Source organism: Salvelinus alpinus, chromosome 12 (genome assembly GCF_045679555.1).
Source record: "Salvelinus alpinus chromosome 12, SLU_Salpinus.1, whole genome shotgun sequence".
In the NCBI taxonomy this organism is placed as follows: Eukaryota; Metazoa; Chordata; class Actinopteri; order Salmoniformes; family Salmonidae; genus Salvelinus; species Salvelinus alpinus.
This window is the reverse complement of record NC_092097.1, coordinates 36,680,551-36,824,729: the sequence shown is the minus strand read 5'-3', so window position 1 is coordinate 36,824,729 and position 144,179 is coordinate 36,680,551. Positions and strand designations below refer to the sequence as shown.

General features: G+C 41.8%; 3 protein-coding genes and 1 long non-coding RNA gene across 6 annotated transcripts; 2 read left to right on the top strand and 2 right to left on the bottom strand.

The window, feature by feature from the left end:
• Nucleotides 1-16,644: 16,644 nt before the first annotated feature.
• slc6a22.2 (solute carrier family 6 member 22, tandem duplicate 2) lies at nt 16,645-34,695 on the bottom strand. The gene is made up of 14 exons (XM_071336131.1): nt 34,554-34,695; nt 34,137-34,271; nt 33,425-33,565; nt 33,111-33,195; nt 32,876-33,008; nt 32,633-32,767; nt 32,426-32,529; nt 32,204-32,328; nt 31,840-31,952; nt 30,697-30,837; nt 30,361-30,463; nt 28,392-28,492; nt 18,832-19,002; nt 16,645-16,967 (listed from the first exon to the last, which is right to left on the bottom strand). The coding sequence occupies exons 1-14, from the start codon at nt 34,570-34,572 to the stop codon at nt 16,761-16,763; spliced, it is 1,713 nt and encodes a 570-aa protein (XP_071192232.1). The 5' UTR covers nt 34,573-34,695; the 3' UTR covers nt 16,645-16,760.
• A 29,966-nt stretch (nt 34,696-64,661) lies between these two features.
• fkbp5 (FKBP prolyl isomerase 5) lies at nt 64,662-101,303 on the bottom strand. Its single transcript, XM_071336124.1, has 11 exons — nt 101,166-101,303; nt 96,100-96,232; nt 94,254-94,398; nt 80,291-80,433; nt 79,907-80,021; nt 79,485-79,641; nt 79,182-79,272; nt 78,846-78,929; nt 73,180-73,365; nt 67,136-67,375; nt 64,662-66,034 (listed from the first exon to the last, which is right to left on the bottom strand). The coding sequence occupies exons 2-11, from the start codon at nt 96,202-96,204 to the stop codon at nt 65,921-65,923; spliced, it is 1,380 nt and encodes a 459-aa protein (XP_071192225.1). The 5' UTR covers nt 96,205-96,232; nt 101,166-101,303; the 3' UTR covers nt 64,662-65,920.
• Nucleotides 86,338-88,246, top strand: LOC139536027 (uncharacterized). The gene is made up of 2 exons (XR_011667247.1): nt 86,338-86,448; nt 86,895-88,246. It is a non-coding gene; the product is annotated as an uncharacterized lncRNA (long non-coding RNA).
• Nucleotides 101,304-101,507: 204 nt separating the features above from the next.
• Nucleotides 101,508-143,750, top strand: LOC139536026 (serine/arginine-rich splicing factor 3-like). Of its 3 annotated transcripts, XR_011667246.1 has the most exons (8): nt 132,532-132,772; nt 133,228-133,285; nt 133,472-133,682; nt 133,796-133,918; nt 134,422-134,906; nt 135,497-135,535; nt 142,963-143,049; nt 143,190-143,750. XR_011667246.1 is itself a non-coding variant. In XM_071336126.1 (7 exons), exons 2-7 carry the CDS (start codon nt 133,279-133,281, stop codon nt 143,215-143,217), a joined length of 495 nt encoding a protein of 164 aa, XP_071192227.1. In that variant the 5' UTR covers nt 101,508-101,680; nt 133,228-133,278; the 3' UTR covers nt 143,218-143,750. The 3 variants fall into 3 exon arrangements, 2 of the variants coding, with proteins under 2 accessions (XP_071192227.1, XP_071192226.1); XM_071336126.1 differs by lacking the exons at nt 132,532-132,772; nt 134,422-134,906 and adding an exon at nt 101,508-101,680; XM_071336125.1 differs by lacking the exon at nt 134,422-134,906 and having other exon boundaries at nt 132,301-132,772.
• The last annotated feature ends 429 nt before the right edge of the window (nt 143,751-144,179 follow it).

The window sequence follows — 144,179 nt, the reverse complement described above, 5'->3', positions numbered from 1 at the left end:
TAAAAGGTTCCTGGATTATCATTTAGGGGTTCTTCAAATTGAAACTGTGGGGATACCCTATAAGTTCTTAGAATAACCCTTTTTAATAGTTCCTCAACCTTTTGGGGTTCATTTTTTAACTACCCCCCCCCCCCCTTTTATTATTAATAATAATATTCATAACAATAACATCATGTTTTAATTGTCAGTGTTGATTATGATTTCAGTGGCAAAGCACAATTAAAAAATCTAAATATGAGGTAAACTCCCAGCAGAGCCCCAGGTATAATGGGTATATCCTCTGGCGTGTTGATGTTAATGTGTTGATGTTCTCCGTATCATAACCAGAATGATTTTGCAGTGCATGGTGATCGAACACGTTTCCTCTTATCTTCATCAGAGGTGTAGGGAGGGTGAAGTCTGACTCCAATTTTTTTTTTATTATACAGATGATTAACAAAACATGCACAAAACAGAATTCATACTTTGGTTTTTGTGGTAAATGTGAATTTAAAAAAAACTGTTTTGATAATGGTTTTCATACACATACCTTGTCCATAATGTAGAGGCCTATGGGATATTCATTGAAGAGGTAAGGGAGGAGGATGGTAAATGTGCTCTGCATAACATACCAATACCAACTGACATACCTTTGTATGCCTCCTTGTCTGTATACCTGCAGACATACACACAAAAGTGAGCAGTTCAGTCCATCTGCAGCCAATACAGCTACATATTCTTATCGCTTTGTTGATTGATATCCATTAAATTGTCCGTTTCTGTTTTAGAATGATTTGCACAAATATATGAAACGATAGATGGTATCATCATAAGACCATATCAATTTAGATCATACAAGGGACAAACCTTAGCTTAAATTGAGAAGATCTTAACAGTTTCCAGTTAAGTGCCTGCACCTGCTGTCCTTTCAAATTAAAATCCAAATGTTTCAGTTGGGCAGTTAGGTTCCTGCAAGAACACCCACCTCGATGAACCCCACCTCCTATGGGATTCTTGGAGGAACCTTTTGAGGGCAATTTTCAGTGCCAAGAACACTAAGGTTCTTTGAAGAATCCTTGTTAAACCCTAATATTTAGAGTGTAGTTGTAAGATGGCAGGCAAAGGTTTATATGGCAATGTTAGGATTCTAGATTAGTTATTGTACTGTAACATTTTTTATTTATTACTTTAACCTCTTAAAGTTACTTTAATAGATATGCAAATCTATATGTTGAGTACATGTTGAGTATATGTTGAGCACTACTGAATTAGTTTTGCATCAGCTACCTACACAGGGTAGCTATGTAGATTGTTTCCTGGTTCTGATATTTTGTACAGTATGTTGCACTTGAGCTCTCAAAGAAAAGTAAGGCTCTAGAAAAAAATCATATCAGGGCCCGGGTTTCCCAAAACCATCGTTAGAACCTTTTGTAGGAGCATCAATAAATATCTGTGCTGTTGCCCAAAACTATTGTTTGTTAAGTTGGCTTGAAAACACTCTTATTTACCGACTGCCTCAGACCACACATAGAACAACTAAGTGCATTGTTAGATAAACATTTTTTGCCCTTGCGAGTCAAGCTGTTAATATGTCTCTCTGTGACTGCCGCCGCTTCAATATTTGCAGACATAAGGTGATATCTATCTAAGAGCTAATCCGTTGTCAGTATTGTGGAATAATTTAAAAGTTAGTCAGATTTGGATGGAGAAAGCTTATCTAAGAGCAGCGGTGCATTTCTTTTCGATCAGTATCAACACATGCTCCAACGACGCACTTAGCGAACCTTTTTTCTGCGTGGTGTTTTGGGAAACGCATGATACATCTTAGGCCGTTGTAGGACTCATTCATCGTTAAAACACTCGCTAATTTCTATAAATTCAAGGTAAGAGTGAAGCTTTTAGCAAAAAACTATGTGTTGTGAATCTAATTTTAAATTGTTTAGAATATTCAGTATACGTTAAATGATTCTCTTAACCTCTCTTTGAGGCTAATAAGAAAGGTCAATGACATTACCATCTCACCTTAGACTAAGGTTACATTAGACTTACCTTGTGTGCAGAGATGGCCTCTGAACTAGTGCACAACCAATGCACTGCACATTAACATGAAAATAATGTTGTATGTCCCACCTTTAATGTTTTTGCAAGTGGCATAAATGAATGTATATAATACTGTATTTATTTTGTGACTAACAGTTCTGATTACTGTCAGTCTTTGTCTGAGATAAAGGAGTAGCCAATCAATATTCTAAAATGATTTACTTGTGTAAAGTGACAAATATGTCAGTTCATCTCCACTTTAGTACAAAAGGTAGAAACGTACATTATTAACTCTAGGTACACTACCGTTCAAAAGTTTGGGGTCACTCAGAAATGTCTTTGTTTTTGAAAGAAAAACACATGTTTGCCCTTTTAAAATAACATCAAATTAATCAGAAATACAGTGTAGACATTGTTAATGTTGTAAATGACTATTGTAGTGGGAAACGGCATGTTTTTTAATGGAATATCTCCATAGGCGTACAGAGGCCCATTATCAGCAACCATCACTCCTGTGTTCCAATGGCACATTGTGTTAGCTAATCCAAATTTACCATTTTAAAAGGCTAATTGATCATTAGAAAACCCTTTTGCAATTATGTTACAACAGCTGAAAACTGTTGTGCTGATTTAAAGAAGCAATAAAACTGTCCTTCTTTAGACGAGTTGAGTATCTGGAGCATCAGCATTTGTGGGTTCGATTACAGGCTCAAAATGGCCAGAAACAAAGACCTTTCTTCTGAAACTCGTCAGTCTATTCTTGTACTAAGAAATGAAGGTTATTCCATGTGAGAAATTGCCAAGAAACTGAAGATCTCATTCAATGCTGTGTACTACTCCCTTCACAGAACAGTGTAAACTGGCTCTAACCAGAATACATAGAGGACTGGGAGGCCCCGGTGCACAACTAAGCAAGAGGACAAGTACATTAGTGTCTAGTTTGAGAAACAGACGCCTCACAAGTCCTCAACTGGCAGCTTCATTAAATAGCACCCGCAAAAACCCAGTCCCAACGTCAACAGTGAAGAGGCGACTCCGGGATACTGGCCTTCTATGCAGAGTTGCAAAGAAAAAGCCATATCTGACTGGCCAATAAAAGATTAAGATGGGCAATAGAACAGAGACACTGGATAGAGGAACTCTGCCTAGAAGGCCAGCATCCCGGAGTCGCCTCTTCACTGTTGACGTTGAGACTGGTGTTTTGCGGGTACTATTTAATGAAGCTGCCAGTTGAGGACTTGTGAGGCGTCTGTTTCTCAAACTAGACACTCCAATGTACATGTCCTCTTGCTCAGTTGTGCACCGGGGCCTCCCACTCTTTCTATTCTGGTTAGAGCCAGTTTGCGCTGCTCTGAAGGGAGAAGTACACAGCGCTGTACGAGATCTTCAGTTTCTTGGCAATTTCTCACATGGAATAGCCTTCATTTCTCAGAACAAAACTAAACTGACAAGTTTCAGAAGAAAGGTTTTTGTTTCTGGCCATTTTGAGCCTGTAATCGAACCCACATATGCTGATGCTCCAGATACTCAAATTGTCTAAAGAAGGCCAGTTTTATTGCTTCTTCAAAGAGCACAACAGTTTTCAGCTGTGCTGACATAATTGCAAAAGGCTTTTCTAATGATCAATTAGACATTTTAAAATGATAAACTTGGATTAGCTAACACAACGTGCCATTGGAACACAGGAGTGATGGCTTCTGATAATGGGCCTCTGTACGCCTATTTAGATATTCCATAAGAAATCTGCCGTTTCCCACTACAATAGTCATTTACAACATTAACAATATCTACACTGTATTTCTGATGAATTTGATGTTATTTTAATGGACAAAAAAATTGAAATGTCTTTGTTTTTGAAAGAAAAGCTAAGTGACCCCAAATTTCTGAACAGTAGTGTGTATATTTATTTAATCATACATTCCCTGCAAGCCCAAGAGCAAGATAATTGCTGGTTAATTGAATTAGTATTTGAACAATAGAGTACAAATGAAGTATAGTACTACACATTTTTTTTATATTATAAATTAATGGCATGTTTTCTGTGGCAAAAATGCAACATATTCCTCTGCATTATTTAAGAATAGATTGTTGCTCAATTAGAAAATGTGCAGAAGATCCCTGGAATTTTGTCCTGTTAGCTCGGATGGTAGAAATTATTTATGTTCTGTTTGTCTCTTTCTTTGTTTTCTTGGTTGTTTATCAGTTTGTTTATGCATGTCAACAGAACATGTATGCAATGGCATGTAATATTTACATAGCCTACATATGTAAAAGTATTACTATTATCAAACATTCGATAAAGGTTTGTAGGCCAAGACAAAGATGATGCAGACAGGAAGCATCAAACAGGAAGGAACCAATACCATCTGTCAGATTATGCATTTCAACACCACCCAAGAGGGTTTAGGGCCAAGGAGCTTGTGTCCATCCGATTAGAGTCCAAAATTGTCACTAACAAGCTGTTAAAACCAAAGGCGCCCCCCCTCCAGCCCCTTAATCCCCAATCCTTCCAAATTGGATTCACACTTTACGCAAGTGGGAGGCGTTAGGTAAATTGACTAAGACTCTGTTTGAGGTGACACCTGTCTCCCTCAATTCAGGCTGATTCCTATAAACAGTTGTACTTACTCTTGAGGTCAGGAGCCCTCACACGGTCCGTGAGGGCAAAGATTAAAGAACAATACCATCATTTAACTCATAAGGAAAACCTTGGGTCAAATAGAAAATTACATTCTGTTTTGCAACTAGCGATCATGCTTAAGATGTATTGTTTTCTTTGCTATGTCTGCATTCTTTGTGCTACTTCTACGTTGATCTGTTCAGTAGCATGTCCTTGCCCGTTGGCCTGGTCCCTGAGGTACAAGGAGTGTTAGCCTCTTTGTGTATCCATTTCTACAGCAACATACATTATTTACTTACTTCATTTTTAGAAAGTAAAGTGCAACCAATTATTAAATTACAAATGTGTATTGACACCTTAAGTCAATATATATATATTTTATTAAATGAAAGGAATTTTCTCATGCAGAGGCTTTACAATGGCCTACTAGCCAGTTAGCTACTGTATTCTCATGCAGGAAGCTAGCTTTCCAAGACAACGAAACAATTTATTCTCTGGGTAACTAAATCTGTGTCAACAAATGGGTGGTTGTATGCCAACATTAAGATAACTTTGCTTTATTATCTTGAACACCATAATAAGTGAAGGTGGATCTTTGGCCATTATCGAAAACCTTCTGGGCTTTCTATGTAGACACAAGCTAATGGAACAACCTTCTGGGCTTTCTATGTAGACACAAGCTAATGGAACAACCTTCTGGGCTTTCTATGTAGACACAAGCTAATGGAACAACCTTCTGGGCTTTCTATGTAGACACAAGCTAATGGAACAACCTTCTGGGCTTTCTATGTAGACACAAGCTAATGGAACAAGCTTCTGGGCTTTCTATGTAGACACAAGCTATTGGAACAACCTTCTGGGCTTTCTATGTAGACACAAGCTAATGGAACAAGCTTCCAATAGGGCTAATTTGCTAGTCAGTAATGTTGTTAGTGACTGGCTGCTTATAAACTCTTTCACACGTTCAAGTGCAAATCTGCTAATTAGCTAGTATAGAATGGTGTTGGTGATTGGCTGAATGGTGTTGCAGTCTTATTCACCCGGTCACCTTACTCTGGTCATAGTAAATAACATTTGCACAGGATGCAAAAATACTGCATGTGCTATGCAACTGTATATGCGACTATGCAATTGTCCAAGCAAAACTACAAACATTGGTTATACTTTTATATACAGTATAGGATACTTCAATGTCATATAAAGGATAACAATTACATTTTCTGAAATGGGTATTGTCATTTCAAATGTGAAATAGATGTTTGACTTCTTTAAAAGTTGTTGAATGTAATGCACCCAACTTCATCTGGTTTAACAGTGAGGGAGATTTAAGTATTTGGAGCATCTGGCACTACTAAGGTGTTTGACTTGAGCTCCAAATGGGATTGAGATTTCAGCTTTGTGGTGTTTCGTCACTAAGGCAGATGAAAAGACAAGGGAGAGGGGAAGCAGAGATCATGGGAGGGTTCTAGCTGCGTGTATAACCTTACAGGTCTGGTATTTGGAAATAGTCTGACTAATGCCTTGACCCTTGACATGCATACTTATCACAGTTCGTGGGTGCTAGGTGTGAATTGTGACAGGAACTGACTTGAGTAAACAGGAACAAGTGTTAATCTGTTACTAGGTCAAACTCGGAACGCAATGGTTTGTGAACTATATGTAGGTTATGTCGCCCTGGCTGGAACGGATATTCCCACTCAAGGCACTGTATGAAATGTTACCCAATGCACAGGTAATGTACTGGGTAACATACATATTGACCAACCAAATTAGTGCTACTGGTTTATATAATCTTTATGGTGACAGTACAAAGTAGACAAGGCTATGGATGTAACCTATTGTGCAAGTGTATGCTTTTGGAAAGGGAAATTCCTAGATTCTTAGTGACCTGACTTAACAAAAGGAAATGGTGCATATTCTGCTGCATTTTAAAACTCACTATTATTTGCAGAAAATATCCTTAGCAGGAAACCTTTGGGCCCTGAGGCCTTCCCCAGGATACATGAAAATCAGGGGTTGGAACTAAATTTATATTCCAATCCTTCCATTTGAAACAGAACCCCTATTTTGTTTGTTTCATTCCAATATTCTGTTACTCAAAAAGTGGTGTTCTGTTCGCTGAACCGGATCCTTCCCCTGATACAAAGCACAGTGAGGTGGTTTTTTAATACATATATATAATATATGAATATATATATATATATATATATGTGTGTGTATTTATATATAGTTTTTTTAATGCAAGTGCAGGAAATCAAAACAAATATTCAGCAAATGATGAAACAGTCTACGCACACTGCAATCTATGCCGAGGTATACACTACTGTTTGGCAATTAGCCAGTAGCAGATGATAGAATGGTCAGAACCTGAGGAGGAAAGATTTAATTGGGAATATTTACAACCCAATTCTGTATAAGCCTACTCAATGTATGATTGTCTTTTAAGACCTCATTTATGCTACATAGTCCAGGGCAATACAATAACATAATTTCCACAATATCGAATTACTGCAAATATTTGCATGAGGTCAATCACAAAATCTGGAGATGCACTTGCTCACCAGCTCAGGAGGTAGAAGGGGACGCTCTGATTCTCCAAAGTGTAGGCGCACCAGGCTGCTAAAGATGCATATTTTGTATTGGCATAAAGCAAGCAAGAAAGAAGGATGGGATGACACATGGAAAACTCAAAACATGGTTGTGATTTAAGTGATAATGCCCGAGAAGCCGGTGTTTGGTGGATATATTGGCATGGATGTTGTTAGGCCCACGACGAAGTCCAAACACCGGCTGCACTTCTTGACTTGACTGTAAGTTAGCCGTAGTTGGCTTGCTAGCAAGCAAGAGATAAGAACATTGTTAGCAAGTATGGCAATGGAACATTTAGAATGAACGACTGGGTCATGTCGATAGACACAGAACAAAAAGACTGAACGACTGGGTCGTGTCTCTGACAACTAAACTGATACGAACAACTAGCCGGCTTGGGTAACAACCATAAATTTGTGTCGGGACTATATCTTGTGGAAGGATGAAATAGTATGAATAAATTAATCAAAATCACTTTTTTTAATGAAAATATCTCAATTTTTTCAATATGTTGGTAACCCTCTGTATAAAAGTGATATTGTCCTGGAAGCCGAAATAACAGCAAAGTAGCTTCATTTGTTTAAGTTGCTTTCTAGTGACATTTTATTTGGACACATCCATAACAATGAGCTAATGAGGAGTGATTTTTGCCTGGCATAGAAAATGTACTCACTCGTCAGGACACTGTTGTTCAGAGGAGCAAGCCAACAACACAGCTAACACTAACTTCAAACTGAAGCTGGAAAATCTAAAAGATATGTGAGATAATGTCTAGATGCTTTTTATATTGGAGATCAACACAGCCAAGCAATTTATAAACTTGATGAGACAGTGGTTTGCGCAGTCGGATGGAACAGAGTAAATAGGTATTTTAACGTCATTTAGCCTTGTGCAATAGACATGGAATGCGGTTTTAGACATGGAATGCGGTTTTAACCAATCAGGATTAGACCCACCCATTGTGTAAATACTGTATAAAAGAGGATCAACAAGAATATAATATACACTTGCAAAGACAGCCATAGCAAAATTATTTTGAGTACTGTCATGTGGTGTTCTTTGTGCACTCTAAGACTACAGGCCCGGCATCCCTAAAATATTGTCAAATCTTTGCCAGATATTTTCTGATTAATGCAGCGATATACAACTGCCTAAAGGAGCCTTTATTGGTGAATAATGCCTATTTAGTAAGCAATATTTATAATAAATGATCAGTGTTTGAAAAAGTACTGTAGCACAGTAATGTAGAGACAGTACAGTAGTAGAAAGCAAAAGGGCAGTGCCCCTCCAGCAGGGGGCACTAAAATAGGAGGATCAAATCAAATTGGCACAGTGAGTGATACTGCTGATCTTTTGGTTGTTTCCCTCACTGACCGGAAGAGTACAGTCTGTACTCTAACCTCTTATTCCATTAACGTCTAATCTCACCACCCAGGATGCATCTGAGGGAGTGGATTTGCCTTTCACCGTGGGGGATCAGGTTAAAGACCTTAACCAGACCGCTTACACTCACGCTTCTCACACATTTGGGGTGTGGATATTGTGGCCAAATTTGAAAAGGTTATGTTTAAAAAAAAAAAGATGTACAAGTTATCATTCAACATGTGTGAACAGTTGTTTTGCAGAGCTGGTTTGGGCAAGCTTTGCCTCACACTTTTCTAACACTTTGAGTTGGTTGGTTGTAGCCTGAAATGTTATGTTTTTGAAAGTTCTACATTTTCCAATATGAATTCTCATTCAATATGCGTGCATCAACAGTTGCTTACAGTCAACTTTGGCTCACACTTTTCCTTAATGTTGTTATTGAAATGTTACAGTATGTTGTTGAAATTTACATTTTCCAATAGGAATTCTCATTCAATATTAATGCAGTTTTGGAATGGGTGGCCTGAACATCTCTAAAACTATGAGTAATGTATTTGGTACAAATCATTCCCTACGCTCTAGACCTCAACTGAACCTGGTAATGAATGGTGTGGCTGTTGAACAAGTTAACCTCACTAGGGTATGTGGGACGCTAGCTAACCTCGTCAACAGCCAGTGAAACTGCAGGGTGCCAAATTCAAAACAACAGAAATCCCATAATTAATATTCCTCAAACATACAAGTATTTTACACCATTTTAAAGATACACTTGTTGTAAATCCAGCCACAGTGTCCGATTTCAAAGGCTTTACGACGAAAGCACACCAAACGATTATGTTAGGTCAGAGCCAAGTCACAGAAAAACACAGCCATTTTTCCAGCCAAAGAGAGTCACAAAAAGCAGAAATAGAGATAAAATGTATCACTAACCTTTGATGATCTTCATCAGATGACACTCATAGGACTTCATGTTACACAATACATGTATGTTTTGTTCGGTAAAGTTCATATTTATATCCAAAAATCTGAGTTTACATTGGCGCGATATGTTCAGTAGTTCCAAAACATCCGGTGATTTTGCAGAGAGCCACATCAATTTACAGAAATACTCATAATAAACATTGCTAAAAGATACAACTGTTATGCATGGAATTTTAGATCCACTTCTCCTTAATGCAACCGCTGTGTCAGATTTCAAAAATACTTTACGGAAAAAGTACACCATGCAATAATCTGAGTACGGCGCTCAGAGACCAAAATAACCCAAACAGATATCCGCCATGTTGTGTAGTCAACAAAAGTCATTATAAAAATATCATTATAAATATTCACTTACCTTTGATGATCTTCATCAGAATGCACTCCCAGGAATCCCAGTTCCACAATAAATGTTTGATAATGTCCATCATTTATGTCCAAATACCTCCTTTTTGTTCACGCGTTTAGCCCAGTAATCAAAATTCATGAGGCGCGATCACTAGGTGCAGACGAAAAGTCAAAAAGTTCCGTTACAGTCCGTAGAAACATGTTAAACGATGTATAGAATCAATCTTTAAGATGTTTTTAACATAAATCTTCAATAATGTTCCAACCGTAGAATTCCTTTGTCTGTAGAATTGCAATGGAACGCAAGCTAACTATCACGTGAGCACGCGTGGTCAGCTCATGCCTCTCTGGCAGACCTCTGACTCCATCCCCACTTCACAGTAGAAGGCTCAAACAAGGTTCTAAAGACTGTTGACATCTAGTGGAAGCCTTAGGGAGTGCAATATGACCCCATAGACACTGTGTTTTCGATAGGCGATGAGTTGAAAAACTACAAACCTCAGATTTCCCACTTCCTGGTTGGATATTTTCTCAGGTTTTTGCCTGCCATATGAGTTATATTATACTCACAGACATCATTCAAACAGTTTTAGAAACTTCAGAGTGTTTTCTATCGAGATATACAAATTATATGCATAATATAGTTATTTTGGCTGAGTAGCAGGTAGTTTAATTTGGGCACGCTTTTCATCCAAAATTCCCAATGCTGCCCCCTACCCTAGTGAAGTTAAGGAGACTAAATTACATGGTCTTACCTTAGATTGTAAACTGTCATGGTCAAAACATATAGATTCAATGGTTGTAAAAATGGGGAGAGGTGTGTCCATAATACATTCTCTGCTTTTTTGACACCACACTCCAAAAAGCAAGTCCTGCAGGCTCTAGTTTTGTATTATCTTGATTATTGTCCAGTCATGTGGTCAAGTTCTGCAAAGAAAGACCTAGTTAAGCTGCAGCTGGCCCAGAACAGAGCAGCACGTCTTGCTCTTCATTGTAATCAGGGAGCTAATATAAATACTATGCATGCCAGTCTCTCTTGGCTAAGAGTTGAAGAGACTGACTGCATCACTTATTTTTATAAGAAACATTCATGTGTTGGTAATTCCAAATAGTTTGCATAGTCAATTTACACACAGCTCTGACACACACGCTTACCCCACCAGACATGCCACCAGGGGTCCTTTCAGTCCCCAAATCCAGAACGAATTCAAGAAAGCGTGAAGTATTATATAGAGCCATTATTGTATGGAACTCCCTTACATCTCATATTGCAAAAATGAACAGCAAACCTGGTTTAAAAAAACAGATAAAGCAACACCTCACGGCACATCGCCTCTCCCTTATTTGACCTAGATATTTTGTGTGTATGTATTTCTATGTAGGCTGTTTTTAAATTTTATTTAACTAGGCAAGTCAGTGAAGAACAAATTCTTATTTACAATGAAGGCCTACCAAAAGGCCTCCTGCGGGGACGGGGGCTGGGATTAAAAATATAGGACAAAACACACCACGACAAGAGACAACACTACATAAAGAGAGACCTAGGACAACATCGCATGGCAGCAACACATGACAACACAACAACATGGTAGCAACACATGGTAATGGCACAAAACAGGGTACAAACATTACTGGGCACAGACAACAGCACAAAGGGCAAGAAGGTAGAGCCAACAATATATCATGCAAACCAGCCACAACTGTCAGTAAGAGTGTCCATGATTGAGTCTTTGAATGAAGAGATTGAGATAAAACTGTCCAGTTTGAGTGTTTGTTGCAGTCGCTAGCTGCAGCGAACTGAAAAGAGGAGTGACCCAGGGATGTGTGCTTTGGGGACCTTTAACAGAATGTGACTGGCAAAACAGGTGTTGTATGTGGAGGATGAGGGCTGCAGTGTGCCATTTATAAATGTTGTAGTTCTGTTCTTGTCTATTATGTTTTGTATGGACCCCAGGAAGAGTAGCTGCTGCTTTCGCAACAGCTTATGGGGATCCTAATAAAATACCAATGCATGAACATCAGTGGAGGCTGCTGAGGGAGGAACGGCTCATAATAATGGCTGGAGCAGAGTAAATGGATTGGCATCAAACACATGGAAACCACTATTTGATGCCATTACCACTAACCCGTCCTCCCCAATTGAGGTGCCACCGAACTCCTGTGATGAACATATGTACTACTCAAATGTTAACCTTCCCAGCCCCACATAACAATAATTTTCCCGAATACCGTATTTAAATGGTGGTTACAGTGTAGTACATTGTTACATAGAATTTACAAATCTAATTATTGTTGCAAATCTAAGCCTTGTTTGCAAGGCTTTTGCAAATAAACTCACAATTGATAAAACTGGTATAACCCATGTATACCAGTCTTAAGTATGTATGTAGGAATCGATACATATAATAACTGTACCTGTCTATTTAGCTACCATGTTTGTTTTTAATGGCAGTTATTGTAAAGTGGGACCACCTTCCCTCAACATAGCCAGTGTTAACCAACAATGATATCTGAATAGAAGTGTTCAATCATTGTAGGGCACACTTTAAACCAACTACAAAGGCGTTATATGCTATTCATAAATTCTTCCTCATTATATAAATCCCTCATAAATAATTTATAAGAAAAGTAATACTACCTGAAGGGTAATGTAAAAGTCAGCATGCTAGCTGTTCCTGTAGACTTTCAGTCATTGCGCTAACGCAAGTTAGCAATGGCTCCAGAAACTACCTTCAACTTCAATCAAACAGCACGCAGAAACACAAACATGGTATGCATCAATTCATCTGACTCTGGGTTAGTAGAAAAAGACTCGATTGCCAAAACATCAGGACACATGTGGTAAAGATTTGTTGACCAGCAGGTGGCAGCGTTCCATGTCTTAGCCAGATACAGTACTGAGAGTCTCTCCCGACAGAAATCAGTGTGCTCTGAGACTAAGTCAGGCTACAGTACAGCAGCTTCATACCCGTCTGTAGTGACATGAGCCTGTGCTGTGTGTAGGTTTGGCCGGCAGAGGGAGACATTTTTACTGGACTCAACAGGTGAAATGCCTAATAAACCTTAGTGGCAGTCAGGGAAACATCTACTACCATGTAGCTTAGACACTATCTCTCTGACATTATATCCTTACTTAGGTTAATTCATTAAATTAATACAAGCAATGGCCCATAACTTCAGTCAGCAAATGTTGAAGAGAAATCATCTCTTACTCACAATGTGACATACTCCTATGGAACAACGTAAGCACTGTCCTCTGGTGGTTGAGGTGTCCATGTTTCCTGATCTAATGGGACTGTACTGCTCAGTGCCTTAGCCTAGAATAGATGAAAATGCTAAGGTAGATGACAAGATCAGTCTGATAATCTTAGCAGGCTAGGATGAAAACACTTTTCTTATGATTAATGTATATTTGGATTCACACACTCTACAAAACAATGTATACCTTGTGAGAAGGATAACTTTCAATTATCAAGGAAACCTGATTACTCCTTGTACTTGTTATGAATCCACGACCATAGAGAGGGTGGTGCTTTTACTCCTGAAAAGACAGTCGTGCTGAACTTCAAAAATGATTAACTAAGCCAGTGGCACTCAGCCCTCTTTGGAAAATCTGTAGCTTATAGAAATGACTACAAACTGCAATTCTTCAATTCCAATAAAACAGAGGATGTTCTAAGGATCACTCAAATATACAATGCATACAAATATATATATATATATATATATATTAAAAATAACTAAAATATAAACAAAAATATAAATGCAACATGTAAAGTGTTGGTTTCATGAGCTGAAATGTTCCATATGCACAAAAAGCTTCTCTAAAATGTTGTGCACAGATTTCATTCCCTACTTATGCCTTGAGCCATGGTTGGGATCAAACTGCAAAAACAAATCTAAATTTGGAAAAGTGTAGAAGGTGCTCAACCAACGTGAGTAGAGGTACAACCTGAAAATGTCTAGACATCATTGGACAGGAAAAGGCGCAACACTCGCTCACCACAAGAATAAGTGGTTTTATTAGACAAGTTTAAAAGATTGTTTCGGCCTTCAATGGCATTCTTAAGAAGCAGAGATTTGATTACATCCCTGTTAGTGAGTGAGAATTTCTCCGTTGCCAAGATAATCCATCCACCTGACAGGTGTGGCATATCAAGAAGCTGATTTAAACAGCATGATCATTGCACAGGTGCACCATAAAAGGCGACTCTAAATGTGCAGTTTTGTCACACAAATCAATGCCACAGAGGTCTTAAGTTGCGGGAGTGTGCAATTGGCATGCTTACTACAGGAATGTCCACCAGAGCTGTTGCCGGAGAACTTAATGTTCATTTCTCTACCAAAAAGCAGCCTGCAACGTTGTTTTAGAGAATTTGGCAGTACGTCCAATCAGCATCACAACCACAAATCCTGAGGTATCTGTAACCAACAGATGCATATCTGTATTCCCAGTAATGTGAAATCCATACATATGCACAGTAACTCAGTAAAATCTTTGAAATTGTTGCGTTTTCTTTGTGTGTGTGTGTTTATACAGTTGAAGTCGGAAGTTTGCATTAACTTGTTTTTCAACCACACCACAAATTTCTTGTTAACAAACTATAGTTTTGGCAAATCTGTAATTTTTCCAACAATTGTTTACAGACAGATTATTTCACTTATAATTCTCTGTATCACAATTCCAGTGGGTCAGAAGTTACCATACACTAAGTTGACGGTGCCTTTAAACAGCTTGGAAAATTCCAGAAAATTATGTCATGGCTTTAGAAGCTTCTGATAGGCTAATTGACATAATTTGAGTCAATTGGAGTTGTACCTGTGGATGTATTTCAAGGCCTACCTTCAAACTCAGAGCCTCTTTGCTTGATATCATGGGAAAAATCATAAGAAATCAGCCAAGTCCTCAGAAAACAATTGTAGACCTCCAAGTCTGGCTCAACCTTGGGAGCAATTTCCAAACGCCTGAAGGTACCACGTTCATCTGTACAAACAATAGTACGCAAGTATAAACACCATGGGACCACGCAGCCGTCATACCGCTCAGGAAGGAGACGCATTCTGTCTCCTAGAGATGAACATACTTTGGTGCGAAAAGCGCAAATCAATCCCAGAACAACAGCAAAGGACCTTATGAAGATGCTGAAGGTAACAGGTACAAAAGTATCTATATCCACAGTAAAACGAGTCCTATATCGACATAACCTGAAAGGCCGCTCAGCAAGGAGGAAGCCACTGCTCCAAAACCGCCATAAAAAAAGCCAGACTACGTTTTGCAACTGCAAATGGGGACAAAGATCTGACTTTTTGGAGAAATGTCATCTGGTCTGATGAAACAAAAACAGAACTGTTTGGACATAATGAACATCGTTATGTTTGGAGGAAAAAGGGGGACGCTTGCAATCCGAAGAAAACCATCCCAACTGTGAAGCATGGGGGTGGCAGCATCATGTTGTGGGGGTACTTTGCTGCAGGAGGGACTGGGGCACTTCACAAAATAGATGGCATCATGAGGCAGGAAAATTATGTGGATATATTGAAGCAACATCTCAAGACATCAGTCATGAGGTTAAAGCTTGGTTGCAAATGGGTCTTCCAAATGGACAATGACCCCAAGCATACTTCCAAAGTTGTGGCAAACTGGCTTAAGGACAACAAAGTCAAGGGATTGGGGTGGCCATCACAAAGCCCTGACCTCAATCCTATAGAACATTTGTGGGCAGAACTGAAAAAGCGTGTGCGAGCAAGGAGGCAAGCAAGGAGGCCAACAACTTATTGTGGGAAGCTTGTGGAAACGTTTGACCCAAGTTAAACAATTTTAAAGGCAATGCTAACAAATGCTAATTGAGTGTATGTAAACTTCTGACCCACTGGGAATGTGACGAAATAAATAAAAGCTGAAATAAATCATTCTCTCTACTATTCCTCTGACATTTTACATTATTAAAATAAAGTGGTGACCCTAACTGACCTAAGACAGGGAATTTTTACTATAATTAAATGACAGGAATTGTGAAAAACTGAGTTTCAATGTATTTGGCTAAGGTGTATGTAAACTTCTGACTTTAACTGTATATACTAGGCGGTGTCCGAGGAAAGACCAAGAAATTGTCAAAGACTCCAGTCACCCAAGTCATAGACTTTTTTTTCTCTGCTACCGCACGGCAAGCGGTACCGGAGCGCCAAGTCTAGGACCAAAAGGCTCCTTAACAGCTTCTACCCCCAAGCCATAAGACTGCTGAACAATTAACCAAATGGCCACCAGATTATTTACATTGACACCCCCCACCCTCTATCCATTTGTTTTGTACACTGCTGCTACTCGCTTTTTTATCTATGCATAGTCACTTCACCCCTACCTACATGTACAAATTACCTCGACTAACCTGTACCCCCGCACATTGACTCGGTACCGGTACCCCCTGAATATAGCCTCGTTTTTGTTATTTTATTGTTACTGTTTGTTTATTTTTTACTTTAGTTTCTTTGGTAAATATTTTCTTAACTCTTCTTGAACTGCACTGTTGGTTAAGGGCTTGTAAGTAAGCATTTCACGGTAAGGTCTACACTTGTTGTATTCAGTACATGTGACAAAGTTTAATTTTTTTTGTCTGTGTACTGTTTCAGAAGGGCAGTGCTCTTGCATGTGTGTGTATGTACTTTCAGAGAATTTCACACCCATCTGTGGCAGTGTTTGTTGTCTTTAATTTTTCTTATTTTATTTCATATAAATGAGAAACAGAGAGGGAAAAGATTAGGACACCTTGCATCGAACCCCTGTCTCCGGGGTCAGAGTTCATGTGCAAAGAGACAAATGTTTCCCACTACACCATGGGTTCTTTTAAGTTTCCATGTTCAAGGTGTTAATGGGCACTGTCTGTGCTGGTGCTGCACTCAGCTGGGAGCTGGCGACTGTAGGGGTTTGGTTTGGTGTCCGTAATGTGCAAAGTTCTGTGAACGTCTGAAACACTTCGGATGGGTTGAGGGCCTCCTTCTGTGACATGGGTTTGGGTAGATCCTCTGCTGGACTGGTTAACACTTTCATTCTCTGTTAGGAGGGAATGTAATCATAATATGAAGAAAAAGAGTGGGTGATATGCATATCCTACATTTCAGAATACTGGTGCTGGGCTGAAATAAGTAAATGTTAAACGGCAACGTTCTGTACAGTACCTTGGAAATAATGGCCTACGCAGCGGGACGAGGCACAGTACATTTTTCCAAGGTAACGTACAGAATGGAGGTGTTTATTCCGCTTATACCACATACATACTTTCTCATCTTTTGGTTGCTAGAGACGCGACCCAGTCGTTTGTTCGGTTAGTTCTATATTTATGGATGCAACCCAGTTCGTTCCATTGCCATGCTCGCTGGCAACGTTCTTATCCCTTGCCAACTAGCTATGGCTAACACAGTCACAATCTCTGCAGTCAGAATATCACTAGCAAAGTAGCCGCATATGTGTTTAAGCTGTTTTCTATTTACATTCATTTGGATTCATCCAAATTTAATGTTGCACAATTTTGCCTGGCATAGCTAGAATAGTTTGCCTTTGTCAGGACACTCAACACTGTTCATTATGAGGAGATCACATTGCACATTTGGGCTCCCAAGTGGCGCAGTGTTCTAAGGCACTGCATCTCAGTGCAAGAGGCATCACTACAGTCCCTGGTTTGAATCCAGGCTGTAGTACATCCGGCCGTGATTGGGAGTCCCATAGGGCGGTGCACAATTGGCTCATCATTGTCCGGGGTAGGCTGTCATTGTAAATAAGAATTTGTTTTTAACTGACTTGCCTAGTTAAATAATTAAAAACACTAGGCTTGAAGCTAGCTAAATAGTTTGTTGCTAGTGTAAACGAGTATTAATATTGTCTTTTGTATTTCATCTAAATCCTTTCATTAGTTTTTGTTATTTTCCATATCCAGGGATTGTGAGAGTATCGATTTGTTCAGTCGTGGATTACTCTGGCCAGCAGTACTTTCAAGTAAGCAGTAGGATTTTCCCCTCAGTCTGTTTTGATTCTACTGAGGAGAGCTACACTACATGACCAAAAGTATGTAGACACCTGCTCGTCAAACATCTTATTCCAAAATCATGGGCAATAATATGGCGTTGTCGTGACTAAGAGCCCTTAGCCGTGGTATCTTGGCACTATACCACAAACGCCCGAGGTGCCCTGTTGCTATTATAAACTGGTTGCCAATGTAATTAGAGCAGTAAAAATAAATGTTTTTTCATACCCGTGGTATACAGTCTGATACCACAGCTTTCAGCCAATCAGCATTCAAGGCTCGAACCAAACAGTTTTTATAAGTAATTGATCATGCCAGAGAAGCTGGTGTTTTGGAGGATATATTGTCATGGGTGTTGTTGCAAATTATTCTACATTTCTAAAAACCTGTTTTTGCTTTGTCATTATGTGGTGCTGTGTCTAGATTGATCAGAAACTTTTTTTACCGAATTTTAGAATATGGCTGTAAAGTAACAATGTGGAAAACGTTTCTGAATGCACTGCATGTCTGACTGTTACTATTGTTTGTTTCCAGCAGTTTTTATGCTGTGTATGTTTTGCGTCTTTTAAAAACCCTGCAGAAGACACTTTTATAAGGATGCTTTTAGTGTATGATTTTAATTAGCCATCTTCCGTTCTCCTTCCTCCGGTCTTTGTTATTACTTTTGTGATGTGAAACACGTTTATCTGTATTATTAAAATGCTATACAAATAAAGTTATAAAATGTGTGAGCTATGCTAAGATTTCTCTTGTAGGACATTTGAAGGAATCATTTCAAGGAATCAGAATATGCCATTGTCGTCATTTTTTTTTATAGCTACATTAAAGATGATAGAAAATGAAACGACTATGATATGGACCACTTAATCATGTTTAAAACTCAGCGTTTCTCTGTACCTGCCGCAGTGAACCAGCGGTGACACTCATCTTGTACAGCATCCAGAGAGGTACCAGTAACGTCGAGGAGAGAGTGAAGAATCCACCAATGGCGTAGCCCCACCAGGGGTACTCATAAGTGTTGTTGAACTTGAGGGGGGTATACTTGACCAGGGAGAAGACAAGCGTACCCTATAAAAAGAGACAGAAGTGGTCGAGGACATACAAAGGACATTGTTTAAGCAGAAAGTCTATTCAGGACTTGGAAAAACATGAGCCAACCCGAGTGAGATGGAGAAAATGTGTCAATACCCTAAGCATTTGTTTAAACAGGTTATAGAAATTCTACATTTTTACTTTAATCATTTTGCAGATGTTCTAATTCTAGCCTCTTAAAGCTAGAGGTTCAGCTTCTAGAAAAGCCTGGGGGTCGAAGTCAAGAATTAGACATTCTTCTTGGTTCTTACTTCAAAGATAAACCAGAGTTTAAAAGCTATCAGTCATGAGAGAGACGTGCATCTGTTTGATGAGGAGACTTACATCTTTATACCTACACCACAGCATATCAATACTGTTGGCAAAGTAGTGTCCGATACAATATTACCAACTGGGCACAGACATCAGTTCAACGTATAGATTTGATTTACATTTGGTTGAGTTGTCAACTAACAGGAAATCAACAACCAATGTCACCATGTCTTTGGATTAGGTTAAAAGTTGGGTGATGTAGGACCTGACTGACTACATAGTTCAGTTATATTAAAGGACTACAATTACCAATGTTCATTAACGGAAGTAACATTATCATTCGGACTGAGACTGATAGGCTAGTTAATTGTTACGGAGTCTAGTTGATAGGTAATCGACTAGCCGGACTGTTCCCCGGGAGGGGATTTGTACAATGCATGAACAAGGCTATTGAACTTGACATTGGTGTCTTTATTCCTTTATCCAACATATCATACCAAAACATGGTGTCAGAAGTGGCTCGAAAACCACACGTTTGTTATTTTTGTAGCTAAGTACAGTATAGGCGCAGTCACGTTCCATATGCGAACACACGCCGTTTCCTACTCCTAGTCACAACACTGATCAACTCGTTGTTAGCTGGCTAGCTAGCATCACTACGTACCTCAATGGCTGAAGGCAAAGAAATCTCCTATTCCATTGCTATGGCAGTGAACATTCCGCCACCAAATCCCATGGTTCTCACAGGGGACTGGAATACTAATTGGGAAAACTTCAGGGATGTATTCGAGGACTATGCGCTGGCGACCGGTCTACATGAGAAACCCAACGAGGTACAAGCGGCAACTCTGAAGAGTTTAATGGGCAGAGAATGCAGGCATATCTACCGGCAAAATCTCACCCTTACAGCACGACAACAGTGTGATGCAAAGGCTATATTGGGTGCATTGGAGAATTACTTCAAACCCTCCAGAAACATCATTTACGAGTGGTTCGTTTACGAGTGGTTCGTTTTCGGAAGCCGCAAACAGGAAGAGGGTGAGTCAGTACATAACTTTGTAACCCGTATGAAAGAAAAATCCGCCATTTGTGAATTGAACGATGATTTGATTCGTGACAAAATACTGGGATTTGCAAATGAGGATATGCGCCGGCGTCTACTGAGAGAGAGAGGCTTAACATTATTAACTGCCATTGAAATGTGCCGCACTACTGAAGTCACTGACATGAGAATGAGAGCAATGGAAATAAAAACCCCACGCTCCGACGTTGATACTGTTCACGCTGTTGCCAGGCAGACATTCAGACAAAACCAATCGAATAATTCACCACGAACGGTGAACACAGAGGGAATACACACACACACACACACACACACACACACACACACACACACACACACACACACACACACACACACACACACGTGGCAAAGAGCACTGCCCTGCCTACGGAATACCATGCAGAGCTTGTGGAACTGATAATCACTTTGCAAAAGTGTGTCTCATAAGCAAAAGAAGGGTGAGTGAGGGCAAGATTCACTGTGTTGATGATGTCACTCAATGTTCAGAACAGTGAAAGTGACATTTACATGCATAAATCCATTGGTGCTGTACACTCGAGGGAAGAAATGGTTTGTGACACTACGATTACACAACAAGCAACAACAATGTCAACTGGATTCTGGTGCTACATGCAACGTAATGAGCTACAAAGACAAAATCTATCTGGCACCTGACACACATCTATTGCCCAGCGATACTAGACTAAAGCTGTACTCAGGAGAGCTTTGAGACCGAATGTGTTAGTCGGGGACGCAAACACAAGCTGGAGTTTGAGATTGTGAAAACCAGTCAACATCCTCTCCTCTCAGGCTCTAAATGCGAACGCCTGGGACTGATGCAGTTCACTGTACCAAATGACCTGCACATTGTGGAGCATGTCCAGCATGGACCCCCTGTCCAGAGAACAACTACTCAGCAGATATGACAATGTATTCAACAGGCCCATTGAATCGGTGCCTGTGGAGGTACACTTTGAATTGGATGAGAGCGTCACTCCAGTCCAGTGTGCTCCTCGCAATGTGCCCATTGCAATGAAAGTGGCTATGAAGGCCCAGCTGGACAAGTATGAGGCCGATGGCCACACGACATCTGTGACTGAACCAACTGACTGGATCGGCAATATGGTCATAGTGAAACTGAAACGATCCCACTACATCATGCCGAAACTAGATGATGTCCTCTACAAGCTTCCCAAGGCCAGGATTTTCACCTTGGTGGATGCCCGAGATGCATTCCTTCAATGCAAGCTGGACGAAGAAAGCAGCTTCATGACTACCTTCTGGACCCCCTGGGGTCGGAAACGCTGGCTCAAGCTCCCATTTGGTGTCTCAGTGGCGCCTGAGGTATACCAACGCAAGCAGCACGAGTTACTGGCTGGGCTCAAGGGCATTGAACCCATCGCCGATGATGTCCTGATCGTAGGCTGTGGTGACACAGACGAAGAAGCAGAACACGACCACGATGTGAAGCTCCTGGCACTGATGTAGCGCTGCCGATCAGTTAAGCTTCGTCTTGGCCTGAAGAAGCTGCAGTTCAAGGTGAAAGACGTCCACTTCCATGGACATATTCTCTCGGCAAAAGGCCTGAAGCCGGACCCAGACAAGGTCAGAGCGATCCTCGACATGCCAAACCGGTCTGATGCAAAAGGAGTACAGCGTCTCATCGGCTTTGCAAACTATCTTGCAAAGTTCATGCCACACCTATCAGCAGTCTGATGCAGGAAGGCCAGCCCGTTGCATTTGCCTCGAGAGCGCTCACCCCCACCGAACAAAACTATGCAAAAATTGAGAAAGAGTGCCTCAGCATCGTCTTCTCCTGCCAGCGATTCCATCACTACTTATATGGTCAAGAGCTGGTCACCTCTGAAACTGACCACAAACCACTCATTGCCATATTCGGTAAACCTCTCCTCAACGCGCCCAAGAGGCTTCAAAGCATGCTCCTGACTCTGCAAAACTACAGCCTGAAAGTCATTTACAAGCCAGGACCAGAGATGTACATCAGCGACACACTGAGCAGGGCAACAGCACAATGTACAGGCAGAGGCACTGCCTATCAGCGGCATGCCATCTGTTCGCTACAGCAGGAACAACAAGATGTTCAACAGATCAATCAGGCAGACTACTTAAACGTCACAGATCACCGCCTAGCCCAGATCAGGCAACACACTGACAAGGACGAACACCTACAGTCACTGAAGTCCATGGCTCTCTCAGGTTGGCCGTACCTGAAAGAGGAGACACCTTTCACAGTGAGAGAATACTGGACCTTTCGAGATGAGATCAGCGTGCAAAATGGCGTCTTGTTCAGAGGTCAGAAGGTCATTATTCCCAAATCACTACGTCCAGAGATGCTTACCTGCATACACTCCAGTCATGTTGGAGGTGACGCATGCTACCGCCAGGCTCGTGAAACATTATACTGGCCAAACATGCAAGCAGAAATGAAAGACTTTGTCAGCAGCTGTACCACATGCAACGAGTATGCTCATGAACAGCAAAAGGAAACCATGATGTCACACGAACTGCCCACAAGGGCCTGGCAAATCGTCCGCATGGACTTATTCAGACACAGACAAAAGGACTATCTTCTCATTGTTGATCACTACTCTGACTTTTGGGAAATTGAACTGCTCCCTGACTTGTCTGCATAGACGGTCATAAAGAGCTGCAAGACGCAGTTTGCAAGGCAAGGTCAGCCTGATAAGGTAATCACGGACAATGGCCCACAATTCACTGCACAGTTCAAGCGTTTCGCCTCAGAATGGGAGTTTGACCACGTGACCTCCTCTCCAAGACACCCAAAAGCAAATGGCAAGGCAGTCAGCTGTCAAGATTGATTAAGCAGGGAAAGATTAAGCAGGGAAACCATGGAAAGCGATCTTACAGTGGAGGAACACACCCACCGAAAACATGGACAGCAGCCCAGCACAACGCCTTCTGTCCAGACGTCTGAAGACTACCATCCCTGTAGCTAACAAGCTACTTGAGCCCTGTGTCATGGCTGGCGTTACGGACAAACTGCGTCACAGAAAGCAGCTCGCTAAGTGCTCCTACGACCGGACTGCTCGAGAACTACCAGAGCTGGAGGTGGGTGAAACGAGGATGAAACCGCTGCCGGGAGACCACACAGGACTTTGGAGGCTGGGCACATGCCTACAGAGTTGCACCACGTTCTTACCTGGTGGATGTTGGTGGCTCCCTCTATCGTCGCAATCGGGTGGATCTGCGCGTAGCAGAGCAGACAACAAACCAGAACACACCATACACTCACCTAGATGAGCTGAATCACAGTCCAGGCCTAAGGTTAAGGGGCGCAGAATTGAGACATGAGCCAACTGAAGGTGAGGCTTCTACCCCACCAAGCTCTCCAGCTCGTGGCCCTAATCCTACTCCTGTCAGAGCCAATACATACTCACAGGTGGGTCGGCTGTGCAAGCCACCAGACAGGCTTACTAAGTAAGCAAGAGACTGTGTTAACTTGTCCTCTGTTTATAAAAAAAAAGGAAGATGACAACTGGAGTAAAAGGAAAATGTCATGCTTTTTCAATTGTTATGACTTGACTGTTAAGAACTTAATGTTATGCCATTATGTTTGCACTTCTATTGAAAAGGATGATGTTACGGAGTCTAGTTGATAGGTAATCGACTAGCCGGACTGTTCCCCGGACTCCGGGTGTAGAGATTTGTACAATGCATGAACAAGGCTATTGAACTTAACATTGGTGTCTGTCTTTATTCCTTTGTCCAACATATCATACCGAAACATTAATAGATAGCTGACAGCTATGGGAACTAACCATGTAACTTTCTAATATTTATTCAACTTTGTTAAGCAATAACACAAGTTGTGATCATTAGCCTAAGAAACTAATATGGCGTTGAAGAATTTACGACTGAACATCTGCAAATGAAGACAACGCCGAGGCGATACAACAAGCGCCAGTACAGTACGCGCCAGTGGTACAAGAGGGAGATCAACCCGAGCCCGTTAACGAGATGAATGCGTCCTCATTTTTGGCACTGATCCAGCCTTTTCTGGCCGCACAAGGCAACCATTCTCTACAATGGAAAATATGAAAACAATACTTTAGAACTTACCAGTAGCTACCAGAGTTCCGAAGGAGCAACATTTGGCGATTCTTCTTCATTATTTAGGGACAATGAATCTTTGCTACACTACCAGGTGATGTTGACGTTGAGCATGCTATTGTGTTGCTAGATGCACATTTTCAACCCAAAACAAACTTAACAACCAAACGTGGTACGTTTTAGACTAACACAGCAACAGGGTGAATCTGTGGCAATGTCTGTAGCAGAGCTCAGGCAGCAAGCAAGAACTTGTGAATGGGAATAGCTTAGAGAGCAGTTTATCAACAAGAATACAAGCAACAAGTTTGGGGAACGTTTGCTAATGAGGGAGACATTACCCTAGCTAGATCTGTCGACATAGCCACTGCAATGGAATCTACAAAAGAGGAAGTAAAATTCCTGCAGGGTGCAACACTGGCTACAAAAGCTGAGGTGCAGAATCAATTACTCACAAAATCATAGCAGTAATTCAAAATGGAAAAATAGAACAGACTCGGTCAGATGATGCAGAGTGAGGAAATGGCTCAAATGTGAAATGTCATAACTGGAAGAATGGGTCACAGGTCAAAATAAGCTGCCCAGGTAAAGGGAAAATATGTATTAACTGTAACAAGTTTGGACATTTCAGTAGTGTGTCGTTCAGCTATAGCTTCACACTCAGCTATCAGAGCTGATACAGAGAAATGATGATGAAGATGGGGAAAGTAATGTAAGTATTTAACATACATAGTCATCACAATGAATACAGAGTGTTTTTTCTTCTTATCAGTGCGCTGTTGGTGGCATACAAGTGAATATGACAGTGGACACTGGAGCCCAGGTGTCTTTGCTGAACACTGATGTTTACCATGGAAAGCTAGCACAGAAATTTCCCCTTCAGCCACTGGACGCTAAAATCAGTCAGTATTATGGATCGAGTGTGCCTGTTGATGGATATATCGTAGTGCCAGTGTCTCACAAAGGTAAAACAGTTCAAGCTAAGCTGTATGTTGCATGCAATGGTGACTGATGGGATGAGCTCTGCTACAGGCACTGACCTTTAACCTGGTTTAGGGAGAACCTACCATTGCACCCCCACAGCCTGCTATTCAGATTGCTACGGAATCAGAACCAGAGTGTGTAAAGGAAAATGCACAGGTCTAGGCTGTATTAAAGATTTTGAACATGCGCCTAGAGTGAGAAAAGATGCTCTGCCGGTGGTGCAACCATTGAGAAGACTTCCGTTGTACCAGCTGATCTGAAAAGACTGCAACACGAGGACATAATCAAATCAGTCTATTCTCCAGAATGGATTTAGAACATTAGTTGCCAGGAAGAAATCAGGAGAAATTTGCACATGCTGTGACTTACGAGAAGTCAACAAGGCGATCATAGTGGGAAAACACCCACTTTCTTCGATTGACAAAATTATTACTGAGTTTGCCGGAGCCGCAAGTTTTCAAAGTAGACCTGAGGAGTGGATATCTCCAAGTTCCGCTTGTCCCAGAGTCTCGTTATCTCACCGCATTTATCATGCATGAGGGCGTGTTCCAATACAAACAATTACCCTTCGGATTGGCTTCCGCGCCAAGTGCTTTCCAGAAGATCATGGACATCGTGCTGTCTGGCCTGAAGGGGGCTCCACACTACCTTGACAATATCACGGTCCACAGAAAGGATAAAAAAGAACACACCTTGCAAAGCTCAAAATGCCACTGAACAGAGGGAAATGTGTCTTCAGCACAGATATAACTTAGTTCATTGCCTACAAAGTGAGCGCTGCTGGAGTAAAGCTGTGCCAGTCCAACGTGATGGCAATCAAGAAGATGCCAGCACCAAAGTTGGTGAAAGAGCTTCAAACCTTCTTAGGAGTGACAAACTATTACGTGAAGTTCATTTCGGATTATGCAACAACAACGGAACCCCTAAGGCAGTTGCTACACCAGGATGCAGAACGGAAATGGATGTCCGCACAAGACCAAGTCTTCGCTGAACAGAAACATGCAATAGCAGAACCATCTGTTCTGGCTTACTTCCACCCAGATCGATCCAGTACAAAGCGAAGTGCTAAGCTACATGAAAGCTGGATGAAAAGGTCCAACAAGAGACATACTGTTCAGTCCATACTACATGATAAGAGACAAGAGGAAGAGGAGATTGCACCTACCATTGGAAAAGGAGATCGCACCAATCACTCTGACAGAGTCCTCACCCAAGCTCATAAAGGACACCCAGGAACAAGAAAGATGAAGCAGTTCCTTCACAGCAAAGTATGGTGGCCAAAGATGGACGATGACATCACCAGCTTAGTGCGCAGAGCACACAGCTTTTCACAAAGTGAAAAATCACTCATACCAGAAAAAACACCACTACAACCTACACCGTGGCCTAAAAGACCTTGGGAGAAGATCCAAGTGGACATCTTTGGAGAACTACAAGCAGCTCGAGCTCATCAGAAGTACCTGATCATTGTTACAGACCTGTACAGCAAATGGCCTGAAGTCTTACCCAGAAGCAACGTGACCACAGCAACTGTGATCAATGGACTTTCAGATCTGTTCACAACAATGGGGCCAGCCTCAAGTTCTAGTTCCCGCAATTCACAAGCTGACTTTATATCTTACTTGGAACCATGCACCAGAGTATCCTGTTGTACCATCCACTAGCCAACGCAGGTGTGGAAAGGTTTAACAAAGTCCTGAAGTATGGTTTTCGTGCCCTGATGCAAGAAAGAAAACAGTTCTCTCATGCATTAAACACTACTATTGAGCTACAGATCAATGCCTCACAAGGTGACAGGAAAATCACCCACCGAACTCATGATTTGGAAGAACCTTCAGAGTCCCGCTGGATACAGTCCATTCACTTTTTGCAGCTGATAAGCCACCTGATGATTCTAAGCTACGGGTAGAAGTGCAGAAATATCTGGAAACTCAAAATAAGTATTATGACTAAAACAATGTAAAGGAGGATTCCTCACTGCAAGTTGGAGATTGTGTCATGGTAAAGAGACCAGAGGACACACACTGAAAACCAGTTTCTCTCTTATCGAATTATTGCTCGACCTGGCAGATGCACATTCCAGGTTTAAGATGGAACCTTCTGGAACACAAAGACTTTCGTACTAGCCAGCCCGCCGAAGAAGAGATGGATGTTGTGTTCATTCCACAACCTGACTATATTCCAGGTCAAGAGCAGAACATTCAAGGTCAAAGACAAGAAGTTGCTCATGGAGATGTGCCAGAAGCAAGAGCACAAGAACAACATCAAGCAGAGCCATGACAAACTCGTGAACGAAGGCTACCTGCTAGACTCCATTAATTGTTCATGACTTATGGTCTTAGTTCAAGAAGGGGGGGGGGGGGGGGATGTAGGACCTGACTGATTACATAGTTTAGTTATAGGGCTATAATTGCCAATTTTCATTAACGGAAGTAATATTAACATCCGGACTGAGACCGCTAGTTTAATAGATAGCTTAGCTGACACCTATGGGAACTAACCATGTAACTTTCTCAGACTTATTAAACCGTGTTAAACGATAACGCAAATTGTGATCATTATCCTGAAACAATGCCCTAATATTGATGACTTTGTAAATCCAATCAGTTTCCACGTTGATTCAACTTTATTTTTTGAGTTGAAATTATTTGGAAACAATGTTGATTCAAGCAGTTTTTGCTCAGTGGGTAGATTGTATGCAAGTGGAGTTTGTATTAAAGTATGCTTTCATTCTTAGAAGATGTTTAGACATTCAAGTGATGGAACTATTGTATTTGTGTATTGGACTATTGGTCCTTTTTGTTAGAATAATTATATATATATATATATATATATATATATTATTATTATTATTCTTCTTCTAAGATAAAAGAGCAGTACAATAGTAAAGTGTATCACCTCCTCCACTGTATATACTGTAATAACATATGTTAACTAATGAAATGGAGACAACTGTTTCAGCTAGCAAGATACTTACTATGCATATGACAGGTGTGATGAACATCCAACAGTACTTCATGAATGGCCAAGGTCGATAGCCAATCATGTCCTCAATATTATCATACAGCCGCTCCGCACCTTGAGGGAATAAAATGTATTCACTTTAGTGATTCACAGATGATTCGCGATTGAAGTTTTAGTCAGTTGTAAAACATATGTGACCCAATTTAGGAAACTAGGCGTATGTCACAAGTTCCGACTCCACAGGAGAGACGTTTGAACGTATTTTTTTTTTTTACCAAAATGTGGTTTTTGGCAGAAATGCATTCTCGAACATGTGAACTTTCATGTGCCTTAATATCAAACGTGTATGCCATCTGTAAATATGAATACAATTGTTAAATGATGAGCCTTGTTGGTTAAGCCACAGAAAACCCCTAGCCTTGATTGGCTGAGATAATGAGTGGGCTGGACATGCCAAGAAAGGAGTTCGGATTGGTCTGCCATATTGAAGGCTGCTGTCTGTTTGAGCTCGTCAGTCTGTTTTGGTAATCCTGTCAAACACTGCTTTTTTATGTATTGTGTAGTGGAGCTTCATAAGTGTTGCTCTCCACTTTCTGGAGGTTCAAGTTTTGAAATCAGTCGAATTAGAGTATGATAGCTAAAGAGATAGAGAAAACACCCGTCTCCGGATTACATTTTCAAACTAAGGGCAACCGTGGTATGGCATTCCTGACAGGGAGACGCATCCATCATGCATGATGATGTATACATGTAAGATAGTCTAGCATGAGCTAGCTTAATTTTCAAATATTACACGTGGTTTCATTTCATGCTAAAGTGTACTGTTAGCTAGCTAGCATTAGCTGCCTGGCTCCCTAGCTGACATTATTTGTTTCCCAGAGCAGTTTGCTTTTCTCGTTAGCTAGCTAACATTGTACCTGGTTGGTTAGCTCCCAGCACTGTGGCATTATTGGCACTTTGTTCATTGTTATTTAACTAGCTAACGTTAGCTGGCTGGCTCGTTAGCTAATGTTACGTGACATGTGTATGTGTTTGTAATCTTAAACATTGTTTAACTAGCTGTTCATTGTTTAGCTAGCTAGCTGGCGCGAGCTGTCTTAAACTAAAGTGTACTGTTAGTTAGCTAGGTAACGTTAGCTGGCTGGCTCCCTAGCGGACGTTATTATTAGTTTCCCAAAGCTATTTGCTTTTGTAGTTAGAGCCTAGTGTTAGGCATTGTTGGCACTTTTTATTGTTTAACTAGCTAACGTTAGCTGGCTGGCTTGTTAGGTGACGTGTGTACAACACCCGTTGAATATGGCTGGTGTTAGTAAACTTCTGCAAAAAAAGCTTAATAAAGTTGTTGCCAGCAGAGCTGGTTAGGCTGTTTTCATGTTATCCAGAGGTAAACAAATCATTGTTCAGAGCGTCAAGTGTGCGCTCCAAGAGCGAAATGAGATGGGTGGGGCTAAAGCTTAAGATGGTGTGAACGATGCTGAATGGGTGTAGACAAAGAGCTCTTCACTAGATATCCAAACATTCAAAGGCGAGTTTACAAGTTAATCAACTTTCAAATCAGAATTACTTTCCCATTGTTCCTCAAATGCAGTGTATGATATACCATTTTGTAGCTCTGAGTCTCTCTTATCCAATGTAAAAAACACAATTTCACATTTTGCTAAATAAGACCGAAACCAGATGGTGAGTCACATATCTCGTTTAGAGTAACTTAATTAATCCAACCCAGTCTTATCAACATGACATTATTGGTACAATGAGAAAATGTACTGTTTTGTGCGCTCCAAGAGCGAAATGAGATGGGTGGGGCTAAAGCTTAAGATGGTGTGAACGATGCTAAATGGGTGTAGACAAAGAGCTCTTCACTAGATATATGTTCCCTCAAATGTATGTTCCCTCAAATGGAATTAAACTATTTTCTATGGACTTTAAATGATTTGTTTGGAAATGTTTGTGCATCTGTGGTTAATCCTGATGCTTCTCACCATAACACCACCCAACACAGATGGCCTGGAGACTAGCAAAGACCAGGAGTGTCATCCCACTGCAGGCATAGTAATCAAACAGCTGAAACACATACAGGCCACCCTACAGAGAGGGTGGGTGGTAGGCAGAATAATTAATAAACAATCTTTCTAAATAAGACAAATGGATGTGAAGTACTGTGAGTAGCAGGCAACACATGTGATTTTCACTGCAAGTCATCTGATAGTCTGTGGGAACAGAGAGGCTCAAATGCTCATTCTTCTTCCTATAAAAGCTACCTGATCATATTACTAATCTGTTGTGGTAAACCCGTTCGACCAGTATTGTCAACTCACCTCTGTGACCATTAGCAGGCCAACCAGGAAGCTGCACACACTGATGCCAAGCAGGAGAAGTTTTTTCCGCAGATGGCCCACGTGGAAGAAAGAGGGGTACATGTCTGAGATCGCTGTGACCATGGCATCGTGATATACAAACTGAAGGGCAAAAAGGTTGTTCTAGTGAGGACGCAGGCCTATCAATTTAACAACCAATTAATCATTCAAACAATGAAATGTAATCATAAAGCCCATTTTTACATCAAGAGTTGTCAGTGCTTTACAGTAACTTGGCCTAGACCCCAAAGAGCAGTGATAAAACATGCATATGGTACATTTCATTTGACAGAGATCATCAGAATCATAGCAGGTATCACCTTATGAATTGCCTAATATAATAACGCATACTATAACTACCTGCGTATAGCCTACACAACTCAAAGGCCTCCACAGCTTCTAATGTTGTAACAGTCTGAAACCGAGCATAGATCAAACAAGCAACATCTTAGTCTGATCAAAAACACTGCAGCTCAATACCACAAAGCGGAACAGACATACAGGGATTAAGGTCTGAAAGGCACTTGTGCATCGGGCAAGTCGGGAATTTTGGCTATTACTGTCACTGAAAATGTGAAAATAGCTGATTACACACAAAATTGATTTAACTTTCTGTAAAGGGTGTGGTTCCTGATCTATTTCTCATAGGAACTTAGGGACTTATGTTAATATGAACCTGGACTTGGTTAACTGCATAGTTAAATGCCAAAAAGAAGAAATTAGCAATGTCACTAAGCCAAACAAAACAACAATAGCCAGTACAAATGTTAAAATTAATTTACATTTGCAGTTTGCACTACACCATGACAAGCAACAGTTCATGTTGTCATTAACTAGCGCATTATAGTGACGCCAGCAAGTGCATTAGCAAGCTAATGATAGCTAGCTAGCTAGCAGACCATTGAATCTCGCTAGCCAACAAGTTAGCATCATCAGTCAGGCATTGAACTAAAGACATTGTTTGGGGCTACTTAGCTAGCTTCCTCAGTGATTCATGCCAAGTGAAAGTGGCCCAAGGCGCAAAGTAGCTTTTAAAATGTAGTGACTCACAAATCAGTGTTTCCTCAAATCATTTTGTAGACCTTCATGGACGCTCTAACCTACCTCACTGTCTAACCCCAGTAGGAGGATCATGACGTAGAAGAAGATGGCCCAGAGTTGGGGTACTGGCATCATGGCCACAGCACGAGGGTAGGCGATGAACGCCAGGCCAGGACCTGTAAGTGGTATATTAAAGCATTGTGTTCACATGATATCCCTCAAAGGGTTGAACATGCGTTTAGTCTACTGGCACACAGTATTTACAACGTTGGTACTAAATGTCATACTTTAGTCCCATTTAGTCTACTAGTTACCCATCGTTGAACAATGCTGTGGTTGTCAAACTAGCGCAAATATCAGGTTTATTACAGATACTTTGTAAATAGTGAGATTTAAGGTTTGAAGTTACATGCAGAGCATTACCTACCTGATTCAGCCACCATTGAGATGTCTATACCCTGTTCATAAGCCATGAAGCCCAGTACAGAGAAGATGGCAAAACCAGCCACAAAGCTAGTCACACTGTTTAGTAGACAAAGATACACACAGTCCCTGAAATTAAAAAGACTACATTAGTCAGCCTTAAATTCACACAACAAAATAGGTCTTCTCAATACAATGTCATGAATCATGATCGAGATCTGTGTACCTGTAGCAGTTGTTGTTGTACTTGTTGTAGCTGCCTAAAGATGTCAAAACCCCTGTACAAACTCCATAGGAGTAAAATATCTGGCTTCCAGCATCCATCCATACCTGAAACAATTAACATGTCAAAATAATTGTTAACTGCGGTAGAAAGTGTATTTGCTTATGTGGGATGGATCTCAGTTTTGGACACAATGAAGTGTGTTGCTACCTGTGGGTCAGCGAGGCGGGCTGGGTCTGGGTAGAGGTAGAACTTGATACCATCTATGGCCCCTGGCAGTGTGAGTCCACGAACTAGCAACACCAACAGCATCACATAGGGGAAGGTGGCAGTGAAATAGACCACCTGAGGGGAGACCAGACAAGCATTACTTTCACTCAGTCTATGGCTCATCCTAACAACTTTACACTATTCATGGTGTCATCAGGCTGAATGGCAGAGATGCCACCTTACCTTTCCAGTAGACTTCACTCCTTTCCAGACACAGAAGTAACAGATAATCCAGGACAGTAGAAGACACAGAGCTAGGTCCCAGCGAACACTCCCAATCTCTTCAATTCCCCCAGACAAGCCCAATATTCTTCTCCTGGGAGTGTAAATGCTTATTTAGTAACATTCACTCTAACTTTTTTTTTTAAATGCATTTATACATAATAAAAAAATGTGTGTACATTGTCAAGTCACTTACTCCCAAAATTCTATGACTGAGGATGAAGTGTTCCCATGAGAATGGGAAGAAATTGTGCTGTTCTGGCCAGGCTCAAAACAGTTGTCTTATAGTGAGAGAAAAAATTACAAAACAATTAAAGCACATGGATGAGTAGAATAGTCTATGGCTTATGTACATTTGAGGTGGATTAACTTCCAGCTATAAACTTTCAGTAATACATTGTCTGTGCCATGTATTTAACTTAAAAAACCTGGCAATTATGTTATGATTAGTTAGTGGTTGACAACAACCATAATAAGTTATTGACAAGCATAACATATAAAATAAAATACCTGTGTTCCAACTGTTTTTACAACTGGCCCATGGGAGTTCTAAGCTGAAGGAAGAGAAGAGGTATAGGAACGCCCAAGCCAGAATGATGATGTAATACACTCCAGTGTACAAAACCACCACTTGGCTTCCATAGCCCAGGCCTATTGAGAGAGGTCAACATCATAAAACGACAACATAGAAAACATAACGAATTTGGGGTCTGATATGGGGGGCTTATCAATGAGGAAATACTTCCTGAATTGAGGATAATGACTTCCTGAATTGAAATGGAAATGTCCTCAACCTTGACAAAAGGTTCATATTACCAGTATATCCATATTAGCACTATCTCGTTGGCATCAATAAACGGGCTACTTCATACAAATGTTAATTGACAGCTTCATATAGTCTGGAGCTCTGCTACCAATGATAAAGATACAATTTAGGTAATCCTTAAGACTTGGTATTTGGTATTTTATTAGGAGCCCCATTAGCTGTTGCAAAAGCAGCAGCTACTCTTCCTACGGTCCACACAAAACATGAAACATGACATAATACAGAACATCAATAGACAAGAACAGCTCAAGGACAGAACTACGTAAAAAAAAAAAAAAAAGGCACACGTAGCCAACATATCAATGCATACACACAAACTATCTAGGTCAAATAGGGGAGAGTCGTTGTGCCGTGAGGTGTTGCTTTATCTGTTTTTTGAAACAAGGTTTGACTTACCTTCAAAGAGTGGGCAGATTTTCCTCCAGCAAGTGATTCCACCCTGACTAGTGTACTGGCCCAATGATATCTCCAGGAAGAAGAGGGGAATACCGCAGGTGAACAGGAACAAAATATAGGGGACAAAGAAAACCCCTTTTTGGAGTAATGATTAATAAGTGATTTGCATGAAACACTGAAATTGACTATGCATTTTGAACCACTGTCAAAGTCAGGGAAATTGTACATTATTACTTAGTCTTCTATCACACATCACCACATAAGTTACATGCTAGTAAAGCAGCTGTGGTTAGAGTTGATGGGGTACAGACAGTTTAACTAAGCTTATGAGCACTTACGTTATATTCTTCAAGAATCAATGGATATATATCTTAAATTAAAAGTTTAAAATACAATTGATGTCAGAAGTTTACATACACTTAGGTTGGAGACTCATTTTTCAACCACTCCACAAATTTCTTGTCAACAAACTATAGTTTTGGCAAGTCGGTTAGGACATCTACTTTATGCATGACACAAGTAATTTTTCCAACAATTGTTTACAGACAGATTATTTCACTTATAATTCACTGTATCACAATTCCACTAAGTTCCACTAAGTTGACTGTGCCTTTAAACAGCTTGGAAAATTCCAGAAAATGTCATGGCTTTAGAGGCTTCTGATAGGCTAATTGACATCATTTGAGTCAATTGGAGGTGTACCTGTGGATGTATTTCGGTATGACGGCTGCGTGGTCCCATGGCGTTTATACTTGCGTACTATTGTTTGTACAGATGAACGTGGTACCTTCAGGCATTTGGAAATTGCTCCCAAGGATGAACCAGACTTGTGGAGGTCTACAATTTTTTTTCTGAGGTTGATGGCTGATTTCTTTTGATTTTCCTATGATGTCAAGCAAAGAGGCACTGAGTTTGAAGGTAGGCCTTGAAATACATCCACAGGTACACCCCCAAGTGACTTAAATGATGTCAATTAGCCTATCAGAAGCTTCTAAAGCCAATTTTCTGGAATTTTCCAAGCTGTTTATAGGCACAGTCAACTTAGTGTATGTAAACTTCTGACCCACTGGAATTGTGATACAGTGAATTATAAGTGAAATAATCTGTCTGTAAACAATTTTTTGAAAATTTACTTGTGTCATGCACGAAGTAGATGTCCGAACCGACTTGTCAAAACTATAGTTTGTTAACAAGAAATTTGTGGAGTGGTTGAAAAATGAGTTTTAATGACTCCAACATAAGTGTATGTAAACTTCCGACTTCATCTGTATATACCAATCCCAGATTGCCCCTTTAAGTAAATAACGTTTTAATTTACAGCGGAATAAGTTTCATTATTTAAGAGTTTAGCCTTATCGGAAAAAGTAAAGTAAAAGTAAAACACTTTTATATAGGAGCAATTTCATTATTCGTGTTAAAATGTATATGACCACATAAAGATGTGGTGTGATGCTCACCTCCTCCATTTTTATAGCACAAGTATGGGAACCTCCATACATTTCCCAGACCGACAATGTGTCCAGCTACTGCCAATAAGAACTCCGTTTTGCTGCCCCACTTGCCCCTGTCCTGGGGCTTGGGATCAGGGTGTTCCACGTTCGTCTTGGCTCCTGAACTCATCAACTTCAGCTTCACCTCTGTCTCATATGTACGCTCCATTTCAGCCTTTGAAAGTCTATTACAGTGTCCTGAAATGTTGCATACCATACCAAAGTTATTGTTTTGAAGCACTACTTTTGAAAATGTAAGTAATATATTATGTTGAAAATAAGGCTTTTGTTTTAATGTCTTAACATTGTGGTGAATATCTAAAGCATGATTACTACACTGTAAATAAAATATGTTGCTTAAATATCCAAGTTGGCTGGACTTAAAATTGTGAAAATGTTGACCTGGAATTCTCCGCTAACCCAACGTTTTTTTTTTCTTTCAATGTACTTGAATTTGAAAAGCAATATTGAGTAAACTTAAGTTTGCTTTGTTAAAACCTCTTGAAGCTAGAGGGCAGTATTTTTATGTTTGGAAAAATAACGTTCCCAATGTAAGCAGCCTATTTCTCAGGCCCAGATTCTAGAATATGCATATAATTGACAGATTAGGATAGAAGACACTAAAGTTTCCAAAACTGTCAAAATGTTGTCTGTGAGTATAACAGAACTGACTTTGCAGGCGAAAACCTGAGGAAATCCAACCCGGAAGTGCCTCTTATTTTGAAAAATCCCTGTTCCATTGCCTGCCTTTCCTCCAATTAAAGGGATATCAACCAGATTCCTTTCCCAATGGCTTCCACAGGTTGTGAACAGTCTTTAGACATAGTTTCAAGCTTTTATTCTGAAAAATGAGCGAGATATATCAAACCGCGTCAGTGGACTGCCAGATGTCCTTTGATTAGTTCCTGCGCGCGAAAGTATTAGCTCGACATTTTCTTTATCTCTTGTATTGAATAGTTTACCGTCCGGTTGAAATATTATTGATTATTTATGTTAAAAACAACCTGAGGATTGATTATAAAAAACGTTTGACATGTTTCTACGAACTTTACGGATACTATTTGGAATTTTCGTCTGCCCTTCATGACCGCTCGAGCATGTGGATTTCTGAACATAACGCGCCAACCAAATGGAGGTTTTTGGATATAAAAATAATCTTTATCGAACAAAAGGAACATTTATTGTGTAACTGGGAGTCTCGTGAGTGCAAACATCCGAAGTTCATCTTAGGTAAGCGATTAACTTGATTGCTTTTCTGACTTTCGTGACCAATCTACATTGCTGCTAGCTGTTCGTAATGTTTTGTCTAGTGATCGATAAACTCACAAACGCTTGGATTGCTTTCGCTGTAAAGCATATTTTCAAAATCTGACACGACAGGTCGATTAACAACAAGCTAAGCTGTGTTTTGGTATATTGCACTTGTGATTTCATGAAATTAAATATTTTTAGTAATTTTTGGGGAATTTGGCGCTCTGCAATTAGGCGGATGTTTACGAAAATTATCCCGCTAAAGGGATCTGTGCGCCAAGAGGTTTATTTAGCTTATAGTGCAACTTAACATATTACCCTGTGTGCCTTTTCGGAAAATAGTTTTGACTTTATTTGAGTCCATTTACTTGTCAGGGAGCAGTTTACAACTAAAACATTTATTTCAGAGGCTGAAAAATGATGCATTAAACCAGATCTAGCAAAACAGTAAGTTGATTTGTTCTAACCATTAGTGAGATTGTTTTACCTGTTTAACTGGTCTATAGTTAGTCAGTATGTCATAGCAGATTTGAAAGAATCCACTAACTTGTCCATTCATTGGATCGTGACTGAAACTGGAAAGGAGTCAAGGGGAACTCTAGGTAAAATATGAATATACTTGTTTCCACCAAATAAAAAAATATAACAGCCATCTGCCAATAACCCGAAATTCCATATTTTAGCAAACACCTATTAGAGTTCATCCAATTTAAAATGTTTAGTTAATCTGATGATATCATTATATCTTTAAAATAAAGCCTTTAATACTGCCATCCTATTTATCTCACAGATGACAGTTTGACTGATGAGAAACTGCACATTTCAAAATGTCAAAGTAAAAGCACATACTGTACCTCATGCAGCAGATCAGTAAACCGTCAAGTGTCTGTTTGAAGATTTCTCAAATCCTTGGACTACGCTGTTTGCTTCCAATACAACTTGAGTTAGTAAGTGAGAGCGAGCAGGAGATCAAGTGAGCTAGATGGATGTGTTGAGAGAGGTGGTGGTGCTTTTATTGAGGTCATGAAATAAGATAGCAGCCGGCCGCCAACCCACACACTTGTATATTGTTCCTCGGAGATTATTACGATCACAGGGTTACTGACCCACCACATCAGCTCTGCATGTTCAGGTGACAAATTTCTGAGGAAATGTACTCTTACAGTGTTTTGATTTTGTGAAGAATACAATGGATTTAAAAAGCCCACCCAGCCAACCAAAACTGGTTCTGTGAATGTTCCCAAAACATGTCCTTTAGTTGTGGGAAAGGTGTAAAAACATTCCCCCAAGGTTCTAATAACACAATGTGTCCAGTTGTGCTGATGATGAAACCATTTTTGTATTCGGGTATACAAAACATTCCTCTGATGTGGCAAGAATGTTAACAGAACACAACCATATTTGTGTTCTTAAAAGTTCCCAAAACATTTTATTAGGTTGTGAGAACCATGTGGGGATATTACACGAGAGGTTTCCGAAACACAACATCTGTCCTGTTGTGCTGACATTCATACAATGTTTCTATCAGAGTGCACAAAACATTGCCCTTCTGTTGCAAGAATGTTCAAATACATTTTATGTATTCTTTAAAGCACAGGTGTCAAACTCATTCCAAGGAGGGCGGGTTTTCGCTCCTCCCTTGTACTTCCACTTTTTTAACCTTTATTTTATCAGAGTCATACTGAGACCAATGTCTCTTTTACAGGTGATACCTGAATTACATGAATTACAGACAATTCACACAAAATATAAATACAAAATGCAAGCAGAAAGAAAAATAGTGACATAATAAACAAACACATTCAACAGTAATAAGGTCCTCAATCGAATTTCTGAATTGCCCTCGAGGCACCAGAACATCAAATTTAAGGACATGTTGAAACTTGTTCCACAATTAAGGAGCAAGAAAGGTAAATCAGCTTTTAGTTAACTCAGAGACCAAAGGAATTTACAGAGTTAGCCATCCCTGTCTGGGTGATGTTAGGTACAGTAGGACTTTTTATAAAAGGGCTTTATAAATGAAAACCTAGTAATGTAATAACCAACTTGACATCGAAGAGGGCCAACCAACTTTCTGGTAGACAATGCAGTGATGAGTACTAAAACTGTCACCCTTAAAAACACAGTATACTATGAAAACGGCATCTAACGGCTTTAATGAAGTGGCAGCTGCCACTTAATGAATAAATAGAGGTCACTAATTAGTAAGGAACTCCCCACACCTGGTTTGCTATGGCTTCATTGAAAGGAAAAAACAAAAACCTGCAGACACTAGGCCCTCCATGGAATGAGTTTGACACCTCTGCTTTATAGGTTCCCGACATATTATATGTAGATTTTACAACCATTCCCTCAATGTTGTTAGAAAGTTAGTCCTATGTTCATATAATGATACAAATAAGAGTCCATTGAGGTTTCTTTTATGTATATTGCCATCTTTCTGTTGAGGAAGTTTGTTGTACAACAGTTGATGTAGAAATACACAAAAAAAAATTGTAATCTCATTACATTTTATTAGATTAATATTCTGCAAACATAGTTTTACCTTTTTTGTTGATAGCCGCAAGGGGGAATCGAAATGGGGACCTTTTGGAGGTTTATCGCTGGAATTAATCCAAAGCACCACGGGGATGAGACTAACATAAATACTAAATTGTTTATGCATTTAGGGCTCTATTTTTGACTAGTGTCAAACGCACGTTAGTTTGCAATTTCGTCATGTAAAAACTGTCACAGTATTTTCCAGCCCAAACGCCAGGTTCATCAATTTACCTGTCTAACATTTATCATGATTGTGCTCAGATGAGAGGCATGGTAATTTTTTAGGTGTATCCTTAAAAACATGATCCAAAGTGCTAATTTCAGGTAGCACTGGTAGGGATATTTAAGACCAACCAAAAGCTGGTTTTAGCGGTAACGCAGTTGGTCATTCATGAATTTGGACAGCAGAAACGCAGCCTACCCAGCCTTGATTCACGCTGTCTATATGCGCATGCAACAAGATGCGCTTTTTGTGCCTGTATACTTTGCAATTAAAAACACTAATGTTTTTCCCCATTTTGTTTGATTAAATACCAAGCATAGCCTCCTGTGGCGACCTGTCATTCAGGGCGACCTGTCATTCATTTTTCAAAAAATAAGAAACTTATGTTCTGTGGTAGTTGTTACATTTTCGTGAATGTCAGAACGTTCCCCCGATATTTAATCTCAAACATTTTCTTAGAAACATTCAAATAATGTTTTTGGGCTGTTGTCATTCTAACTCTAGCTAGAACCTAATTGGAATGTTAGCTAATGTCCTGAGAATGCTATTGGTTTGTTGGGATAGCACTAAAACGTTTACAAATTGGTCCCGTCTGAATTTCCTGGTTTGCATAGCGTAAATATATATCTCAAAATATTTTAATGCAGGTGTTGTTCAAGTTAAATCTCAACTGCCATTGTGGCCATCCTGGTTTCAGTAAACCCTACTAGTTCGAACTGTTTTACCTGTCAACAAAGCCTCTCACAAACATCCCCCTTCACTGCAAATCCCACCAACAGTGATTGATAAGTCTGAAACCCAACCAACTGTGACTCACAAACATCCTGTCCCCTTCCCTAACAACCCCACCTACAGTGATTGATTGACAGGCAAACTGTTGAAAGTAATGGTGCCTTCAAATGGAGATCCGAGTTCCCGAGTTGGGGGGAAAAAACACTAGAACGGCCTTCCAAGAAGGAGTTCCAAGTGGGAAACTTGAATAACCAGAATGACGATACCAAAGTTAACAGGTTGTGACGTTTCATCACAGACCTTTCAACTCTTCCACCAAAATATGGTAAAACAAACCCATTTACAACTTTCATAAATAATGTGGAGTATGGAGCAGTTTTTGTGAGAAGACCGATTTTTGGGATGTCTCATGGTCTGACAAACATCGCTGTAGCTCGGCCATTTCCACTGCAGATGCGGAAGGCAGACAGAGGCGGATGCAGTGGCTTGAGATGCAGCCCATGCAAAAAAAACAGATATGTCTACCTTAAAGTGTCATATTTTGATGGGGATTGTTTTATTATGTTACTTAGTTTGACCCACGGGTCTGTCAAAAGGCTCATAGATTCATAAATAATATGGAAATGGAGCAGTTTGACCCATATACAGTGCATTCCAAAAGTATACAGATCCTTCGACTTTTTCCACATTTTGTTACGTTACAGCTTTATTCTAAAATGGATTAAATAAATATTTTCCTCGTCAATCTACACATCATACCCCATAATGACAAAGCGAAACAGGTTTAGATTTTTTTGTAAATGTATAATAAAAAAAAGACCTAATTTACGTAAGCATTCAGACTCTTTGCTATGAAACTCGAAATTGAGCTAAGGTGCATCCTGTTTCCATTGATCATCCTTGATGTTTCTACAACTTGATTGGTCCACATGTGGTCAATTCAATTGATTGGACATGATTTCGAAAGGCACACACTTGTCTATATAAGGCCCCACAGTTGACAGTGCATGTCAGAGCAAAAACAAAGCTATGAGGTCGAAGAAATTGTCCATAGAGCTCCGAGACAGCATTGTGTCGAGGCACAGATCTGGGGAAGGGTACCAACAAAATTCTGCAGCATTGAACATCCCCAAGAACACAGTGGCATCCATCATTCTTAAATAGAAGAAGTTTGGAACCACCAAGACTTCCTAGAGCTGGCTGCCTGGCCAAACTGAGCAATCAAGGGAGAAGGGCCATGGTCAGGGAGGTGACCCAGAACCCGATGGTCACTCTGACAGAGCTCCAGAGTTCCTCTGTGGAAATGAGAGAACCTTCCAGAAGGACAACCATCTCTGCAGCATTCCATCAATCAGCCATTTTTGGTAGAATGGCCAGAGGGAAGATACAAGGTACAAGACAGCTCACTTGGAGTTTGCCAAAAGGCATCTAAAGGACTCTCAGAAACAAGATTCTCTGGTTTGATGAAACCAAGATTGAACTCTTTGGCCTGAATGCCAAGCGTCACGTCACCATCCCTATGGTGAAGCATCGTGGTGGCAGCATCATGCTGTGGGGATGTTTTTCAGCGGCAGCGACTGGGATACGTCAGGATCAAAGGAAAGATGAACGGAGCAATTTACAGCGAGATCCTTGATGAAAACCTGCTCCAGAGGTTTACGGCCCAACAGGACAACGACCCTAAGCACACAGCTAAGACAACGCAGGAGTGGCTTCGGGACAAGTCTCTGAATGTCCTTGAGTGGCCCAGCCAGAGCCCGGACTTGAACCTTATCAAACATCTCTTGAGAGACCTGAAAATATATATATATTATAAATGCTGTTTTTGTCATTATGGGGAATTGTGTATAGATTGTGGAAAAACACAAAACAATTTAATCAATGTTTTAATAAGGCTGTAACGTAACAAAATGTGGAAAAAGTCAAGGGGTCTGAATGCTTTCTGAATGCACTGTAGTCTTTGGTTTGATACTTAGCTAAATGTATTATTAGAAAGGCTAGCTAGCTTAGCCATCTAGCTACAATCTCATTAGTTAAAGAGTGGTTCTGCTTCAAAAACACTTTAATGCATTCATGTTGTATGGTGGGTTCACATACTGTCAGAATTCATGTAAATACGATTTTCCAACTTGGAAGATTTACTTGAACGACACCACAATTTTTCGGAATTTTGTCTTTTTGTCGAGGAAACTTTTTGTGGAAGGTACTACGCAGCGCAAAGACCCCCCCGCACACTCAATGTATACATGAGCATGTATTTATTGTAGCAAAAATGACTAACTTATTTTCAACCAAATGAGCAGTTACTGCCTTTTTGCTTGGTAGGGCAGTATAGCATACCGAATTTTGATCAGTTATGAAAATAGAACATTTCATGCTGAAAAAAATTATCTGGCAAAAGGCCGACATTTGGACGTTTCAAATATAAAATACTTTGTCACATGACTATAGAAATGGAAACATTGTGAGTTTAAAGACACAAAGTGACAATAGCCTATGATTAAATTGTTAGAGTATACTGGCCTCTCACTATCATCATTATTACTTTTATTCACATCATTCCAATTCAATCATCAGCTTGATCAGCTTTGGTATTGACATCAGTGAGCAGGCTTTCCAATTGAGGAGAGACACATGTGCAGGACTCAAAAAATGTTAGTCACTGAGCAAATTTCAAGTCTGCTGTCTGCAAACTTGAACATTGTGAAAATTCTGTGCACCTTCCAGCTTGCGTTTACTGTGAACACTGAGGCTGTATCCGCTTTAAGTTACAGACAGTGATCAATTAGGCTACTGTGGCTATTTGATCATAATGTAGGCCTACCAGAGTGGCATATCATCAAAAACAATGGAGAAAATGCATCCCATAACATTTTAACATGGAAATATCTGTTCTATCATTCAGCCTACAGTAGAAGCCAATGTGTGGTGTTCAATATAGGACTACTGAGACTCCATGAGACTTTTGCACAGTTTGACATTAACCTGTTCATCCACTTGTCCTTCAGACAAGAAAGTGACAAGGAAATTACTGAAAATGTTGTTGTTTGATGCAAAAGAATAACACTTTACAAAATAAAATACATTATTATTCCCATACCATTATTATAAAGAATCAGACAAATGATGATACCTTCTGCCTATTGGCTACTTAGCTTATTTAAGACCGTAACACTGCCCCTTTAAGACAAAAAAAAACAATTTTCCAACTCCCTTTTCAAAGATGTCTAGAAATGTACATGTTTTGTAGGAAGAAATTACTCCCCCATTAGTGACTATAAATGATCTATAACTAGACTAATAACTCACTAACTAGCAAAGGATATGAACAAATGTGCACAGGTGGCTACATGCAGCTCTCGCTTTGATCTCAAAACAAGTGCATCTACTCAGAACCACTCACGCTGTAAACACAGTCCAGTTCAAAGTGAATGGCACAGATCCATATATGGCAATGGTCTATTTGCATATAGGCCTACTGCAGCTCTGATTGGTTATGCTGCACCGGTCTGTGTATAGTATGGGCTGAGTCGTGCAATAGAATCCTACTCCGATGCTTTCTGCCAACAACAAAATCTCTTGTATAGTTCATTTTGCATAGTATGTTGCATTGAAAGTGGATAATATTGCATTGAATCGATCACAATTCCCACAGCAAAGGGAACGTTTGACGAATTGACTTGTTGGAAAGGTGGTATCCTATGACGGTGCCACGTTGAAATTCACTGATCTCTTCAGTAAAGCCATTCTACTGCAAGGTTTTTCCTATGGAGATTGCATGGCTAAGTGCTCATATTTTATACACCTGTCAGCAACAGATGTGGCTGAAATAGCCAAATTCACTCATTTGAATGGGTGTCCACATACCTTTGTGTATATATAGTGTATATGGTAAACCTACAGTTTTGTAAAACACAACAAAAATAAGATGTCCAAAATAAGTCAGCTTACTGGGGTGTAGCCTACCATGTTGGACAGCAATGGAATTTTATGAATGCCCATCATTTGTAAAATTTGCTATTGCATTGGCTTTAAATTTGGATATTTAACTTCTTCAGGATTGGTGGGTTGTTGAGACTGGTGTTTTGTGGGTACTATTTAATGAAACTGCCAGTTGAGGACTTGTGAGGCGTCTGTTTCTCAAACTAGACACTAATGTACTTGTCCTCTTGCTCAGTTGTGCACCGGAGCCTCCCACTCTTTCTATTCGGGTTAGAGCCAGTTTGCGCTGTTCTGTGAAGGGAGTAGTACACAGCGTTGTACCAGATTTTCAGTTTCTTGTCAATTTCTCGCATGGAATAGCCTTCAATTCTCAGAACAAGAATAGACTGACGGGTTTCAGAAGAAAGTTATTTGTTTCTGGCCATTTTCGTCCTGTAATCGAACCCAGAAATGCTGATGCTCCAGATACTCAACTAGTCTAAAGAAGGCCAGTTTTTATTGATCCTTTAACGAGCACAACAGTTTTCCGCTGTGCTAACATAATTGCAAAAGGGTTTGATCAATTAGCCTTTTAAAATGATAAACTTGGATTAGCTAACACAACGTGTCATTGGAACACAAGAGTGATGGTTGCTGCCTCTGTACGCCTATGTAGATATTCCATAAAAAAATCTGCCATTTCCAGCTACAATATTCATTTACAACATTAACAATGTCTACACTGTACTTCTGATCAATGTTATTTTAATGGACAATTTTTTTTGCTTTTCTTTCAAAAACAAGGACATTTTTAAGTGACACTTTTTGAACGATAGTGTGTGTAGCAGGTCATACAGTGGGGAGAACAAGTATTTGATACACTGCCGATTGTATTGCATGACATAAGTATTTGATACATCAGAAAAGCAGAACTTAATATTTGGTACAGAAACCTTTGTTTGCAATTACAGAGATCATACGTTTCCTGTAGTTCTTGACCAGGTTTGCACACACTGCAGCAGGGATTTTGGCCCACTCCTCCATACAGACCTTCTCCAGATCCTTCAGGTTTCGGGGCTGTCGCTTGGCAATACGGACTTTTAGCTCACTCCAAAGATTTTCTATTGGGTTCAGGTCTGGAGACTGGCTAGGCCACTCCAGGACCTTGAGATGCTTCTTACGGAGCCACTCCTTAGTTGCCCTGGCTGTGTGTTTCGGGTCGTTGTCATGCTGGAAGACCCAGCCACGACCCATCTTCAATGCTCTTACTGAGGGAAGGAGGTTGTTGGCCAAGATCTCGCGATACATGGCCCCATCCATCCTCCCCTCAATACGGTGCAGTCGTCCTGTCCCCTTTGCAGAAAAGCATCCCCAAAGAATGATGTTTCCACCTCCATGCTTCACGGTTGGGATGGTGTTCTTGAGGTTGTAGTCATCCTTCTTCTTCCTCCAAACACGGCGAGTGGAGTTTAGACCAAAAAGCTCTATTTTTGTCTCATCAAACCACATGACCTTCTCCCATTCCTCCTCTGGATCATCCAGATGGTCATTGGCAAACTTCAGACGGGCCTGGACATGCGCTGGCTTGAGCAGGGGGACCTTGCGTGCGCTGCAGGATTTTAATCCATGACGGCGTAGTGTGTTACTAATGGTTTTCTTTGAGACTGTGGTCCCAGCTCTCTTCAGGTCATTGACCAGGTCCTGCCGTGTAGTTCTGGGCTGATCCCTCACCTTCCTCATGATCATTGATGCCCCACGAGGTGAGATCTTGCATGGAGCCCCAGACCGAGGGTGATTGACCGTCATCTTGAACTTCTTCCATTTTCTAATAATTGTGCCAACAGTTGTTGCCTTCTCACCAAGCTGCTTGCCTATTGTCCTGTAGCCCATCCCAGCCTTGTGCAGGTCTACAATTTTATCCCTGATGTCCTTACAAAGCTCTCTGGTCTTGGCCATTGTGGAGAGGTTGGAGTCTGTTTGATTGAGTGTGTGGACAGGTGTCTTTTATTCAGGTAACGAGTTCAAACAGGTGCAGTTAATACAGGTAATTAGTGGAGAACAGGAGGGCTTCTTAAAGAAAAACTAACAGGTCTGTGAGAGCCAGAATTCTTACTGGTTGGTAGGTGATCAAATACTTATGTCATACAATAAAATGCAAATTAATTACTTAAAAATCATACAATGTGATTTTCTGGATTTTAGATTCCGTCTCTCACAGTTGAAGTGTACCTATGATAAAAATTACAGACCTCTACATGCCTCTACATGCTCTACATGCTGTAAGTAGGAAAACCTGCAAAATCGGCAGTGTATCAAATACTTGTTCTCCCCACTGTATGTAGCTGTTTGCTGTGTATCACTTTTCACTATATAAAACCAACTGCTTTGTGATTGTACTGTCTTCATAGCACACTGACTATGTTAGATACATGGTTGTTCAATGAATGAAAACCAACTTTGTCTTCCTCAGTATTATGGAGAAATATAATGATCCTGATATAAGGTTCAATAAAATGGCCCACCAGGAGATGGGTCTGGTCCAGCCTGTCCCTGTGGCCAACACCCAGACCAGGGGACAGTGGTCCAGCAAGCTGGAGTTCCTGCTGGCTGTGGCCGGACAGATCATCGGCCTGGGGAATGTATGGAGGTTCCCATACCTGTGCTACAAAAATGGGGGAGGTGAGCATCACATCTTTGCATGGTCATACATTTAAAACACACATTAAATGTGTGGCGAGGTGAATCTTTGTCTTTCCGATCATCAATGCAAAAGAGCTAGGCTAATGTTTATTTTGAGAATTCCTAAAATTGCTAAGCAGAATAGCTGATCTTGCTGATTTGCATATTGTTGAGTTTCAACCTAAGCTGGTCATAATGTCTCGTTCTCAGCCGGCTCTCTAGCAATTAAACCTGGGGATGAGGTTAGACAACATGTTGTTAAAGGTACAATGCAGACGTTTTTATCTCAATGTCAAATAATTTCTGGCCAACAATTAACCCTCCCGTTGTGTTCGTTTCATGTAAGTTCATTCTGTGTTCCCGGTCCAAAATGACTGCCCCATTATAGCTGATTTATAAATCCATAATAATGCATATATTATCACCTAATGTTGTGTTAGATCTTTTTATCAACTTAAGTTCTTGTGAACGTTACAAATTGTGATCTTCTATTTGCTATTTATGGCCTGTAGGGCTCATTGACCTGAGCTCATACAACTTGTTTTTGAGTAAAAAAAGCATAATGTACTATTTTGACTATAACAAGTACTCAGATGAAACATATTGTGCTATTTATCACGGATTACTTTGTCAAAGTTTAACAAGGACTCTCTCTCCTCCTCACCAGTGTCATTATCAAAGATATGATCAAGAGCCTCACATACAGTATATTGTTTGGTCATTGTGCTGCCACAGAATGAACTGTTAGCAAGGCCTCAAAAAGCTTTATATACCAGAGCTGCAATGTTGCGATTGTTTGTTAGAATGCCAACAGGTGTGGTTCCCGTGGGGGAAAGATTGTATTGGGGAAAGGTTCCCGTGGGGGTTGCCATGGAAGCCAAGAAGGGGAGTGAGGTGTGTGTGTGTGCTCAAACACACATGCATGTGGGGGTCTGGGAGAGGAAGTGTGTCCATCTGATGAATGGGCATGTGCCTGAACTCAATTTTATACACTAATTGTAGTCTCACCCATTTGTTTCTAATGACCGGTCATTTTTGAACGGTCATTTTCTACATCTGTACAGGGCCAGACAATGATCCATAGGTACGTACATGCTTTTCCTTCTGTAAATTATATTGCACTATTCTATTTGTAAAAGCTTGACCGTGATTTTAATCACTATGCTTTACCAGTTTGAAACAATATAAGGCTACATTTTAGATTACTTTTAATGGCACTCTGGGGATGATGGGTCTTTTTTGATCTAACTTCTATTATACATTTGTTAAAACAGCTTCTTAAGGATCGGCAACTTCCGGTGAAACTGGAGGGCACGCAATTCAAATAAATTATCATAAATATTATGGATTTTAAACATTTAGGTACATAAAGGTTTCATATCGGCTGAAAGCTAAAATTCTTGTTCATCTAACTGCACTGTCCAATTTACAGTAGCTATTACAGCGAAAACATGCTATGGGATTGTTTGAGGACGGTGCCCCACATCAAAATATTTTTTCACCGGCACAGGTTTCATACATTCACATATAACGATTAAATATTCACTTACTTTTTGAAAGTCTTCCTCTGATTCGTCATCCAAAAGGTCCCAGCTATAACATGTAGTGTTGTTTTGTTAGATAAAATCCTTCTTTATATCCCAAAAAGTCTGTTTAGTTGGCGCCATCCATTTGAGTAATCCACTCGTTCAACTTGCAGAGAAAGGAATCCAAAAATCTACCCCTAAACTTTGGTTCAACAAGTCAAAATATGTTTTTATTTACTCCTCAGATACCCTACAATGTATTCAAACTATAATATTTATTTAGGAAAGAAGTATGTTCAATAGGAAATCGATTTTAGCAGGTGCATAATTTCTTCAAAGTGCGTGCAAACACGAATTTCCAAGACTGTGTCCTTTTAATAAAACTGTTATTTCTTATTTGTTTTTAAAGTTACACGCCTGAAACCTTGAACATAGACTGCTGACACCCTGTGGATGCCATAGGAATTGCATCCAGGGAGCTAATTTACAATATGACCTTTCTCTTGCATTTCTAAGAGGGTGGTCTCTCTCAAAAAAATTCTGGTTGGTTTTTCTTTGGATTTTCTCCTACCATATCTATTGTCATATTCTCCTACATTATTTTAACATTTCTACAAACGTCAAAGTGTTCTCTTTTCAATGGTACGAAGTATATGCATAGCCTGGCTTCAGGGCCTGAGGTACAGGCAGTTTACTTTGTGCATGTCATTCAGACAGGAAATGGAGAAGAAAGGGGCATATCCCTAAGAAGAAAAGGGATCAAAGTAACAAGACACTTGATTCCCATTTTTGGATGAATCTTACTTACTTACTTACTTTATTGTCCCCATGGGGAAATTTTGTTGCAGTGTCATGTACACATTTAAAGTGGCGTTAAATACAAAACAAGATTGACAATACAACTTTCAATAACAGTCACGCACCAATAAATAAAATAAAATTTAAAATTTAAAATTTAAAAAAGAAGAAAAGACTAGCCTGCTGGCCTTACGGGGTCAATGGGAACATTTGCCCGAGCTATTTAAGAGGGATATCACACCTGGCACAAATGATTGTCTCGTTCTATTTTTCCTGCTGAGGGGTGCCCTATACCTGCGCCCAGAGGGGAGTAATTCAAAGTCCAGGTACAGGGGGTGACTTGGGTCTAAAATGATTTTGTGAGCCTTACGGAGGGCCCTGACCTTAAAAATCTCATCCAGGCCTGTCTGTTTGACTCCAAGTACCTTGCTTACGGTGGTAATAATCCTTCTCAGCATGTTTCTCTGACTGACAGTGGCATTGCCAAACCAACAAACAATACAAAAAGTTAAAATACTCTCAATAAAGGATTTGTAAAACAGAGTCAATATAGTACAGTCTATATTAAAAGAACCCAACTTTTTTAGAAAGTACAGTCTCTGTTGGCTCTTTTTGTAGATCTGGTCTGTACATTTACTCCACTGAAGCTTACTGTCCAAAAAGACACCCAGATATTTATATTCCTCTACAATTTCTATGTTCTGACCTCTGATAGATGTTGCAGAGGTAGGTGTTGTACGCTTCCTGAAGTCTATGCACATCTCTTTGGTCTTGTTGGTATTGAGGACCAAGTGTGATTCCTCACACCACTCTACAAAGTCATCTAGGACCGGGCCATGATGTTCCTCGTCATCATGCAACAGGCTGATCAAGGCAGTGTCATCAGCGAACTTAACGAGGTGTCTGTCAGTATGGGAACTAGTACAACTATTAGTGTACAAGATGCACAGAAGTGGGGACAAAACACATCCCTGAGGAGAGCCTGTATTGGTATTGCGTATATCCGACACATGGGGACCTATTTTGACTCGCTGTGAGCGTTGGCTCAGGAAGTCCAACAGCCACAAAACCAGCCCCCCATCTAAGGAAAAGTCCCGAATGAGTCTCTGTGCCAGAATGTAGGGCTGGATTGTGTGGAAGGCAGAAGAAAAGTCAACAAACAGAACCCTGACATGGGATTTGGTACCTTCTAGATGTCTATAGACCATGTTAAGGAGGGTAAGAATGGCATCATCAACTCCTCTGCTGGTCTGATAGGCAAACTGAAATGGGTCGAGGAGCTTCTGGGTGACACTGAGAATATGACTTTTCACAATTTTCTCAAGGCATTTCATAACTAAGGATGTCAAAGCGACAGGGCGATAGTCATTCAGCACAGAGGGATTCGATACTTTAGGAATTGGTATAATTATTGATTTTTTCCACAATACTGGAACGTGTTGCTGGTTGAGTGAGGATTGGAAAATGTCTGTAAAAACACCAGCCAGTTGTTCAGCACAGTGCTTTAACACATGCCCACTTATTTTGTCTGGGCCTGGGCTTTTGTATGTGTTACATCCCCTGAACAACTTTAGAACATCAGACTGTTGAACAACAACTCTCTCAAACATTTGTAATGATGCTTCCATTTGTTTTACCTCCGACACGAAGTTGTCTGATTCAAATCTTGAGAAGAAAACATTCAGTTCATTAGCCATGTTCTGGCCCTCATATCCCCCAAGGTCAGCACTGGTTTTTCCCCTGCCTATATGGGGGGCGCTAGCCATGGATTTAATCCCTTGCCAGGCCACCCTTGCGTTTCCTGAGGAGAGGGTCCTCTCCACCCTTTGCTTGTATGCCTCCTTGTCCACCAGTATCTGTCTTTTTATCTCACGTTGTACATCTCTTAAAGCCTGTCTATCACCCCCAGCATAAACTGCCTTCTTCCTATCAAGTAGTGATTTTAGATGTTTTGATACCCAAGGCTTGTTGTTAGGGAAGATTTTACAGGTCTTAGTAGGCACAACTGACTCAACACAGAAGTTTACATAGTCTTAATAAACCTCTGTGAGTTCATCCAGATCAGAGCTGCTGTCCTCAAATACCTCCCACATTGTACAGTCAAAACACCCCTGGAGACAAGTGATACTGTTGTCATTCCAGATCTGGACAGTTTTAACTGTGGGTTTCTCCCTCTCCAGGAGGCGACAGTAAGTTGGCCTGAGGTAGACCACATTGTGGTCTGATGTCCCCAGAGGAGGTCTGGTGGTGGCAGAGAACGCCTTTGGTATTGTCCCATAGCACAAATCAAGAGTCTTATTTTTCCTAGTGTGACATTTCACATACTGATGGTATGTGCACAGGACTTTGCGTAAGGTACAGTTGTTAAAATCCCCTAAAATAAATTTGGGTGCGTCGGGGGAGATGGATTCCAGTTTCTGTGACAGATTATAAATAATCTCTGATGCCTTTGTTATATTAGCTTTTGGTTGAATGTACACAACGGTAACAAACAATTGGGGGAACTCACGGGGCAGATAGTAAGGTCGCAGTGACACAGAAAGCAGTTCAATGTCGGGGGTACAGAGTCGCTCTCTTACCAGGATCGATTTACACCACTGGTCCCTGACAAGCAGGCAGACGCCCCCGCCGTGAAGTTTCCCTGTGACTGTCAGATCGCGGTCCGCTTTGACCAGGGTGAAGCCGGCCGGCTCCACTTCTCTGTCCGGGACTCTGTCATCCAGCCAAGTCTCAGTAAATGCCAGCAAACAGGCCTCCCGGTATTCGTGTTGGAAGCGCAGATTCGCTGACAACTCATCCGCTTTCCCCCTCAGTGACTGGGCATTAATCAGCAAGGTGGTGGGTAAGGGAAGTTTGTTCTTAATTTTTTTAAGTCGTTGTCTGATTCCCCCGCGTTTTCTACGTTTGCATTTGGGTTTGTAATCCACTCGCAGACAATCAGGTATTAGATGGGCCATTGGGATATCCATCGCGTTCGTATTTGAGTTGCATTGTAGTAAAAACTCCCTGCTGTATTGGATTCCGCTGCCAGCAGCGTTTTCATTATTTAGTCCGTTCGTAGCGGGTATGTACACGATCAACAAGATCAGTCCAACACCCCACCACTGGAAATCCATGGTTGGCAGAATGTTTGTAAACTAAGTGTACAAATTAAAAACATAAAATAACGCCACTAAGTGTACAAATTAAAAACATAACATTAAAAACATAAGATAACGCCACACCAAACGTCACACACACTGCAGGTCGCAACAGAGCCGCGCCCCAACACTTGGAATCTTGGATTAAATATCAACAGTATTACACAGGCTCACACGAATACATGAACTATTAGATGAAGGAGTAAGTGATAGCCTTTCCTGTGACAAGACAGGTACATTCAGGATACTAGTCCTGTGTTCAAACTAAAGGTCTTCACGGATCCAACTGTACCCGAATTTTCAGGACCTGAGCTGGACCAGATCCAGAATTCTAAATAATGTCACAGGTCTGGGCAAGTATGGGTAACTGGATATGTGGAGTGTGTCTGAAAGTGGCCTTGTGAACCGAAATGGGAGGATCAACAGCAATAGGCGTTACACCAGTGCTCTGTAAGCGCTGTAATTGGTTAGATGGTTTTGATTGAGCGTGTTGTTTTTTGTTAACATGTTTTTATTTGTCAGTTCCCAACCATGTGAAACAAGTCCAGGAGAGCAAAAAGGCACTCTATTCTTGACAGAGAGTCGTACTGTCAATTGAATGTTAACAACAAACACCCAGAGGCTGCTCCAAGACGCTGCTGGCGCAGAAGAGGTATTCGGAGTTGAATTCTAATACAACTCAGGAGACCGGCACACCCTCCACCACTTCAAGTATATTACTCACTAATGTTCAGTCTCTGGACAATAAAGTAGATGAGCTCAGGGCTAGGATCTCCTTTCAGAGACATCAGGGACTGTAACATACTCTGTTTCATGGAATCATGGCTCTCTCCGGATATACTGTCCCCGTCCATACAGCCAGCTGGGTTCTCAGTACATTGTGCAGACAGGAATTAAGAACTCTCCGGGAAGAAGAAAGGCAGGGGTGTATGTTTCATGATTAACCACTCATGGTGTGATTGTGATAACAGATACAGAAACTCAAGTCCTTTTGTTCACCTGACCTAGAATACCGCACAATCAAATGCCGACCTAAAGCCGATACCACGACGGCCCTCAAGGAACTACACTGGACTTTATGCAAACTGGAAACAACATATTCTGAGGCCGCATTTATTGTAGCTGGGGATTTTAATAAAGCAAATTTGAGGAAAACGTGTCAAAGGCTTTTATTGACAATTACATGAAGTTGTTGCAAAAAGTAAATATTTGCAGTGTTGACCCTTCTTTTTCAAGACCTCTGCAATCCGCCCTGGCATGCTGTCAATTAACTTCTGGGCCACATCCTGACTGATGGCAGCCCATTCTTGCATAATCAATGCTTGGAGTTTGTCAGAATTTGTGGGTTTTTGTTTGTCCACCCGCCTCTTGAGGATTGACCACAAGTTCTCAATGGGATTAAGGTCTGGGGAGTTTCCTGGCCATGGACCCAGAATATCGATGTTTTGTTCCCCGAGCCACTTAGTTATAACTTTTGCCTTATGGCAAGGTGCTCCATCATGCTGGATGTTCGTCACCAAACTGTTCCTGGATGGTTGGGAGAAGTTGCTCTCGGAGGATGTACCATTCTTCATTCATGGCTGTGTTCTTAGGCAAAATTGTGAGTGAGCCCACTCCCTTGGCTGAGAAGCAACCCCACACATGAAGGTCTCAGGATGCTTTACTGTTCGCATGACACAGGACTGATGGTAGCGCTCTCCTTGTCTTCTCCTGACAAGCTTTTTTCCGGATGCCCCAAACAATCGGAAAGGGGATTCATCAGAGAAAATGACTTTACCCCAGTCCGTAGCAACCCAATCCCTGTACCTTTTGCAGAATATCAGTCTGTCCCTGATGTTTTTCCTGGAGAGAAGTGGCTTCTTTGCTGCCCTTCTTGACACAAGGCCATCCTCCAAAAGTCGTTGCCTCACTGTGCGTGCAGATGCACTCCCACCTGTCTGCTGCTATTCCTGAGCAAGCTCTGTACTGGTGGTGCCCCGATCCCACAGCTGAATCAACTTTAGGAGACGGTCCTGGCGCTTGAGGGACTTTCTTGGGCGCCCTGAAGCCTTCTTCACAACAATTGAACCGCTCTCCTTGAAGTTCTTGATGATCCGATAAATGGTTGATTTAGGTGCAAAACTTACTGGCAGCAATATCCTTGCCTGTGAAGCCCTTTTTGTGCCAAGCAATGATGGCGGCACGTGTTTCATTGCAGATAACCATGGGTGACAGAGGAAGAACAATGATTCCGAGCACCACCCTTCTTTTGAAGCTTCCAGTCCCTGTGTTAACGCGAGACTCACTGACATGTCAGCTGGTCCTTTTGTGGCAGGGATGAAATGCAGTGGAAATGTTTTTTGGGATTCAGTTCATTTGCATGGTAAAGAGGGACTTTGCAATTAATTGCAATTCATCTGGTCACTCTTCATAACATTCTGGAGTATATGTAAATTGCCATCATACAAACTGAGGTAGCAGACTTTGAAAATTAATATTTGTGTCATTCTCAAAACTTTTGACCACGACTGTACAGACAATCACAGATTACAAAGGGGAAACCAGCCACGTCGCGGACACCGACGTCTTGCTCCCAGACAAAACAAACACCTTCTTCGCCCTCTTTGAGGATATCACAGTGCCAGCTATTAGTCTACTACAGAGCGAGTTGTCTTGGTGGGTTGCGGTCTCTCCTTCCCTGCTCCCCGTGTCAATCCGCCCCTCCCTCGCCTGCCAGACCGGCAACTCTCTCCCTCTTCTCACGCTTTATCAGCTCCGGTTAATAAAGTACCTTAAAAAAAAAAATTCTGCTGCTTCCCTCACTCAGATCGGGCCGGATCTGGATCCAACCAGCTCCATTTCGGGATGGGTCCAACTTTTTGGACCTGTGAAGACCTCTAGTTCAAAGATTCACACGTCTGTCTTGTAGGAATGGCACCATAACTTATTAATCAGGTCTGGGGAATTTGAAAGGAGTCTAATCTACATCAAAGAGAATCACAGTTAAACATGTTATGGTCCTAGGTCGAGGGCTCCCGAGTGGGGCAGCGTCTAAGGCACTGCATCTCAGTGCAAAAGGCGTCACTGCAGTCCCTGGTTTGAATCCAGCCATCCGGCTGTGATTGGGAGTCCCAAAGGGAGGCGCACAATTGGCTCAGCGTCGTCTGGGTTTGGCCGGGGTAGGCCATCATTGTAAATAAGAATTTGTTCTTATCTGACTTGCCTAGTTAAATAAAGGTTACATTTAAAATGTAAAAAAATGATCATTCACAGATCAGGTTCCCTCAGGAGGTTTCTCTTAGCGGTGTTAATGGCGTTATCCAAGCTTTTCCTCTTGCAGACATTCGCATTTTGGACATCGATGAGAAACGACACCTGTCTAAAACAGTATCAAAAAAGTGAACCTGTCGTCCGGGTTTCCCAATCTGCAATTGCTTGAACCTGTTTGTCACTTGGTGGTTTGAAAAGGTTTACCTGGAGGGTACTTGACTGACCAACTGACCAAACCCTTTCCTTGACTGCTGTGATTGAGCCTCTTATGTTTACTCCACAGGTGCAGATCGTCTGTACGATAATATAGAGGACATGATCGGTTATCGACCATTACCCCTCATTAAGTACTGTTTGAAGTATATCACTCCAGTCATCTGCACTGTAAGTATTACTTAACACACTATCCTCAACAGCAAATTCATTAGTTATTTTTCAGACTATTGTTATACAGATGTAGGATCTTCATTTGAACAAGTTTGCTACAGCAGAGGAATAATCGTGCAGCAACATTATATGTGTAATCATTATGTGGATTATAATTAATGGCCATTTTTGTAGAGGTTGATATATTTTTCGTAAGAGAAAATCAAGTCGGAAATGTCAAAGTGGAAATTAAACAGCTTCAGAAGCCTTTTTGTAAACCTTAAATACACTACAAGTTTTGTATTTCTTGCATTGCAGGAAAGTTCTCCTGCAACAGGTTGATCAAATTAAGATCCTATATCTGTAGTATACATGACGTTGATGTCACAGTAATACAAGTGATTTACAGACAAACAAAAGTTAATAAGTTGACAATACATAGAAATAGAAATCAAATGGATGTCTGTGTAACCTATGTAAAGTAGAGAATCCTTTTTTTACGTTCAATATTAAATGTTTCATCATAAAACTGACCTAAAAGTACTGAAACGGTAACCTTGTTCTCTCTGTCCTCACTCAAGCCTCACTGTTACTCTACTATATTATAATTAGTACAATGCTCTCTGAAAATACATTGTGTTTTTTTAAAAACCTCCCTCCGTATATTTTTGTTCTAGGCTATGTTTGTCTTCTCCTTGATTAGGTTTACCCCGCTAAAGTTCAACAACACATTTGAGTATACTTGGTGGGGTTACGCCATTGGCTGGTGGTTCACCCTCTCCTCCACACTCATAGTTCCTCTGTGGATGGTGTACATTGTGAGCGTCACTCCTGGTACACTGCGACAGGTAAATAGTTACTTTGTTAAACTTCTATAGCATTTTTTCATAACAAAAACATCTCAAAGCAACAAAAACAAGTAATATATCATGGGAAGCCTAGCTAGGTAGGTCAATTGATAGAGATCGCTAGTTGTGTCTCTCTGTAAATACAATGATATACTAATATATTTATATTACAGCATATTCATATTCCATTCACCCAGCTCATCACTTTGCTCGTTGTATAATTCCTTCTCGCATCCTCTCTCCTTCGCTTGTGGACTTCATTGCACAACACAACAGCTGTCTGACCAATAACCTCTCCAAGCCAAACCTTCATACCATAACTGCTACACAACCTACATATTTGTCAACAAACTAGCGCTAAACCCACAGTTAATGTGTACAATCAGTTTAGCAGTTACACAGTTAGGCCCTGGTGGGATTTATATTTAACTAGGCAAGTCAGTTAAGAACAAATTCTTATTTACAATGACAGCCTACCAGGGAACAGTGGGTTTAACTGCCTTGTTCAGGGGCAGAACAACAGATTTTTAAATTGTCAGCTTGGGGATTTGATCCAGCAACCTTTCAGTTACTGGCCCAACGCTCTAACCACGACTACCTGCCGCCCCGAATAAATTAATAAAACCGAACGCTTACCCTGCCTTGGAAGAGTCAGTGTTGAATAGCCTTAGCCAGCTAGCTAACATAAATAGTATTCCTCTCTGTTTGAGTAGGCTAAATTAGCTGCATTTGCTAAGTAAGTGAAAGAAACTCAATTCCACTGCTTTTCTGTAATTTTTGAAAGAATGTATTTGTTCAATTATTGTCTTTCTCTCTGAGTCAACTCCTCACCACAGTTTAAGCACTGCAGTGCTAGCTCGCTGTAGCCTACATTATGCTACATTATGCTTTCAGTACTAGATTCATTCTCTGATCCTTTGATTGGATGGACAATATGTCAGTTCATACTGCAAGAGCTCTAAACATTTTATTAAATTCACTGAGGAGGATGGTCCTCCCGAGCATCCACTGTTTATTTTACCAAAAAAATAAGTGAAAAATCCATGCTCTCCAAACATCACCAGTTATTGTCTCCTTCCTCAGACTGTCTATCCTCACCACGCCCTCAGAGGATCTCCCTATTACCAAGGCCCAGAAAAAGGCCCTCCTGGCCAAGCAGTCTGAGCAGGACAGACCTCTGGGGGACATGGAGATACCAGCCTGGGGCCACAATCTCAGAGACACTCTCTCGCTCACCCACCATCCCTACAGGCCTGGAGACAAGCAGGTCCAGCCAGTCACTCACTCTCCTAAAGGTCCTGATCTAAACAATACAAATACTTTCCATTGTGTAACAGAGACTGTGTGACACTGTTTGGTCTGAGTGGGTTAGGAAAGTATATATCATCCACCACAGGCCTTTTTCTTGGGAGAGCGTTGTGGGCAAGTTCTTCCAAAACACACACTACTTCCTGTGTGTAGCATTAAGGAGACGTAGCAGCACTGGTTCTGGGAAAGTCTTGATGTGGAAATAGTTTGGACCAGAACACACTGAAATGAGAGTGAGAAAGGTCCAGCACAAAAGATGGACCTTTGAAGTTGTGCTTTAACCAGGACTTTGGTCATGTAGGACACAGTATTTCATCGAAATTGATTACTTTCTGTCACCGAACATAGTGGAAACAAAGGCATATGATGATCATGCTCTTGGTCTCAGTTGGTTAAATGATTCTGTATATACATCTGATCAAACCCTTTTTAATAAAGAATGGTAATATTTGATTTGTGTAGGTTTAAAAATCAGACATTGTTTTTTTTACTAGTACTTTGTTAAGTATGACATTTGTGATAATATCCATAGTTGACGAAGGGATTGTGCATGTGTGTGTATATACACTGTGGCCAGTTTATTGGGTGCACCCATCTAGTACTGGGTTGGACCCCCCTTTGCCTCCAGAACAGCCTGAATTCTTCGGGACATGGACAAGTTTGTCAATTTCTCAAGGGACCTAACATTCACCTGGTAAACATTCCCCACATCATTACGCCACCAGCCAGTACTGTTGACACCAGGTAGGATGGGACCATGCTTATTCCCCATTCTGACTCTGTCATCAGCATGACGCAGAAACCAGGATTTTCAAAACCAGGATTTGACAGACCAGACAATGTTTTTCCACTCCTCAATTGTCCAGTATTGGTGTTTGAGTGCCCACTGGAGCCGCTTCTTGTTTTTAGCTGACAGGAGGGGAACCCTGTGTGGTCGTCTGCTGTAATCCATGACAAGGACCGATGATTTGTATATTCTGAGATGCCATTCTGCAAACCACTGTTGTACTGCGCTGTTATTTGCCTGTTTGTGGCCCACCTGTTAGCTTGCACAATTCCTGCCATTCTCCTTCGACATCTCTCATCGAGCTGTTTTGCCCGCAGGACTGCCACTGACTGGATGTGTTTTGTTTGTCGCACCATTCTCTGTAAACCCTATACACAGTCGTGCGTGAAACCCAAGAGGGCAGACCTTTCTGAGGTACTGGAACCAACGCGCCTGGCCCCGACGATCATACCACACTCAAAGTCACTTAGGTCCCTCGTTTTGCCCATTCTAACGTTTGATCGAACAGTAACTGAATGCCTCTGCCTGTTTTATATAGCAGCCCACGTGACCCACTGTCTGTAGGAGCTAACCATTTTCGTGAACGGGGTGGTGAACCAAATCAAATTTTATTGGTCACATACACATGGTTAGCGGATGTTATTGCGAGTGTAGCGAAATGCTTGTGCTTCTAGTTCCGTCAGTGCAGCAATATCTAACAATTCCACAACAACTACCTAATACACACAAATCTAAGTAAGGAATGGAATAAGAATATATAAATATATGGATGAGCAATGACAGAGGTATAGGCAAGATGTAATAGGTGGTATAAAATACAGTATTTACATATGAGATGAGTAATGCAAGATATGTTAACATTATTAAAGTGCCATTATTAAAGTGACTAGTGATCCATTTCTTGAAGTGGCCAATGATTTCAAGTCTGTATGTAGGCAGCAGCCTCTCTGTGTTAGTGATGGCCTTGAGACGGAAGCTGTTTTTCAGTCTCTCTGTCCCAGCTTTGATGCACCTGTACTGACCTCGCCTTCTGGATGGTAGCGGGGTGAACAGGCAGTGGCTCGGGTGGTTGTTGTCCTTGATTATCTTTTTGGCCTTCCTGTGACATCGGGTGCTGTAGGTGTCCTGGAGGGCATGTAGTTTGCACCCGGTGATGCGTTGTGCAGACTGCACCACCCTCTGGAGAGCCTTGCGGTTGTGGCAGTGCAGTTGCCGTACCAGGCGGTGATACAGCCCAACAGGATGTTCTCAATTGTGCATTTGTAAAAGTTTTAGGTGACAAGCCACAGTTTAGTTTTTTTTTTTTTTACCTTTATTTAACTAGGCAAGTCAGTTAAGAACAAATTCTTATTTTCAATGACCGCCTAGGAACAGTGGGTTAACTGCCTTGTTCAGGGGCAGAACGACATTATTAATTTGTCCCCAATCCTCAAGCTTACCTTGTCAGCTTGGGGATTCGATCTTGCATCCTTTTGGTTACTAGTCCAACGCTCTAATCACTAGGCTACCTGCCGCCTTGTTCACCAGACTGTTTGTGTGGGTGGACCGTTTCAGTTTGTCCGTGATGGTGCAGACAGAGACGGCCGCCTCGCTTCGCGTTCCTAGGAAACTATGCATTATTTAGTTTTTTTATGTGTTATTTCTTACAATGTTACCCCAGGAAATCTTAGGTTTTATTACATACAGTCGGGAGGACTCACCAACATTACGACCAGGAATATGACTTTCCCGAAGCGGATCTTCTACCAATGGATCGGATCCCAGCCGGCGACCCAAAACAACGGCGCAGTAGAAGGGGCATACGGAGCGGTCTTCTGGTCAGGCTCCATAGACGGGCGCACCGCTCTCGAGCATACTACTCGCCAATGTCCAGTCTCTTGACAACAAGGCAGACGAAATCCAAGCAAGGGTAGCATTCCAGAGAGACATCAGAGACTGTAACGTTCTTTGTTTCACGGAAACCTGGCTCACTCGATACGCCATCTGAGTCGGTACAGCCACCTGGTACCTTCACGCATCGCACCGACAGAAACAAGCATCTCTCTGGTAGGAAGGGAGGGGGTGTATGCCTTATGATTAACGAGACATGGTGTGATCATAACAACATACAGGAACTTAAGTCCTTTTGTTCACCTGACTTAGAATTCCTCACAATCCAATGCCGACCGCATTATCTACCAAGATAATTCTCTTCGATCATAATCACAGTCATGTATATTCCCCCCCCAAGCAGACATATCGACAGCCCTGAAAGAACTTCATTCGACTCTATGTAAACTGGAAACCACACATCCTGAGGCTGCATTTATTGTAGCTGGGGATTTTAACAAGGCTAATCTGAAAACAAGGCTCCCCAAATTCTGTCAGCATATCGATTGTGCTGGCAAAACCCTAGATCACTGTTATTCTAACTTCCATGACGCATATAAGGCCCTCCCCCGCCCTCCCTTCGGAAAAGCTGAATACGACTCCATTTTGTTGCTCCCAGCCTATAGAAAGAAATTAAAACAGGAAGCACCCGTGATCAGGTCTGTTCAACGCTGGTCCGACCAATTGGATTCCACGCTTCAAGATGGCTTCGATCACGTGGACTGGGACATGTTCCGCATTGCGGCAAACAACAACATTGGCGAGTTCGGTGACCGAGTTTATTAGTAAGTGCATCGGTGATGTTGTACCCACAGCGTCTATTAAAACATTCCCCAACCAGAAACCGTGGATTGATGGCAGCATTCGCGCAAAACTGAAAGTGCGAACCACTGCTTTTAATCAGGGCAAGGTGACCGGAAACATGACCGAATACAAACAGTGTAGCTATTCCCTCCGTAACACAATCAAACAAGCTAAGGTTCAGTATAGAGACAAAGTGGAGTCGCAATTCAACGGCTCAGGCACGAGAGGTATGTGGCAGGGTCTACAGTCAATCACAGACTACAAAAGAAAAACCAGCCCCGTCATGGACCACGATGCCTTGCTGCCAGACAGACTAAACAACTTTTTTGCTCGCTTTGAGGACAATACAGTGCCACTGACACGGCCCGCTACCAAAGGCTGCGGGCTCTCCTTCACTGTAGCCAACGTGAGTAAAACATTTAAACGTGTTAACCCTCGCAGGGCTGCAGGCCCAGACGGCATCCCCCGCCGCGTCCTCAGAGCATGCGCAGACCAGCTGGCTGTTGTGTTTACGGGCATATTCAATCAATCCCTATCTCAGTCTGCTGTTCATACATGCTTCAAGAGGGCCACAATTGTTCCTGTTGCCAAGAAAGCTAAGGTAACTGAGCTAAATGACTACCGCCCTGTAGCACTCACTTCCGTCATCATGAAGTGCTTTGAGAGACTAGTCAAGGACCATATCACCTCCACCCTACCTGACACCATAGACCCACTCCAATTTGCTTACCGCCCCAATAGGTCCACAGACGACGCAATCACCATCACACTGCACACTGCCCTAACCCATCTAGACAAGAGAAATACCTATGTGAGAATGCTGTTCATCGACTACAGCTCAGCATTTAACACCATAGTACCCTCCAAACTCGTCATCAAGCTCGAGACCCTGGGTCTCGACCCCGCCCTGTGGAACTGGGTACTGGACTTCCTGACGGGCCGCCCCCAGGTGGTGAGGGTAGGTAACAACATCTCCACCCGCTGATCCTCAACACTGGGGCCCCACAAGGGTGCGTTCTGAGCCCTCTCCTGTACTCCCTGTTCACCCACGACTGCGTGGCCATGCACGCCTCCAACTCAATCATCAAGTTTGCAGATGACACTACAGTGGTAGGCTTGATTACCAACAACGACGAGACGGCCTACAGGGAGGAGGTGAGGGCCCTCGGAGCGTGGTGTCAGGAAAATAACCTCACACTCAATGTCAACAAAACAAAAGAGATGATTGTGGTCTTCAGGAAACAGCAGAGGAAGCAGCCCCTATCTACATTGACGGGACAGTAGTGGAGAGGGTGGAAAGTTTTAATCAACATTTCAACTATCTACTAACCCTAACCCTTACTTTCCTAACACTGAACTTAACCCTTATACTAAACCTAGCTCTAAGCCTAAACTTAACCTTTACTCTTATTCTATACCTAACCGTAGCAAGCAATTGCTTATCGACAGATGGTCATTCTATCAACAAACTATCTGTAGAGCATCTACAGATGGACTATCCAAATAAAGTGTGACCCATTTCAAATATGAAATTGACAAGTTTGTTGTTGTAAATAAGACAATGTCTATTTAAAGTGTGCCAGTTATCAGGTTGTACAACATGCCTATGCGGAAAAATGAGATCACTCTGTTAGACTTTCAGTGAGAGTGCCTGTTATGAGTGAGAAGTTGTACTTTATACTATTTCCTACTGCATTCATGTGTCAAATGTCAATGCCCCCTTTCTGTATATATTTCAGGCGAGAAGAGAGCTGAGACGTATTGCCTGAGTATAAGAGTGCAACTACTACTTCCCCTTGTTTGACACCTCAAGTAATATAATTTTTTATGTTTTATTGTTTAAAATCATATTACTTAACTCATACAGAATTTTGTTGAAATGAGGGTACGAAATAACTATTTCAAGTTATGTTTACAGCAATTTGATATTGGGGCTTTATGACTGGGGTTTCCTTTGTTCCTTTTCAAGTCTTTAAATGCAGGAGGTCTATTTTATGTTTACACATAGGACATCATCATGATCCTCTGACTGAAAATCACCATGGAGATCCAGTCACTTGTTTCACTAATGTCCCGTGGTAGATAAAGAATATGCATCACTAAAAGTCCGGTTGGGGTTGGGCAGGCCAATGTAAACTAAAAATGTAATCTCTAATGCCTGCATTTGCACATTTACCAGAGAGAGTGAATACTTAAAGGGATACTTTGAGATTTTGGCAGTGAGGACCTTTATCTAGTTCCCCAGAGTCATGAACTCATGGATACCATTTGTATCTCTCTGTGACCAGTATGAAGGAAGATAGAGCTAGTTTCGCAAGCCAGTGCTAAATAGCGTTAGCGCACTGACTAATGCTAATTATCAATTGCGCTAGCGCTAGTTAGCAACTTCCTTCTAACTGCACGCAGAGACATAACTGTATCCACGAGTTTATCTGACTCTAAGTAGATAAAGGGCCAAAAATTGCCAAAATCCCAAAGTATCCCTTTATTAATACATAGATTCAAGGCTGTATCACATCCCGCCGTGATTGGGAGTCGGCGCACAATTGGCCCAGCGTTGTCCGGGGTAGGCCGTCATTGTAAAGAAGAATTTGTTCTTAACTGACTTGCCTGGTTAAATAAAAAAATTAAATACCATCTGTGTCATGTTTATAACACTTACAACGGATTCTGTACAGTATGTGGTGCATATAGTATTATAACACTAAGACTCTTATGTCTAACGCTCAGTGTAGTCCAATAACATTTATAGTTGGGTCAGTATGAATAGAAGCAGGTCATTTGTATCCAGAGCTTTGGTGAACAAACATTATGGACGTTATTAGCATAGAAACTCTTGATAAGGTTTATATGCTGTGATATCTAGTCCTGGCAACACTACACTTAAATCCTAACCTTGTGGGTTAAGGTAACTACCCTCCAATAAATAGTGTTGGGTACAGAGATACATTTTAAATTAAACATACATTTCAATAAAAGAAACACACACACAATGAGTCAATGGCTTCTTTTTATATTGAGAGCATAAGCCTCCCTTATTTTCTTTAACAATTATAAAATCATTAAGACAACCCAAGGGCAGATGTCCAATGAATGCAAAAAAACGAAAGCCCAGATTTTATCCAAGGCGTTATTGTTCATAAAAAGACAACATCGGTGATTTTACAATCTTAGCTGAAGATCGAGGTGCATCCTTGTCCATAATTTAACACTCTTTTATTAAAAGGAAATAAGACGAGTCAGACAGTACAGTCACCCATTCCAGGAGGAAGAGAACTACGAGACTAGAACCTTTTTTGTAATTACGGGGAGACTTTGGTCCCAGCATGACTCCCTGTCAAAATAAAGGTTAAATAAAAACCTGCCCTAGTTATCAGTCACATAATTTAAATTCAAACAGTGTACTGTGAAAAAAGCATTTGTCCAGGAGAGAATGCAAGGTTGAAGTCAGAGAGGACTGGACAGCAGCTTGGAAAGCTGAGACTTAAAGCTTCATTATTGGACTTGCATTGATTTGGGCAGTCAAAGACAGTAGCACACACAGAACAGTATGTAGCATCTGTAGCATGCAAGGGTCTATCTGGGATGAGTCTGTACTTGTTTATTCTCCATGTTCAAGAGTAAAGAGTGGGGGGTTCTTCAGCCACTGCAAATATACTGTATGACTCATTGTCTTAACATAAGTAGTCTTCTGGGACTGTGGGTGTTATGACAATTAAGTGACGATGACGCCAGCTGTTTTGTCTGTTATAGTGGCACAGTGTCACCACTTCCACATTGCCAAATGATGTATATTGAGGATTACAATTGTGACTATGCACAAGGTGCAAGGCAACCCCAGCCAACTCAACCAATAGATTGAAGCTACCAAAATAGAATGATACCTGTTGCTCATCTGTATTGTGCAAAACGAGAAGATGCAAAGGCAAAATGATATTTGATTATCAACATCAGAATGCAGACTGTGGGTTTGAGTTAAGTTGAGGTGTGCATTTGGAGGCATTGTGCAATGCAAAGGTTCAGGACTAGACCTGGACTGGATTCCATGTTATGGACTGAAAGAAGGAATGCTGTTTGGCCTGCAGCCTTCCCCACTCACTCGCCTGTCTGTCGTGCAGGGGACAGCACATATGGTGGGGGGTAGGTAGGGGATGATGAGGTCAGGGTGGAGGGGTGTGGTCCGGCCCCGTCTGGTCCCTGCCTCTGTGTGCATAGCAAGGGGAGACCTGCCCCCCTGGCCTCCTCTGGAGCATCAAGGACAGTCCTGGCCGTGGTCCTGACTCCTGCGGCGTCTCTTAATGGCCACTTGATGGTTCTCGTTCATCGCTCCACTGTCCTCCCCCCTCCTCCTCTTCCCCTTCCCTGCCTGTTGAGCACACAAATACAAAGGAGAGGGACTTTTAAATGTTTAGATTTCTTCCATTGTGCAAAAATAAATCACTTTTTATACGTTTTGTTTTGCAATATTAATGAGTATAATATTTATTATATTAGATTATGGAGTAAAAAGGAAGCATCGAGTGGTAATGAGTGGCCCTCTGTAGCTCAGTTTGTAAGAGCATGGCTCTTACAGCGGCAGGATAGTGGATTCGATTCAGACAACCACCCATACGCTTGGGCATGAGTCCTTTCGATAAAAGCGTCTGCAAAATGACATATATTATAAACAGAGAACAAAAGTTCAAATAAAGTAGCTATTCAGTACTACCACTAGATGTCAGCCTACTACCACTAAACGTGAAACTATAAACCAGCGATTCTCTACTGGTGGGTCACAACCCAAATTAGCGTGCCTGAGTAAAAAACGATCACTTTTAATTGTCAAAAAAATCTTTTAAAAATATGGATTCTTTCCCCCTGAAATAAATACTCCAGTCTGAACTTAAATGACTAAAACCAGATAGAAAGTGTGTAGAAATGATAATGGACCAATCATTTGATCTAAACTATTTTTCTTGAATCACAGAGATTTCAATAGCAGCGCTATTGGATTTCGTTAATTGTGTGGTCAAACCAGTAAGCTTGCCAACATTTGTCATGAAAAACATGATCAATATGGAATAATTAATAATGCAAGATGTGGGAAATGTGTTCCCTTGTCATATAAAACAACAATAAGATTGTAAAAAAAACCTAGGATGAAACTAAAAACACAGTTGAGAACCACTGCTCTAAATCATGAACGATGGACCACAGTCAGTCAGCAGCACAGCACAGATAAAAATAAAATTGAAATAGATAAACATCTCATATCACATGTATCAAATTACTCAAACAGTGAACAAGGTCAGATTGTAAAACTGATTACACATCCATATTGCATCCCAAATGGTACCCTATTCCCAATATAGTTCACTACTTTTGACGAGAGCCGATTGCGCTCTGTTCAAAAGTAGTGCACTATATAGGGAATAAGTTGCAGTTTGGGATGCAACCCATCCAGACTGTGAAAGATGTTGTTACAGACCTTGACGTCATGTTCAGCAAACTTCTGGAACATGTTGGCATAGATCTTCTTGTCCCTTTCATGGTGTTCCCGGATTTTGCGTTGACAGATAGAGACTTGACCGTGTGCCGCCCGGTTGGAGGGGTTGACCTGCAGCACCAGTTTAAAGTCAGACATGGCCAGGCTGAACTCGTTACGGAAGAGACGAGCCTCCCCACGCCGGTACAGAGCCTTCTCATTCTTCCCATCCAATTCTATCACCTGCGAGATACACACAGACACACAACTACATTGGTAACATTTTACATTAAGGTATACCTACAGGGATTTATAAAGGGCTTTATAAATAGTTTTAAAAAGCAAATTATTAGTTTATAAAGCTGTTAAAAAAATAATAACAGAATGGTTGAAATTGTGTGATTATTTTTTAAACGCTTGCTGAACAGATTAATACATACACTACATGAACAAAAGTATGTGGACACCTTCTCCTCGAACGTCTCATTCAAGAATTATGGACATTAATATGGAGCTGGTCCCCCCTTTGCTGCAACAGCCTCCACTATTCTGGGAAGGCTTTCCACTTGCTTCCATTCAGCCACTAGAACATTAGTGAGGTCGGGCACTGATGTTGGACAATTAAGCCTGGCTCGCAGTCGGCATTCCAATTCAACCCAAAGGTGTTCGATGGGGTTGAGGTCAGGGCTCTGTGCAGGTCAGTCAAGTTCTTCCACACCGATCTCGACAAACCATTTATGTATGGACCTCGCTTTGTGCACGGGGGCATTGTCATGCTGAAATATGAATGGGCCTTCCCCAAACTGTTGCCACAAAGTTGGAAGCACAGAATCGTCGTAGGACCATACGTCACGGCAAACCGGGCATGATGACTCCTTGCTGTCCCCAGTCCACCTGGCCTTGCTGCTGTTCCAGTTTCAACTGTTCTGCCTGCTGTTATGGAACCCCTACCTGTTCAACTCTTAATGATCGGCTATGAAAAGCCAACTGACTTTTATTCCTGATTATCATTTGACCATGCTTGTCATTTATGAACATTTTGAAAATCTTGGCTCTCTGTAATTCTCTCCTTCTCTCTCTCTTTCTCTCTCTCGGAGGACCTGAGCCCTGGGACCGTGCGTCGGGGCTGCCGGGCGTGATGGCTCCTTGCTGTCCCCAGTCCACCTGGCCTTGCTGCTATTCCAGTTTCAGCTGTTCTGCCTGCGGTTATGGAACCGCCACCTGTCCCGGACCTGCTATTTTCAACTCTTGATGATCGGCTATGAAAAGCCAACTGAAAATTATTCATGATTATTATTTGACCATGCTTGTCACTTATGAACATTTTGAACATCTTGGCATAGTTCTGTTATAATCTCCACCCAGCACAGCCAGAAGAGGACTGGCCACCCCTCATAGCCTGGTTCCTCTCTACGTTTCTTCCTAGGTTTTGGCCTTTCTAGGGAGTTTTTCCTAGCCACCGTGCTTCTACACCTGCATTGCTTGCTGTTTGGGGTTTTAGGCTGGGTGTCTGTACAGCACTTCGAGATATTAGCTGATGTACGAAGGGCTATATAAAATAAACTTGATTTGATTTGATTGTATGCTGTAGCGTTAAGATTTCACTTCACTGGAACTAAGGGGTCTAGCCCGAACCATGAAATACAGCCCCAGACCATTATTCTTCCTCCACCAAACTTTAGTTGGCACTATGCATTGGGGCAGGTAGCATTCTCCTGGCATCCGCTAAACCCAGATTCGTCTGTCACTCCAGAGAACGCATGTCCACTGCCCCAGAGTCCAATGGCGGTGAGCTTTACACCACTCCAGGCGACGCTTGACATTATGCATGGTGATCTTAGGCTTGTGTGCGGCTGCTCAACCATGGAAACCCATTTCATGAAGCTCCCGACGAACAGTTATTTTGCTGAAGTTGCATCCAGAGGCAGTTTGGAACTCGGTAGTGAGTGTTGCAACCGAGTATAGATACTTTTTACACAATATGCGCTACAGCACCCGGCAGTCCTGTTCTGTGAGCTTATGTGGCCTACCACTTCGTGGCTGAGCCGTCGTTGCTCCTAGACGTACAGATGACCGGGACAGCTCTAGCAAGGAAGACATTTTACAAACTGACTTGTTGGAAAAGTGGCATCCTATGATTGTGCCATGTTGAAAGTCACTGAGCTCTTCAGTATGGCCATTCTACTGGCAATGTTTGTCTATGGAGACTGCATGGCTGTGTGCTCGATGTTATATACCTGTCAGCCACAGGTGTGGCTGAAATAGCTGAATCCACTAATTACAAGTAGTGTCCAGATATTTTTGTAAATATAGTGTATATATAGTGCATATATAGTATATATATATATATATATATACACATACATGTAACATTTTAACTTTAGTCCGTCCCCTCGCCCCGACCCGGGCGCGAACCAGGGACCCTCTGCACACATCAACAACAGTCACCCACGAAGCATCGTTACCCATCGCTCCACAAAGGCCGCGGCCCTTGCAGAGCAAGGGGAACCACTACTTCAAGGTCTCAAAGCGAGTGACGTAACCGATTGAAAGGCTATTAGCGCGCACTACCGCTAACTAGCTAGCCATTTCACATCCGTTACATACATACATACATACATACATATATATACATATAAATACATACATACATACATACATACATACATACATACATACATACATATACAGTGGGGAGAACAAGTATTTGATACACTGACAATTTTGCAGGTTTTCCTACTTACAAAGCATGTAGAGGTCTGTAATTTTTATCATAGGTACACTTCAACTGTGAGAGAAGGAATCTAAAACAAAAATCCAGAAAATCACATTGTATGATTTTTAAGTAATTAATTTGCATTTTATTGCATGACATAAGTATTTGATACATCAGAAAAGCAGAACTGAATATTTGGTACAGAAACCTTAGTTTGCAATTACAGAGATCATACGTTTCCTGTAGTTCTTGACCAGGTTTGCACACACTGCAGCAGGGATTTTGGCCCACTCCTCCATACAGACCTTCTCCAGATCCTTCAGGTTTCGGGGCTGTCGCTGGGCAATACGGACTTTCGGCTCCCTCCAAAGATTTTCTATTGGGTTCAGGTCTGGAGACTGGCTAGGCCACTCCAGGACCTTGAGATGCTTCTTACGGAGCCACTCCTTAGTTGCCCTGGCTGTGTGTTTCGGGTCGTTGTCATGCTGGAAGACCCAGCCACGACCCATCTTCAATGCTCTTACTGAGGGAAGGAGGTTGTTGGTCAAGATCTCGCGATACATGGCCCCATCCATCCTCCCCTCAATACGGTGCAGTCGTCCTGTCCCCTTTGCAGAAAAGCATCCCCAAAGAATGATGTTTCCACCTCCATGCTTCACGGTTGGGATGGTGTTCTTGGGGTTGTACTCATCCTTCTATTCCTCCAAACACGGCGAGTGGAGTTTAGAGCAAAAAGCTCTATTTTTGTCTCATCAGACCACATGACCTTCTCCCATTCCTCCTCTGGATCATCCAAATGGTCATTGGCAAACTTCAGACGGGCCTGGACATGCGCTGGCTTGAGCAGGGGGACCTTGCGTGCGCTGCAGGATTTTAATCCATGACGGCGTAGTGTGTTACTAATGGTTTTCTTTGAGACTGTGGTCCCAGCTCTCTTCAGGTCATTGACCAGGTCCTTCCGTGTAGTTCTGGGTTCACATCCTTTACATTCCTCATGATCATTGATGCCCCACGAGGTGAGATCTTGCATGGAGCCCCAGACCGAGGGTGATTGACCGTCATCTTGAACTTCTTCCATTTTCTAATAATTGTGCCAACAGTTGTTGCCTTCTCACCAAGCTGCTTGGCTATTGTCCTGTAGCCCATCCCAGCCTTGTACAGGTCTACAATTTATCCCTGATGTCCTTACACAGCTCTCTGGTCTTGGCCATTGTGGAGAGGTTGGAGTCTGTTTGATTGAGTGTGTGGACAGGTGTCTTTTATACAGGTAACGAGTTCAAACAGGTGCAGTTAATACAGGTAATGAGTGGAGAACAGGAGGGCTTCTTAAAGAAAAACTAACAGGTCTGTGAGAGCCGGAATTCTTACTGGTTGGTAGGTGATCAAATACTTATGTCATGCAATAAAATGCAAATTAATTACTTAAAAATCATACAATGTGATTTTCTGGATTTTTGTTTTAGATTCCGTCTCTCACAGTTGAAGTGTACCTATGATAAAAATGACAGACGTCTACATGCTTTGTAAGTAGGAAAACCTGCAAAATCGGCAGTGTATCAAATACTTGTTCTCCCCACTGTACACACACTGCTCAAAAAAATATAGGGAACACTAAAATAACACATCCTAGATCTGAATGAATGAAATATTCTTATTAACTACTTTTTTCTTTACATAGTTGAATGTGCTGACAACAAAATCACACAAAAACTATCAATGGAAATCAAATTTATCAACCCATGGAGGTCTGGATTTGGAGTCAAACTCAAAATTAAAGTGGAAAACCACACTACAGGCTGATCCAACTTTGATGTAATGTCCTTAAAACAAGTCAAAATGAGGCTCAGTAGTGTGTGTGGCCTCCACGTGCCTGTATGACCTCCCTACAACGCCTGGGCATGCTCCTGATGAGGTGGCGGATGGTCTCCTGAGGGATCTCCTCCCAGACCTGGACTAAAGCATCCGCCAACTCCTGGACAGTCTGTGGTGCAACGTGGTGTTGGTGGATGGAGCGAGACATGATGTCCCAGATGTGCTCAATTGGATTCAGGTCTGGGGAACGGGCGGGCCAGTCCATAGCATCAATGCCTTCCTCTTGCAGGAACTGCTGACACACTCCAGCCACATGAGGTCTAGCATTGTCTTGCATTAGGAGGAACCCAGGGCCAACCGCACCAGCATATGGTCTCACAAGGTCATCTCGGTACCTAATGGCAGTCAGGCTACCTCTGGCGAGCACATGGAGGGCTGTGCGGCCCCCCAAAGAAATGCCACCCCACACCATGACTGACCCACCGCCAAACCGGTCATGCTGGAGGATGTTGCAGGCAGCAGAACGTTCTCCACGGCGTCTCCAGACTCTGTCACGTCTGTCACATGTGCTCAGTGTGAACCTGCTTTCATCTGTGAAGAGCACAGGGCGCCAGTGGCGAATTTGCCAATCTTGGTGTTCTCTGGCAAAAGCCAAACGTCTTGCACGGTGTTGGTCTGTAAGCACAAGCCCCACCTGTGGACGTCGGGCCCTCATACCACCCTCATGGAGTCTGTTTCTGACCGTTTGAGCAGACACATGCACATTTGTGGCCTGCTGGAGGTCATTTTGCAGGGCTCTGGCAGTGCTCCTCCTGCTCCTCCTTGCACAAAGGCGGAGGTAGCGGTCCTGCTGCTGGGTTGTTGCCCTCCTACGGCCTCCTCCACGTCTCCTGATGTACTGGCCTGTCTCCTGGTAGCGCCTCCATGCTCTGGACACTACGCTGACAGACACAGCAAACCTTCTTGCCACAGCTCGCATTGATGTGCCATCCTGGATGAGCTGCACTACCTGTGCCACTTGTGTGGGTTGTAGACTCCGTCTCATGCTACCACTAGAGTGAAAGCACCGGCAGCATTCAAAAGGGACCAAAACATCAGCCAGGAAGCATAGGAACTGAGAAGTGGTCTGTGGTCACCACCTGCAGAACCACTCCTTTATTGGGGGTGTCTTGCTAATTGCCTATAATTTCCACCTGTTGTCTATTACATTTGCACAACAGCATGTGAAATTTATTGTCAATCAGTGTAAGTGGACAGTTTGATTTCACAGAAGTGTGATTGACTTGGAGTTACATTGTGTTGTTTAAGTGTTCCCTTTATTTTTTTGAGCAGTGTATATAAAATGTACATAGGTATACAACCCCACTGACCCAGAGCAAAGAGTTAAAGACACACACAACTGTATGCTATTCCATGCACAGGCGCTAGCTGCATGCTCTGTTCGGCTTCAGAATATGGTATACGTGTATATGTGTGTGGGGATCCCATGCGTGCAGCCAGGTATGCATTGAGATTGTACCTTGTTGCAGTTCTCCACAACCAGTGCATACTCTCTCAGCCTCAGGTAGCACATTGCCAGGTTGAGCTGGGCGACCAGTAGGAAGTCCTGGATCGTCTGCTGCTGTTCCTTCCCTACACCAAACTCCATCTCGAGCCATGACACAATACGCTGGTATTGGACCACCGCCTGCAGGAAACACCCTGCCTAGAACCAGGGACAACACATGGAGTAGGTTTTGCAGGTCTCTCATGCAAAAAAAGATTATAAGCAACATTTAATAGCGCAAAAGAAATGTGCAAAGCAAGCACGTACACAGATAGGGCTCTACCAATGCAGAGCACATGCCCCTTTGCCCTTCCAATCTCTAAAGTTCCCTTTTGTATTGAGTTATAAAAAAAGTATACAGTACCAGTCAAATGTTTGGACACACCTACTCATTCAAGGGTTTTTCTTAATTTTTTACTATTTTCTACATTGTAGAATAACAGTGAAGACAACAAAACTATGACATAACACATATGGAATCATGTAGTAACCGAAAAAGTGTTTAAACAAATCAAAATATATTTGAGATTTGAGATTCTTCAAAGTACCCACCCTTTGCCTTGATGACAGCTTTGCACAATCTTGGTATTCTCTCAGCCAGCCTCATGAGGTAGTCACCTGGACTGCATTTCAATCAACAGGTGTACCTTGTTAAAAGTTAATTTGTGGAATTTCTTTCCTTCTTAATGCGTTTGAGCCAGTCTGTTGTGTTGTGACAAGGTAGGGGTTGTATACAGAAGATAACCCTATATGGTAAACTACCAAGTCCATTTTATGGCACGAACAGCTCAAAAAGCAAAGAGAAACGACAGTCCATCCTTACCTTATTACTTTAAAACATGAAGATCAGTCAATCCGGAAAATGTAAAAAACTTGAAAGTTCCTCAAATGCAAATTAATTACTTAAAAATCACACAATGTGATTTTCTGGATTTTTGTTTTAGATTCCGTCTCTCACAGTCGAAGTGTACCTATGATAAAAAATTACAGACCTCTACATGCTTTGTAAGTAGGAAAACCTGCAAAATCGGCAGTGTATCAAATACGTGTTCTCCCCAATGTATATAGTCATGACGTTGGCCTGATGGTGGGAGGTTTATGACCCCCATAAATACCTTTCCCCTTTTCTCTCTCCCTACTCTACAGAGTGACTCTTGGAAAGTCCTTTGTTAACATAGAGAGAGTCTTATAACATCAAAAGGGTGGGGAAAGGAACCATATTTTGGTAATCCAACCAGCTGAAAATATGCGTTGGTACTTAAAGAATATGATGCCAGATCAGTTGTCATCTGAGACATTATTACTAATGATAGGATGACATAAACTGTATCTTGGAAAGTCTACACATTATAGTTATCAGATTCACATGGAATTGTTGTGCAATTTAAATGTTTAAATATGAAAAGATGAAATGTAATTTAGCTTCTTAATGAGAGAACGGTTTGTCATAGAGTAAACTCTGCCAACTCAGTGGCCCCGCCCATGTGAACAGACAGTGGTTGTAAACTATGAAACACGGTCCTCTCTCCCAATCCTATATAAGCCCCTTGACGAAAATGTAACTTCCTGTTCCAAGGACTTGTGGACTTGAGGTCCCCACGTTGAAAGGACAACCACCTACAGAACTAAGCCAACCTTAGAGAACCTAACGAAATTAGCGTTGAATTTCAATGTGAAGGTGACGACCTACACGCCGGAAGGATGAATTTTGACTATACCAGCCAGAATATAGCATGAGCATATTAGCATAGCAACTTGGTATGAATTTCGAACTCTTATTCACTAAAGAAGTGATACCTCCTAGCCGTCGCGTTAGCGCAGCAACTGTAGACGTGGGCTAGGAGAGGACGGACAGAGTATTTGTTCTACCACAAGACGACAGTACTACCAAGTATTCATTCTACCATCAGACATTCTTCAAAGGACAACCCAGCCTCCCATCTACGACCAACCAATCGAAGCGCAGCTCAGAGTAAATATTTATTACATTTTCCTTTTTCAAATGGGCGGTAATTTAGAATGCATAAGATACTATATATACGATAGCATAGCTGCCTACGGCCCGATAGAGACATAACATCTCCCTTTGTTCCTCAGTCTTCCCGTTCTTTCATTCAAAACCCCACCCCCTTTCTTTGTGTAACCAGCTGTCATATCTGTTCCGTCCGCTAGGGACGTTTTCCTTTATGACATAATTTGTAATCAATGTATGATACATTCTGTGTATATGTAATTCTTTGTGATTATTTAGGTATTTAGTAAATAAATAATTAAACCACATTTTGTATTGCTGATTCAAATTGTTATCCAGGGTTCGTGAAGATAACCAAGAATTTACAACTTTCAGATGAGACTAAACAAGGTGACGATTAAATATAGACTGCTATTGATGTAAAAGATTACTAGGTCTTTAAGAGTTTATTCGGAAGATAACAGCTCTATAAACATTCTTCCGTGGTGCCCCGACTTTCTAGTTAATTACATTCACCTGATTGGCTGAATCAGGTAATATGAATTACAGAGAAATTATTTTATAGAATAGCATGTCATATCACTTAATCCGGCATAGCCAAAGACACGACAATATATAATATATATATACATACATACATATATATATATATATATATGTGTGTATATATATATACATACATACACACACACACACATATATATATATACACACACAGTGACTGTACAAAACATTATGAACACCTGCTCTTTCCATGACCTAAACTGACAAGGTGAATCCAGGTGAAAGAAAGCAATGATCCCTTATTGATGTCACTTATTAAATCCACTTCACTAAGTGTAGATGAAGGGGAGGAGGCAGGTTAAAGAGGGATTTTTAAGCCAGTTGAAACATTTATTTTTTATTTTATTTAACTAGGTAAGTTAGTTAAGAAAAAACATATTTACAATGACAGCCTACCACAGCGACACTGGGCTAATTGTACACCACCCTATGAGACTCCCAATCACAGCCGGATGTGATGCAGTCTAGATTTGAATCAGGGACTGCAGTGATGCCACGTGTATTGAGATGCAGTGCCTTAGACCGCAGCGCCACTCAGGAGCCATAAATGGAGTGTGTATGTGTGCCATTCAGAGGTTGAATGGGCAATACAAAAGATTGAAGTGCCTTTGAATGGGGTATGGTAGTAGGTGCCAGGCGCGCAGGTTTGTGTCAAGAACTGCAAAACTGCTGGGTTTTTCACGCTGAACAGTTTCCCGTGTGTATCAAGAACGGTCCACCACCCAAAGGACATCCAGCCAACTTGACACAACTGTGGGAAGCATTGGAGTCAACATGGGCCAGTAGCCCTGTGGAATGCTTTTAACACCTTGTAGAGTCCATGCCCAGATGCAACTCAACATTAAGAAGGTGTTTTTAATGTTTTGTACAATGTCCTAGCAAAACCCGAAACCTAGTTGAAGGTAACAGCGCTCACTGTTGCCCCAAGTGGCCGGTTTCCACGTCATCTCCTGATGTCCTCAGACATGGATGGACATTGAATACTGACTTGTATCAATGACCTGGCTAAAATTAGGGATGCACGATATAAATCGGTGAACATATCGGATTCGGACGATATTAGCTAAAAATGCAAACATCGGTATCGGCCCGATGTCTAGTTTAACGCCAATGTGAAAAACCAATGTCAAAGCTGACGTGCATACCTATATAACATAGATACATTTTGGCGGTAAAATTTGGCACTACACCTGCAACATAGCATTCCTAACCTAGCTCACAATGTCTGCTGTGTGGTTCGAGCAGTCAAGTCGAGCAGTCATTTGAAAGAGTAAGAAAATTTCAGTGAGACAACTCAAAGGCGAAATCCATTAACACCAAGATAATGGATTTCATTGCCACTGTTCCACTCTGTCGTGGGTGATGTTGGCTTTCGTGACTGGTCGAGCACCGGTACACACTAACGTTACCAAGTGCACTATTGTTCAGATGTTGCCCTACCAGAGTTACACAGTAATAGCGTCACTGCTATTAGCTACACGACACGCCGTTTGGGTCTTTGCGCGTCAAAAGAAATACATGTCAAATAACAATATTTGACAATAACACTATTTGATGTGTTAAATAAGCTTTTAATTTGACACGTCAAATAACACAGTTCTATTATAGAATGTTGTGTGTTCTGAATTTGCACATGCAAGCCAAGCGCCACCACTACTATCAGTAGCTGTACAAAAAAATCTGCAAACAAGCAAACACCGGCCACGAACGGCGTGTTTACAATACCGTATTGGTAATAAAGCATTATTTGTTTGACAGCAAATTCTGGGGTAGCTAGCTAGCTTTAGCTTGGTACCTAGCTAGCACCAATACAACCAGCCTGAAAACAATGACCAGTAGAAACTACAGTCATTTTCACTATTCTTAGCAATGATTTAGGAATCCTTGTGTGTAAGTATTAGCTAGGTAGCCACTTGTTCTTCGCCTATTGAAATTGAACTTCAGTTCATGAAAATAAATAGCTAGCCAGCTACTTAACCCTGTTGTCCAAAGCTAACGTTATAAGCAGCCAGCCAGCTTCATCTGGCTAGCAAGGCTCGACCAGACCGGGTTATGTGTTGTGAAGCTAGCCACAATAAGGATTAGCCACAATTAGCCACATAGATGGGTACGACCACCATTAATCAAATAAGAACTGTCTTATAAATTAGGATTATTTTAGATTATGACAACTAGCTATATAGTTAGTTAGCTAACTATAGCTAGTGAAACAGATGTTGTTTTGCTATGTTTTTTGGGAAGAACATTGTTTGCATCCATGAGCTAGCTAGCTTTCTTTATGACCAGCACTGTAGATGCGCGAGACAACTTTACCAGCATCATAGCATACCTATCGATGAATCGTTGTGACATTTAAATATGAGTGATAGTGTAATCAATGTGTAATTGATTACTACGTAAAAAACGAATGAACGCGTTATATTATTATGTGACGTGCAGTCATATTCATGTCCTGATTGGTCAACAAGCTTTTTTGACACGTCAAATAACATGCAAAAAACCAAACGGCGTTCCATAGAAATCCTGGTTGAGAATGAAACGACTGAACAAATGAACAACGAAACATCAAAGCAAGTAAGTGAAAGAAATATGTTTTGATTATGTTTTACTGGTAAAGGGGACATACGAAATGCCAAGAAAATAACGTTTTGGTCAGTGTGGTGTGTGTGTGTGTGTGTGTAACCTTTATTTAACTAGGCAGGTCAGTTAAGAAAAAAATTCTTATTTACAATGACAGCCTACCCCGGCCAAACCCGGACGACGCTGGGCCAATTGTACGCCGCCCTATGGGACTCCCAATCACGGCCGGATTCAAACCAGGGACTGTAGTGATGCCTCTTGCACTGAGATGCAGTGCCTTAGACCGCTGCGTCCATGTGTGTGTGTTTTCACTATTTAACTGTACTAGAATGTTTAAAAGGCCGCTCAAATTTTAAATATTGGTTATCAGTATCGTTTTCTTTTGGCAAGGAAAATATCGGATATCGGTATCGGCCAAAAATGTCATATCGGTGCATCACTAGCTAAAATATTCATCCACAGATGCATCCAATGGTCATTACATTTTGTCTATTGTCTGAAAAACAGAGATGGTGCACTATACCTTGAAATATTGGGTCCCTTTCTGTTTGGCTCTCGCAGACAAATCCAGTTTCTCCTTTAGATCCAATTCCCAGGATTCTTTGGCCTTGAAAAGAAAACATACTGTTATCAGTTTCAGAGATGGAGATTTGAAGGTGACTTTCAATGAGATTATGCCTGTTTCTTCCCATTATTTTCTCCAGGGTCACTCTGCCATCATGCAATATCTAACTGAGACCCTCATTGTCTAAACTCCACCAGCTCAAATAAACGCAATCTGTTGGTATCTTCCAGGGACACTAATAGGATACTTGAACACGTTCTTTTTACCCTATCTAATCCAGCAAGTAGAACTCACCTTCTCAAAGTCATTTAGAGTCACTTCATACATCAGGTCTGAGTTTGGTCCAATCTTATGCTGTGCTCTACCATCTTTCCCAAAGCCATACCTACAAAAAACAAGAGCGAGAGTATTGTATGGCTCATTATTTCTGACACACACCTGTTCCATGAAAGGTGTACATTATTTCGAAACTTTTCTATAGAGATGCTTGTTCAAGGTTACAAATCATTGCTGATGATGACTGAGTATGCATATCTACTTTGTGTTGCAACAGGTCCACTTCAGCGACAGGGAGTAGAGTAGAGTAAAGGCCCTTACTTGGGTTTTAAGTAGAGCATGCAGCATTCTCCTTTCTGCATCTTCTCCATGGCCCTGTCTACACCCAGAGGAACACCCATGTCCTCTGACTCGCCCACAACGAAGTGCACGTTCCTGGAGTCAAACAGACGCTCTCCACAGCGACCCTCCAGGTGCACTGTGGAATACAGGAATGCAATTGAAAATATACCGATTTTTTTTAATGGAAAAAAATATTATTTTACTTCAGATAACAAACAATGTAGGTTTAAATGTTCACTGTTTTTTTGTGTTGTTTGAGACTGTAAAAAATCAATAAAATGTTGATCACAGTCAATGTGAGACAAAGCCTTTGTACCAAAATCAACTAAAATATTGATCACCAAGTTCACAGTTAATGAGATCACAATTAATGTGATAGAGAGAAGGCATGTCTGCCTCACCGTGGACAGTTGATCCATCATTGGGACTATTATAGCCCTCCCCTTTGACCTTTATCCTCCTCGTGATGCCGCCGTCGTCCGTCAGCACCTCCCCTTTGAAGCTCAGCAGCTCCACCTAAAGGAAGTGAAGAGACACGTAAGAACAGAAAAAACATCACATCGCGTCCATTTGTTGGCACAGTTTACCACAACAGTAACCATAAAATTCCATAATGATGAGAATTATGACAGAGACAGTGTTATTTATGTGTTTTGTTCACAATGCCGAGAGAGAATCTAGGACAATCCACAGTCAGAATACAGTATAGGGGAAACCTGCTACTGTATGTGCAGATGAAGGCCCATATACCACCATCACATTGGAAACCACTCTGCTTTACCTACCTCAAACTGTAGCATGGCATTGGGAGGTATTTTGGGGGGGCATCCAGCTGAACCATAAGCATATTCTGGTTTGCAGAGGAGCATGCACACCTCTCCTCTCTGCATAGACGACACACCAATATCTAAGCCCTTAATCACCTGACCTGTGGAGTGATATATGAGAAGAGACATGATGAACAGATGTAGGCTACATATGCAGTGACATATAGGCGATACATACGGCAGGTGAATAAGATGTGTTACCACAACCCACCATCCACACTCCCTCCCCCAAACACACACAGATGTCAAACACATGCCACACTTTGAGATGTAAGTATGATGGTAGGGTAACAAGTTATATTAAAGTCCCTTAATTAACCATTTTTAAGTTTGTATAAAGTTTACTTATCAAGTATTAATCATTATTCCTATATTTGTTCATATCAATAAGAAATCTCTAAATAGTAATTTACACATACATAAACACTATTTTAAATAATGTGTTAATGATTTATAAGAAAATTTGTAAGTTGTTTCATCATTGTATGTTCACAATTTGTAAATTATTAATAATGTATTACTGATGTACTTATAAACCAGTTCTAAAGGAGTTATTGTCAACTCATAAGATTATTTATAAGGCATTTGTTAATGGTTGATTATTTTTGGTATATTATTAGGATCCCTATTAGCTGTTGCAAAAGCAGCAGCTACTCTTCCTGGGGTCCACATAAAACATGACATAATACAGAACATCAATAGACAACAGCTCAAGGACAGAACTACATAAACAATTTTTTTTAACAAAAGGCACACGTAGCCTACATATCAATACATACACACAAACTATCTAGGTCAAAAATGAATTCTTTGACTCACCATTTACAGTGCATTCAGAAAGTATTCAGACCCCTTGACTTTTTCCACATTTTGTTACGTTACAGCCTCATTCTAAAATGGATTAAATCTATTTTTTTCCCCATAATGACAAAGCGAAAACAGATTTTTAGAAACGCTTGCATTATTAGAAATATAAACAGAAATAACTTATTTACATAAGTATTCAGAACCTTTGCTATGAGACTCGAAATTGGAGTCCACCTGTGGTAAATTCAATAGTTTGGACATGATTTGGTAAGGCACACACCTGTCTATATAAGGTCCCACAGTTGACACTGCATATCAGAGCAAAAACCAAGCCATGAAGTCGAAGGAATTGTCCGTAGAGCGCCGAGACAGGATTGTGTCGAGGCACAGATCTGGGGAAGGGTACCAAAACATTTCTGTAGCATTGATGGTCCCCAAGAACAGTGGCCTCCATCATTATTAAATGGAAGAAGTTTGGAACCACCAAGACTGTGCTGCCATCCTGTTAGAAGGTAACATAGTACTTTATTATAGTGGTTAAGATGAACTTTCATTGTGTTCCATTGTGTTTATCGCCTCCTAGTGGAGCTTTCTGGTACTTAGAAAGACTGCACAGAAACAAAAAGCAGAGTAGAATAGTCATTCTGCACGCAGAGAAGCAGCTAAAAACAACGCTATGGTGCAGTTCTTTCAGCGCAGCTATTCCTTGTCACGCTTCAGCCTCTGAAAATATTTGTTTGTAAGTTCAATTCAAGCATATTGCTAGTAATGATAATATTGTTATTGATAGAATTGCTTACTTATCAATGTGAGTTGGTTGCATTTACTTCATGTATGCCAGTCAGCTGTATTAGTTTGCTCGTGCGTCATATAAACGAAATGTAAAACATACAATACTGTAGTTTTGTTACTGTTTCTAGTGTAATATGCTTTGTTATTGTAGAGAAGTGTTTGCACATTATTAGAGTAATGAAAAGAGTTGGCTAGTTGCTTCTCATACTGTAATTAGCTATCTAGTTTGGCATCATGCCAGATACAAAACAATTGCCAATGAACCATGTATTTATGCAACTTCAACTTGAAATGTAGTGTAACGACCCTGGGTTTATAAGTGCAGATATCGACTCTGCCGCTTGAGCATGCTTTTGCGGCACAGTGGATAGCGCGCTGGACTTTGGGCTAGAAGGTCGAGGGTTCGAGACCTGCTCCCTACCTGTTTCATTACAGTATAATGTACAGCTACAGTATGTCAATGTGAATTGAATACTAGAGTATATTGTTTTCTGCATTTTGCAGTTTCACAACATAAATGTTTTCAATATATCTGTTCAAGAAAAGTCACGCATTGGGAGTTTTAATGAAGACTTAGTTGTTAGCTATCTGTCTAGTTTTGCATGGGAATGCAATTCCAGGGCAGAATAGTGAAAAAACAATCATGGCGGACTCAAGCACAAGAGTAACCGCACATGGTAGTTATGATTCTGCGTTCATCAGCCAACAAAACCTCTGATCCTAGGGAAGATGATCCAGCAGTCTACGATGCAACAGCCAGAGCCAAGTGTTTGACAGAGAGAGATGGAGGAGCCTCTTCAGCACATTGGGACCAAGTCTCAGTCTGCAAGATCTAGGTAATCAAAACAGTCAAGCAGATCCTCAACGGCAAGTTCTGCAGCCATCAAAGCACGTGCCAAGGCGGACGGAGGAGACTTGTGCATGCGCTATGCGGAAAAGGAAGCTTCTGTGATGGAACAAAAGGAGGAACTAGAGGCCAGCTTGTTGAAGCAAAAAGCTGACCTCAATGCAAGTTTATATGTTCTCCAAGTTGAGAGAGCAGCTGCTGCTGCGTTGGCTGAAGCTGAAGCCTTTGAAACAGCTGTAGGATCAGAATGCAGAGAGCTTTGCAAAAAACTAGACACAGGGCCACAGCCCTTAAGTCCAGTCCAGCGTACTTGTGAGTATTTGCAACAACATGCTAGGCCCTACTTTGCGAAACTGTCATTTGAAGTAGAGACACAAGACCTTAGTGTTGACCCAGCTACACGCCACAATCCAGAAAGTAGCAAAATTGGAGCATGAGCAGAGACAGTCCGTTCAAAAGAAATTAACAGCAGCATGGTGGAAATGGAAAACAAACCCACTTCCAGTCACACACACACAGTTTCCCTGAGTCACAAGTGGCATCAGACCTCACCAAGTACCAACTGCGCCGTGAGATGGAGTTCCGGACTCCTGAAGTTTGATGATCGCCCTGAAAATTTTTGGGCATGGAAAGCATCCTTTCTCAATGCGACCAGAGACTTGAATATATCAGCCAGGGAAGAGTTAGATCTAATTACCAAGTGGCTAGGGGCAGAGTCGTCTGAGCAAGCAAACAGAATTAGATCTGTCCATATTCTCAACGCAACAGCAGGGCTTAACATGGTCTGGCAACAACTAGAAGAGTGCTATGGTACACCCGAAGTGATCGAGAATGCACTGTTGAAGGAAATTGATTTTCCAAAACTATCTAACAAAGACAATCACAAGCTAAGAGAACTGGGTGACATTCTTCTCGAACTGGAGTGTGCTAAAGTATAAGGGTTACTTCCAGGCCTCGCTTATCTGAACACATCTCGGGGGGTAAACCCTATAGTAGAGAAACTTCCATTCAGTTTACAAGAAAAATGGATAGAACAGGGATCCAAATACAAGGAGGACTATCGGGTAGTATTCCCACTATTCTCGTTTTTCTCGAGATTCATCAGGAACCAGGCGAAAACTAGAAACGACCCCAGTTTCACCCTCAACTACCCAGGTGTCTACGAAAAGGGAGAAACCTGTCAAATATTGCAGCAAGATACCTGTGACTGTATACAAAACAGACGTGTCATCTGAGCCCTCAGACCACCAAACCAAACCCAGTAAGACAAAGGTTGAAAGCCCTGACCATCACTGCCCAATACATGACAAGCCTCATCCTCTTAAAAGGTGTCGAGGGTTTAGATACAAAACTCTAGATGAGCGCAAATCATATCTCAAAGAGAATGGCATTTGTTTCCGATGTTGTGGGTCAACTCAGCACAGAGCTAAAGACTGTAAGGTGTCAATCAAGTGCTCTGATTGTGACAGTGACAGACATCTTGCTGCTCTGCATCCAGGCCCAGCCCCTTCAACTGCAGACACCGCTACCGCAGAGAAAGAGCATGGCGGGGAGCAAGGTGAAAATGCTCTTCCATCAGTCACTAAAAAGTGTACTGAGATCTGTGTTGAGGCAGCCAATCCAAGATCATGTTAAAAAACTAAGCCTAGTCAACGCTTATCCAGCTGGGAAAAGAGAGAAAGCTGTCAAAAATGTATGTACTGCTCGATGAGCAGAGCAACTTCAACATCAATGAAAACTCTGCTCCACAAACCATGAAGACCTGTTCTGGGGTAACAGAGACTTCAGGCAGGAGAGCCATTAACTTCATGGTGGAGTCTATGCAGCTCACACATGCAGCTCACTCTCCCTACTCTGATAGAGTGTGACATGATGCCAGACGATAGGATGGAGATTCCCTCCCCCGACATTGCGCATCATCATTCTCATCTGCAGCCAGTGGTGGACAAAATTCCAGCTGTAGACCGAGACACTCCCATCCTCCTACAAGTGAGTTGTCACAAGCCAAAACCGCAATCATTCATTGTGTGCAACATGAAGCCTTCAAAGAGGAATTAAAATGCCTTGAAAAAGGAAGAGTTCCCAAAACAAAATACACTCAAACTGAACCCAGTGATTGATGAGGATGGGTTGCTGAGGGTGGGAGGCCGCTTATCCTCTGCCGACATGTCACAAGACGAAAAACATCCTCTCATCATCCCACAGACGCACCACTCTGCTGGTAAGACATTATCACAAGCAAGTGGCTCACCAGGGCCGTAATTTTTCAGATGAAGCTATTCCAGCAGCAGGCTTCTGTATTATTGGGAGCAAATGTCTGGTCTCTGGTGTCATCCACAAGTGTGTCACCTAGAGGGAGGTTAGTTGACCAAAAGATGGCTGACTTGCCTGCAGACAGACTCACATCTGAGCCAACATTCACCAGCGTTGGACTTGATGTGTTTGGATCATGGAATGTCATAACTCGTCGCACTAGAGGTGGTAGTGCAGACTCCAAGCGCTGGGCCGTACTCTTTACATGTATGTCTACTAGAGCCGTCCATATTGAGCTCATCAAAGCCATGTCCACATCAAGCTTCATCAACACGCTAAGGCGCTTTTTTTCTCCATCCGTGGTCCAGCAAAAGTGCTATGCTCTGATAAAGGTACAGCCTTTATAGGTGCCTGCAGGGAACTGGGAATCGACACAAATGACTCAGAACTGACTAAATACCTCACAGACAAGGGATGTACTTGGATATTTAATCCCCCACACTCGTCTCATATGGGTGGTTCTTGGGAGAGACCCATTGGGGTTGCCAGACATATCCTAGATGCTATGCTGTTTCAGACAGGCTCCACTCGTCTCACGCATGAGGTCTTGGGCACTCTTATGTCTGAAGTTATGGCAATAATCAATACGAGACCCCTAGTGTCAGTGTCAACCGACCCTGACATGCCTGCCATTCTCACACCCTCAATGTTACTGACACAAAAGACCAGCGGTACCTCAGCCCCTTCGGGATACTTCAGCATGAACGACCTTCATGGAAAACAGTGGAAGCAAGTCCAGTGTCTCGCTGACACCTTTTGGAAAATGTGGAGACAGGAGTACCTGACAACGCTGCAGAGACGCAGAAAAGCCAAACGTAAAAAAGTGGGAGATGTTGTCTTATTGAAAGACAGTCAGCTGCACAGAAATGACTGGCCAGTCAGGCATTTGGTCAAAACCTTTCCCAGTACCGACAAAAAGGTCAGGAAAGTAGAAGTAAAAATTGTCACACAAGGAGCTGCTAAGGTGTTTCTGAGAACAATCTCAGAGATTGTTGTTCTTCTTTCTGAAGCATCCTAGACACAAAATATATTTTTTTAAAGAAACATTATTTGTTTCTTGACACATGTTTTATTTCATAGTGGCACAATTTAATTATACCAGGCAGGGAGTGTATTGCCATCCTGTAGAAGGTAACATATTATTTTATTATAGTGGTTAAAATGGACTATCATTGTGTTCCATGGTGTTTACTGCCCCCTAGTGAAGCTTTCTGGTACTTAGAAAGACTGCACGGAGTCAGGAAGTAGAGCAGAGTAGTCGTTCTGCACACAAAGAAGCAGCTAAAAACAACGCTATGGTGCAGTTCTTTCTGTGCAGCTATTCCTTGTCAGCTTCAGCCACTGAAAATATTTGTTTGTAAGTTCAATTCAAGCATATTGCTAGTGATGATAATATTGTTATTGATAAAATTGCTTGCTTATCAATGTTGGTTGGTTGCATTTACTCATGCAAATTGCCTTGCCTTTCATGTATGCCAGTCAGCTGTATTAGTTTGCACGCGCGTCATGTAAACGAATTGTAAAACATACAATACTGCAGTTTTGTTACTGTTTCTAGTGTAATATGCTTTGTTATTGTACAGAGGTGTTTTCACATTATTAGAGTAATGAAAAGAGTTGGCTAGTATGTTGGCTAGAAAAGAGTTGGCTCATATGGTAATTAGCTATCTAGTTTGGCATCATGCCAGATACATGGTTTCTTGGCAGATGCTTTGTTTTATGCAACTTCAAATGTATAATGTACAGCTACAGTATGTCAATGTGAATTGAATACTAAAGTATATTATTTCCTGTATTTTGCAGTTTCACAACAAACGTTTTTAATATATCCGTTCAAGAAAAGTCACGCCTTGGGAGTTTTATTGAAGACTTAGTTGTTAGCTATCTGTCTAATTCTGCACGGGAACGCAATTCCAGGGCAGAATAAAGACTCTTCCTAAAGATGGCCGCCCTGCCAAACTGAGCAATCGTGGGAGAAGGGCCTTGGTCAGGGAGGTGACCAAGAACCAGATGGTCACTCTGACAGAGCTCCAGAGTTCCTCTGTGGAGATGGGAGAACGTTCCAGAAGGACAACCATGTCTGCAGCACTCCACCAATCAGGCCTTTATGGTAGAGTGGCCAGGGGGAAGCCACACCTCAGTAAAGGGCACATGACAGCCCTCTTGGAGTTTGCCAAAAGGCACCTAATGATATCAAGATTGAACTCTTTGGCCTGAATGCCAAGCGTCACGTCTGGAGGAAACCTGGCACCATCCCTACGGTGAAGCATGGAGGTGGCAGCATCATGCTGTGGCGGAAGGTAGACAAGTGGTTAGAGCGTTGGACTAGTAACCGAAAGGTTGCAAGATCGAATCCCCAAGCTTTTGTTCTGCCCCTGAACAAGGCAGTTAACCCACTGTTCCTAGGCCGTCATTGAAAATAAGAATTTGTTCTTAACTGTCTTGCCTAGTTAAATAAAGGTAAAAAATAAATAATAATGCTGTGGGGATGTTTGGGGATATAGTCAGGATCGAGGGAATAATGAATGAAGCAAAGTACAGAGAGATCCTTGATCAAAACCTGCTCCAGAGCGCTCAGGACCTAAGACTGGAGCGAAGGTTCACTTTCCAACAGGACAACGACCCTAAGCACACAGCCAAGACAACGCAGGAGTGACTTCGGAACAAGTCTCTGAATGTCCTTGAGTGGCACAGCCAGAGGCCGGACTTGAACCCGATCGAACATCTCTGGATAGACCTGAAAATAGCTGTGCAGCGACGCTCCCCATCCAACCTGACAGAGCTGCAGAGAAGAATGGGAGAAACTCCCCAAATACAGGTGTGCCAAGCTTGTAGCGTCAGTGCTTTAACAAAGTACTGAGTAAAGGGTCTGAGTAAATGTGATATTTCAGTTTAAAATGTTTAATACATTTGCAAAAATGTCTAAAAACCAGTTTTTGCTTTTGTGTGTAGGTTGAGATTTTTTTTTAATATAGATTTTAGTATAAGGCTGTAATGTAACAAAAGTCAAGGGTTCTGAAAATTTTCCGAATGTACTGTAACTAACAGCATTGCTAAAGCTTAGCTCTGGATAAGTAAACGGAAATATTTTTGTGGTCTCTGACACCCAAAGTCAGTATCTACTTGCTCTTTATCAATAAAATGTAAGTTTGTAATTTTTGTTTAATACCTCTTCCATGGAGGTTTTCGTATTGGTCTAGAACAAGACAAAAACAGCAATGCCTTTCCTAAGGGCCTGAAGCATGCTCAGGACCACCACACCTGTATTTATTTGTTTTTACCATAAAGAGCTTACATTAAGGCCATTCTTCTGAAAAAGTGGTCAAAAAAAGATCCAAGTCCTTGATTTTTCATTTACTTCGAACTATAAGATTCTATCAGCAAAATGTATCGTTTTGAGATGATGACTATTTTTAAGTCCCAGATCTCAGAAATGTTTTGTGATGTCTCACCTGGATAGCTAGATGAGACAACCACAGAGTAAAATATACGGGATATGAACATTCCATTCCAGCTAAACAATGGATGTATTACGTTTTGCAAAAACACATTTTAATTCACATCTAAAATCTATGAATAAAAAATCTGAGAACAGTAATATCTTACACAATCTAATCAAATTGTATTTGTCGCATGCGTCGAATACAAGTGTAGAATTGCTTAAGCCTTTCCCAACTATGCAGCTAAAAAGTAAGAAAATGTAAAAATAAAAAAGGAAATAGTAACACAATAAAATAGCACAAAATAATACAATTTTAATATAATTTCTGATTTAAAAAAACAGATGTGTTGGATATAGTACCAGTCGGTATTAAATAGAACATTGCGGCCCCACCCGCCTGTGGGAGAAAACAACCCAAGGTACCTTGGTTATTAATTATAATTAGAAATTAAATTATCCCATTGGCTCACAGCAAAAACCTGACCTTTTTCAAACCAATTTTCTTCTTGTCTGCTTGCTTTAGTCAATTACAAAACTACATGTCTTACCTGTGATGAATTGTTTTCCACACGCATCGCTATGTGTAGCCTACTTGGACAACGGGTCCCCACAATTTCCCACTCTTCCACACCAAATAGCGTGAAGCCACAGTGCTCTTCTCGCAGGTTCGACTTCCCTACGTGGGAGCATTGCGAACCTCAAGTTGGGATTTTTGACCTGGTTACGTGTACATTGAACAACACAGCAGCCTTTCAGCATGTTTTGTTATTTCTGTATAACAAAAATCTACGACGAAGGTGGCTCTTTCACAGTGGGGGTCAACGAGAAAGAATGCTTGTTTTCCCCAATTTGTGGGCATAGTCGAGGGGAATTCCTTATTATTACATGAATACCAAATGGGACTATAGTTCAAATGCTCTTCAAATGCACTCATTAACAATTAAGAAATGTCCCATTCATGACATATACATTTATAAATATGTACAGTGCCTTCAGAAAGTATTCACAGCCCCTTGAATCTTTCCACATTTTGTTGTGTTACAGCCTGAATTTAAAATATAATAAATGTAGTTTCTTTTTTGTCACAGTTAGAAAATGAAAAGCTGAAATGTCTTGAGTCAATAAGTATTCAACCCACTTTGTTATGGCAAGCCTAAATAAGTTAAGGAGTAGAAATTCACTTAACAAGACACATAATAAGTTGCATGGACTAGTGTTAAAACATGATTTTTGAATGACTTTCTCATCTCTGTACCCCACACATACAATTATCTGTAAGGTCCCTCAGTCGAATATTACATTTTAAACACAGATTCAACCACAAAGACCAGGGAGGTTTTCCAATGCCTCACAAAGAAGGGCACCTATTGGTAAATGGGTAAAATAAAAAAGTAGACATTGAATATCCCTTTGAGCAGGATTTTACCATGAGGCCAATGACGACTTTAAAACAGTTACAGAATGTAATGGCTGTGATAGAACACTGAGGATGGGTCAACAACATTATAGTTACTCCACAATACTAACCTACATGACCGAATGAAAAAGCAAGCCTGTACAGAATACAAATATTTTCAAAACATGCATCCTGATTGCAAGAAGGCACAAAAGTAATATTGAAAAAATTACTGCGTACCACGCTCCATATTTTTAAGCATATATGGCAAGATCTGCAAATGGTTGTCGAGCAATGTTCAACAAATGTATTTAATTTTTTTTGCAAATTTTGGAAAATCCAGGTGAGGAGGAAAGCTCTTAGAGACAAATCCAGAAAGACTCACAGTTGCAATCGATACCACAGGCGCTTCTACAACGTTTTGTCTCGGGTGAGAATACATATGTAAATTCGTTTTTTTCCTTCTGTATTTCATTTTCAATAAATTTGCAAAAATGTTTTTTTTTAAACACGTTTTCACTTTGTCATTCTGGGATGTTGTGTGTAGATGGGTTTTGAATTCAGGCTGTAACACAACACAATGTGGAATAAGTCAAGGGGTATGCATACTTTCTGAAAGCACTGTATATAAATGGGGAGACAAACCATCAAATCACATTTTATTGGTCACATACACAGATGTTATTGCGAGTGTAGCGAAATGTTTGTGTTTCTAGTCCTGACAGTGCAGTAATACCTAACAAGTAATCTAATAATTCCACAGCTACCTAATACACACAAATCTAAGTAAAGGGATGGAATAAGAATATATACATATAAATATATGGATGAGCGATGACTGAGCGGCATAGGCAAGATGCAATAGATGGTATAAACATACAGTGTATATACATATGGGATGAGTAATGCTAGATATGTTAACATTATTAAAGTGACTAGTGATCTATTTATTAGAGTGGCCAATGATTTCAAGTCTGTATGTAGGCAGCAGCCTCTCTGTGTTAGTGACGGCTGTTTAACAGTCTGATGTCCTTGAGATAGAAGCTGTTTTTCAATCTCTCGGTCCCAGCTTTGATGCACCTGTACTGGCCTCACCTTCTGGATGGTAAGCGGGGTGAATAGGCAGTGGCTCGGGTGGTTGTTGTCCTTGATGATCTTTTTGGCCTTCTTGTGACAACGGGTGCTGTAGGTGTCCTGGAGGGCAGGTAGTTTGCCCCCGGGGATGCGTTGTTGCCGTACCAGGCGGTGATACAGCCCGACAGGATGCTCTCAATTGTGCATCTGTAAAAGTTTGAGGGTGACAAGCCAAATTTCTTCAGCCTCCTGTGGTTAAAGAGGCGCTTTTGCGCCTTCTTCACCACACTGTCTGTGTGGGTGGACCATTTCAGTTTGTCAGTGATGTGTACGCTGAGGAACTTAACTTTCCATCCTCTCCACTGCTCTCCCGTCGATGTGGATTGGGGGGTGCTCCCTCTGCTGTTTCCTGAAGTCCACGATCATCTCCTTTGTTTTGTTGACTTTGAGTGAGAGGTTGTTTTGCTGACACCATAATCCGAGTGCCCTCACCTCCTCCCTATAGGCTGTCTCATTGTTGGCGATCAAGCCTACTACTGTTGTTTCATCTGCAAACTTGATGATTGAGTTGGAGGCATGCATGACCATGCAGTCATGGGTGAACAGGGAGTACAGGAGGGGGCTGAGCACGCACCATTGTGGGGCCCCAGTGTTGAGGATCAGCGAAGTGGGGGTGGCCCGTCAGGAAGTCCAGGATCCAATTGCACAAGGCGGCGTTGAGACCCAGGGCCTCAAGCTTAATGATGAGCTTGGAGGGTACTATGGTGTTGAATGCTGAGCTGTAGTCAATGAACAGCATTCTTACATAGGTATTCCTCTTGTCCAGATGGGATAGGGCAGTGTGCAGTGTGATGGCGATTGCATCGTCTGTGGACCTATTGGGGTGGGTGCAAATTGAAGTTGGTCTAGGGTGGCAGGTAAGGTGTAGGTGATATGATCCTGGACTAGCCTCTCAAAGCACTTCATGATGAGTGCTACGGGGCGATAGTCATTTAGATCAGTTTACCTTTGCCTTCTTGGGTACAGAAACAATGGTGGCCATCTTGAAGCATGTGGGGACAGCAGACTGGGATAGGGAGAAATTGAATATGCCCTTAAACACACCAGCCAGCTGGTCTGCGCATGCTCTGAGGACCCGGCTAGGGATGCCGTCTGGGCCGGCAGCCTTGCGAGGGTTAACAGGTTTTAAATGTCTTACTCACATCGGCCACGGAGAAGGAAAGGGAGAGGCCGCAGTTGCGGGCCATGTCGGTTGCACTGTATTATCCTCAAAGTAGGTAAAGAAGGTGTTTAGTTTGTCTGGAAGCAAGACGTCAGTGTCCGTGACGTGGCTGTTTTTTCCTTTTTGTAGTCCGTGATTGCTTGTAGACCCTGCCACATACGTCGTGTCTGAGCCGTTGAATTGCGACTCCACTTTGTCTCTATACCGACATTTCGCTTGTTTGATTTCCTTGCGGAGGGAATAACTACACTGTTTTTATTCGGCCATATTCCCAGTCATCTTTCCATGGTTAAATGCGGTGGTTCACGCTTTCAGTTTTGTGCAAGTGCCGCCATCTATCCACATCTCCAATGCACTTCCTTATAAATTCACTCACCGAATCAGCATACAAATCAATATTATTCTCTGAGGCTATCCGGATCATGTCCCAGTCCACGTGATCAAAACAATCTTGAAGTGTGCATTCCGATTGGTCAGACCAGCATTGAAGAGTTATTGTCACAGGTACATCCTGTTTGAATTTCTGCCTATAGACAGGAGAAGTAAAATGGAGTCGTGGTCAGATTTGCCGAAAGGAGGGCGGGGGAGAGACTTGTATGCATCGCAGAAGTTAGAGTAACAGTGATCCAGTATATTGCCTGCACAAGTGCTACAGTCAATATGCTGTTAGAATTTAGGTAGCCTTGTTCTCAAATTTGCTTTGTTAAAATCCCCAGCTACAATAAATGCAGCCTCAGGATATATGGTTTCCAGTAAAGTTCCTTGAGGGTCGTCGTGGTATCGGCTTAAGGGGGGGATATACACGGTGTGACAATAACCAACAAGAGTTATTCTAGGTCAGGTGAACAAAAGGACTTGAGTTCCTGTATGTTTTTAAGACTATACCATGATTTGTTAATCATGAAGCATACACCCCCGCCCTTCTTCCCAGAGAGATGTTTATTTCTGTTGGCGCCGACACAAAGAATTCCGGTGGCTGTTCCGACTCCGACAACATATCCCGAGAAAGCCATGTTTCCATGAAACAGAGTATGTTACAATCCCCGATGTCTCTCTGGAAAGCAACCCTTGCCCTAATTTCGTCTAACTTGTTATATACTCGGAAGCGGTGGGTGGTGTCCATGCCTCTGAAGTCTGACCAGAAGGCCGCTCCATCTACCTCTACCTCTTCTGCAGCGATGTTGTTTTGGGTCGGCCTCTGGAATCAGATCAAATGTCCTGGGTGGTGGTGCGAAAAAAGGATCCGCTTCATGAAAGTCGTATTCCTGGTCGTAATGTTGGTAAGTTGATGTCAATCTGATATCCAATATTTCTTCCCGGCTGTATGTAATAAGATTTTCTGGGCTAACAATGTAAGAAATAATAAATAAAAAAACGAAATACTGCATAGTTTCCTAAGCACTAGAAGCGAGGCGACCCTCTGTCGGCACCATCTTGTCTTTAAAAAACATTAATCAATCATTAATAAATTCCTTATAAATAGTCTTGTGAGTTAGAGATTAGATTTTTTTCATTTTAGTAATTTAGCAGACGCTCTTATCCAGAGCGACTTACAGTAGAGTGCATCATTTGTTTTTTAATTTTTTACAGGGCCCCCGTGGGAATCAAGCCCAAAAACCTTGGCGTAGCAAGCTCCATGCTCAACCAACTGAGCCACAATAACGCCTTTATAACTGGTTTATAAGTACATTAGTAGTACATTATTGATCATGAACAAATTGTGAACATGCTGTGATCAAACACCTTATTCATTATCTTATTAACCTTTAATAAATAATTAAAAATAGTGTTTATAAATGCGTAAATGACTATTTAGAGATTGCATATTGACATTTACAAATGTAGGAACAATGATTAATAAATGGCAAATAAACACTTTACAAACTGTTTATAAATGGTTTATTAAGGGACCTTAATATAAAGTATTACCTGATGTAAAAGCTATGTACATCTGTAGATCCTGATAACGGTCATCTTCAGCTAAAAGGTACTGAGATGTACAGGAACAAGAGGCAGACTCGAACATACCTTTTCCCAGATTGAAGATGAAGGGTTTCTTGCGGTCCATACTGGAGTCAAACTTCTTCCCATTGAGTAGTTTGCCAGTGTAGTGCACTGCTACCTTGTCCCCGATCATGGGTCTGTCCCCATCCTCTCCCTGTTTTTTCACCACCTGTACAAAGAACAGATGTCAGCCCTAAGATCAGCTCAGCATGCTAGTTAGTACTTGTTTTCTATAGCTAGACAGTAGCTAGGTTTACATCCAATTGGCGAAAGATTTTCATGCATATATTCTAGAATCCGCATAAAGAAAATATGTGCATTTTCTCACGTGGTGTGTTTCCACCAATTGGATTTGTTGCGGATAAAAATCACTGTGTGATGACGTAGTGTCCTCAAAATGACATTTTGCATAAGTTTTCATGTACCGAATACAAATCTAAAGTTCAATGTGTTTCCATATCATTTTCAACTCTACCGATAGTTTTGTCATAAAAATTGTTGCGTTAAATAGCAAATGTGCCTAACGTTGCTCTGGTCTTGGCACATGCTCTCTAGCCAACAGCGCGGGTAGGCTGCATGATGAGATTATTATCGATAAGAGCAAGAATATTTTTATTTGTCAAATTGTGACGGCCCTGAATTTTTCTGAACCGTCTCAGTGCTTCTCCTTCCAATAGGGCAGTCAAGCATCGATCATCATGTCACCAGAATAAGACCCTTGATATTTAATGGAATGGAGCATCAAGATCACTGTGCACTTTCACCACACTGAAGTTCATCATAACTTATTTTATCTGTAGCCTAATAAACTGCAAGGTGTCCCGAGTTGTACATTTTACATTTTTACATTTTAGTCATTTAGCAGACGCTCTTATCCAGAGCGACTTACAGTAGAGTGCATACATTTTTTATTACATTTTTTACATACTGAGACAAGGATATCCCTACCGGCCAAGAGCAGACGCTCTTATCCAGAGCGACTTACAGTAGAGTGCATACATTTTATTACATTTTTACATACTGAGAGAAGGATATCCCTACCGGCCAAACCCTCCCTAACCCGGACGACGCTATGCCAATTGTGCGTCGCCCCACGGATCTCCCGGTTGCGGCCGGCTGCGACAGAGCCTGGGCGCGAACCCAGCCCAGCCTGGGCGCGAACCCAGAGACTCTGGTGGCGCAGCTAGCACTGTGATGCAGTGGGAGGACCACACACCATAGCATCGCGTGACTCCAAGTTTACTTCGATATGATTGTTATTATATCAATATTTGTGCATAAAAGCGTTCCCACCACCATTTCTCGCATAACTGATTTTACAGACACAAAATGATCACACAATGTCAAATTAACAAATTATCTGTTGGCATTCATAAAATTGTACCGAAACGTCCTGTTTCCATCACAGCTGTAGTGATTTTTTTTTATACGATATTACTTTATTCATCTTTCATGTACCCCTACTAGTATTTTTAATCCTAACAGTTATGCATTTGTTGCCGTGCTCTGTTCTTCCTGCCACGTTTAGAGGTAACTCCTGGACAGGAGGATGTGCTCAAAACAAAGGAACACTTGAGTGGTGGCAGAATTATGAAAGAAGAGTATCTCTGAAGTCTCTCTGAATAACATGCCAAAGGGAACACATTGTGTGTGTGCTTCAGGCCTGGCTTAAAAGAGGATGTCAACAGTAGAACACATCCTAACACTGAATAGATCCCTTTCATAACCAACAACGCATGTTTATGGAATGATAAGCAATGCAGAGTATGAAAAGTAGAGCTGAATCCTAATAATAATTTGAGCTGCGCTCCTTTATGTCAAGTCAGAGTTGGTCCTTTACAGAGGATGGTGGGATGAGGTTAAAGCCTACCTTGCGAACTCCCTCGTCTTTGTTAGGAGTGACGTCAATGCCCTTAACGGCAAAGACCACAGCAGGAGACTGGTCATCCATGGACTGGTCCTTGTCTGTGGTCATATCTGCACCTGGGAATGCCACTCTAACCCTGCACAAAAGAGTCACACACACAAACATTGTTAAAACTGGGATACGCACCAATGTAATAACACACTCACAAAACCCCACCAACACACAAAGCCACCAGTAGAAAGGCCTTTCAGAACCACTTGAATCTCACTTTAACTGTAATCAATGATATTCATATGACCTTTAGGTAGGTACATTGTTAACTATATTATACAGTATCTCTGACATCATGTGAGCCAGGGAATGGCGCTTCTAACATCTCAACTGTGTTTCTTCTTCATTCTGATAAAATGCATGAGCTGACGCACACCCAGAAATGTATATAGAGGTGCTGACTAACGAAAAATAAACTCTGCGCCGTCCCTCTTTGTGAGGCATGCAGCACAGTACGTTCTTGGTAGACGTTCTTGGTAGACTGTTGTCATTGAAGAGCCAAACATGTTTTCTGATGATGAGCTATAGAAAGTGCCTCAATGGCTGCCTTATCTCCCAGCCCACAGTACATCGTGTTAACTCATGGTACATCGTGTTAACTTGCTGCAGTCATACCATCACACTAATGTCAAGACACCAGAAAACGTATACATGTAGCATCTTAATTTGAGTCAGTTTACTACATCAGGGAAATAATCCGGCAGCAACAGGAAATGCAAAATTATTATGTGGATTATAATTAATTGTAGGGGATTATACCTTTTTTCATAAGGGAAAATCAAGTCTGAAATTTCAAAGTGGAAATTACAAACTCCAGATGCCTTTTTAAACCTCAAATACACTACCAGTTAAAAAATCCTGCATTGCAGGAAGGTTCTCCTGCAACAAGGTGATCAAATTAAGATCTTACATCTGTAGGTCTTCATGTACAGTATCTATGCTGTTTCATTGCAGTATACTATGCCCACATTCACTATTGACCGTGCCAAAATGTTAAATTCAATCAAAACTGCAATGTGGTAAGCGATTTACACAGTAGCTCTTTTTCTTCCATGGCCAAATGAAATTATTGTTGTTCCTACTTCATTCTGAAAACTGGCCCCTGATGGATGAAATATGAGAGATGATGGTGCAACAGTTCAGTCAATGTTTGTGATGCTGCACAGTGCGTTCTTGGGACACCGTTGAAGAGCCAAAAGAGCTTTCTGATGATGAGCTAACATAATATTATCCTGATGTCTTTCAATGGGAGCCTTCATGAGTTGTATCTCTCAAACCACAATACATCATGTTAACTCATGGAATGTGTTGCTGTCATACCATAATACTAGCATCAACTGTGCAGTGCTCATAGTTTAGAACTAACTGTAAAAACTCCTCACATTAATTTAATGAAAATTCCACACACAAAAAAAGACAGGGGGCTGCAGGTGGGTGTGCTACGCTAGTGCCTGTTGCATCTTTAGAGATAAGATACAACTTAATTTTCCCCTCAGGGCAATAAGATTAGGGCCTGGTCCCCTGCCTTAGGACATAAGAAAATTAGGAAGACGCAATCAGGGTTAAAGTCATCTTCATTCATCTTAACTCCAGATTTGAGTTCAGTCTACCATGACGCTATGTGACTACCTAAAGAACGCTATGGTATTAAAATGCTGCTTTGCTGTCATATTTGCCAAGTTAACGTGTACTATGTCAATGTTGATTTTGGAATGTCTATATCTGTTTATAGCTTTAGTTTGCCCGTGAACTAGGGCTGGGCGATATGATGATACAGTGGGGAGAACAAGTATTTGATACACTGCCGATTTTGCAGGTTTTCCTAAACAAAAAACAAACAAACAAAAAAATTGTCCGATTAATCGGTATCGGCTTTTTTGGTCCTCCAATAATCGGTATCGGCGTTGAAAAATCATAATCAGTCGACCTCTAATCTGTACTGTCTCCGCCTTCTAGATGGTAGCGGGGTAAACAGGCCATGGCTCAGGTGGAGAGTACCTATTGGTATACTGGTGCATATTGTACAGAGGTGCTGGTGAGCGCGCACACACACAGGAGGCTGGTGGGAGGAGCTAAAGGAGGACGGGCTCATTGTAATGTCTGGAATAGAATTCATGGAATGGTATCAAACATATGGAAACCACATTTGACTACGTTCCATTTATTCCATTTCAGACATTACAATGAGCCCATCCTCCTATAGCTTCTTCCACCTGCCTCCACTGACACGCACTCTCGCTCTCATACTCACACACACATTTGATGCTTAATTAAGATCTGTAAGAATCTCACATTTTTCCCACATACAGTATGTCAGAATGATATAAGGAGCCTGTGATCACTTGCCATTGTTAACGTAAACAACAATAACCATAGTAATACATCTTCAAATTATTATTATTTTCTGTGACTCTGCCTTTCCTCATATGGATATCACTTCTAAGAAATGTTGGAACGGAACATCATGTTCTGGGAGCTGTAAATGTGTAGTTTCCACATTGACAGAGCCAAATGCATAAACATACACACAACTAACATGTAAGAACAATTAGTTGATTTAATGATCTAGTAATATAATTATGAAATAAACCTGTCTAATAGTCTGTCTGACTATGTCCACCTCTGTCTGTCTGCCTCTGTCGATCTCTGTTTGTGTCCACCTGCGCAGTAGTGTGTGTTTCCATCTGTGTGGGTATGTCTGTCTATGTGTCTGTGCAGTTTGTTTGTTTGTTTGTGTGTGTGTGTGTGTGTGGTTTTACTATCCTTGTGAGAACCAGAAATTAGTAAAACAAGGAAAATTCAGATGTGTGGGAATATTTCCCCAGTACCCACAAGGAAAAAGGCTATTTTAGGTTTAGGGGTTAGGTTTAGAGTTACAATTCAGGTTAGTGTTAGAGGTTAGGTTCAGGGTTAGGGGTTAAGGTCAGGTTTAAGGGTGTGTGGGGGGGGGGGAACACTATGTCTCTTCCGTTCCAAATTCCTGGCACAATCTGATGGTGTTCACCAATCTGAAACCCACTCAGTCACAGCACAGCATCAGCTTAGGGTGGCGATATCCAAATAGTCTCTATTTGTGTTGCGGGGAGCCTAACACACATTCCATCTTCTTTTAATGGGGGAAATGCAGGGATTGACGCAGATGTACTAAAAAATATATATTATTTGAATTGCTGAAATGTCAAATCTGAGTTTGGAGGGTGTTAAAATGTTTGGTAACACAGGCTACGGAACTTTAATAGCGGGATGTATAATGTAACTGTTATTAATTATGTACCACAGTATTTAATCCAAACATCATTCATTCAGAATCCTTGTGAATTTGTATTTAAATTCATATTTATGATGAAGAAATATAAACCATCTCGGTATGTTATTATCAATATAAGTTACAGCTGTGTTACAGCCGGTAGTGCGTTAGTTCGTCTCGTAGCCATTGCCTGCAGTCAAATGACCTAGTGGCCTCATGGGTGAAATGTTATTTTTTTCATAATTAACTCTTTTTTTCTTTTTTTATCCAGTGTTTCTATGTCAAACAATGTTGTTATATTTCTGTCTTCTGTGATGTATATAAAGTGTAATATTGGGATGCAAACTCAAAATGTAATACATTTCAACTCTGACATGGTACATGTCTTCTTTTTTAAGCCCATAACCATCTGTGAGGTGTATACTTTTGTTTCAAAGTAGATTTGTTTAAGACTATCAAGAAACACTCTGTGTGACCCCGATTTAGCACACTGCAGTAAAAGGTTATTCAGAGAGAGAGTGGAACAGAGACCCTGTGGATAAATGCACGGACGGAACACAACAAAGCAGAGAACATTCAGTCCTGAGAGCTCCAGCAGCACAGTCACTACACAGATGCATACTGTGCCTCCAAGCTCTCTATCACAAGTCAATGCTACACACTAATCCACATATAAACATGCAGTAAACCATTGTGTGGCCAAGCAGACCTTGGGAGGAAACCTTGGTCTGATAATAGAGGGTACAGTATGTACACCTAATCCCCCACACATAACAAGCCTTGAACGTGTGCTGCAATAAATGCTTTGGTTGCTTTCAACCTGCAACCTGCAATTTAATCCAGCAATCGCAATGCAAAGGAAATTACAGATGAACATATTTTTAACAGTGTCCTAGTTTTCTATCTGTTCTGCCCAGTCTTCTAGTCAGTAATTAGACTGAAACAATGATTGGATAAAATCATACTGTTTTTAACAATAGTCACACTTATTATACTATGCTTCACTGCATAAGCAACAGTTCTGGAGAAACATGTTGAATAAATGTAAACATCTAGCATACAAAATCTGCTATATTGCTATTTCTTAAACTATCTGAATTAAGCCTGTATTAAGACATAGGGCTACATATTCATTTTAGGTAAATTATAGATTTTCCTTGAATTAAATAGAAATTGTAATTGTGAGTGAGACATTAAATATATTATTCTCTCTCGCTGTGTGTGTGTGTGTGTGTGTGTGTGTGTGTGTGTGTGTGTGTGTGTGTGTGTGTGTGTGTGTGTGTGTGTGTGTGTGTGTGTGTGTGTGTGTGTAGAGAGTATGAGAAAGAAAGAAAAATCATAAAAATAGTAAATCGGTTATAGTAGCATTGAATTACAGCCTTCAATGGATGTAAATTCATCTCACTCGCATTAAAAACATTGACACGTGATAAATGAAGGAATAGAACATGAGATCTAGCCTACATGTATCTGGAAAAGAACCATAGAGCAGAACTTAATAGCACTGAACACTGATTCTACACATTAGCCAAATTACCGGAATCATACGTTTTAAAAACTGGACTTATTAAAAACATATAGCTTATGATCTACTTTCTCATCTTATTCTGAGGCTACAATTGTATATACAACACTAGGTTACAATTGTATACAATGTAACTCAATACTCATTGGTCTCGCTAGATGAAACATGCCCAATAAAGCCTTTCAGAAGACAACAAACCAATTATCCTATGTCCATACAAGACTAAGAAATAAAGCTGTAACTTACCTATTTATCTTTTCTCTATTGATTGCTCGTGTGCTGCTTTCGTGCTAACTTCAGCCGGTATATCACCGCTAGCTCTGCAACGCAAGTAAGCACGCTATGCTGCTGATTTCAAACCCACCCTCTCATAACAAAACAGGGTACTGAATGTTCTGCCGGCAGTTTTTTACACTCAAAACCCCCGACATTAGTGAAGATCAAAACGCGAGTGTGAGCCCTAAGGAGAGGAGAATTGAAATTACACTAGGAAGAAGGCGGAGGGAACTGCGGGGGGGCGGGCGGTTTAGTGTAAAAAATACGAACAGGTCTTGGAAAGTAGCCACAAAGTAACACAATGTTCCGGCTGTACTGTAGCTGCGCTCTGATGAGGACACACTGTTCTAGCAGACACCCTGACCCTGTAACCCGTTCTGTTCCGAGCGCCGCCGCAGCTCGCACAGCGCAATTACCAGGAACAGCCTGTACAGCAGTGTACTCACTCTGTCCTCGAGAACAGCTCAGCTCCAATAAACGGAACAGTAAGTACACAGATGAACTTTGCGTTTCAGAAGTGTTCAATGCTTTACTGGAGGACAGATAGTTAAGCCACGTCATATTGAATGGAATAATTTATCAAGTAACATACTGGCTGCCTAGGTTAATAATGAGATGTGGAATTAAATGTCATTCAATTTGCTATGTTGGCTAAATTAAATCATTTTGGGGGGTGAATAATATTTAAATAGTAATTTTCACATCTTGATCATCATAACAACAAGCAGGCTATTTGGAGCATTGATTGTCAGCCACAATTAATTAGATTAATCAAGCACGAGACATTTATTATAAGATTCGACAGATTGAAAATGTATTTGGGGGGGTTTCTTTTTAGACTAATTTATTTATTTTTTTTTTTTACAAAGCAGAATCCAGTCATATTTAGGCCTCATAATCAAGGGCCTTTGTGTAGACCATGTTTTGGACTAATAACAATCAAATGTACCAAAATATGAATAATATATAACATTTCTAGTTAGTTTACCTCAGTGCTCCAATCATATAGTCCTATTTTTGTTTCAGAAACCAAGATTGGCAGTTTTACCAAGTGTGGTGTAGCCTAATGCACAAATGTTAAAAACTAGGCCTTTATGCTAGTGTATGTTGTTGATGTTTTTCTTATATTTCAAGGATACACATTGATGCTATCAAATCAGGCTCAATAGCTCTCTCAGGGACATGATGTATGTTACTTAAGCTTTCAGGTCACAACATACCACCAATCCTATAGGTTGTCATCGGTAAGGATTACGTGTAGTATAAGCCTACTGTAATAGCCTGTGAAATGGATACAATTACACGTTGTAAAACATGCATACTACATGCAATGCATTAAATGCTTGTAATGGGCATTTTATTTTTCAAATTAACTATCAACAACATAAGTTCTTAAAGCTATTACACTTGAGCAGCCATGAGTGTGAATAACATCTATATTTACACTTCCTTCTGTGTTGTACAAGGAGACTGACATATACATCTGTTTTTGGAAGTAGGCCTAGTCCTCAATGAGCAGGACAATTCTATTATGTTAGTTTATGATATATTCCATCATGTACCTCATCAGTGCCAAGTTGGAAATTGGAAAAGTAGATGTCACTGTGTTCCCTGTGTTGTGTACATTAACTTTGGTTCTCGTCAATGAATACCTACTCAATTACATGCAGTAGATTGTATCTATTTCAGGTAGGCCTGTGTGAACAACCTTTCAATACTTTGGGGGATTTAACCTACACAGTGCAATCAGAAAGTACAGAGACACCTTGGCTTTTTCCACATTTTGTTATGTACAGCCCTATTCTAAAATTGATTAAATAGTTTTTTTCCCCATCAATCTACACACAATACCCCATAATGACAAAGCAAAAACAGGTTTAGATTTTTTTTGCAAATGTATTAAAAATACAAACCTGAAATGTCACATTTACATACTGTAAGTATTCAAACCATTTACTCAGTACTTTGTTGAAGCACCGTTGGCAGCGATTACAGCTTTGAGTCTTCTTGGGTATGATGCTACAAGCTTGGCACACCTGTATTTGGGGAGTTTCTCCCATTTTTCTCTGCAGATCCTCTCAATGTCTGTCAGGTTGAATGCACAGCCATTTTCAGATCTCTCAAGAGATGTTCGATCAGGTTCAAGTCCAGGCTCTGGCTGGGCCACTCAAGGACATTCAGAGACTTGTCCTGAAGCCACTCCTGCGTTGTCTTGGCTGTGTGCTTAGGGTCGTTGTCCTGTTGGATGGTGAACCTTCGCCCCAGTCGGAGGCCTTGAGCAATCTGGAGCAGGTTTTCATCAAAGATCTCTCTGTACTTTTCTCTGTTCATCTTTCCCTCGATCCTGACTAGTCTCCCATTTTTTTGCAGCTGAAAAACCTCCCCACAGCATGATGCTGCCACCACCATGCTTCACCATAGAGATGGTGCCAGGTTTTCTCCAGACGTGGCGCTTGGCATTCAGGCCAAAGAGTTCAATCTTGGTTTCATCAGACCAGAGAATCTTGTTTCTCATGGTCTGAGAGTGAATACGTGCCTTTTGGCAAACTCCAAGCGGGCTGTCATGTGCCTTTTACTAAGGAGTGGCTTCCGTCTGGCCACTCTACCATAAAGGCCTGATTGGTGGAGTGCTGCAGAGATGGTTGTCCTTCTGAAAGGTTCTTCTATCTCCACAGAGGAACTCTGGAGATCTGTCAGAGTGGCCATCTGGTTCTTGGTCACCTTCCTGACCAAGGCCCTTCTCCCGCGATTGCTCAGTTTGGCCGGGCAGACAGCTCTAGGAAGTGTCTTGGTACCCTTCCCCAGATATATGCCTTGACACAATCCTGTCTCAGAGCTCTACGGACAATTCCTTCGATCTTACGGATTGGTTTATGCTGTGACATGAACTGTCAAATGTGGAACCTTAGACAGGTGTGTGTCTTTCCAAATCATGTCCAATCAATTGAATTTACCACAGGTGGACTCCAATCAAGTTGTAGAAACATCTCATGGGTGATCAATGGAAAAATGATGCACCGGAGCTCAATTTCGACACTCATAGCAAAGGGTCTGAATACTTACAGTACCAGTCAAAAGTTTGGACACATCTACTCATTCAAGGGTTTTGCTTTTTTTGTACTATTTTCTACATTGTAGAATAGTAGTGAAGACATCAAAACTATGAAATAGCACATATGGAATCATGGAGTAACAAAGTGTTAAACAAATCAAAATATATTTTATATTTGAGATTCTTCAAAGAAGCCACCCTTTTCCTTGATGACACTTTTTTATTTTTATTTTTTTTTTTATCTTTATTTTAACAGGGAAAACAGACTGAGACCTAGATCTCTTTTACGGCTGTGCCCTGTGTAAACATGTTGACATGTACAGTTTTAGACATACAGACAAGAACATTTCAAAACATACACAATTCAACAGAAACAATCACAGACAACATCATATTGATCCTCCATAAACATTTTAAAATGGGCAAGGGACACCAGAGTGTCTAACTTAAGTTGGATCTGCAGTTTGTTCCATAACTAAGGTGCAAAGGAACTGAAGGCAGTCCTACCCAACTCTGTGGAGACCGCAGGAGTCTCTAATGTAATCCACATCTGTGATCTGGTTTTAAAATTAGTACATCTTGTGGAAATTAATGATGATATATATGGAGGTAGTTTTAAAAGAAGTGCTTTATAAATAAACAAGAGAGCATGTTGCTCTCGCCTCACAGATAGAGAGACCCAACCCACATGTTCATATAGGATACAGTGATGAGTTCTGTAACTATCACCCGTGATAAACCTGAGTGCACAATGGTAAATAGCATCCAGTGGTTTTAATGTGTTTGCCGATGCATGCATATAGATAATATCACCATAATCTAAAACGGACATAAAAGTAGCCTGCACAATTTTTTTCCTATTTACAGAGGACAGACAAGCCCTGTTTCTGTAAAGGAATCCTATCTTGAATTTGAGCTTTTTTCCCAATTCAGTAACATGTTTTTTAAAAGAAAGCCTATCATCTAACCATACCCCTAAGTATTTATATGCAGAGACCTTATTGATTTGAGTACCATCCAAGCTAGTGATTACAAACGTGTTTCTAACTGGGAGTTTAGACCTAGAAAAAAACATGACATTTGTTTTCTTAGCGTTTAAAACAAGTTTAACCTGTAAAAGAGACCCCTGTAGTATCCTAAAATCAGACTCCAACTGCATTAAAGCTTGGTCCGCTGTTGGAGCAATAGAGTACATAACTGTGTCATCTGCATATAAATGGAATTTACAATATCTGACATCATCACCAATGTTGTTTATATAAAGTGAGAACAATAGTGGGCCAATTATTGAACCCTGAGGGACCCCTTTAAGTAACTGTAAGGGGTCAGACTTGACCCCATCGACCATGACGGCTTGAGTTCTATCTTTAAGATAGTCATAAAACCATCGGCAGGCATCAGTGCCCAGTCCTATAGATGACAGCTTACTCAAAAGGATAGCATGGTCTACAGTGTCAAAAGCTTTTGACAAATCTACAAACAACGCAGCACAGTGCTTTCTATCGTCTAAGGCATTTGCAATATCATTTACAACAAGCATAGTGGCCGATGTGGTACTGTGTTTAGATCTAAAACCAGATTGATTGGTACTAAGAATACTGTTAGCAGAAAGAAAAGATTGTAACTGTTTGTTGACTATAGATTCTAGAATCTTTACCAGACAAGGGAGCCTAGAGATGGGTCGATAGTTATCCAAATCACTACCGTCACCTCCCTTATGTAATGCCAGAACAAAAGCTGCTTTCCACACCTTAGGGATATTTCCTGTGCTTAATGTTAGATTAAAAATGTGTGTTACTGGACCAGCAAAAATAGGTGCAGCACACTTAAGTAAGTACGGGTCTAAATTGTCAGCGCCTAAGGATTTCTTAGTATCAATGGCACACAGGGCAATTAGAACCTCTGCTTCAGTTATTTTCTGGAAACTAAAAACAGGGTTACCATTTTTCAGAGTAACGGTTGAAAAGCAAGACGAAAAATCAACTAACTGGCCAGTACCACAAAGTCCACTTTTCCTTTCAAATAAAAAACCAGCAGAGATGAAATGCTTATTAAAAGCATCACAAATATCATTTTTTTCAGTTAGAATACAGAAGTCTGAGGTAATTTGCTTAGGAAGAGAAACAGCAGAATTCCCCCGTTTCAGTGAATTAACGGTTTTCCAGAATTTTGCAGGATCTCCTGCAGAATCTGTCATAGCATTAAGGAAGTAATTTGATTTTGCCTTTTTGACAGCTGCAGTACATTTATTTCTCAATTGCCTAAAAAACAGCCAATCAGCTGGAGTACCTGTTTTCCTCGCCAAGGCCCAGGCCCGATTCTTTTGCAGGAAAAGACCTGACAATTCAGGAGAGAACCAAGAACTGGTTCGGTTTCTTACTCTGTGATTCTTAAGCGGGGCATGTTTATCAGACATAGAGGTAACAATAGAAGAGAAAAAAGCAAGGGCTAAAACCGGGTCCAGAAAGCAGCAAGTGGATAAAAGCTCAGAGTGATATAAGTCAAGGATAAAAGCTTGCTGTGAGAAATGTTTATAATTTCTCTTAGAGATTATACAGGGATCAGAGTGTTTCAGCCTGGTATCTCTAATACAAGCAATAGGCCAGTGGTCACTGATATCATTTGCAAAAACCCCACTGGCTGTGTATTTATGGGGGGTATTTGTTAGAATAATGTATAGTAGAGTGGATTTTACTGGGTTCTTAAAGTTGGGACGGGTTGGTTTAGTTATCAGCTGAGTTAGATTTAGCTCAGTACAAATGCCTTTTAATTTATCGGATACTGGTGAGAGCCAATCCAGGTTAAAATCTCCCAAAATCAGTAATTCAGAGTTTGCATAATTAGACAGTATATCAGATAATTTGCATAGAGTACAAGGAGGAGCTGAGGGGGGGCGATATACCCCTGCTAGAGTTAAATGAGCATTATTACCAAGTACCACGTTTAAAACTAGACATTCATATTGCTTTGAGACAGAGGTTGATATGGACACAGAAACATTTAAGCAGCATTTAACATAAATCGCAATACCACCACCTCTACCAACTCTATCAGTTCTATAAATATTGTATCCAATCAACTGAACATCTGAATCTGGCACAGAATCACACAGCCACGATTCAGATACAATCAGAACGTCAACATTTGATTGTGAGACCAAAATTTCAATAAAGTCCAACTTTTGGATCAGGCTTCTAGCATTCAAATGAATTATTCCAATACCATTGCTACGGGAATTCATATCAGATGGAGTATCCAAGGTAGCACCTGAAGCTGCACTAGATGAGCAATAAACCATTTTCGAGCTATTGACAGAGCTCAATTTTATGGGGACAAGATTACTACTAACAATACCTCTCTGCATGTGAGTAGTATTCGCAATACGGTGATTGGACAATAAACTAGGAATTGCAGAAGGGTTGTTAACTGTAGTTTGTTCCATATTTGCAATTGAGGAACTAATTAATGAAACTGGGAGAGGAGCATTGAACATAGTCTGATAGGGGAGCGTACAATCCCAAAAGTCAACCCCCGAGAATACACAACGTCAGGTATCAAAGGCTCTACATGAGGCAAGAGTAAGAGACATGTTGGCATCTAGGCACACCTTTGGCATTCTCTCAATTAGCTTCATGAGTTAGTCACCTGGAATGCATTTTAATGAACAGGTGTCACGCCCTGATCTGTTTCACCTATCCTTGTGATTGTCTCCACCCCCTCCTGGTGTCGCTTATTTTCCCCAGTGTATTTATCTCTGTGTTTCCTGTCTCTTTGTGCCAGTTCGTCTTGTATGTTTCCAAGTCAACCAGCGTTTTTCCCTTTCTCCTGCTTTTTGTATTCTCCTTTTCCTAGTCCTCCCGGTTATGACCCTTGCCAGTTTCTCGACTTTGTACCCGCCTGCCTGACCATTCTGCCTGCCTTGACCACGAGCCTGTCTGCCACTCTGTACCTCCTCGACTCCGATCTGGTTTTGACCTTTTTGCCTGTCCATGACCATTCTCTTGTCTACACCTTTGGATTAATCAACATTGTAAGACTCCAACCATCTGCCTCCTGTGTCTGAATTTGGGTCTCGCCTTGTGCCTTGATAGGTGTGCCTTGTTAAAAGTTAATTTGTGGAATTTCTTTCCTCCTTAATGCGTTTGAGCCAGTCAGTTGTGTTGTGACAAGGTAGAAGTGGTATACAGACGATAGCCCTATTTGGTTAAAGACCAAGTCCATATTATGGCAAAAACAACTCAAATAAGCAAGGAGAAACGACAGTCCATCATTACTTTAAGACATGAAGGTCAGTCAATCTGGAAAATTTTAAGAACTTTGAAAGTTTCTTCAACTGCAGTCGCAAAAACCATCAAGCGCTATGATGAAACTGGCTCCCATGGGGACCGCTACAGGAAAGGAAGACCCAGAGTTACCTCTGCTGCAGAGGATAAGTTCATTAGAGTTAACTGCACCTCAGATTGCAGCCCAAATAAATGCAGAGTTCAAGTAACAGACACATCAACTGTTCAGAGGAGACTGCGTGAAACAGGCCTTCATGGTCAAATTGCTGCAAAGAAACCAGTACTAAAGGACACCAATAATAAGAAGAGACTTGCTTGGGCCAAGAAACACAAGCAGTGGACATTAGACCGGTGGAAATCTGTCCTTTGGTATGATGAGTCCAAATTTGAGATTTTTGGTTTCAACTGCAGTGTCTTTGTGAGATGCAGAGTAGGTGAACTGATGATCTCTGCATGTGTGATTCCCACCGTGAAGCATGGGGGGGGGGGGTATAATGATGTGGAGGTGCCTTGCTGGTGACACTGTCTGTGATTTATTTCAAATTCAAGGCACACTTAACCAGCATGGCTACAACAGCATTCTGGAGCAATACGCAATCCCATCTGGTTTGTGCTTAGTTGGACTATCATTTGTTTTTCAACAGGACAATGACTCAACACACCTCCAGGCTGTGTGAGGGCTATTTGACCAAGAAGGAGAGTGATGGAGTGCTACATCAGATATCCTGGCATCCGCAATCACCCGACCTCAACCCAATTGAGATGGTTTGGGATGAGTTGGATGGCAGAGAGAAGGATAAACAGCCAACAAGTGCTCAGCATATGTGGGAACACCTTCAAGACCAGGTAAAGCTGGTTGAGAGAATGCCAAGAGTGTGCAAAGCTGTCATCAAGGCAATGGGTGATCTAAATTATAAAATATATTTTGATTTGTTGAACACGTTTTTGGTTACTACATGATTCCATATTTGTTATTTTACAGTTGATGTCTTCACTATTATTCTACAATGTATAAAATAGCAAAAATAAAGAAAAACCCTTGAATGAGTAGGTGTCCAAACTTTTGACTGGTACTGTATGTAAATAAGGTATTTCTGTTTATTTTTAATTTAAAAAAAAATAATTCTACAAACATCTTTTCGCTTTGTCATTATGGCATATTGTGTGTAGATTGATGAGGAACAAAAATATATTTAATCCATTTTACAATAAGGCTGTAACATAACACAATTTGCTTTTCCTGAATGCACTGTATTTACAGTGGCTTGTGAAAGTATTCACCCCCATTGGCATTTGTCATATTTTGTTGCCTTACAACCTGGAATGAAAATAGATTTTTTGGGAGTTTGTATCTTTTGATTTACATAACATTCCTACCACTTTGAAGATCCAAAATACTTCTTATTGTGAAACAAGAAATAAGACAAAAAAACAGAAAACTTGAGCGTGCATAACTATTCAACCCCCCCAAAGTCAATACTTGTAGAGCCCAGAATAATAGTAGAGAGAATTATTTATTTCAGCTTTTATTTCTTTCATCACATTCCCAGTGGGTCAGAAGTTTACATTGCCGTTAAATTGTTTAACTTGGGTCAAACGTGTCGGGTAGCTTTCCACAAGCTTCCCACAATAAGTTGGGTGAATTTTGGCCCATTCCTCCTGACAGAGCTGGTGTAACTGAGTCAGGTTTGTCGGCCTCCTTGCTCGCACACGCTTTTTCAGTTCTGCCCACAAATGTTCTATAGGATAGAGGTCAGGGCTTTGTGATGGCCACTCCAATACCTTGACTGTTGTCCTTAAGCCATTTTGCCACAACTTTGGAAGTATGCTTGGGGTGATTGTCCATTTGGAAGACCCATTTGCAACCAAGCTTTAACTTTCTGACTGATGTCTTGATATGTTGCTTTAATATATCCACAATTTTCCTGTCTCATGATGCCATCTATTTTGTGAAGTGCACCAGTCCCTCCTGCAGCAAAGCACCCTCACAACATGATGCTGCCACCCCCATGCTTCGCAGTTGGGATGGTTTTCTTCGGCTTGCAAGCCTCGCCCTTCTTCCTCCAAACATAACGATGGTCATTATGGCCAGACAGTTCTATTTTTGTTTCATCAGAGGACATTTCTCCAAAAAGTCAGATCTTTGTCCCCATGTGCAGTTGCGAACCGTAGTCTGGCTTTTTTATGGCGGTTTTAGAGCAGTGGCTTCTTCCTTGCTGAGCGGCCTTTCAGGTTGTCGATGTAGGACTCGTTTTACTGTGGATATAGATACTTTTGTACCTTTTTCCTCCAGCATCTTCACAAGGTCCTTTGCTGTTGTTCTGGGATTGATTTGCACTTTTCGCACCAAAGTACGTTCATCTCTAGGAGACAGAACGCGTCTCCTTCCTGAGCGGTATGACGGCTGCGTGGTCCCATGGTGTTTATACTTGCGTACTATTGTTGGTACAGATGAACGTGGTACCTTCAGGCATGTGGAAATTGCTCCCAAGGATCAACCAGACTTGTGGAGGTCTACAATTTTTTTCTGAGGTCTTGGCTGATTTCTTTTGATTTTCCCATGATGTTAAGCAAAGAGGCACTGAGTTTGAAGGTAGGCCTTGAAATACATCCACAGGTACACCTCCAATTGACTCAAATTATGTCAATCAGCCTATCAGAAGCTTCTAAAGCCATGACATTTTCCAGAATTTTCCAAGCTGGTTAAAGGCACTTAGTGTATGTAAACTTCTGAACCACTGGAATTGTGATACAGTGAATTATAAGTGAAATAATCTGTCTGTGAACAATTGTTGGACAAATTACTTGTGTCATGCACAAAGTAGATGTCCTAACAGACTTGCCAAAACTATAGTTTGTTAACAAGAAATTTGTGGAGTGGTTGAAAAACGAGTTTTAATGACTCCCACCTAAGTGAATGTAAACTTCCGACTTCATCTGTATATATTGAGATCATGTGACAGATCATGTGACACTTAAATAGAGTCCACCTGTGTGCAATCTAACTAATAATGTTACTTCTGAAGGTAATTGGTTGCACCAGATCTTATTTAGCTTCTTAGCAAAGGCGGTGAATACATATGCCGTTACTTTTCCGTTATTAAAAAAAAAAAAAAACAATTTGGACTATTTTGTGTATGTCCATTACATGGAATCCAAATTAAAATCCATTTAAATTACAGGTTACTTTTGCAAGGCACTGTAAATTCTTATTTACAATGACGGCCTACACCAGCCAAACCGAGACGACGCTGGGCCAATTGTGCGCCGCCCTATGGGACTCCCAATCACAGCCGGTTGTGATACAGCCTGGATTTGAACCAGAGTATCTGTAGTGACGCCTCTAGCACTGAGATGCAGTGCCTTAGACCGCTGCGCCACTCGGGAGCATCCTCTCTAGCACTGTTTGGTTAGCAGTGTTTCTGTAGAACATGAGATGGAGTTTGCAAAAATAAATGGCTACTGGATTGATGCAAATAATCATGTTATCATTCTGACGTGAAGGCATAGGCCACTTTGTAGCTACTTTAGTTAACATTTAATAGAGAATGTTTTTGGGAAAGCCTTTCAATCTACCAGGAGATGGTTAGGCCTACCATTAGCATCTATTCCTTAATTGTTTGTAACCTGGGCATTTTACTTCACATTTTGAGGCATGTCTTACCTTACTTGAAAGTAGCCTATAGCCAAAATCCCACCATAGAAACAAGGAGGCAGTTATTTTTATAAAGACTTACTCATACGCTTTCTCCTGTTCTATTGATTTTCTTTCAACTTTATTTCATTGTCTAGCAGCCAAAGGCATTATCCTAGCCATGATAGTTGTTGCATTTTATAACATTCACACGAAGGCCTACCGCCGTCTGTACATTGCTGCACTTAAAATGTGAAGAAATAATAGTTTATCAACATTTTAAGCTAAACATTCTGATCTGTTCATCCAGCTTTATTAATTGAAACTGCCTATACTTCCACTACACTATTCTGGTACATATCAGTGGAGATTAAGTAGTGAGTATACGCAATGCCCATGGAAAAATAAGTGGGAATACCGCGTATACCTGCGTATACCCTCCACTACACTACTGGCTTTCGTCACCACCAGTGTAGAATTAAGCTAAATTACACAGGCATTGCTGAATTGTGTATTGATGCTAAATAGCACTATTAACACTAATAACACAGTAACTACGTCATATTCAAATGACAATGTAATGTGATTAACAGGCCAATGGTTACAAAGTGAAACAAAACTCTTATGAAAGGGTCAATGTCATGTATGGGAATTACTGTGTGTTATTTTGTATTTTATAAAATTCCCATGACATGAATCTGATAGGGAAAGCGATGTGTATGTAGGCTAAACTCCAAGCAGCAGGATAGCAGCTCATTGACCTTTGGCAACGTCAGGGGTGTGAGGCCATATAGCATTATCTCGTGCAAGAATTTCCCTCTCAAGTGATGTACACTTTTTTTTTTAGGGGGTAGATCACCTTTAATATTGCAAAAAGATTGTGGCTTCCATCAATGTAATTGTCTGCATCATTTCCAATACCCCATATATTATTTGTAAATATATACAGTAAATAAATAAATAAAAATATATATATTTTTAAAGAAATATATACAGTATATATTTTACCCCTAACCCTGCCATCCCTCCCCTAATTGGAGTAAACTAATGGACAACACTTAGGCTTCTACTTCCAGGTTATACATACTATATAAATTTTATGGACACAGTATATTTTACAATCTTTTGTTTGTTTTAAGTCCCATCCTTCAGCTTCACTCAACCCCTCCCACATATCTCTGAACACCACCCAGTTTTGATTTCTATTGTTGTTCAACTGTTACTTGAAAGCATGGAGGTATGTTATTTAGCTATAGTCATATCAATTCATAGTATAGTGCCATTTTCCTCCCTTTGTAAACCATCACAGAAACGGTTTCTTTTTTGGAGAGGCTGCGGGTCCGAATTCAATTGGAAACGTTCTTGTTCAGAGTGCCCCGAGGCAAACAAAGAACTGCCTGTGGATTATAGCAACTGGAATCCTATACTTAGACAATATACACATCCTCAACTTCCTATTTCACTAAGGACTGGACACTAAACATTGGCAGGACCATATTTTTTTGAACTCCCAAAGACAAGATTCACAAATTATGAAGTTAAGGTGATATATACCTTTAAATCACACCTGAAATTATTTATGTTTAATTGGATTATATAGCCTAGTTGAGGAAAACCTGACATGATATATATACTATAATTTACCTACATGACATACATGCAGTATAAACTAGCAACAAATGTCCTCTGCCAGTTACAGTTGAATCACAGGTCATTCTGTAGTTCCTCAAACAGCCTACTTATTTCACTTCTAATAATGTATTGGAGTTCTCTCTGGTAATGGGCTCTATTATGTGGGTTTTCCTAAAAGACAGTGTAAGGCAATTCATCTACAGTGGGGAGAACAAGTATTTGATACACTGACAATTTTGCAGGTTTTCCTACTTACAAAGCATGTAGAGGTCTGTAATTTTTATCATAGGTACACTTCAACTGTGAGAGAAGGAATCTAAAACAAAAATCCAGAAAATCACATTGTATGATTTTTAAGTGATTCATTTGCATTTTATTGCATGACATAAGTATTTGATACGTCAGAAAAGCAGAACTTTATATTTGGTACAGAAACCTTTGTTTGCAATTACAGAGATCATACGTTTCCTGTAGTTCTTGACCAGGTTTGCACACACTGCAGCAGGGATTTTGGCCCACTCCTCCATACAGACCTTCTCCAGATCCTTCAGGTTTCGGGGCTGTCGCTGGGCAATACGGACTTTCAGCTCCCTCCAAAGATTTTCTATTGGGTTCAGGTCTGGAGACTGGCTAGGCCACTCCAGGACCTTGAGATGCTTCTTACGGAGCCACTCCTTAGTTGCCCTGGCTGTGTGTTTCAGGTCGTTGTCATTCTGAAAGACCCAGCCACGACCCATCTTCAATGCTCTTACTGAGGGAAGGAGGTTGTTGGCCAAGATCTCGCAATACATGGCCCCATCCATCCTCCCCTCAATACGGTGCAGTCGTCCTGTCCCCTTTGCAGAAAAGCATCCCCAAAGAATGATGTTTCCACCTCCATGCTTCACGGTTGGGATGGTGTTCTTGGGGTTGTACTCATCCTTCTATTCCTCCAAACACGGCGAGTGGAGTTTAGAGCAAAAAGCTCTATTTTTGTCTCATCAGACCACATGACCTTCTCCCATTCCTCCTCTGGATCATCCAGATGGTCATTGGCAAACTTCAGACGGGCCTGGACATGCGCTGGCTTGAGCAGGGGGACCTTGCGTGCGCTGCAGGATTTTAATCCATGACGGCGTAGTGTGTTACTAATGGTTTTCTTTGAGACTGTGGTCCCAGCTCTCTTCAGGTCATTGACCAGGTCCTGCCGTGTAGTTCTGGGCTGATCCCTCACATTCCTCATGATCATTGATGCCCCACGAGGTGAGATCTTGCATGGAGCCCCAGACCGAGGGTGATTGACCGTCATCTTGAACTTCTTCCATTTTCTAATAATTGTGCCAACAGTTGTTGCCTTCTCACCAAGCTGCTTGGCTATTGTCCTGTAGCCCATCCCAGCCTTGTACAGGTCTACAATTTATCCCTGATGTCCTTACACAGCTCTCTGGTCTTGGCCATTGTGGAGAGGTTGGAGTCTGTTTGATTGAGTGTGTGGACAGGTGTCTTTTATACAGGTAACGAGTTCAAACAGGTGCAGTTAATACAGGTAATGAGTGGAGAACAGGAGGGCTTCTTAAAGAAAAACTAACAGGTCTGTGAGAGCCGGAATTCTTACTGGTTGGTAGGTGATCAAATACTTATGTCATGCATTAAAATGCAAATTAATTACTTAAAAATCATACAATGTGATTTTCTGGATTTTTGTTTTAGATTCCGTCTCTCACAGTTGAAGTGTACCTATGATAAAAATGACAGACCTCTACATGCTTTGTAAGTAGGAAAACCTGCAAAATCGGCAGTGTATCAAATACTTGTTCTCCCCACTGTATAAGACATTTGTTTTTAAAACATTGGTTAAGACATGTTGTTATAATACTTGAGGAACATAGTGATTAATTCTAATTTTTCCATATTAGACTAATATTTTGTTGATCCCTAGAGTCCTGCTTATCAGCATTTAGGCAAATTGAAACAATGATCTCATCCTTAAAAAGGCCAATTGTGAAAAGCAATAAATATATTTAACAGGGCACACATAATTGGAAAACAACCAAAAGGGCTGTGATTCACTTATTGTGTTTCTAAAGAGGGGACAAACAATGCAATAACGATATAAGAAAACAATACCATGTTAAACATTAGCAAAAAAAACCTACATAGAAATGGTCTTCATCATTTGGCAAATGTTTACAAGGCTACTGGAGGTTAGGACATAACATACGTTTCGGCTATGGCCTAGGCCTTATAGACCTAAGCCTCAGTATGGATGAAATATAAAGGCTAAATATATGTCAAATATATAAGCTACAGTGCCTTGCAAAAGTATTCACCCCCCTTGGCGTTTTTCCTATTTTGTTGCATTACAACCTGTAATTTAAATCATTTTTAATTTGGTTTTCATGTAATGGACAGACACAAAATAGTTCAAATTGGTGAAGTGAAATGAAAAAAACGACTTCTTTCCAAAAATTCTATGAAGCCACTAAATAAGATCTGGTGCAACCAATTACCTTCAGAAGTCACATAATTAGTTAAATAAAGTCCACCTGTGTGCAATCTAAGTGGTCACATGATCTGTCACATGATCTCAATATATACAGATGAAGTCGGAGGAGGATGTCTTCCCTGTAACTCACAGCATTGAGATTGCCTGCAATGACAACAAGCTCAGTCCGATGATGCTGTGGCACACCGCCCCAGACCATGACGGACCCTCCACCTCCAAATCGATCCCGCTCCAGAGTACAGGCCTCAGTGTAACACTCATTCCTTCGACGATAAACGCAAATCCGACCATCACACCTGGTGAGACAAAACCGCGAGTCGTCAGTGAAGAGCACTTTTTGCCAGTCCTGTCTGGTCCAGCGACGGTGGGTTTGTGCCCATAGGCGACGTTGTTGCCGGTGCTGTCTAGTGAGGACCTGCCTTACAACAGGCCTACAAGCCCTCAGTCCAGCCTCTCTCAGACTATTGCGGACAGTCTGAGCACTGATGGAGGGATTGTGCGTTCCTGGTGTAACTCTGGCAGTTGTTGTTGCCATCCTGTACCTGTCCCGCAGGTGTGATGTTCGGACGTACCGATCCTGTGCATGTGTTGTTACACGTGGTCTGCCACTGTGAGGACGATCAGCTGTCCGTCCTGTCTCCCTGTAGAGCTGTCTTAGGTGTCTCACAGTACGGACATTGCAATTTATTGCCCTGGCCACATCTGCAGTCCTCATGCCTCGTTGCAGCATGCCTTAGCATGCACTTTCACGCAGATGAGCTCCAAACAGGTCAGGGACAAAGTTGTGGAGAAGTACATATAAAAAAAATTATCAGAAACTTTGAACATCCCACGGAGCACCATTAAATCCATTATTACATTGCCTACAAGCCAATGATGCGAACATTTACATTTGTGTAATAAATGTAGTGTAATAAATAAATGTAATATAGCCTACACCATCACAATAAATCCATTACTTATTTTAGGCAGGTCTAAAGAAACATGATATGAAGAAAATGTAGCCTATTTCAGATGAACAGAATAGCATATTCTGAGTTATCCTTTTGTTAGGCCCTGATCTGGCTATGCCATATGGCTGTGGGCTACACTAGTTTATTTAGCAAGCAAGATTTGCTTATAATTCCGGTGGCATTATTTTATAGTAAGAACAATACAATTGAGCTGAATAAAATAGAAAGGATATTTTTCCCCAAACCATTTGAGGGAGTGCGCAATGGCGACAATTTTTTTGAGTGGTCAACAAAGAAACAGGTCCTCCTACATGCTTAATTTAGAGTTATTCATGCAACTTTAGTTATGATTCAAACTTTAGGCTATATGTTTGGATTTCTTATACATTCTACGCTGCATGATGCGACGAATGATTTTTTTAAAGTTGCATGAAAGGAAAGCGCTCTGCTCTTCTTGCACAGGCTGCACCAGCTTAATCAGTCTTTCATTCACAATTTGACACTTAATATTCTCAAACCGTATTCTCAATTTAATCTGGTCTTTACATATAGCCTACTATTATTTTTGATTTAGAATGGCCCACACAAAAAATAAAAACATTCATAGGCTGCAAAATAGCTAATGGAGGTTGTGTGCAGTTACTTTTTTAATATGCCAGGTAGGCTACATCGTTTGTAAAGCGGATTAATGTGCTTATGCTTATTTAAGAATTTACCAATAAACATAGCAGCACGAGAAAGCTGAGATCCGCTTTTAAATAGTGGGCAGTCAAAACTGTTTTCACACGTGATTGCGCAATGACTAGGTTTATAAAAACACGTTTCACTAGGCTCTGTAGGCTATGGGCTCTCCAACCATGTTCCAAGGGTCTTTGGCCTATAGGCTACTTTTGGAGTTATTTGACAACTTTGTGTTACAAACCTTAGCTAAACATATACAGTTGAAGTCAGAAGTTTACATACACCTTAGCCAAATACATTTAAAATCAGTGTCACAATTCCTGACATTTAATCCTAGTAAAAATTCCCTGTCTTAGGTCAGTTAGGATCACCACTTTACTTTAAGAACGTGAAATGTCAGAATAATAGTAGAGAGAATTATTTATTTCATCACATTCCCAGAGGGTCAGAATTTTACATACACTCAATTAGTATTTGGTAGCATTGCCTTTAAATTGAAACATTTCAATTGAAACATTTGTCTGGGGAAGAGGAGGTTGACTGGGGCAAATTGGAAGTGTGAACACGTAACCCCTCATCAATTTGGGACGCAGCGGCTGTTTCAATTTGGGACGCAGAGGCTGTGTCAATTTGGGACGCAGAGGCTGGATGCCGGTGGGCGGAGTTGGGAGGCTCGTCAGCTACATGGGAAACACCAGGATAAATAGACCTCTTCCACATGCATTGGGGAGACTTTCTCCATTCAGACACAGACAGGTTTTGGTTGTGGCATTGTTGTAGCTATTTGGTTTGTTTGCGTTGGCACCCTTCAACACCCCTAATTATCACATGTATACACGCAACCACTCACTTACACTACTGACTACACACACACCATTGTTAATTGTATTTACTTTACTTCAGTTAATAAATATATTTTGTTATTCCTTATCTCCATGTTGTCTCCCTTTTGTTACGGGCTTTGAGCCGGTTTGAAACATTTCAATTAGCCTTCCACAAGCTTCCCACAATAAGTTGGGTGAATTTTGGCCCATTCCTCCTGACAGAGCTGGTGTAACTGATTCAGGTTTGTAGGCCTCCTTGCTTGCACACGCTTTTTCAGTTCTGCCCACAAATGTTCTATAGGATTGATGGCCACTCCAATACCTTGACTTTGTTGTCCTTAAGCCGTTTTGTCAAAACTTTGGAAGTATGCTTGGGGTCCATTTGGAAGACCCATTTGCGACCAAGCTTTAACTTCCTGACTGATGTCTTGAGATGTTGCTTCAATATATCCACATCATTTTATCTGCCTCATGATGCCATCTATTTTGTGAAGTGCACCAGTCCCCCCTGCAGCAAAGCTCCCCCACAACATGATGCTGTCACCCCCGTGCTTCATGGTTGGGATGGTGTTTTTCGGCTTGCAAGCCTCCCCAATTTTCCTCCAAACTCAACGCTGGTCATTATGGCCAAACAGTTCTATTTTTGTTTCATCAGACCAGAGGACTTTTCTCCAAAAAGAACAATCTTTGTCCCCATGTGCAGTTGCAAACCGTAGTCAGGCTTTTTTATGGCGTTTTGGAGCAGTGGCTTCTTCCTTGCTGAGCGGCCTTTCAGGTTATGTCGATATAGGACTCGTTTTACTGTGGATATAGATACTTTTGTGCATGTTTCCTCCAGCATCTTCACAAGGTCCTTTGCTGTTGTTCTGGGATTGATTTGCACTTTTAGCAAAAAATAATTATTATTATTATTTCACCTTCATTTTTACCAGGTAGGCTAGTTGAGAACAAGTTCTCATTTACAATTGCGACCTGGCCAAGATAACGCAAATCAGTTCAACACATACAACAACAGTTACACATGGAATAAACAAACATACAGTCAATATTACAGTAGAAAAAGTCTATATACAGTGTGTGCAAATGAGATAGGATAAGGGAGGTAAGGCAATAAATAGGCCATGGTGGCAAAGTAATTACAACAAAGCAATTAAACACTGGAATGGTAGATGTGCAGAAGATGAATGTGCAAGTAGAGACACTGGGGTGCAAAGGAGCAAGATAAATAAATAACAATATGGGGATGAGGTAGTTGGATGGGCTATGTACAGGTGCAGTGATGTGTGAGCTGCTCTGACAGCTGGTGCTTAAAGCTTGTGAGGGAGATACGAGTCTCCAGCTTCAGTGATTTTTGCAGATCGTTCCAGTCATTGGCAGCAGAGAACTGGAAGGCAGCCAAACGAAGAATTGGCTTTGGGGGTGACCAGTGAGATATACCTGCTGGAGCGGGTGCTACGGGTGGGTGCTGCTATGGTGATCAGTGAGCTGAGATAAGGCGGGGCTTTACCTAGCAGAGACTTGTAGATGACCTGGAGCCAGTGGGTTTGGCGGCGAGTATGAAGCGAGGTCCAGCCAACGAGAGCATACAGGTCGCAGTGGTGGGTAGTATATGGGGCTTTGGTGACAAAACGGATGGCACTGTGATAGACTGCATCCAATTTGTTGAGTAGAGTGTTGGAGGCTATTTTGTAAAGGATCGGTAGGATAGTCAGTTTTACGAGGGTATGTTTGGCAGCATGAGTGAAGGATAATTTGTTGCAAAATAGGAAGCCGATTCTAGATTTAATTTTGGATTGGAGATGCTTAATGTGAGTCTGGAAGGAAAGTTTACAGTCTAACCAGACACCTAGGTATTTGTAGTTGTCCACATATTCTAAGTCAGAACTATCCAGAGTAGTGATGCTGGACGGGCGGGCAGGTGCGGGCAGCGATCGGTTGAATAGCATGCATTTAGTTTTACTTGCATTTAAGAGCAGTTGGAGACCACGGAAGGAGAGTTGTATGGCATTGAAGCTCGTCTAGAGGTTAGTTAACACAGTGTCCAAAGAAGGGCCTGAGGAATACAGAATGGTGTCGTCTGCGTAGAGGTGGATCAGAGAATCACCAGCAGCAAGAGCGACATTATTGATGTATACAGAGAAGAGAGTCGGAAAGTACGTTCATCTCTAGGAGACAGAAAGCGCCACCTTCCTGAGCTGTATGACTGCTGCGTGGTCTCATGGTGTTTATACTTGCGTACTATTGTTTGTACAGATGAAGGTGGTACCTTCAGGCATTTGGATATTGCTCCCAACGATGAACCAGAACCTTGTGGAGGTCTACCATTTTTTTTCTGAGGTCTTGGCTGATTTCTTTTGATTTTCCCGTGATGTCAAGCAAAGATGCAATGAGTTTGAAGGTAGGCCTTGAAATACATCCACAGGTACACCTCCAATTGACTCAAATTATGTCAATTAGCCTATCCGAAGCTTCTAAAGCCATGACATAATTTTCTGGAATTTTCCAAGCTGTTTAAAGGCACAGTCAACTTAGTGTATGTAAACTTCTGACCCACTGGAATTGTGATAGTGAATTATAAGTGAAATAATCTGTCTGTAAACAATTGTTGAACAAATTACACAACCACCTTGCCAAAACTATAGTTTGTTAACAAGAAATGTGTGGAGTGGTTGGAAAACAAGTTTTAATGTCTCCAACCTAAGTGTATGTAAACTTCCGACTTCAACTGTAGGCCTATGGGTTAGGCTACATGATGCATGCGACTATGATTTGCGCTGTCTTGTATTTGCATATACGAAATAATATGTGTGAAATTAGTTTTGATTTAGAATGGGCCAGTATCATACACCTGTCGGAACAGGGGTAAAAAGAAGACGCCTTCCATATGCACTTGAATAGCAATTGGACGACGCTTTTCCCACGGTTAATTTTCATGCCAGCCAGTAGGCTCCTCTATAGGCCTAGCCTATAGAAAGCTCATGGGATCCTCCTCTTTTCGATAGAGGTCATCAAAACTGTTTTCTCACGCAATTGCATAGCATAGCCTATATAAATGTTGCACTTATTTTATTACATGCATCAACCAGCTATGAGAAGCTGGCTCTCGCTGCACAACAGGTAATCGATCCTATTCCACTCAAACTCTGAATGCCAGTGTTCTCATGAAGATTTTGATTCGATTTTCGATTGTATTTGCATTGATGTCAGAGTGATCATTAGTGACTGGCCGTTAGCAAGTTTGGTAGGCTACTAATGACCATCAGACGCATCAGAGCACAGTTTTGGAGAAGCCTAGTTACCGTGACTCATTGGTCACGTGGAATTTGACTGCGGTCATGACTCCTGATTGCTGGTGTGGCAGTAATAAGGTCACCATAACAGCCCTAGCTGTGGCCATCTGGCTAGTATCAATAAGGGCTTTCAACAAAATAGCAACAGACCATAAACTAAGCAACACACACGGACATGCATTGCCAAACAACGCTACTGCCACCTTCTGGTTTGGAGTATATTAACAAGGCTGAGTGTCTGATTACTTCCGAGGTCTTTGCTGTGTGAACACAAAATAGACTAACTGAGGTGCTAATACTGTCGGCAGGCAAAAGTTTGACAATCCTATGGGGGACTCTGAGCTATTAAAGAAAGCCTGGGTAAGGCCAAAATGTCACAAATATTCCATCTTCAATTCATTATTTCTCAATTATGTGTCACGATCATTTGTAGAGAAGGACCAAGGCACAGCGAATGTTGAGTTCCACATAATATTTAATAGTGAAACTTAACAACAACAAAAAATAAACGAATCGTGACTACAGAGGTGCTACATACACTTACTCAAAATACAAGATCCCACAAAACACAGGTGGGAAAAAGGCTACCTAAATATGATCCCCAATTAGAGACGATTACCAGCTGCCTCTAATTGGGAACCATATCAAACACACCAACATAGAAATATGAAAACTAGAACGCCACATAGAAATAATAACCTAGAACACCACATAGAAATAATAGACTAGAACACCCCAGTCACGCCCTGACCTACTATACCATAGAGAAACAATGGCTCTCTATGGTCAGGGCGTGACATTATGCTTTAATATATAATATCAAATATATGTTGACAATCCTTCCAACAAAGGATTACATTTAGTGAAAATATTTTTTTATTGTTCTAGTTTCATGAGGAATCACTAGGCTACATGCTATCCTATAATGAGCACATTTAGGTTTCTGATTTTAAAAAATAAATAAAAAGTTTGATATAATTTATTATGAGTATTAATCATAATCCTCTGGCACTATTTCTGCAAGTTTTTCCCATCCATCATAGTCACTGTCACTTCATATGTATGAAAGTAAGTTAATCGAGCATGATCATATTCTGTTGCTCTACTAGGACACATTCAACAATTTACTGGACTAGGTAACATCAGGAAAGCCTAATTCTAAGGGATATACTTGATCTGTTTAATATCCCTCAGGTAAAAGGAGTCAGTGCATTAGTCAGCCAGTCCAATAAAGTAAGTGCTTTATTTCCCCTGTCCTGTTTTTGTTTTTGTTTTTGTTCTGCAATGCCTACTGCTGGTTTAGTTTCCTAGGTATCCAGGCTGTATCACAACCGGCGAGTCCCATAGGGCGGCTCACAATTGGCCCATCGTTGTCTGGGTTTGGCCGGTGTAGGCCGTCATTGTAAATATGAATTTGTTCTTAACTGACTTGCCTAGTTAAATAAAGGTTACTAACACTACATCTATACACAAATGGTGACATTGCGCATTGCTCACCAGAACTCATTCCAAAAAATGACTTTGATGCTCACATAGTTCTGGGGTGTTTGGTAGTTTTGGGGTGTTCGGTTATTTTTTCCCAACACAGCAGAAATGCATTTTTTAGTATGTGCAATTGTGAATATATACACTACCATTCAAAAGTTGAACAATACTTGTTAACGTTTCTATTTATGTTGGTAACCAGTTTATAATAGCAATAAGGCACCTTGCGGGTTTGTGGTATATGGCCAATATGCCACCACGTTCGTGGTATATTAGGCCTCTGTACGCCTATGTAGATATTCCATTAAAAATCAGCCGTTTCCACCTACAATAGTCATTTACAACATTAACAATGTCTACACTGTATTTCTGATCAATTTGATGTTATTTTAATGGACAAAAAAATTGCTTTTCTTTCAAAAACAAGGAAATGTCTAAGTGACCCCAAACTTTTGAACGGTAGTGTATGTATTTATACAAAAGTGTAATTATACTTATTTTTTTGATTTTACGGAATTATTGTATTATTGCTGAACTATCATTTTGCTTATCTTCCGCAACAATACTTGTTCTGAAAATAATATATGTTCTCCTCCAAACAGACTCTAGAATTCAATGCCACTATTATCAGAAAGAGAGAGAGTCTGTGTTTGTGTGTGCGTGCGTGTGTGTGTGTGCGGTAACTGCAAGCACGAGGGCGGGTTCACGCAAGGATACAGAGTCATCAGGAAGTGAAACAGAACAGAATGTGCTGCACTAATCTGATTGAAAAACACTGCCCTGAGTGGTAGGAAGAAAAAAATAAGATGTTTTATTTAAGCTAAAAGAGAATTCTGTGTCACAGTCGAAGAAGAGCAACAACAACAAAAACAACAAAACATTTGAACCACAGACACAAGACATTTTGTTGGATTTTGTTAGCCCATAGTGTGAGAAAAGTTGCCTCGTGCACTCTCACTCAAACATGAACACCGCAATAAAATAAAAGCTGAGCAACATAATGCTCTTTGTTTGTTAGCGAGGCATGTGTGTTATGCAACCCCATAAATTTAATCTCCTGTCCTAATCCTTTTTAGCTGTGGACTTTTGGCCTCCGGGGGTCAGAGGGAGTGATAGTTGAGGAACATGGAAGTCGTCTGGCTGAACCGCGCTGTGCTCTAATTCATACATTCCGTTAGATATTATCTCAAAGCTTAGAGCTCTGAGCTGGGGGTCAGAGTCAACTACTAAGCCCTGTTTTTTTAATGAATAAGGCAAAGCTAAACACAGTGTTTGTGGTTTAAATAAGGTAAACGGAGGGACCTGGCTGTAGGAGAGGGGGATGAGTGAAAAGAATAAAGGGAGTATGTTTTATTGGAAGGCAAAGACAGAGGAATGTTTGTAATTAGAAACTAGGTCAAACAGTCTGAACTTAACCAATGCCTATAGGCTACAAGTGGTGACGCTTGTTGGGATTCCATGACTCCTAATAGTCCCACACGATGAAATCGGGAGGGATACTATGGATCTGTCTCCGTCCATATGTTAATACGTCCGTCACAAGCTATATCTCAGACACTGACCCGATTTTGACCCGACACTGACCCGATTTTGACCCGATTTTGACAAAACTTGGTTGAACTAAACACTAAAGCCGGGAACTAATTTCCATTTAGTATTGAAATAAAATTCAACTAAACACTAAAGCCGGGAACAAATTTCCATTTAGTATTGAAAAAAAAATCAAAAACTTTTGTAAGCTGCAAGTAACACTTACATTTTTAAAGTTTTTGTCTTGCTTTTGTCACGCGGGACTAGGTGGGTGAAGGAATCAGATGCAGAGAGAGATCCACTTGGAAAAAATATTCCTTTTACTAATGCACAAAAAATGATAAGCCCAAACATCCAGGGCGCAGAGAACAACACGATAACCCAAAACACACACACGTAACATAAAGACAATCCCGCACAAAACAAGGGCGGGTCTACCTACTAAATATAGGGAAGCTCATTTACGAAAACAACAGAAACACAGGTGAAACTAATAAGACAAAACAAACAGACAAACGAAAAAGGGATCGGTGGTGGCTAGTAGGACGGTGACGACGACCGCCAAGCACCGCCCGAACAGGCAGGGGAGCCAACTTCGGCGGAAGTCGTGACAGTACCCCCCTCCTGACGCACGGCTCCCGCAGCGCGCCGCCACCGGCCTCGAGGACGACCCGGAGGGCGAGGTGCCGGGCGATCCGGGTGGAGGCGGTGGAAGTCTCTCAGTAGAGAAGGATCCAAAATGTCCCCCACCGGAACCCAGCATCTCTCCTCCGGACCGTACCCCTCCCAGTCCACGAGGTACTGTAGGCCCCTCACCCGGCGTCTCGAGTCCAGAATGCCACGTACTGTGTACGCCGGGGACCCCTCGATCTCCAGAGGGGGCAGAGGGACCTCAAGCACCTCACCTTCTTGCAGGGGACCAGCCACCACCGGCCTGAGGAGAGACACATGAAACGAGGGGTTAATACGGTAATACCTAGGAAGTTGTAACCTATAACACACCTCGTTTATTCTCCTCAGGACTTTAAACGGCTCCACACACTGCGGCCCCAGCTTCCGACAGGGCAGGCGGAGAGGCAGGTTTCGGGTCGAGAGCCAGACCCTGTCCCCCGGTGTGAACACGGGGGCCTCACTGCGGTGCTGGTCAGCGCTCCTCTTCTGCCGTTGTCCCGCTAACCTTAGCGATTCCTGGACGGCTTTCCAGGTGTCCTTGGAGCGCTGTACCCATTCCTCTACCGCAGGAGCCTCGGTCTGGCTCTGATGCCATGGGGCCAGGACCGGCTGGTAACCTAACACACACTCAAACGGGGACATGTTCGTTGAGGAGTGGCGGAGGGAGTTCTGAGCGAGCTCAGCCCAAGGAACATACCTCGCCCACTCACCAGGCCGGTCCCGGCAATATGACCGCAGAAACCTGCCCACATCCTGGTTTACGCGCTCCACTGCCCATTACTCTCGGGGTGAAAACCCGAGGTCAAGCTGACCGAGACCCCCAGTCTCTCCATAAACGCCCTCCAAACTCTGGACGTGAATTGGGGGCCCCGATCAGAAACAATGTCCTCAGGCACCCTATAGTGCCGGAAGACATGGGTAAACAAGGCCTCCGCAGTCTGCAGGGCCGTAGGGAGACCGGGCAACGGGATGAGACGGCAGGACTTAGAAAACCGATCCACAACGACCAGGATCGTAGTACTTCCCTGGGACGGGGGAAGATCGGTAAGAAAGTCCACCGATAAGTGTGTCCACGGCCGTTGTGGAACGGGGAGGGGCTGTAACTTCCCTCTAGGCAAGTGCCGAGGAGCCTTGCTCTGAGCGCACACCGAGCAGGAGGAGACATAAAATCTCATGTCCTTAGCCAACGTGGGCCACCAGTATCTCCCTCTAAGACTCCGCACTGTCCTCTCGATGCCAGGATGAACCGAGGAGGGGAGAGTATGAGCCCAACGGATTAGCTTATCCCGGACCCCCCCCGGCACGTACTGAGCCCCCGCTGGACAGTTAGGGGGGGCCTGCTCTAACCGTGAGGCTCTCTCTATCTCCGCGTCCACCTCCCATACCACCGGTGCCACGAGACATGAAGGTGGAATGATGGGAGTTGGCTCAACGGACCGCTCCTCGGTATCATAGAGGCGGGACAGCGCGTCGGCTTTGGTGTTTTGGGAGCCTGGTCGGTACGAGATGGTGAACTGAAACCGGGTGAAAAACATGGCCCATCTAGCCTGACGCGGATTTAGTCTCCTCGCTGCCCGGATGTACTCGAGATTACGATGGTCAGTCCAGATGAGAAAAGGGTGTTTCGCCCCCTCAAGCCAATGTCTCCACACCTTCAGAGCCTTGACTACAGCTAACAACTCCCGGTCCCCCACGTCATAGTTTCGCTCCGCCGGACCGAGCTTCCTCGAAAAGAAGGCACAAGCGCGGAGCTTGGGTGGTACGCCCGATCGCTGGGACAGCACGGCCCCGACCCCCGCCTCGGACGCGTCCACCTCCACTATGAACGCTAAAGAGGGGTCCGGATGCGCCAACACGGGCGCATTGGTGAACAGCTCCTTCAGACGACTGAAAGCTCTGTCCGCCTCTGCTGACCAACGCAAGCGCACCGGTCCTCCCTTCAGCAGTGAGGTAATGGGAGCAGCCACCTGACCAAAACCCCGGATAAACCTCCGGTAGTAATTGGCAAACCCTAAAAACCGCTGCACCTCTTTCACCGTGGTCGGAGTCGGCCAATTACGCACGGCTGTAACGCGGTCATCCTCCATCACCACCCCGGAGGTGGAAATACGATAACCCAGGAAGGAAACGGCCTGTTTGAAGAACTCACATTTCTCCGCCTTGCAATACAGGTCATGCTCCAGCAGTCGCCCAAGTACCTTACGCACCAGAGACACATGCGCCGCGCGTGTGGCAGAGTAGATCAAGATGTCATCGATGTACACTACCACTCCCTGCCCGAGCAGGTCTCGGAGAATCTCATCTACGAAGGATTGAAAGACAGCTGGAGCATTTTTCAACCCATATTGCATGACACGGTACTCATAATCCCCAGATGTAGTACTAAATGCGGTTTTCCACTCATCTCCTCCCCGGATACGCACCAGATTATACGCACTCCTCAGGTCCAATTTTGTGAAGAAGCGCGCCCCGTGTAATGATTCCACCGCCGTAGCGATGAGAGGTAGTGAGTATTTAAACCCCACTGTGATGGAATTTAGACCTCGATAATCAATGCACGGGCGTAAACCGCCATCTTTCTTCTTCACAAAAAAGAAGCTCGAGGAGACAGGTGATGCGGAGGGCCGAATGTATCCCTGTCCCAGTGATTCAGTAACATATGTCTCCATAGCTACTGTCTCCTCTTGGGACAAAGGATACACGTGACTCCTAGGAAGTGCAGCGTTCTCCAGGAGGTTTATCGCGCAGTCCCCTCTACGATGGGGTGGTAATTGGGTCGCCTTCTTTTTACTGAAGGCGATAGCCAAATCGGCATATTCAGAGGGAATGCGCACGGTGGAAACCTGGTCTGGACTCTCCACCGTAGTCGCACCAACGGCAACTCCTATACACCTGCCTGAACACTCCTCTGACCACCCCTTAAGAGCCCCCTGTCGCCAGGAAATCACCGGGTTGTGCTGAGCTAGCCAGGGAATTCCCAACACCACTGGAAACGCAGGTGAGTCGATAAGGAACAGACTAATCTGCTCCTTATGACTACCCTGCGTTACCATGTCCAGTGGTACCGTGGCCTCCCTGACCATTCCTGACCCTAATGGTCGGCTATCTAAGGAGTGCACGGGGAAAGGTAGGTCTAACGACACAAGGGGAATCCCTAGCCTTAACGCGAGCCCCCGATCTATGAAATTCCCAGCTGCGCCTGAATCGACTAGCGCCTTATGCTGTAGAGAGGGAGAAAACCTGGGGAAAGAGGTTAACACATACATATGACCGACAGGAAGCTCTGGGTAAGTCTGGTGCTGACTCACCTGGGGTGATCGAGTAGTGCTCCGCCTGCCCTCCCGACTCCCAGACGAGTTCCTCCAGCACCGGTCGGCCGTGTGCCCTCGCCGACCACAACTGGTGCAGGAGGACACTCCTCCTCCGGTCCCCCTCGACGCTGCCCCCCCCTAACTCCATAGGGATAGGAGCAGGAGGGCTGGGAGGTGGAAACGTCAGGACCTGTTCCGAACGTCCGCGGGCAGCCAGCAGGTTGTCGAGACGGATGGCCATGTCAATGAGTTCATCCAGCGTGAGGGTGGTGTCCCGACACGCTAGCTCCCTGCGGACGTCCTCCCTAAGGCTACATCGGAAATGGTCTATTAAGGCCCTGTCGTTCCACCCTGCTCCTGCGGCCAAGGTCCTGAACTCCAGGGCAAAGTCCTGTGCGCTCCTCGTCTCCTGACGCAGGTGGAACAGCCGTTCACCCGCCGCACGACCCTCTGGTGGGTGGTCAAAAACAGCTCGGAATCGGTGGGTGAACTCAGGGTAATGATCACTCGCCGAGTCTGGGCCATTCCACACTGCGTTGGCCCACTCGAGAGCTCGTCCAGTCAGACAGGAGACGAGGGCGCTCACGCTCTCCTCTCCGGAGGGAGTAGGACGAACGGTTTCCAGGTAAAGTTCCAGTTGGAGAAGGAAACCCTGACACCCCGCCGCCGTTCCATCATACTCCCGTGGGAGCGCCAGCCGAAGAGCCCCGGAGCCGGATGCGGTAGCAGGAACAGGAGGTGCTGGAGGAGGGGGTGCTGGAGATGAGGTGGGAAGGCCACTCCTCTCCCATCGATCCATCCTCTCCATCATTTGGTCCATAGCTGACCCAATCCTGTGGAGAACACTGGTATGATGGAGGACCCTTTCCTCCATCGATGGGAGAGGAGATGCGGCTGCTCCTGCTGATTCCATTTGTTTTGGTGCGGGATTCTGTCACGCGGGACTAGGTGGGTGAAGGAATCAGACGCAGAGAGAGATCCACTTGGGGGGAAAAAATCCTTTTACTAATGCACAAAAAATGATAAGCCCAAACATCCAGGGCGCAGAGAACAACACGATAACCCAAAACACACACTCGTAACATAAAGACAATCCCGCACAAAACAAGGGCGGGTCTACCTACTAAATATAGGGAAGCTCATTTACGAAAACAACAGAAACACAGGTGAAGCTAATAAGACAAAACAAACAGACAAACGAAAAAGGGATCGGTGGCGGCTAGTAGGACGGTGACGACGACCGCCAAGCATCGCCCGAACAGGCAGGGGAGCCAACTTCGGCGGAAGTCGTGACAGCCATCGAGATTCTGCATTTACAAAATTACACTGATTGGCCCAAGGGGCCTCTAGTAATCAACTGAAATTCCAAACTTTGAACAAGCATATCTCCTGTCCCGTTTGAGCTACAGTCTTACATATTGTACATACAGCAAATGGAGTCCCTCATGAGGAACAACTTTCCCATAAGGACCTATAAGCTCCGAACATTATATTTTCTGCAAAGTTGACCTTTTGTCCCCCACCAAACTTTGAACAAGCATATATCCTGCCCTGTTTTCCCATATTGACGAATCGTGGATGAATGATGCTTCTTGCCGTCAACATCCGGCATTTATAAAATTACACTAATTGGACCAAGGGAGGGTGGAGTTATAGTAACAGCAACACTTGATTGTTTGTTTCTCTCTCTCATTAAATCACCCGACATAAATTAGAATAATTGTCACTAATTGGCCCAAGGGGGGGTGCTCCATCATTCGTGGGGGATGACATGTTTATGGTTGCCTTGTTCTATTTTATAGCCATTACATTGGAAATGCCTTTTGGTGTGAGGCTTAGTCCCTCTGAGAAAACATTGCAGTGTTTCCTCTGTAAACATTGAATTACATTCAGGTGTGAAAGTAGATACAATTTATTGGGACCCGCTATGTGTGCACGCACTTGGTGGTATATTGGCCATATACCACAAACTCCCAAGGTGCCTTATTGCTATTATAAACTGGTTACCAACATAAATAGAAAAGTTAACAAGTATTGTTGGGTCATACCAGATGTATATTGTCTGATATACACACGGCTGAAATGCTGTTTCAGCCAATCAACATCCAGGACCCAAACTACCCGGTTTATAATTTGCAATATCAAATATAATCTCATATTACTGTGTTAAAATAACTGTTCAGTGAAAATCGCACTTTTAAAAATCCATATTCTGTTAACTCATACCCAAATAATGCTGTTGACTCATCCCATACTCGTATTTGTGGCCAAAGCATAAATTGCAGGACCGAGTTTGGGAAACCCTGTCATAAATGCTGGATAAACAATACTAATGTATTCTACATTACATACCCTGCAATAGAAGGAAATCAGTAAATTGGGCTGGCGTGGTTACATGTGGTTGTGAGGCCAGTTGGACATATTCCCAAATTCCCTAAAATGACGTTGGAGGTGGCTTATGGTAGAGAAATGAACATTCAGTTCTCTGGAAACCGCTCTGGTGGACATTCCTGCAGTCAGCATGCCAATTGCACGGTCCCTCAAAACTTGAGACATCTGTGGCATTGTGGTGTGTGACAAAATTTAGTTTTTTGGTCCCCAGCACAAGGTGCACCTGTGTAATGATCATGTTGTTTAATCAGCTTCTTGATATGCCACACCTGTCAGGTAGATGGATTACCTTGGTAAAGGATAAATGCTCACCAACAAGGATGTAAACAAATTTGTGCACAACATTTTAGAGAAATAAGCTTTTTGTGCATATGGAACATTTCTGGGATATTTCATTTCAGCTCATGAAACATGGGACCAACACTTTACATGTTGCGTTACAATTTTTGCTCAGTATACATCATTGGTCTCTCTACACAGCGCGTTTTATTGAAGAAAAAAATACTTGTTCATGTAGTCATACCAGAGACGGTATAGTCATACTACTCCACTCAAGTAGACGGCGATAGGCTAGGGTAGAGCACTTTCTCTACTAACCCCAGCAGATAGACTTTTGAGGAAATGGGAAAACTCCATTGGAGTCGTATTAATAACGCCAATTGTGTACGTTGCCCATGCATCGTTAATGGCCTATATTATGTGTATATGTACATAATATGACATTTGAAATGCCTTTATTATTTTGGAACTTCTGTGAGTGTAATGTTTACTGTTCATTTTTATTGTTTATTTCACTTTTGTTTATTACCTACATCACTTGCTTCGGCAATGTTAACATTTGTTTCCCATGCCAATAAAGCCCTTGAATTGATAGTACATTGTGGGCGACTATGAGGCAAAGAAAGTTCTCCTTCAAGTAGTGAATGGGAGTCAATTGGGCGCTAGCTCGAAAACCCAACATTAGTATGAATTTTATCAACAAGAAGTACAACATTACACATATTTTCCGACATGTGAGATAATTCACTTGTTCTCTCTACTATCATATAGCTTTGGAATCGTGACAGTACGTACTTTTGAGGAAAACGGGCAGGTTTCTCGACTCATTCCCTTACATTGAGAAGGGATTGCGTGACGATTAGTTTAGAAACCGTGTGACGCAGCATGACAACGTCAACGCGATTGGTCGACAGTCTGCTGGAATGAGGCCTTTCTCTAATATTTTTGCCACAAACTGGCTAGCAAGATGATTTATTTCCGGTCAACGCCATTTTCGAACGCCTTGTGGACTTTTTCTGCTGCTAGCAAAGATTCTTCGGAGCTGTAATTGGAGACTTTGACCAATACATAACTGGTAACATTTCGATTCATGGAACTTGGAATGAAAACAATTTAAGATTTAATAGCATGCACTGTAAAATAGTTTACCTTCAGTTAAATTGAACCGTCCACAAAAGCCAGCTAGCTAGCTTACCCTGATGCGCCTCCACGGCTAATGTGGCTGCTAGCTAATGGAAACTAACAATGAACATCATTGGCTAACTAGAGTGATACAATTTAATAATGTCTTTTTTTTTTTTTACTAACTGTAATTTTTAAATGCATGTAACCATGCACTTTTTACTTAAAGGTGTAACTATCAATCGTATTAAGCTGTATTTAATCAATCTCATTGTTTCGTTAACTACTTAGCTATAGCTAGCAAAGTAGCAAGGTCGAAACCTAACGTTAATATTGGCTAACGTTGGCTAAGCACTATAACTTGTCCGGTACCTAGCTAACTAATCAAGACTCCCTCTTTTGTTCCAGTTTATTTATTATTTCGTCAGCCCTTCAAAGGAAACCAGGATCCGTCGAGAGATGGGAGGTAATTAGCTATGCATCCATCGTCTTTTCCGGTCTCCTGATCTGAAAATGAAAATAACTGCTTGGCACTTATAGCGTTGTCACAAATCACGATATATGGATTTCATAATATATTCATGAATGTAATTGTGCATGACTAGATCTCATCTAGATTATTTAATTTTCCTCTCTAACCTTTCACTCTCAGAACCTGCTCATCTCAGAGATTGTCCTCTGGATTGCAAGGTGTATGTAGGGAACTTGGGCAACAGTGGTAACAAGACTGAGTTGGAGAGGGCGTTTGTGTACTATGGCCCTCTGCGGAGTGTGTGGGTGGCCAGGAACCCCCCAGGCTTTGCCTTTGTCGAGTTTGAGGATCCCAGAGATGCAACCGATGCTGTGAGAGAACTGGATGGACGGTAGGCCTCAAGGGGAAATTCACTTGATTATTTGGGTCATAGCTCATGACATACAAACATTGAAAGAATATTCCAGTTTAACTTGTGATTCTGTTATTGCTCCATGTGAACAGGACGCTGTGTGGCTGCAGAGTGAGAGTTGAATTGTCCAATGGGGATAAACGCTCGAGGAGCCGTCGCCCTGGACGTGAAGACTACAGCAGCAGGCGCCGTGGGAGCCCGCCTGTCAGACGCCGGTATAATACATCACCTCTCACCTACACTTATTCTCACCCACTTTTAACATGTAGTCCTACAAGTGTTTATCACCTACCTTGCCAATCAACCCCTCCATCACATCTCCCTCACTTCCAACTGTTCCATATGTACTATAATTTCAATTTAAACGCTTGGACCTGACACACGATCCCGCACTGTAGGTTGGTTAGTGCCGTGATACGATATAACTTTTTTTACTATGGACACAATCAGAGCTGGGAAATGTTAATTTACTCATCGCCGGGATTGGGTCCCCTTTGAACAGCGACAATTTAGGTGATTTTGAAAGGCTTAATTCAGGCATCATTTGTTTAGATCTAGGCAATACATTTTTGAAATGACATTTTAGATCATTGGAACAAATTCCGATAAAGGGGACACTTGTTTGATCGTTTGATTACTATATGGATGTTAGTTTTGTTTCACTTTTCTCAGTTTGATTTTTTTCTATCTATATTAATAAAAATAAACCCCGTTGCAGAGTCATCACCATCCCTCTTCTCACCACCCTCTCAGACAGTCAACTAGTCCTCTTACAGCATCATGTGACCACTGACCAGCGCCAGCACCGTGCCCCACCCAATCAGCTTGGCTGGTGCCGTGTCACATGACCCAGGCATGGCCTGTCATGTTCCAGCCTATTGGTTCCTGAGCATGCAGCTCTCAGCCTCCTCCAACCTTAACCCGATCGGCATCGTCGCAGCCCACCTCACAATTCCGACCAATCAGCGATTTTAACTCCTTTCCCCAATTATCAACACAACTACCTACAAGCAGCACAGCAGCCCTCGGCTAACCCCAAAAAGACAGGGAAAATCTACAACTACTGTACCCCCTCCAGCCAACCAACTTCATATCTCCAACACTTGCAACTTGTGGCAAATCCTCTCTGCAAATTCTACCTCCCTCGCCATCAGTCTGGCTTCCTTGCGTCATTTCTATCTTGTGTCCAAACCTGAAAAAATAGTAAGTTCCTTTTCTCCTGCTTTTTGTAGTGTCATGCTTACCACAGGTTTGGTTTTACAGCTGCTTGATGATATGAAATTGGCGGTCATGGAAATTGTCATTTGAATTTAGTTTCAAACATCAACTTGTGAGTACAATAATACGAATCTTGAATCCCCCTCCCATAGATCACAAATAAAGCTTTTATCCTTAAACTCAAAAGTTCTGTGGTCTTGGAGCTGCCCTGGTTAGCATGAACTGTATGAGGTCCAATATTGGTAGTGTGCCCTATGTACATCTATGCAACAAACAGTACAGTATGTAGCTTAAGTCTGCATACCTGTACTTAAATGTTCTCTCTAATTCATTGTCTCACTTGGTTTTATAAGAGGTCTCATTTTGACCTCAGTTGGTTGTCCAAGCATTCTGTCCTCTAGCAGGGGTGCAGAGAGGATGTCCTATTCTGATCTGTCTGCAGAAAGAGGAAGGCTGTGTGGTATTGTTAAATGATTGGAATGGTGTTTCTTCAGGGATAAGGAATGCCATATTTGATTGGAGTTGATGCCTTTATGCACTGTATTAACTGTTTTTCCTGCTCCATCCACCTCCAGCTCTCCTAGGAGGAGGAGCTTCAGCCGCAGTCGCAGCAGGTGAGCCTAAGTGCCTCTTTACCCCAGCCTCCAACGTAATCAGTGTTGTGGTAACTAACTATAGTCTTCCAAACAAATATGAATATACAGTGGGGCAAAAAAGTATTTAGTCAGCCACCAATTGTGCAAGTTCTCCCACTTAAAAAGACGAGAGGCCTGTAATTTTCATCATAGGTACACTTCAACTATGACAGACAAAATGAGAAAAAAAATCCAGAAAATCACATTGTAGGATTTTTAATGAATTTATTTGCAAATTATGGTGGAAAATAAGTATTTGGTCAATAAACTTTTGTTATCTCAATACTTTGTTATATACCCTTTGTTGGCAATGACAAGAGGTCAAACGTTTTCTGTAAGTCTTCACAAGGTTTTCACACACTGTTGCTGGTATTTTGGCCCATTCCTCCATGCAGATCTCCTCTAGAGCAGTGATGTTTTGGGGCTGTTGCTGGGAAACACGGACTTTCAACTCCCTCCAAAGATTTTCTATGGGGTTGAGATCTGGAGACTGGCTAGGCCACTCCAGGACCTTGAAATGCTTCTTACGAAGCCACTCCTTCGTTGCCCGGGCGGTGTGTTTGGGATCATTGTCATGCTGAAAGACCCAGCCACGTTTCATCTTCAATGCCCTTGCTGATGGAAGGAGGTTTTCACTCAAAATCTCACGATACATGGCCCCATTCTTTCCTTTACACGGATCAGTCGTCCTGGTCCCTTTGCAGAAAAACAGCCCCAAAGCATGATGTTTCCACCCCCATGCTTCACAGTAGGTAAGGTGTTCTTTGGATGCAACTCAGCATTCTTTGTCCTCCAAACACGACGAATTGAGTTTTTACCAAAAAGTTCTATTTTGGTTTCATCTGACCATATGACATTCTCCCAATCTTCTTCTGGTTCATCCAAATGCTCTCTAGCAAACTTCAGACGTGCTTTGGATTTGAGTCCCTGGCGGCGTAGTGTGTTACTGATGGTAGGCTTTGTTACTTTGGTCCCAGCTCTCTGCAGGTCATTCACTAGGTCCCCCTGTGTGGTTCTGGGATTTTTGCTCACCGTTCTTGTGATCATTTTGACCCCACGGGGTGAGATCTTCTGTGGAGCCCCAGATCGAGGAAGATTATCAGTGGTCCTGTATTTCTTCCATTTCCTAATAATTGCTCCCACAGTTGATTTCTTCAAACCAAGCTGCTTACCTATTGCAGATTCAGTCTTCCCAGCCTAGTGCAGGTCTACAATTTTGTTTCTGGTGTCCTTTGACAGCTCTTTGGTCTTGGCCATAGTGGAGTTTGGAGTGTGACTTTGAGGTTGTGGACAGGTGTCTTTTATACTGATAACAAGTTCAAACAGCTGCCATTAATACAGGTAACGAGTGGAGGACAGAGGAGCCTCTTAAATAAGTAGTTACAGGTCTGTTAGAGCCAGAAATCTTGCTTGTTTGTAGGTGACCAAATACTTATTTTCCACCATAATTTGCAAATAAATTCATTAAAAATCCTACAATGTGATTTTCTGGATTTTTTTTCTCATTTGTCTGTCATAGTTGAAGTGTACCTATGATGAAAATTACAGGCCTGTCATCTTTTTAAGTGGGAGAACTTGCACAATTGGTGGCTGACTAAATACTTTTTTGCCCCACTGTATCTGTACCCAATAGTAGATCGGTCTAGTACAGATTAGGGGTGTAACAGTACACCAAACCCATGGGGTTACGGTTCTGTTTCGGTACAGCGGGAAAATTAAAAGCCAACAGTTTCTGTAGTAAATGTTTATTTAATAAACTACAAAGTGGTGCTATTCCTTATTTACATGTATGATCATGAGTCCTGTGATGCTTGATGAAAGCACAATCAGGAATACCAACCCATTATTCAAAAATAAAATAAATCAAATTTTATGAGTCACATGCGCCGAATACAACAGGGGTAGACCTTACAATGAAATTCTTACAGTTGAAGTTGGAAGTTTACATACACCTTAGCCAAATACATTTAAACTCAGTTTTTCACAATTCCTGACATTTAACCCTAGTAAAAAATTCCCTGTTTTAGGTCAGTTAGGATCACCACTTCATTTTAAGAATGTGAAATGTCAGAATAATAGTAGTTATTTATTTCAGCTTTTTTCTTTCTTCACATTCCCAGTTGGTCAGAAGTTTACATACACTCAATTAGTGTTTAATTTGGGTCAAATGTTTCGGGTAGCCTTCCACAAGCTTCCCACAATAAGTTGGGTGAATTTTGGCCCATTCCTCCAGACAGAGTTGGTGTAACTGAGTCAGGTTTGAAGGCATCCTTGCTCGCACAATCTTTTTCAGTTCTGCCCACAAATGTTCTATATGATTGAGGTCAGGGCTTTGTGATGGCCATTCCAATACCTTGACTTTGTTGTTCTTAAGCCATTTTGCCACAACTTTGGAAGTATGCTTGGGGTGATTGTCCATTTGGAAGACCCGATTGCGACTAAGCTGTAACTTCCTGACTGATGTCTTCAGATGTTTCTCCAATATATCCAAAATTTTCCTGTCTCATGATTCCATCTATTTTGTGAAGTGTCCAGTCCCTCCTGCAGCAAAGCACTCCCACAACATGATGCTGCCACCCTGTGCTTCACGGTTGGGATGGTGTTCTTCGGCTTGCAAGCCTCGCCCTTCTTCCTCCAAACATAACAGCGGTCATTATGGGCAGACAGTTATATTTTTGTTTCATCAGACCAGAGGACATTTTTCCAAAAAGTACGATCTTTGTCCCCACGTGCAGTTGCAAACCGTAGTCTGGCTTTATGGCGGTTTTGGAGCAGTGGCTTCTAACTTGCTGAGCGGCCTTTCAGGTTATGTCGATATAGGACTCGTTCTACTGTGGATATAGATACTTTTGTACCTGTTTCCTCCAGCATCTTCACATGGTCCTTTGCTGTTCTGGGATTGGTTTGCACTTTTCGCACCAAAGAACGTTCATCTCTAGGAGACAGAACACATCTCCTTCCTGAGCGGTATGACGGCTGCGTGGTCCCATGGTGTTTATACTTGCGTACTATTGTTTGTACAGATGAACGTGGAACCTTCAGGCGTTTGGAAATTGCTCCTACGGATGAACCAGACTTGTGGAGGTCTACCATTTCTTTCTGAGGTCTAGGCTGATTTCTTTTGATTTTCCCGTGATGTCAAGCAAAGATGCAATGAGGTTGAAGGTAGGCCTTGAAATACATCCACAGGTACACCTCCAATTGACTCAAATTATGTCAATTAGCCTATCAGAAGCTTCTAAAGCCATGACATAATTTTCTGGAATTCTCCAAGCTGTTTAAAGGCACAGTCACCTTAGTGTATGTAAACTTCTGACCCACTGGAATTGTGATACAATCTGTCTGTAACCAATTGTTGTGCATGACAGAAGTAATTTTCCCAAAGTAGATGTACTAACCGACTCGCCAAAACTATAGTTTGTTAACAAGAAATTTGTGGAGTGGTTGATACACTTAGGTTGGAGACATTTAAAACTCGTTCATGTAAACTTCCGACTCCAACTGTACTTACAGGCCTCTAACTAACTGCCGTTTAGAAAGTACAAATAAGAAATAAGTAGTTAACAAGTAGTTAAAGAGCAACAGAAAAATAACAATAGCGAGACTATATAAAGGGGGTACAAGTGCAGAGTCAATGTGCGGGGGCACATGTTAGTCAATGTAGTTGAGTACACTACAGTTCAAAAGTTTGGGGTCACTTAGAAATGTCCTTGTTTTTGAAAGAAAAGCAAATTTTTGTCCAATAAAATGACAAATTGATCACAAATTTAGTTTATCATTTTAAAAAGGCTAATTGATCATTAGAAAAACCTTTTGCAATTATGTTAGTACAGAGAACTGAGAAATGTTGTTCTGATTTTAAAGAAACAATAAAACGGGCCTTTAGACTAGTTGAGTATCTGGAGTATCAGAATTTTTGGGTTTGATTACAGGCTCAAAATGGCCAGATTTCTTCTTTTTTTTCTGAAACTAAATGAGAACTTGTTCTCAACTGGCCTACCTAGTTTGAGAAACAGATGCCTCACAAGTCCTCAACTGGCAGCTTAATTTAAATAGTACCCGCAAAACACTAGTCTCAATGTCAACAGTGAAGAGGCGACTCCGGGATGCTGGCATTCTAGGCAGAGTTGCAAAGAAAAAAACATATCTCAGACTGTCCAATAAAAATAAAAGATTAAGATGGGCAAAAGAACAGACACTGGACAGAGGAACTCTGCCTAGAAGGCCAGTATCCCGGAGTTGCCTTTTCACTGACGTTGAGACTAATGTTTTGCATGTACTATTTAAGAAACTGCCAGTTGAGGATGTGAGAGGCGTCTGTTTCTCAAACTAGACACTAATGTACTTGTACTCTTGCTCAGTTGTGCACCGGGGCCTCCCACTATTCTGGTTAGAGCCAGTTTGCTGTGTTCTTTGAAGGGAATAGTACACAGCGTTGTACGAGATCTTCAGTTTCTTGGCAATTTCTCACATGAAATATCCTTAATTTCTCAGAAGAATAGACTGACAAGTTTTTATTTTATTTCACCAGGTAGGCCAGTTAAACAAGTTCTCATTTACAGTTTTAGAAGAAAGTTATTTGTTTCTGGCCATTTTGAGCTAGTAATCGAACCCACAAATGCTGATGCTCCAGATACTCAACTAGTCTAAAGGACAGTTGTATTGCTTCTTTAATCAATACAACAGTTTAACTATGCTAACCATAATTGCAAAAAAAGGTTTTCTAATGATCAATTCTCCCCAGTCCACCTGGCCTTGCTGCTATTCCAGTTTCAACTGTTCTGCCTGCGGTTATGGAACCGCCACCTGTCCCAGACCTGCTATTTTCAACTCTTAATGATCGGCTATGAAAAGCCAACTGAAAATTATTCATGATTATTATTTGACCATGCTTGTCACTTATGAACATTTTGAACATCTTGGCATAGTTCTGTTATAATCTCCACCCGGCACAGCCAGAAGAGGACTGGCCACCCCTCATAGCCTGGTTCCTCTCTAGGTTTCTTCCTATGTTTTGGCCTTTCTAGGGAGTTTTTCCTAGCCACCGTGCTTCTACACCTGCATTGCTTGCTGTTTGGGGTTTTAGGCTGGGTTTCTGTACAGCACTTCGAGATATTAGCTGATGTACGAAGGGCTATATAAAATAAACTTGATTTGATGATCAATTAGCCTTTTAAAATGACACAACATGTCATTGGAACACAGGAGTGGTGGTTGCTGATAATGGCCCTCTGTACGCCTAAAGAAATCTGCCATTTCCAGCTACAATAGTCATTTACAACATTAGAAATACAGTATAGAATATTGTGTAACAATTTATTTTAATGGACAAAAATGTCTTTTTTATTTTTACATGGGCATTTCTAAGTGACCCCAAATTTTTGAACGGTAGTGTACATGTAGAGTTAAAGTGACTGCATAGATAAGAGTAGCAGTGGTGTAAAAGGGGGGGAATGCAAATATTCTTGGTAGCTATTTGATTAGATGTTCAGGAGTCTTATGGCTTGGGGGTAGAAGCTGTTTAGACGCCTCTTGGACCTAGCCATGGCGCTCCGGTACCGCTTGCTGTGCAGTAGCCGAGAGTCTGACTAGGGTGGCTGGAGTCTTTGACTGTTTTTAGGGCCTTCCTCTTACACCATCTGGTATAGAGGTCCTGGATGGCAGGAAGCTTGGCTCCAGTGATGTACTGGGACGTACGCACTACCCTCTGTAGTGCCTTGCGGTCGGAGGCCGAACAGTTGCCGTACCAGGCAGTGATGCAACCAGTCAGGATGCTCTCGATGGTGCAGCTGTAGAACCTTTAGAGTATCTGAGGACCTATGCCAAGTCTTTTCAGTCTCCTGAAGGGGAATAGGTTCTTCACGACTGTATTGGTGTGCTTGGACCATGTTAGTTTGTTGATACCAAGGAACTTGACGCTCTCAACCTGCTCCACTACAGCCCTGTTGATGAGTGGGTGTGTGCTCGGTCCTCCTTTTCCTGTAGTCCACAATCATCTCCTTTTGTCTTCATCACGTTGAGGGAGAGGTTGTTGTCCTGGCACCACACGGCCAGGTCTCTGACCACCTCCCTATAGGCTGTCTCATTGTTGTCGGTAATCCGCTGTGCAGTTGTGGGTGAACAGGGAGTATAGGAGGGGACTGAGCACGCACCCTGACTGGCTCCTGTGGTGAGGATCAGCGTGGCGGATGTGTTGTTGCCTACCCTTACCACCTGGGGGTGGCCCGTCAGGAAGTCCAGGATCCAGTTGCAGAGGGAGGTGTTTATTCCCAAGGTCCTTGGCTTATTGATGCGCTGTGAGGGTACTGTGGTGTTGAACGCTGAGCTGTAGGCAATGAATAGCATTCTAACATAGGTGTTCCTTTTGTCCAGGTGGGGAAGGGCAGTGTGGATACAATCTCTATTGCACTCATCTGTGGATCTGTTGGGGTGGTATGCAAATTGGAGTGGGTTTAGACTTTCTGGGATAATGGTGTTGATGTGAGCCATGACCAGCCTTTCAAAGCACTTCATGGCTACAGACGTGAGTGCTACGGGTCGGTAGTGCTTCGGGTCGGTAGTCATTTAGGCAGGTTACCTTAGTGTTCTTGGGCCCAGGGACTGTGGTTGTCTGCTTAAAACATGTTGGTATTACAGACTCGGACAGGGAGAGGTTGAAAATATCAGTGAAGACACTTGCCAGTTGATCAGCGCATGCTCGCAGTACACGTCCTGGTAATCCGTCTGGCCTTATCCAATTACGATTTTGTCTCATTTTTGCAATTCCCCAACGGGCTCGGGAGAGGCGACGGTCAAGCCATGCGTTCTCCGAAACATAACCCGCCAAACCGCGCTTAACACATGCTTGCGTAACCCGGAAGCCAGCCGCACCAATGTGTCGCAGAAAACACAGTTCAGCTGATGACCGAAGTCAGCTTACAGGCACATGGCACGCCACAACGAGTCGCTAGAGTGCGATGAGCCAAGTAATGCCCATCCCTGGCCAAACCCTCCCCTAACCTGGACGACGCTGGGCCAATTGTGCGCTGCCCTATGGGACTCACGGTTGTGACATCCTGGGATCAAACCCAGGTCTGTAGTGACGCTTCAAGCACTGCGATGCAGTGCCTTACACCGCTGCGCAGCTTGGGAAGCCCCATGGGGTCTAGTTAACGTAGGCCATAGATATTTACTCGAGGTGCATAGGCCTACAATGCAGTGTTTATTTTCTGTATTCAGGTTCACAGGGTTGACTGAACAGAGCTTCCTCACTACGTGTACCGTTACACCCCTAGTACACATGGTTCTCACATTGTTGATACTAATTGGGGCTGTCTAGTTTCAAGTGACTGTTGTTCAAATGTAATAATCCTGATATATCTGAATACATGTCAGTACATTGGAAACACTAACTTGTTCTTCTCTAGGTCTCTGTCAAGAGACCGAAGAAGAGAAAGGTCTATCTCCAGAAACAGGAACCAAAAACCTTCAAGATCCTTCTCAAGGTCTCGGAGGTAAATGTGTGTTCACTGGCGTCTGTGTATTGACAGGCGTCTTCCTATATAGACTTGTATTTTTTAGGCCTATGGATTGTAGTAATGCATTGTGCAAGTTATTCTTGTTTCTGACAACTTCTGTATTTTTTTTTTTTCAGCCGCTCCAGGACCGCTGAGAGAAAGTGAGTGTCTGACCGTCTGAACTCAGTCCAAACCTGAGGATGTCTTGTATAGAATCAGGTTCTGGATGAGTGCATTTCATTTTTAAATGATTAACCTTTTTAGATTTGTGTTTAGGTGAGACAGCCATGTCTGTCCATCTGTGAAACAACTGTTTTTGAAAGCTGTATATTTCAAATCACTGTCTTTATTCTACCAAATGTCTCATTTTCACTTGTTTAAGCATACAGATGACTGACTTACTGTCCAACTACACTTAACACATTGTCCAATAGGGGCAGGGGTTTGTTTTGAACATTCAGTCCAGCCTAAATATAGGGAGTATCTGTCAATGTGGGAAATGCATAACTACTTTATTTGTTTCTGTTAAACTGTTTGAAGTGATTGAATTAAACATTTGGTAACATGTTTCACTGGGCATACATTTTTGCATTATTAAATGATGTAGAATTTTGATTGTGACTGTTGATCTTGGATGGGAGATAAACGAACTGTTCTAACTCAAAAGCTTTGTCATTAAATTGTTCTTCAAGTGGAAATTTGTCTAACTATGCTTGAGTACATCCCACTTTAACTTCTGCATATTTAATTGATTCTGACTGATTTGTTGAGCTCTACCCACATTGCAAGTACAGTGCATTTGACAATTTATTTAGACCCATTTACTTTCTCCATTTTGTTACTTTACAGCCTTATTCTGAAACTGAGTACATTTTGTCAATCGACACACAATACCCCAAAATGACAAAGAAAAAAATGGTTTTTAGAAATGTTTGCAAACGTTAAATTTAATAAATAAATAATTTACTTTGGGTCGTTGTGCTGTTGGAAGGTGAACTTTCACCCCTGTCTGACGTCCTGAGCGCTCTGGGGCATGTTTTCATCAAGGATCTCTGTACTTTGCGCTTTAATCTTTCCCTCGATCTTGACTTAGTCTCCCTGCCACTGAAAAACATCCACACAGTATG

Excerpts from the sequence above, each read along its gene's own strand:
- slc6a22.2 (XM_071336131.1), bottom strand. Across the intron at positions 30,464-30,696 it reads GCCTGCTAATGGTCACAGAG|GGTGGCCTGTATGTGTTTCA; the intron begins GTGAGTTGACAA and ends CCCTCTCTGTAG. Across the intron at positions 28,493-30,360 it reads CTGTGTTGGGTGGTGTTATG|GTGCGGAGCGGCTGTATGAT; the intron begins GTGAGAAGCATC and ends TATTCCCTCAAG.
- fkbp5 (XM_071336124.1), bottom strand. The coding sequence starts at position 96,204 with ATGACCACAGACAAGGACCAGTCCATGGATGACCAGTCTCCTGCTGTG. Across the intron at positions 80,434-94,253 it reads CATCTTCAATCTGGGAAAAG|GTCAGGTGATTAAGGGCTTA; the intron begins GTATGTTCGAGT and ends ATCACTCCACAG. Across the intron at positions 73,366-78,845 it reads AAGGGACCCAATATTTCAAG|GCAGGGTGTTTCCTGCAGGC; the intron begins GTATAGTGCACC and ends CCCTGGTTCTAG.
- LOC139536026 (XM_071336126.1), top strand. Across the intron at positions 133,919-135,496 it reads AGCCCGCCTGTCAGACGCCG|CTCTCCTAGGAGGAGGAGCT; the intron begins GTATAATACATC and ends ATCCACCTCCAG. Across the intron at positions 143,050-143,189 it reads TCCTTCTCAAGGTCTCGGAG|CCGCTCCAGGACCGCTGAGA; the intron begins GTAAATGTGTGT and ends TTTTTTTTTCAG.